Raw genomic sequence first — 111,762 nt, 5'->3', positions numbered from 1 at the left:
TAATGCTTACCCATCAGACACGTGCAAATCTATATATTCCTGAATTTCCAAGTCTGGTTGGTTATTATTATCAGCTTCTAATGCTAATTCATCAGACACAATCAAATCAATATATTCCTGAATTTCCAAGTTTGCTGGGTGGTCATCAACCGCCACTGTGCTGTAATGGTGTCTGTGATCCTGCTAATTGTGACACATCCATTCTAGATTTAAGCCTACGCAGCATTCTTTTGGCTACATTAATATTCTTTATCAGTACTGCCGTGATACGTGCAGACCGAGTGTCTTTGTGTCTTACTTGTTTCATTATTTGTTAATTGCGGTTTTCACTCACAGTGTGACGATTCAGCAAACTCGATGTTATACCCTTTTTGTTTTACCACATTTGTCAAAACATGTATTTTTCTATGAGCTGTGTGTAAATCTTCTACCAGTTGCCAACAAATGTGACATATTTTACTAAACAACAGGGCCCTAGAATCATCAGAGGTCTGAATGCCTGTACAGGGTATTTGTTCACCTGACCTGTCTATCTCTTTATGCACACTCGGAGTGGGGTTAACTGTGCTATTTGTCTGCTTACCTCTTTTTACAGTAGCGGGCTGTCTTACTGCGTGCTTTTCTCTGAAACATGCACTCTACCTTCAAGATGGTTTAGTGACTTGTTAGAAAGTGTGGATGAGAAAGTAATGCAAATAGTTGAGAAGGTTATAAAAAACAAGGCTTATCAAGTGTTTTACAAACATAAATAAAATACTGTTTGTGTCTGCTCTGCTTTTCTGTGCAATAAGACATTATATTAATTCATATATTTTTTCAGAGAAAGAAACCCCCGGGGCCCCTGGAATTACGTTTACGTATGTTTGAGGAATCTATGTTTGAAGATGTCATCCTCACTCTAATAGCTCACAATTTTGGTGATTTGTATGATACTGGTAATTCTGATGTGAAATCGCTAGTTGCTGATGTTGAAAAAACAGTGGCGTCCCTCCCCAATGTGCTCAAGAGAATGCTGTATAAAGAGACACATCCTGGTGAATCTGCTTTTACATCTGTCCAAAAAGTTCTGCACAGTTCTTTTGGAAATACTATCCCTATCATGACCAAACCCAATTTCTACACTGTGCTAGACAGAATAGTGTCACTGCCCTGGCCAAAAAACAAGTAGAGGGAGTAGCTAGTGCAGTACAGTTCAGTTGTTTCTTCCTGGCTGCTGTAGGTGTTGGGGAAGCGGGATCATTGGTCACCCGAGTCAGTATCTAATCTCACTGTCTACATCTGACTTGATGCCTTGTTGTCATTTTTAGAGCTGTCACAATAAAATATTGACATTGAAATATATTTTACTGAGTCTCATATTTTGAATGTCTATACCTTTTCTTTCTCTTTTATTTTTCCAAAACTGTACCACCCCAAAAATAATCATAAAATATATAACCTAAAATCATCACACGCACATCACTAAACACAGTTTAAAATACTTTTTTATTAAAACTTTATGTTGTTGTTCTCTTTTTATTTTAATGTATTTTATTTTGCTAACAACTTATCATAACAAACCTAATCATAAAACATAACCTAACACAAATAATAATAAGTTTAAACTCTTAAACATTACACACACACACACATACACCATCAGGGTGAGATGGCAGTAAACACTTGTCAAGATGACCTGTGCCCTTTCCAAAATGCCTGTCATCCTAACAAGATGGAGGTCATCCAAACAAGATGGCTGTCATCCTAACAAGATTACGGTCATCCAAACAAGATGGCTGACAGGAGAGGGTCAAAGGGTAAAACCTGTATCCTTACAAGTTGGCTGACTGGAGAGGATCAAAGGGTACAGGGTAAGGAGGGGCTTCCTGGCCCGTGGGGCTTCTGGGTAAGGAGGGGCTTCCTGGCCCGTGGGGCTTCTGGGTAAGGCGGGGCTTCCCAGCCCATGGGGCTTCTGGGTAGGGGTGGGGCCACCTGACACTTTGACATAAAGTGCCATCATTACTACTCATAAGCGCAATATGTACAATATCTTTCCCGTTCCTGAGAAAACTATGTTTGAAAACTGTAATTTTTTGCCTGGACTACAATCAAGATGGCTACCAAACCATGTGACATTATGCCGCCATTTTGCGATCTAGTGACCATGCCATAGACCCCTACATCCATTCAAAGTCTGGTGACTTTTTAGACTGCGGTTCAAAAGTTATAGGCATTTGAACATATTCTGGTGGAAGAGAAGAAAAAATAAGTATAATAATAATAATAATGACCAGTGACCACCACATTGCTTATGGGATCAATTCTGTCAAGTAACAATCAGTCCAATACATTCTAACATAGTTCCATACTGCACCATATGCATTTATTTGCAACTTGACCATCTCTGAAATTTGATTGGCTCATGGCGGCCATTTTGTTTTCTCAATCAACTTGCCTTGAACAAATCTGATAGAGGAGCTAGCCAAGGTCACGTGTACAAAATTTCATATCAATCAGACCAACCATTTCGGAGATGAAGATCTTTGAAGATTCTTGGCCAATCCAATATGGCTGCCAAACAATATGACTTATTGACTTGTTTTGAACAAATCTGAATTTAGGCCATAACATAACATCACACACCAAGTTTCACATCTGTCCCGTCTGCGGTTTCGGAGAAGAAGATTTTTGTATATTTTCCAAAATGTGTCACTTAAGCCACTATGGCCACCAGACCATGTGACATATGGCCTCCATATTGAATATGGCATAGTACTACATAGCCATCTATCACTGTATGAAGTTTCATGAGTTTTCATCAAGCGTTGGTTTTTATAGGCTTTTGAAAAGATACTGCGGAAAAATAATAATCCTAACAATAACAATAGGGTTCCAGCAACTTCGTTGCTTGGCCCCCAACTTTTGAGGCTTCCAGGTGCTTGGAGTCGAGAAATGTATGGCTTCAGACTCATAAAAATATGAATCAGATGAAGACACATGTTGACAACAATTGTTGCTTAAAGGTTTTGGTAAGTAGAGTATTCAAGGTCAAGTTCCCCCTCTTGTGGTCTAATATTTTAAGGAACAAGCCATTTCAATCTCAATAAACCAACTACACTTATTTGATTGAAATGTATCAATTTAATTACATTAGTAGTACCATCAATACTTCTAATATCATAATATAGTAGTAAACAGTTTATTCTCTAAGTTTCATTTTGTGTACTTTAAAACACAATCTAACCATTTAAGTAGCTTTAGATTGCTGCTGCTCTCCATTTTTCCATTTACCTTCTCAAGCTTATTTAGTTGCATACCTGGTGTTTCATATAGTTATCACGTTGATTTCTGATGTATGCGTTATATATATTTACAGCTGGAAAAGCAAAGTATATCACTAAGGAGCAAATAGCTCCAATTAGTTTTTACTATTGCGCCTGACCGAGTATGTCCGTATGTCCGTATGTTGTCTTATGTTCAACTCTATAGAGCCAGCGATTAAATTATCCATTACAGAAATTATCCATTAGGACAAGGCACATCAGGAGGTCTGTGCAATAGGAACAGTCTGGACACCATTTTAAGTTCCGAACGGAATTAACGTCTTTACTATCTACATATTTATTTATTTATTTATACATTGTTGGTTTTTTTTTTTACATTTTGGCACAAATTATCCTCCATACTATCCATGACAAAATTAAAAATAAATACATGGAGAAAATAATAAATACATGAATTAATGTGGAAATAAATAGATGGATAAATAAACAGATTTTGAATTAAATACAATAATAAATAAATCTCCATGTATTTATTAGAACATGTATTTATTTATTTCAACATTTATTTATTATTTTCACTGCGAATTTGTTTTAAAGTTTAATTACAGTGAAAATAATCAATACATTAATACATAAATACATGTTCAAATGGACATTTTTTTATGTCAACACTACTACATTTATTCATTTATTTATGTAATGTGAAGCGATTCAAGTAATGAATAAACAATGTATTTGCTAAAATAAATTTTGCTTAAACTTTAAGGGGAACTGCACCACAATTTTATCTTAATTCTGTTATTTGTATAAATTGTTTTAAATATAGCAATGTCACAAATGTCTGAAGTGAAGATATATTTATTAATATGATTTTCTTAAGGAATAGGTGGCCATTTTCTCTCCACCAGACCCTCGGTAACAGTCTGTACTAGTATGTGTAAGACCTGTAGGCAATACAAAGTAAAAGCATAATAATAATGATGATATTATTTATAACTAGAATGCTAAAGTTCCATGAGAAACATTGTGGAAGTACAGTAAGCAGTATGTTTCAGTGTACATGTAATATATTAAGTACTATAGTACATCACAAGGTACTACAGTAAACTATAGTATACAACAGGGTAGTTCAATATTTGTCTAAGTACCGTAGGAGGCACTATAGTACATTACAAGATACTATAGTATATCACGTAACAAGAGTATACTATAGTATAACAGTGTACTATCGTATGTCACACATTATTCAGTATACCATAGTATAAAAGTTTAGTGTGGTATACAACAGTGTCCTACAGTATTTGTTGTACTACTGTAGTAAGTACTATAGTATAATTGTATTGTTTTATTGTCTATCTTAATTGTAGTTTTAATATTTAATTAACTATATTTTCTTGTAAAGAGCTTTGTGATACACTATGAAATTTCTATGGAATCCGAATGTGTTCAATTTCGTTGGATTTCATGAAATCCGAATGCATGAAATTGCATGATTTAATCAGGTGAATACAGATTAAATCGTGATGCAATTGCATGCTATATAAAGGGTGTTTAGGAGCGAGACTACATGGTGAAGTTTTGAGTTTTGAAAGAGAAAAGCAAGATCAAGAGTGTAAATATGTATAGGAATATTTAGTTATGGCAGCTTCTGCCATGCTGTACATTGGCAAAAAGAAGATGGCTTCACTCACATCTATGCAAGTGTACACTCAGCATTTGTTGCAGAAATTAATGAAAGCAATACTAGTTTCAGTACTGTACTTCGCAAAAACATATTTGCATATTTGTTCAAAACTTGTACTTTAATATTTTTGCGATATCTAACACTGATAGTCCTACATTGTTTCATGTGTGCATGTATTTAAACAAAACAAAAACAAACAAAAAACATCATTGTTCTCTTTTCTTTGCTAAAACTATTTTTGTTACATTGAATCAGGGGTATGCATACATCTGGAAGGCACACTATATGTAATGGTAAGTTACAACAACATAAATGACACAGTATATTTATATATATATATATATATATATATATATATATATAATCATCACAGTATAGTTCTTAAAAGATCATATATCAAGCAGATTTAAACAAATTAAAAATGTCTATTATAATGACTGGCTATTATACAGTACACACTAGAAGCACCGACATTTCAAACTACCTACAAGAGCCAAAACTATAGTATAATAATGATCAAATAAAAAACTTTATTTGCGTTTATGCAGCTAAAATGCTGTAGGCATATTTAATACATATATTTAGGAAAAGTCAGGAATTGGTATCCATAGTGTATTCAGGAACACATAGTAATTCAAATTAAATCAGTCAAACTGACCAGCCGTGCACTTCTAGAGTTAAATTATAAAGGCATATCATGCAAAAGATCACATCACGTGTACAGTATCAGCACACAATCTACAGGGTCACAAGCCGCTAATGGGAAACTAAACTTTGGATTCAAACTCGATTTGTAAGAAAATATTGAAGACAAGGAAAGGTTTTCTGTTTCATTTGCATGCAATGCTTTTCTTACAAGAGCAGTGTAGTTTACAGTATAATTTGTGAGCACCCATTTGCTGTAGCAATTATAATTTAGTTTGCTTATTATAATGATTTGGTGTTTTTTAAATATATATTCCTATATATATATATTTTACCATTAATGTTACAGCGTTGTTTTTATTTTAATAAGTGCCCGATTAATCAGCAATTGCCCATTGATTAACCGATCAAATATTTGAATGGACTGACAGCCTTAATATATATGTGTGTGTGTTATTGTAATGAAATGTATGGTTTGTATTATTATTAGCAACTGTACGCTATCCAAAACAGAGGTATGGAATATTTTGCTTTTGACAGCTTAAAAAGAAAAATATGTGAACAAAGACCAATCAAGGCTAACTTACCAGTATACAAAATAACATTTATAAATATAAATGTAAAACTTTTTGAAGAGCCGGTATTAATGTTTTGTATAAACTGTATAATGTTTTATATTAATGATTGAAAAACATGTCAACAGAGCCAATTGTATTAATTGTCAAGCAAGCAAATTTTAGCAAGGCTGTTCTGACACTCCCAGCATCTCCTTCAAGATTTCTGTGGCTAATCTGTGGCTGGAGAGGTCACCTCATCATTATTGATCAACAGTTGCTTTGAGAACTATGAGACCAGACCTCTGCCAGTAGATCAAAGGAAGCCATCTTGATATGTTTATTCATTTATTTACAGTAGTTTACAATTAAGATTAAACATAAATTAGTACATTTTGTGCACCCCCAATTCCTAATATGAGGGGCAAAGCTAACGAACTGAGCTTCCGTCCCTCAGTCCCAACAGCTTTCATATGATATTATTTTAATATAGTGATACAACATTTTGTGACATTCCTGTTTTGGATGCCCTATTTTTCAAGTTTGATTGTAATACATGAGTGTTATTAAAGTTTTAACTTAGAGTTACAGACTACATTTGCTGGGCACATCTAAAGACTAGCAAAAATTTATATTTGGATTTCGTTTTGTGAAAATTACTTCACGCTGGGGAATGATTTATTGCAGGATTTACATATGGTAAGAACAGTATAATTATTAATACTATGTATGTGTAACAACGGAGATAAAGTGCTCAGTTTAATTTATTTAAAAATGTGTTATGCTAATTTAGGTAAGGTAGCTGGGGTTTATTAGGGTGTGTGCAGGGGTTTTAGAGTTGGTGACCACGTGTGCGGAGCAACACCTGGAACTGTGTGAACTTCTTCTGGGCAAGAGGCGCTTAGTTTTTTCTTAGTTTTTTTAGTTTTTTTCTTCAATAAATCTAGCAGCAAGTAAGCAAACGATTTGTGGGCTACTTGTTTTCCCCCGCTGAAAATACTACATTGGCATCAGAAATGAGGATGGACACTTACGGCTCCTGGCCAGCAGACAGGGGAGGAGGGGGCGCAGGCCAGAGACTCCAGCTCTTCAGGCAGCCAAGCGTGAGCGGCAGAAAAACCGGCAGTGTGTACAGTGTCGGTCTGCTGTGTATCGCTGTTTCAATAATTAAATTATTATTATTATTTATCTCTTGGCAGACACCCTTATCCTTACAAAACAAAATAATAAATAATAATTCATAATAACCAATAAAATGCCCCCCCAATGCTACAGTATGTAAGTTACTATAAGTACATGTAAGTTATTGTTAACAGTAGTAAGCTACTAGTAGTAGTTTTTGAAAATAATCGAAACGTTAAACGATTTGAAAAAGGTGTTTAAGGAAAATAAGCTAAGGCTATTAGATAAGGATAATATAGGGAATTAATTGGCTGGTATGTATACTATGTTTCTACCAAAGTTGTAACAGGAGTTGGAATTTTGGGGGTAGAAGAAAAGCTGTAAAAATCCTCAGATTAAACTTAATGGATAATTATTTACTGAATATTGGCATATATCATTTGTTTGTACATTTTCTTATCTTGAAAATTATCAAAAAGAAATATAACAAACATTAGAATTAGAGTTACCCTGTGTTAGACTTGTGTCCTTAATTAGAGATAATTAGAGTTGCCTTGTGATAGACTGGTGTTGCTGCAGGGTTGGGCTTCGGAACACTTTAATTTTGTTAAAAAGTAAACAAAATTGGAAACATATATATACACACACATTTAATTGCATGTAATTAACTTAATTAAAAAAAAGTAAATTAAAAACTAAAACAGTAAAATACGTGTATACAAAAAAACAAATCAGTCTGTTACTATTTTTATATTATACATACTTATTTAAAATAACACATCATCCAATAGGCTTCTGGTTTGGAGCCAAACAATAGCACTAAATGCTACTCCTCATTGCTAATTGCAATAGATTGATTGCATTTTTTTTTTACTTTGGATAGTTATGTCTGCTACTACAGGGAGAAGCTGTTCGATCTCCTCCACAGTCTTCAATCCCATCTGCCGTAGAAGGTCCTCCACTGGGGCAAGCAATTGCTCCCCTTTCTCTGTGAACAGTAGGAAACCTTCTTCGGTGTCACAGAACCTCAGGATGGTTTTCTGTTTCTTTTCTGTTTTTTATGTTGACTCCTGAATGAGAATTAATTAGATGCTTTTCTGGTTTTACCCAATTTATCCTGATTTCTAAAGGAATTAACGGAATGTAAAAAAGATTTGGAGAGGTTGAGCTTGAGGTGGTGTGAGTGCATCCAGGCAGAGATAGCAGACAAGCAGGAAGAGATGCAAGAGGGGATGAGAATGTCGGAGGAGGGAAAAGACAGGAAGATCTGGGCATCATCTGTGTAAAAATGGTAAGAGAAACCATGGGATGCAATGAGGGGGCCCAGGGAGTGAGTGTAGAGAGAGGACAAGAGGGGACCCAGAATGGAGCCTTGGGTTACACCTGTGAGGAGAGGTTGGGGCGTGGATGAGGAACCTCGCCATGTCACTTGGTAGGTCCCGTCGCTGAGGTAGGAGTAGAACCAGGTGAGAGCAGTTCAGAGATTCCAAGGTCAGCGAGGCAGGAGAGGAGGATGGAGTGATCGACAGTGTCAAATTCTGCAGAGAGATTGAGGAGGATGAGGACTGAGGAGAAGAAGGCCACCCAAGCACAGCTGAGGGAGTCAGTGACTGTAATTACATAAAATCCATTACCAGTAAAAACATGGAATATGCATACCTTACAAAGGTTACAGATTTTATTTTTATCATTCTTGCCTCACAGAATTACAGACCAGTTGCAGCAGTGAAGTTGAAACTCAAGAACCTTCTTGTTTGTTTAGATTTGCACTCTTCTCACAGAACTGGTAACTGAAGTGCCCATAGGAAACCCACACAGAGGTAGATCATGTGAACTCCACACAGACAAGCCCCCAAGCCAGGACTCAAACCCCAGACCCCTGTACCGGTGAGGCAGCAGTGCTAACCACCATGCCACCACACTGCCAGGTCAATCAAGGTGTGGATGGAGGACCACCAGATCAAGACCCTGTTATGGCCAGCCCAATCTCCAGACCTGAACCCCATTGAAAACCTCTGGAATGTGATGGATGGAAGATGGATGGTCACAAGCCATCAATCAAAGCCGAGTTGCTTGAATTTGTGCGCCAGGAGTGGCATAAAGTCACCCAACAGCGATGTGAAAGACTGGTGGAGAGCATGCCAAGACGCATGAATGCTTTGATTGAAAATCACCAAATATTAATTTCTGAACACTTTGTAAGTTAAAACATTAGTATTATGTTGTTTAAAAATTAATATGAACTTATTTTCTTTGCATTATTTGAGGTCTGACAACACTGCATCTTTTTTGTAATTTTGTCCAGTTGTAAATTTCTGCAAATAAATGCTCTAAATGACAATATTTTTATTTGGAATTTGGGAAAAATGTTTTCAGCAGTTTATAGAATAAAACAAAAATGTTCATTTTACCAAAACATATACCTATAAATAGTAAAACCAGAGAAACTGATAATTGTGCACTGGTCTCTTAATTTTTTCCAGAGCTGTATACACCTTTATATGTGCTGCCATATCAAACATTTAACACTAAAGCATGTTGTGAATAAATGTTATGCTTTGGAATTTTAATATTGACATGAATAGACAATCCATGCAAGTAAACTCAAACACACAATAACAAGTGGTATTGTCACTGTTGTATCCCACACATCCCGCAATTCACAAGCTCCCCTGCAGAGGTCAGCATCACCGGAATTCTAAACCCTCACATTCCCCAGCAATCAGCCACTTAACATTCCTCGGCACCATGTGCACTTGTTCTATCATCCTCGAACTCCCATTGGACCAGCACCCTCCTTCACCGTCCTCTGCTCCTCTCTGCTACACATATAAACCCCTCTGTGACTTTAATTCACTGCTAAGTCTTGTATCCTTTTGTTATTGATTGTTTACAACCTCCACGTGTTCCTCCACCAATTCCCGTATTCTCCCTACCAGCCTGTTTGCCTGATCATTGACCCCCTGCTTGTCTTATCGACCAGGACTTGTGGATTTCCCTGGACATTACGGTTTGCCGGCATTGACCACAGCCTGTTTCTGACCACCTCTCACTCCGCACCTGGGTTCCCCGCCATGGCAGTCCTTCGTTACAGGTATACAGTCCGGTCCATAAATATTTGGACAGACCCAATTGTCAATTTGGCTCTGTACACCATCACAATGGATTGGAAAGGAAACAATCAAGATGTGCTTTAAGTGTAGACTTTCATCTTTAATTGGAGGGTAGTTACATCCAAATCGGGTGAATGGTGTAGGAATTAAACCAATTTTTATGTGGTCCCCCCAATTTTAGGGGCTCAAAAGTATTTGGACAAACTAACATAATCATTAATTAAATTGTGAGTTTCAATACTTGGTTGTGATGCGGGACAGTGGCCTGTCCGAATGCCAAATATATTTGCACCATTGTTGCAGTAAGATTGTGTAACCCATGTATGAATTTAAGCTTTGTGTATTGCTCCGCAGAGGACAGGTGCAGTAGTTCTGTGTAGCTGATTTTTAGAAAAACATTTTCATCCAAGGCTATAGAGAAAACAGAAGACAAAGGAGAAGTCTGTGATCAAGTTTGGGGTACATCATTGACGTCATCCAGTTGCCCAGCAACCAAAGGGAGTCATCTTGTATATGATAGCATGTTCTTTAGAAAAACCTTAGATGTGTCTTGCTGACTGACCATCTCCAGAGCACTTAGTTGTAGCTGAATAAACTATTTTGGTATTATTTCAGTTAAATCGGGTCCTGAGTATTCCTTGTCCGCCTGTTTATTGAGGGAGTAAAATTTCTCCCTATCAGTTGCAAATCCTTTGCAGTCAATGACTGCCTGAAGTCTGGAACCCATAGACATCACCAGATGCTGGGTTTCTTCCCTGGTGATGCTATGCCAGGCCTGCACTACAGCTGTCTTTAGATCCTGCTTGTTCTTGGGGTGTTTTGCCTTAGATATCAAAACAAACCAATCAGAGAGCAAAAACATTAGGTGTGGCCAAATCCACTAATAAGAACGTACTGGTGAGCGCAGGAACACCAAAAGGCCAGGAACACCACGGAAAACAACTGTGGTGGATGACAGAATTTTTTCCCTGGTGAGGAAAACCCCTTCACAACAGTTGGCTAGATCAAGAATACCCTCCAGGAGGTAGGCGTATCTGTGTCAATGTCAACAATCAAGAGAACACTTCACCAGAGTACATCTTGTGGTAAACCCTCTGTATTTAAACAGGAAATGGGAAGACCATATTAGAGTTTGGCAAAAAACATCTAAAGAACCCTGTACAGTTCTGGAACAACATCTTATGTACAGATGAGACAAAGATCAACTTGTACCAGAATGATGGGAAGAGAAGAGTATGGAGAAGGGAAGGAACTGCTCATGATCTGAAGCATACCACCTCATCTGTGAAACATGGTGAAGGTAGTGTTATGGTAAGGGCATGTATGGCTGTCAAGAGAACTGGTTGACTTTTGACAAAAGCAGCAGGATGAATTCTGAAATGTTTAGGGCTATGTTATCTGCTCAGATTCAGCCAAATGATTCAAAACTCATTTAACAGCACTTCACAGTGCAGATCAACAATAATGCGAAAGCAGGTAGAGGAAAGCAACCCCAAGAAGACTACCGTCACCAGCCACGAAACCAGACGGCTTCATGCCCTAGGGCTCGTTCAGGAGTTGAACACAGGACCTCTCGCACACTAAGTGAGAATCATACTCCTAGACCAACGGGCCAACTGAACAAGTGGCTTCACAAAGTTCTCCTCCTCAACAACACACTACATGTCGTCCTCCTCCTCCTCCTCCTCCTCCTCAACAACCACAACAAACTTGCATAATACACATTTGTTTTATAGAAAAACACACAGATGACAGTCTGATTTCCCTTCAGCTGCACAGGCAACAGCATCTGAGGTCAAAAGCCCTCTTGTGCAGAGGAGCCCAAAAGCTGGCTTTTGACAGAGAGCACACTGTTCAGTGACCACTTAATAAGTAGGACTAATCATTTCTTATTTTTTACAGAATAGGACACAGAAATAACTTATGATTACTTATTTGTTATCTACATTTTACTTTTCATAGTATTTCCAAACGTTTTTTATCGATGTATGAACAAACACAACCATTGAGACACACACTATTAGAGATTTTTCGTTTTATTTTCTTTATGAATGTAATGCAAAACAATATAGAGTAACAGTGACAAAAAGTGCCAGGGGTTTATGACAATACAGAAAGCACATTATAGAAAAGACCTGAAAAACACACAAGCACTACATCAGAGATACCACGCATTAAGTCCCTTCCCTGCGCTGTAGGCTCCATAGCGCTGCATCACTGCTGCCTCTCGCTAATCTCAAGATGGAGCTGGGGGTAGGTGTTCCATGGCCAGGCTGTCGTTCCCTCTGCCAAGTGTGTACAGGCCAAGATACCTCCATTACTTCAATCACTACATCTTCCGCTGACTTCTATAGGGGGCTGCGTGAACTACTGAAGTAATGCTGTAGAGATAAGTGTCCTTAAACTGGGAAATGGAAATAAAGATTAAGTAAGCATCACTCATTGAAGAAATGCATCACAGTGTCTCTGTCAGCCTGTACAGCAGCGCATGTTTGCTGTAGCCAACATTTATTCAGTGCCAAATTTCCTTGCACAAAGCCATAGCAGATTCTCAAGCCCTCCCATGTTGTTGATTATCTTGTATCCATGTATTAAGAATAATGGTAATGCTTTATTTTAAGTGTCCATTATAAACAATCTATTAACATGTTATGTTATTATTATATGATTAATTTTACAAATTATAAATATATTAGACATTTTTAAACTTTTTTGCTATAATATGTTTTAAGGTATTTAATAACATATTTAATAAAGGGTATAATAACATGACATTTGCACATCGATATCAATCTATTATCATTAACTGCCATGCCAGTTAATTGCTGCTATTATCCATCCATTTTTGAAACCAGTTATCCTGGCGAAGGTCGCCGAGCACTGATCCCGGCAGGCAAAGGGCACAAGGCAGGAATACACCCAGGACGGGACCCCAGTCCATCGCTGGGCAACACACACACACACACACACACACGCAGACACACCCACATACAGGGCAATTTAGAGAAGCCAATTAACCTAACCCACATGTCTTTGGACGGTGGGAGGAAACCCACGTGGACACGGGGAGAACATGCAAACTACATAGTATAGCAAAAATGTTTAAATAAAAATGTCTAATATATTTATAATTTGTAATAATCATATAACAATAACATAATCAATAATTTGTTAATAGATTGTTTATAATGGACACTTGTTACCATAATAACTAATGTATGTTATCTATCTGTATGTAATGCTGTTGTCCTATAAGTCCTTACATTTGTAAACAGGGATTTTTGAAATAACCATTACTTATTTTGTGAAAAAACAGGGAAACAGAAATAAGGAATGAGTAACTATTACTTATTTCTTCATACTACTAGAATCAGAATTCACAGAAAAAGTAATAAACAAGAAAGATAAAAATAAATAACCATTACTTATTTAAAAAAAAAAAAAACAGGAACCAGAAATAAATAAGTAAACTTTACTTATTTTGCAGAAAAAAATAAAACAGTTTATTATTAATATATTGAGGAAACAATGAAAAAAATAACCATTACTTATTTTTTGAAAAATAAGGAATCTATTTCATAGAGGTTCTGAAATCAGCATACTTCTCATGGCAGGAAAGGAAACTGGAAGCCTTTTGACACATTTCTTGACTTTGATTGAAGATTTTCCAGTATTTTAATCAGACCTCCTGCCAGAATATATTCTGCAGTGGGTTTCAGAATGGGCTGCCAAAACTGCGTAATCTCCTCCACCAACCTTTCCTGGTTTTCCTTTGTTTGGTAAAACTGCATTTATGGAAGATACCCTTACAAAAATAAAATATTTAAAAATATATATTATTCTGAAATATGAAATGTATTTTAATGTATTAATATGTTTTATAAATGTGCATACCATTTTATAATATATGGTGAAAATATTCTTTTAAATATCAATTGCACTGTCACTTGATACAGAAATATGGTCAAATACACTATATTATACAATACAAATATTGCTTAATATAACTTAAGTATATTCAGAATTATATGTAAACTTGTTTTTAATATATCTATAATTATATGCAAATATACTGTAACATCTACACATGTATTTTATACTAAATATATAAAAATGCATACATATATGTCCCCTTATAATATACATTTAGTATACTGCTAAATACACAACAATCTCATATTGCATGTATTGTATACTGTGAATATATTAGACTGCAAAAATGTTGCATTCTAAATATACTGGTAGAATATATTTGGATAAACTTCCAAACACATGTATACATGAAGTGTAACTTAAAACATTGGGATACTTCAATACTTTAATAGATTTCACTTGGTACTCACTTGGTGTTTGACCCCCTTTTGCCTTCAGAACTGCCTTAATTCTACGTGGCATTGATTCAACAAGGTGCTGAAAGCATTCTTTAGAAATGTTGGCCCATATTGATAGGATAGCATCTTGCAATTGATGGAGATTTGTGGGATGCACATCCAGGGCACGAAGCTCCCGTTCCACCACATCCCAAAGATGCTCTATTGGGTTGAGATCTGGTGACTGTGGGGGCCAGTTTAGTACAGTGAACTCATTGTCATGTTCAAGAAACCAATTTGAAATGATTCGACCTTTGTGACATGGTGCATTATCCTGCTGGAAGTAGCCATCAGAGGATGGGTACATGGTGGTCATAAAGGGATGGACATGGTCAGAAACAATGCTCAGGTAGGCCGTGGCATTTAAACGATGCCCAATTGGCACTAAGGGGCATAAAGTGTGCCAAGAAAACATCCCCCACACCATTACACCACCACCACCAGCCTGCACAGTGGTAACAAGGCATGATGGATCCATGTTCTCATTCTGTTTAGGGCATGTATTACAGATTCATTCAAAAAGGTCTCACTTTAGATTTGAGGAAACACTATTTACTTGTATCAGCGGTCATTCATTTGTCATTAATAGTTCTTCCAATTTCCGACCTTTTAGTTCCAGAGTCCAATGTTTTGGTACCAGCTAAAAAACAAAAAAAACAAATGTACATTAATTGGACAAATATGAAATATATAGTTACATGTAAAATATGGCCCAATATACAACGCTACAATTATTACAATTTACTTGCACTGTAATTACACGGTAACAAGAGTGAATTGACCAAGTAGTTTGTGTATAGTTAATTCAATTATTAAATACTAGTATGGATGATGTATGATTACAGAACGAGCTTACATACACTAAACAAGTAGTATGGCTTATTTACATGTAGTGTGTGTTTTTAACTTTACATATTCATGTAAAATGCTGCCAACCTTTGTGATGTTACCGATGACCTTAAACTCACCCCTTCTTAAAGTGTAACCACATGTGGTGATCAGGTGAGGGTCTGCCTCAAGCAGTTATGTGCTTGCCCAGGAGAACATGCAATATTGCCTATTAGCTTGGCTCGTTGGTCTAGGGGTATGATTCTTGCTGAGGGTGTGAGAGGCCCTGGGTTCAACTCCAGGACGAGCCCGCTTGGCCCCGCTTTGCATTCTCTGAAGCATTCGTTTGTTCTCTCTCGATGCTTGGCTTCTGGGCTCCTCTGCACCAGGGAGGTCTTTCAACCTCACATACTGTTGGCTGTGTAGCTGATGGGAAATCAGACTGTCATCTGTGTGTTTTGTTTTCTTTAAAGAAAATGTGTATTTTACAAGTTCGTTGTTGTTGTTGAGGAGGAGGAGGACATGTAGTGTGTTGTTGAGGAGGAGGAGGACGAAATGTGGTTTGCCGGCTTGTTATGGAGACCTTTGCTGAACGTGTACTCCTGAGCTGCACCAAAGGAGAGGCATTCTTTTCAGTTGTTTGCGGGCCTGCTGAACCATGCTCTCAGTGCTGTCTCACTGGGGATACGGTTACCGTTCTGGAAAGACACTTCAGCGCTACAGTCCATGCTATCAGTCAGTGAGCGTAGGTCTCCCGGTCTGCCCCAAAGCAGTTACGCGCTTGCCCAGCAGAAACTGCGACACCCTCCGTTAACTTGGCTCGTTGGTCTAGGGGTATGATTCTCGCTTAGGGTGCGAGAGGTCCCGGGTTCAACTCCCGGACGAGCCCGCTTGGCCCCGCTTTGCATTCTCTGAAGCATTCGTTTGTTCTCTCTCGATGCTTGGCTTCTGGGCTCCTCTGCACCAGGGAGGTCTTTCAACCTCAGATACTGTTGGCTGTGTAGCTGATGGGAAATCAGACTGTCATCTGTGTGTTTTGTTTTCTTTAAAGAAAATGTGTATTTTACAAGTTCGTTGTTGTTGTTGAGGAGGAGGAGGACATGTAGTGTGTTGTTGAGGAGGAGGAGGACGAAATGTGGTTTGCCGGCTTGTTATGGAGACCTTTGCTGAACGTGTACTCCTGAGCTGCACCAAAGGAGAGGCATTCTTTTCAGTTGTTTGCGGGCCTGCTGAACCATGCTCTCAGTGCTGTCTCACTGGGGATACGGTTACCGTTCTGGAAAGACACTTCAGCGCTACAGTCCATGCTATCAGTCAGTGAGCGTAGGTCTCCCGGTCTGCCCCAAAGCAGTTACGCGCTTGCCCAGCAGAAACTGCAACACCCTCCGTTAACTTGGCTCGTTGGTCTAGGGGTATGATTCTCGCTTAGGGTGCGAGAGGTCCCGGGTTCAACTCCCGGACGAGCCCGCTTGGCCCCGCTTTGCATTCTCTGAAGCATTCGTTTGTTCTCTCTCGATGCTTGGCTTCTGGGCTCCTCTGCACCAGGGAGGTCTTTCAACCTCAGATACTGTTGGCTGTGTAGCTGATGGGAAATCAGACTGTTATCTGTGTGTTTTGTTTTCTTTAAAGAAAATGTGTATTTTACAAGTTCGTTGTTGTTGAGGAGGAGGACATGTAGTGTGTTGTTGAGGAGGAGGAGGACGAAATGTGGTTTGCCGGCTTGTTATGGAGACCTTTGCTGAACGTGTACTCCTGAGCTGCACCAAAGGAGAGGCATTCTTTTCAGTTGTTTGCGGGCCTGCTGAACCATGCTCTCAGTGCTGTCTCACTGGGGATACGGTTACCGTTCTGGAAAGACACTTCAGCGCTACAGTCCATGCTATCAGTCAGTGAGCGTAGGTCTCCCGGTCTGCCCCAAAGCAGTTACGCGCTTGCCCAGCAGAAACTGCGACACCCTCCGTTAACTTGGCTCGTTGGTCTAGGGGTATGATTCTCGTTTAGGGTGCGAGAGGTCCCGGGTTCAGCTCCCGGACGAGCCCGCTTGGCCCCGCTTTGCATTCTCTGAAGCATTCGTTTGTTCTCTCTCGATGCTTGGCTTCTGGGCTCCTCTGCACCAGGGAGGTCTTTCAACCTCAGATACTGTTGGCTGTGTAGCTGATGGGAAATCAGACTGTCATCTGTGTGTTTTGTTTTCTTTAAAGAAAATGTGTATTTTACAAGTTCGTTGTTGTTGTTGAGGAGGAGGAGGACATGTAGTGTGTTGTTGAGGAGGAGGAGGACGAAATGTGGTTTGCCGGCTTGTTATGGAGACCTTTGCTGAACGTGTACTCCTGAGCTGCACCAAAGGAGAGGCATTCTTTTCAGTTGTTTGCGGGCCTGCTGAACCATGCTCTCAGTGCTGTCTCACTGGGGATGGCGTTACCATTCTGGAAAGACACGTCAGCGCTACAGTCCATGCTATCAGTCAGTGAGCGTAGGTCTCCCGGTCTGCCCCAAAGCAGTTACGCGCTTGCCCAGCAGAAACTGCAACACCCTCCGTTAACTAGGCTCGTTGGTCTAGGGGTATGATTCTTGCTGAGGGTGTGAGAGGCCCTGGGTTCAACTCCAGGACGAGCCCACTTGGCCCCACTTTGCAGTCACCGAAGTGTTTGTTCGTTTGCTCTTGAAGGCTGGCTTCTGGGCTCCTCTGCACAAGGGAGGGCTATCGACCTCAGATACTGTTGCCCGTATAGCTGATGGGAAATCAGGCTGTCATCTGTGTGTTTTGTTTTCTTTAAAGAGAATGTGTTTTTTACAAGTTCGTTGTTGTTGTTGTTGTTGTTGTTGTTGAGGAGGAGGTGGAGGACATGTAGTGTGTTGTTGAGGAGGAGGAGGACGAAATGTGGTTTGCCGGCTTGTTATGGAGACCTTTGCTGAACGTGTACTCCTGAGCTGCACCAAAGGAGAGGCATTCTTTTCAGTTGTTTGCGGGCCTGCTGAACCATGCTCTCAGTGCTGTCTCACTGGGGATGGCGTTACCATTCTGGAAAGACACGTCAGCGCTACAGTCCATGCTATCAGTCAGTGAGCGTAGGTCTCCCGGTCTGCCCCAAAGCAGTTACGCGCTTGCCCAGCAGAAACTGCGACACCCTCCGTTAACTAGGCTCGTTGGTCTAGGGTTATGATTCTTGCTGAGGGTGTGAGAGGCCCTGGGTTCAACTCCAGGACGAGCCCACTTGGCCCCTCTTTGCAGTCACCGAAGTGTTTGTTCGTTTGCTCTTGAAGGCTGGCTTCTGGGCTCCTCTGCACAAGGGAGGGCTATCGACCTCAGATACTGTTGCCTGTAAAGCTGATGGGAAATCAGACTGTCATCTGTGTGTTTTGTTTTCTTTAAAGAAAATGTGTTTTTTACAAGTTCGTTGTTGTTGTTGTTGTTGTTGTTGTTGTTGAGGAGGAGGAGGAGGACATGTAGTGTGTTGTTGAGGAGGAGGAGGACGAAATGTGGTTTGCCGGCTTGTTATGTAGACCTTTGCTGAACGTGTACTCCTGAGCTGCACCAAAGGAGAGGCATTCTTTTCAGTTGTTTGCGGGCCTGCTGAACAATGCTCTCAGTGCTGTCTCACTGGGGATGGCGTTACCATTCTGGAAAGACACGTCAGCGCTACAGTCCATGCTATCAGTCAGTGAGCGTAGGTCTCCCGGTCTGCCCCAAAGCAGTTATGCGCTTGCCCAGCAGAAACTGCGACACTGTCAGATAACTTGGCTCGTTGGTCTAGGGGTATGATTCTCGCTTTGGGTGCGAGAGGTCCCGGGATCAACTCCCAGACGAGCCTGCTTGGCCCTGCTTTGCATTCTCTGAAGCATTCGTTTGTTCTCTCTTGATGCTTGGCTTCTGGGCTCCTCTGCACCAGGGAGGTCTTTCAACCTCAGATACTGTTGGCTGTGTAGCTGATGGGAAATCAGACTGTCATCTGTGTGTTTTGTTTTCTTTAAAGAAAATGTGTATTTTACAAGTTCGTTGTTGTTGTTGAGGAGGAGGAGGACATGTAGTGTGTTGTTGAGGAGGAGGAGGACGAAATGTGGTTTGCCGGCTTGTTATGGAGACCTTTGCTGAACGTGTACTCCTGAGCTGCACCAAAGGAGAGGCATTCTTTTCAGTTGTTTGCGGGCCTGCTGAACCATGCTCTCAGTGCTGTCTCACTGGGGATACGGTTACCGTTCTGGAAAGACACGTCAGCGCTACAGTCCATGCTATCAGTCAGTGAGCGTAGGTCTCCCGGTCTGCCCCAAAGCAGTTACGCGCTTGCCCAGCAGAAACTGCGACACCCTCCGTTAACTTGGCTCGTTGGTCTAGGGGTATGATTCTTGCTGAGGGTGTGAGAGGCCCTGGGTTCAACTCCAGGACGAGCCCACTTGGCCCTACTTTGCAGTCACCGAAGTGTTTGTTCGTTTGCTCTTGAAGGCTGGCTTCTGGGCTCCTCTGCACAAGGGAGGGCTATCGACCTCAGATACTGTTGCCCGTATAGCTGATGGGAAATCGGGCTGTCATCTGTGTGTTTTGTTTTCTTTAAAGAAAATGTGTTTTTTACAAGTTCGTTGTTGTTGTTGTTGTTGTTGTTGTTGTTGTTGTTGTTGTTGTTGTTGTTGTTGAGGAGGAGGAGGAGGACATGTAGTGTGTTGTTGAGGAGGAGGAGGACGAAATGTGGTTTGCCGGCTTGTTATGGAGACCTTTGCTGAACGTGTACTCCTGAGCTGCACCAAAGGAGAGGCATTCTTTTCAGTTGTTTGCGGGCCTGCTGAACAATGCTCTCAGTGCTGTCTCACTGGGGATGGCGTTACCATTCTGGAAAGACACGTCAGCGCTACAGTCCATGCTATCAGTCAGTGAGCGTAGGTCTCCCGGTCTGCCCCAAAGCAGTTATGCGCTTGCCCAGCAGAAACTGCGACACTGTCAGATAACTTGGCTCGTTGGTCTAGGGGTATGATTCTCGCTTTGGGTGCGAGAGGTCCCGGGATCAACTCCCAGACGAGCCTGCTTGGCCCTGCTTTGCATTCTCTGAAGCATTCGTTTGTTCTCTCTTGATGCTTGGCTTCTGGGCTCCTCTGCACCAGGGAGGTCTTTCAACCTCAGATACTGTTGGCTGTGTAGCTGATGGGAAATCAGACTGTCATCTGTGTGTTTTGTTTTCTTTAAAGAAAATGTGTATTTTACAAGTTCGTTGTTGTTGTTGAGGAGGAGGAGGACATGTAGTGTGTTGTTGAGGAGGAGGAGGACGAAATGTGGTTTGCCGGCTTGTTATGGAGACCTTTGCTGAACGTGTACTCCTGAGCTGCACCAAAGGAGAGGCATTCTTTTCAGTTGTTTGCGGGCCTGCTGAACAATGCTCTCAGTGCTGTCTCACTGGGGATGGCGTTACCATTCTGGAAAGACACGTCAGCGCTACAGTCCATGCTATCAGTCAGTGAGCGTAGGTCTCCCGGTCTGCCCCAAAGCAGTTATGCGCTTGCCCAGCAGAAACTGCGACACTGTCAGATAACTTGGCTCGTTGGTCTAGGGGTATGATTCTCGCTTTGGGTGCGAGAGGTCCCGGGATCAACTCCCAGACGAGCCTGCTTGGCCCTGCTTTGCATTCTCTGAAGCATTCGTTTGTTCTCTCTTGATGCTTGGCTTCTGGGCTCCTCTGCACCAGGGAGGTCTTTCAACCTCAGATACTGTTGGCTGTGTAGCTGATGGGAAATCAGATTGTCATCTGTGTGTTTTGTTTTCTTTAAAGAAAATGTGTATTTTACAAGTTCGTTGTTGTTGTTGAGGAGGAGGAGGACATGTAGTGTGTTGTTGAGGAGGAGGAGGACGAAATGTGGTTTGCCGGCTTGTTATGGAGACCTTTGCTGAACGTGTACTCCTGAGCTGCACCAAAGGAGAGGCATTCTTTTCAGTTGTTTGCGGGCCTGCTGAACCATGCTCTCAGTGCTGTCTCACTGGGGATACGGTTACCGTTCTGGAAAGACACGTCAGCGCTACAGTCCATGCTATCAGTCAGTGAGCGTAGGTCTCCCGGTCTGCCCCAAAGCAGTTACGCGCTTGCCCAGCAGAAACTGCGACACCCTCCGTTAACTTGGCTCGTTGGTCTAGGGGTATGATTCTTGCTGAGGGTGTGAGAGGCCCTGGGTTCAACTCCAGGACGAGCCCACTTGGCCCTACTTTGCAGTCACCGAAGTGTTTGTTCGTTTGCTCTTGAAGGCTGGCTTCTGGGCTCCTCTGCACAAGGGAGGGCTATCGACCTCAGATACTGTTGCCCGTATAGCTGATGGGAAATCGGGCTGTCATCTGTGTGTTTTGTTTTCTTTAAAGAAAATGTGTTTTTTACAAGTTCGTTGTTGTTGTTGTTGTTGTTGTTGTTGTTGTTGTTGTTGTTGTTGTTGTTGTTGTTGTTGTTGTTGTTGTTGAGGAGGAGGAGGAGGACATGTAGTGTGTTGTTGAGGAGGAGGAGGACGAAATGTGGTTTGCCGGCTTGTTATGGAGACCTTTGCTGAACGTGTACTCCTGAGCTGCACCAAAGGAGAGGCATTCTTTTCAGTTGTTTGCGGGCCTGCTGAACAATGCTCTCAGTGCTGTCTCACTGGGGATGGCGTTACCATTCTGGAAAGACACGTCAGCGCTACAGTCCATGCTATCAGTCAGTGAGCGTAGGTCTCCCGGTCTGCCCCAAAGCAGTTATGCGCTTGCCCAGCAGAAACTGCGACACTGTCAGATAACTTGGCTCGTTGGTCTAGGGGTATGGTTCTCGCTTTGGGTGCGAGAGGTCCCGGGATCAACTCCCAGACGAGCCTGCTTGGCCCTGCTTTGCATTCTCTGAAGCATTCGTTTGTTCTCTCTTGATGCTTGGCTTCTGGGCTCCTCTGCACCAGGGAGGTCTTTCAACCTCAGATACTGTTGGCTGTGTAGCTGATGGGAAATCAGATTGTCATCTGTGTGTTTTGTTTTCTTTAAAGAAAATGTGTATTTTACAAGTTCGTTGTTGTTGTTGAGGAGGAGGAGGACATGTAGTGTGTTGTTGAGGAGGAGGAGGACGAAATGTGGTTTGCCGGCTTGTTATGGAGACCTTTGCTGAACGTGTACTCCTGAGCTGCACCAAAGGAGAGGCATTCTTTTCAGTTGTTTGCGGGCCTGCTGAACCATGCTCTCAGTGCTGTCTCACTGGGGATACGGTTACCGTTCTGGAAAGACACGTCAGCGCTACAGTCCATGCTATCAGTCAGTGAGCGTAGGTCTCCCGGTCTGCCCCAAAGCAGTTACGCGCTTGCCCAGCAGAAACTGCGACACCCTCCGTTAACTTGGCTCGTTGGTCTAGGGGTATGATTCTTGCTGAGGGTGTGAGAGGCCCTGGGTTCAACTCCAGGACGAGCCCACTTGGCCCTACTTTGCAGTCACCGAAGTGTTTGTTCGTTTGCTCTTGAAGGCTGGCTTCTGGGCTCCTCTGCACAAGGGAGGGCTATCGACCTCAGATACTGTTGCCCGTATAGCTGATGGGAAATCGGGCTGTCATCTGTGTGTTTTGTTTTCTTTAAAGAAAATGTGTTTTTTACAAGTTCGTTGTTGTTGTTGTTGTTGTTGTTGTTGAGGAGGAGGAGGAGGACATGTAGTGTGTTGTTGAGGAGGAGGAGGACGAAATGTGGTTTGCCGGCTTGTTATGGAGACCTTTGCTGAACGTGTACTCCTGAGCTGCACCAAAGGAGAGGCATTCTTTTCAGTTGTTTGCGGGCCTGCTGAACAATGCTCTCAGTGCTGTCTCACTGGGGATGGCGTTACCATTCTGGAAAGACACGTCAGCGCTACAGTCCATGCTATCAGTCAGTGAGCGTAGGTCTCCCGGTCTGCCCCAAAGCAGTTATGCGCTTGCCCAGCAGAAACTGCGACACTGTCAGATAACTTGGCTCGTTGGTCTAGGGGTATGATTCTCGCTTTGGGTGCGAGAGGTCCCGGGATCAACTCCCAGACGAGCCTGCTTGGCCCTGCTTTGCATTCTCTGAAGCATTCGTTTGTTCTCTCTTGATGCTTGGCTTCTGGGCTCCTCTGCACCAGGGAGGTCTTTCAACCTCAGATACTGTTGGCTGTGTAGCTGATGGGAAATCAGACTGTCATCTGTGTGTTTTGTTTTCTTTAAAGAAAATGTGTATTTTACAAGTTCGTTGTTGTTGTTGAGGAGGAGGAGGACATGTAGTGTGTTGTTGAGGAGGAGGAGGACGAAATGTGGTTTGCCGGCTTGTTATGGAGACCTTTGCTGAACGTGTACTCCTGAGCTGCACCAAAGGAGAGGCATTCTTTTCAGTTGTTTGCGGGCCTGCTGAACCATGCTCTCAGTGCTGTCTCACTGGGGATACGGTTACCGTTCTGGAAAGACACGTCAGCGCTACAGTCCATGCTATCAGTCAGTGAGCGTAGGTCTCCCGGTCTGCCCCAAAGCAGTTACGCGCTTGCCCAGCAGAAACTGCGACACCCTCCGTTAACTTGGCTCGTTGGTCTAGGGGTATGATTCTTGCTGAGGGTGTGAGAGGCCCTGGGTTCAACTCCAGGACGAGCCCACTTGGCCCTACTTTGCAGTCACCGAAGTGTTTGTTCGTTTGCTCTTGAAGGCTGGCTTCTGGGCTCCTCTGCACAAGGGAGGGCTATCGACCTCAGATACTGTTGCCCGTATAGCTGATGGGAAATCGGGCTGTCATCTGTGTGTTTTGTTTTCTTTAAAGAAAATGTGTTTTTTACAAGTTCGTTGTTGTTGTTGTTGTTGTTGTTGAGGAGGAGGAGGAGGACATGTAGTGTGTTGTTGAGGAGGAGGAGGACGAAATGTGGTTTGCCGGCTTGTTATGGAGACCTTTGCTGAACGTGTACTCCTGAGCTGCACCAAAGGAGAGGCATTCTTTTCAGTTGTTTGCGGGCCTGCTGAACAATGCTCTCAGTGCTGTCTCACTGGGGATGGCGTTACCATTCTGGAAAGACACGTCAGCGCTACAGTCCATGCTATCAGTCAGTGAGCGTAGGTCTCCCGGTCTGCCCCAAAGCAGTTATGCGCTTGCCCAGCAGAAACTGCGACACTGTCAGATAACTTGGCTCGTTGGTCTAGGGGTATGATTCTCGCTTTGGGTGCGAGAGGTCCCGGGATCAACTCCCAGACGAGCCTGCTTGGCCCTGCTTTGCATTCTCTGAAGCATTCGTTTGTTCTCTCTTGATGCTTGGCTTCTGGGCTCCTCTGCACCAGGGAGGTCTTTCAACCTCAGATACTGTTGGCTGTGTAGCTGATGGGAAATCAGACTGTCATCTGTGTGTTTTGTTTTCTTTAAAGAAAATGTGTATTTTACAAGTTCGTTGTTGTTGTTGAGGAGGAGGAGGACATGTAGTGTGTTGTTGAGGAGGAGGAGGACGAAATGTGGTTTGCCGGCTTGTTATGGAGACCTTTGCTGAACGTGTACTCCTGAGCTGCACCAAAGGAGAGGCATTCTTTTCAGTTGTTTGCGGGCCTGCTGAACCATGCTCTCAGTGCTGTCTCACTGGGGATACGGTTACCGTTCTGGAAAGACACGTCAGCGCTACAGTCCATGCTATCAGTCAGTGAGCGTAGGTCTCCCGGTCTGCCCCAAAGCAGTTACGCGCTTGCCCAGCAGAAACTGCGACACCCTCCGTTAACTTGGCTCGTTGGTCTAGGGGTATGATTCTTGCTGAGGGTGTGAGAGGCCCTGGGTTCAACTCCAGGACGAGCCCACTTGGCCCTACTTTGCAGTCACCGAAGTGTTTGTTCGTTTGCTCTTGAAGGCTGGCTTCTGGGCTCCTCTGCACAAGGGAGGGCTATCGACCTCAGATACTGTTGCCCGTATAGCTGATGGGAAATCGGGCTGTCATCTGTGTGTTTTGTTTTCTTTAAAGAAAATGTGTTTTTTACAAGTTCGTTGTTGTTGTTGTTGTTGTTGTTGAGGAGGAGGTGGAGGACATGTAGTGTGTTGTTGAGGAGGAGGAGGACGAAATGTGGTTTGCCGGCTTGTTATGGAGACCTTTGCTGAACGTGTACTCCTGAGCTGCACCAAAGGAGAGGCATTCTTTTCAGTTGTTTGCGGGCCTGCTGAACCATGCTCTCAGTGCTGTCTCACTGGGGATGGCGTTACCATTCTGGAAAGACACGTCAGCGCTACAGTCCATGCTATCAGTCAGTGAGCGTAGGTCTCCCGGTCTGCCCCAAAGCAGTTACGCGCTTGCCCAGCAGAAACTGCGACACCCTCCGTTAACTTGGCTCGTTGGTCTAGGGGTATGATTCTTGCTGAGGGTGTGAGAGGCCCTGGGTTCAACTCCAGGACGAGCCCACTTGGCCCCACTTTGCAGTCACCGAAGTGTTTGTTCGTTTGCTCTTGAAGGCTGGCTTCTGGGCTCCTCTGCACAAGGGAGGGCTATCGACCTCAGATACTGTTGCCTGTAAAGCTGATGGGAAATCAGACTGTCATCTGTGTGTTTTGTTTTCTTTAAAGAAAATGTGTTTTTTACAAGTTCGTTGTTGTTGTTGTTGTTGTTGAGGAGGAGGTGGAGGACATGTAGTGTGTTGTTGAGGAGGAGGAGGACGAAATGTGGTTTGCCGGCTTGTTATGGAGACCTTTGCTGAACGTGTACTCCTGAGCTGCACCAAAGGAGAGGCATTCTTTTCAGTTGTTTGCGGGCCTGCTGAACCATGCTCTCAGTGCTGTCTCACTGGGGATGGCGTTACCATTCTGGAAAGACACGTCAGCGCTACAGTCCATGCTATCAGTCAGTGAGCGTAGGTCTCCCGGTCTGCCCCAAAGCAGTTACGCGCTTGCCCAGCAGAAACTGCGACACCCTCCGTTAACTTGGCTCGTTGGTCTAGGGGTATGATTCTTGCTGAGGGTGTGAGAGGCCCTGGGTTCAACTCCAGGACGAGCCCACTTGGCCTCACTTTGCAGTCACCGAAGTGATTGTTCGTTTGCTCTTGAAGGCTGGCTTCTGGGCTCCTCTGCACAAGGGAGGGCTATCGACCTCAGATACTGTTGCCTGTAAAGCTGATGGGAAATCAGACTGTCATCTGTGTGTTTTGTTTTCTTTAAAGAAAATGTGTTTTTTACAAGTTCGTTGTTGTTGTTGTTGTTGTTGTTGAGGAGGAGGTGGAGGACATGTAGTGTGTTGTTGAGGAGGAGGAGGACGAAATGTGGTTTGCCGGCTTGTTATGGAGACCTTTGCTGAACGTGTACTCCTGAGCTGCACCAAAGGAGAGGCATTCTTTTCAGTTGTTTGCGGGCCTGCTGAACCATGCTCTCAGTGCTGTCTCACTGGGGATGGCGTTACCATTCTGGAAAGACACGTCAGCGCTACAGTCCATGCTATCAGTCAGTGAGCGTAGGTCTCCCGGTCTGCCCCAAAGCAGTTACGCGCTTGCCCAGCAGAAACTGCGACACCCTCCGTTAACTTGGCTCGTTGGTCTAGGGGTATGATTCTTGCTGAGGGTGTGAGAGGCCCTGGGTTCAACTCCAGGACGAGCCCACTTGGCCCCACTTTGCAGTCACCGAAGTGTTTGTTCGTTTGCTCTTGAAGGCTGGCTTCTGGGCTCCTCTGCACAAGGTAGGGCTATCGACCTCAGATACTGTTGCCTGTAAAGCTGATGGGAAATCAGACTGTCATCTGTGTGTTTTGTTTTCTTTAAAGAAAATGTGTATTTTACAAGTTCGTTGTTGTTGTTGAGGAGGAGGAGGACATGTAGTGTGTTGTTGAGGAGGAGGAGGACGAAATGTGGTTTGCCGGCTTGTTATGGAGACCTTTGCTGAACGTGTACTCCTGAGCTGCACCAAAGGAGAGGCATTCTTTTCAGTTGTTTGCGGGCCTGCTGAACCATGCTCTCAGTGCTGTCTCACTGGGGATACGGTTACCGTTCTGGAAAGACACTTCAGCGCTACAGTCCATGCTATCAGTCAGTGAGCGTAGGTCTCCCGGTCTGCCCCAAAGCAGTTACGCGCTTGCTCAGCAGAAACTGCGACACCCTCCGTTAACTTGGCTCGTTGGTCTAGGGGTATGATTCTTGCTGAGAGTGTGAGAGGCCCTGGGTTCAACTCCAGGACGAGCCCACTTGGCCCCACTTTGCAGTCACCGAAGTGTTTGTTCGTTTGCTTTTGAAGGCTGGCTTCTGGGCTTCTCTGCACAAGGGAGGGCTATCGACCTCAGATACTGTTGCCCGTATAGCTGATGGGAAATCAGACTGTCATCTGTGTGTTTTGTTTTCTTTAAAGAAAATGTGTTTTTTACAAGTTCGTTGTTGTTGTTGTTGTTGTTGTTGAGGAGGAGGTGGAGGACATGTAGTGTGTTGTTGAGGAGGAGGAGGACGAAATGTGGTTTGCCGGCTTGTTATGGAGACCTTTGCTGAACGTGTACTCCTGAGCTGCACCAAAGGAGAGGCATTCTTTTCAGTTGTTTGCGGGCCTGCTGAACAATGCTCTCAGTGCTGTCTCACTGGGGATGGCGTTACCATTCTGGAAAGACACGTCAGCGCTACAGTCCATGCTATCAGTCAGTGAGCGTAGGTCTCCCGGTCTGCCCCAAAGCAGTTATGCGCTTGCCCAGCAGAAACTGCGACACTGTCAGATAACTTGGCTCGTTGGTCTAGGGGTATGATTCTCGCTTTGGGTGCGAGAGGTCCCGGGATCAACTCCCAGACGAGCCTGCTTGGCCCTGCTTTGCATTCTCTGAAGCATTCGTTTGTTCTCTCTTGATGCTTGGCTTCTGGGCTCCTCTGCACCAGGGAGGTCTTTCAACCTCAGATACTGTTGGCTGTGTAGCTGATGGGAAATCAGACTGTCATCTGTGTGTTTTGTTTTCTTTAAAGAAAATGTGTATTTTACAAGTTCGTTGTTGTTGTTGAGGAGGAGGAGGACATGTAGTGTGTTGTTGAGGAGGAGGAGGACGAAATGTGGTTTGCCGGCTTGTTATGGAGACCTTTGCTGAACGTGTACTCCTGAGCTGCACCAAAGGAGAGGCATTCTTTTCAGTTGTTTGCGGGCCTGCTGAACCATGCTCTCAGTGCTGTCTCACTGGGGATACGGTTACCGTTCTGGAAAGACACGTCAGCGCTACAGTCCATGCTATCAGTCAGTGAGCGTAGGTCTCCCGGTCTGCCCCAAAGCAGTTACGCGCTTGCCCAGCAGAAACTGCGACACCCTCCGTTAACTTGGCTCGTTGGTCTAGGGGTATGATTCTTGCTGAGGGTGTGAGAGGCCCTGGGTTCAACTCCAGGACGAGCCCACTTGGCCCTACTTTGCAGTCACCGAAGTGTTTGTTCGTTTGCTCTTGAAGGCTGGCTTCTGGGCTCCTCTGCACAAGGGAGGGCTATCGACCTCAGATACTGTTGCCCGTATAGCTGATGGGAAATCGGGCTGTCATCTGTGTGTTTTGTTTTCTTTAAAGAAAATGTGTTTTTTACAAGTTCGTTGTTGTTGTTGTTGTTGTTGTTGAGGAGGAGGTGGAGGACATGTAGTGTGTTGTTGAGGAGGAGGAGGACGAAATGTGGTTTGCCGGCTTGTTATGGAGACCTTTGCTGAACGTGTACTCCTGAGCTGCACCAAAGGAGAGGCATTCTTTTCAGTTGTTTGCGGGCCTGCTGAACCATGCTCTCAGTGCTGTCTCACTGGGGATGGCGTTACCATTCTGGAAAGACACGTCAGCGCTACAGTCCATGCTATCAGTCAGTGAGCGTAGGTCTCCCGGTCTGCCCCAAAGCAGTTACGCGCTTGCCCAGCAGAAACTGCGACACCCTCCGTTAACTTGGCTCGTTGGTCTAGGGGTATGATTCTTGCTGAGGGTGTGAGAGGCCCTGGGTTCAACTCCAGGACGAGCCCACTTGGCCCCACTTTGCAGTCACCGAAGTGTTTGTTCGTTTGCTCTTGAAGGCTGGCTTCTGGGCTCCTCTGCACAAGGGAGGGCTATCGACCTCAGATACTGTTGCCTGTAAAGCTGATGGGAAATCAGACTGTCATCTGTGTGTTTTGTTTTCTTTAAAGAAAATGTGTTTTTTACAAGTTCGTTGTTGTTGTTGTTGTTGTTGAGGAGGAGGTGGAGGACATGTAGTGTGTTGTTGAGGAGGAGGAGGACGAAATGTGGTTTGCCGGCTTGTTATGGAGACCTTTGCTGAACGTGTACTCCTGAGCTGCACCAAAGGAGAGGCATTCTTTTCAGTTGTTTGCGGGCCTGCTGAACCATGCTCTCAGTGCTGTCTCACTGGGGATGGCGTTACCATTCTGGAAAGACACGTCAGCGCTACAGTCCATGCTATCAGTCAGTGAGCGTAGGTCTCCCGGTCTGCCCCAAAGCAGTTACGCGCTTGCCCAGCAGAAACTGCGACACCCTCCGTTAACTTGGCTCGTTGGTCTAGGGGTATGATTCTTGCTGAGGGTGTGAGAGGCCCTGGGTTCAACTCCAGGACGAGCCCACTTGGCCTCACTTTGCAGTCACCGAAGTGATTGTTCGTTTGCTCTTGAAGGCTGGCTTCTGGGCTCCTCTGCACAAGGGAGGGCTATCGACCTCAGATACTGTTGCCTGTAAAGCTGATGGGAAATCAGACTGTCATCTGTGTGTTTTGTTTTCTTTAAAGAAAATGTGTTTTTTACAAGTTCGTTGTTGTTGTTGTTGTTGTTGTTGAGGAGGAGGTGGAGGACATGTAGTGTGTTGTTGAGGAGGAGGAGGACGAAATGTGGTTTGCCGGCTTGTTATGGAGACCTTTGCTGAACGTGTACTCCTGAGCTGCACCAAAGGAGAGGCATTCTTTTCAGTTGTTTGCGGGCCTGCTGAACCATGCTCTCAGTGCTGTCTCACTGGGGATGGCGTTACCATTCTGGAAAGACACGTCAGCGCTACAGTCCATGCTATCAGTCAGTGAGCGTAGGTCTCCCGGTCTGCCCCAAAGCAGTTACGCGCTTGCCCAGCAGAAACTGCGACACCCTCCGTTAACTTGGCTCGTTGGTCTAGGGGTATGATTCTTGCTGAGGGTGTGAGAGGCCCTGGGTTCAACTCCAGGACGAGCCCACTTGGCCCCACTTTGCAGTCACCGAAGTGTTTGTTCGTTTGCTCTTGAAGGCTGGCTTCTGGGCTCCTCTGCACAAGGTAGGGCTATCGACCTCAGATACTGTTGCCTGTAAAGCTGATGGGAAATCAGACTGTCATCTGTGTGTTTTGTTTTCTTTAAAGAAAATGTGTATTTTACAAGTTCGTTGTTGTTGTTGAGGAGGAGGAGGACATGTAGTGTGTTGTTGAGGAGGAGGAGGACGAAATGTGGTTTGCCGGCTTGTTATGGAGACCTTTGCTGAACGTGTACTCCTGAGCTGCACCAAAGGAGAGGCATTCTTTTCAGTTGTTTGCGGGCCTGCTGAACCATGCTCTCAGTGCTGTCTCACTGGGGATACGGTTACCGTTCTGGAAAGACACTTCAGCGCTACAGTCCATGCTATCAGTCAGTGAGCGTAGGTCTCCCGGTCTGCCCCAAAGCAGTTACGCGCTTGCTCAGCAGAAACTGCGACACCCTCCGTTAACTTGGCTCGTTGGTCTAGGGGTATGATTCTTGCTGAGAGTGTGAGAGGCCCTGGGTTCAACTCCAGGACGAGCCCACTTGGCCCCACTTTGCAGTCACCGAAGTGTTTGTTCGTTTGCTTTTGAAGGCTGGCTTCTGGGCTTCTCTGCACAAGGGAGGGCTATCGACCTCAGATACTGTTGCCCGTATAGCTGATGGGAAATCAGACTGTCATCTGTGTGTTTTGTTTTCTTTAAAGAAAATGTGTTTTTTACAAGTTCGTTGTTGTTGTTGTTGTTGTTGTTGAGGAGGAGGTGGAGGACATGTAGTGTGTTGTTGAGGAGGAGGAGGACGAAATGTGGTTTGCCGGCTTGTTATGGAGACCTTTGCTGAACGTGTACTCCTGAGCTGCACCAAAGGAGAGGCATTCTTTTCAGTTGTTTGCGGGCCTGCTGAACAATGCTCTCAGTGCTGTCTCACTGGGGATGGCGTTACCATTCTGGAAAGACACGTCAGCGCTACAGTCCATGCTATCAGTCAGTGAGCGTAGGTCTCCCGGTCTGCCCCAAAGCAGTTATGCGCTTGCCCAGCAGAAACTGCGACACTGTCAGATAACTTGGCTCGTTGGTCTAGGGGTATGATTCTCGCTTTGGGTGCGAGAGGTCCCGGGATCAACTCCCAGACGAGCCTGCTTGGCCCTGCTTTGCATTCTCTGAAGCATTCGTTTGTTCTCTCTTGATGCTTGGCTTCTGGGCTCCTCTGCACCAGGGAGGTCTTTCAACCTCAGATACTGTTGGCTGTGTAGCTGATGGGAAATCAGACTGTCATCTGTGTGTTTTGTTTTCTTTAAAGAAAATGTGTATTTTACAAGTTCGTTGTTGTTGTTGAGGAGGAGGAGGACATGTAGTGTGTTGTTGAGGAGGAGGAGGACGAAATGTGGTTTGCCGTCTTGTTATGGAGACCTTTGCTGAACGTGTACTCCTGAGCTGCACCAAAGGAGAGGCATTCTTTTCAGTTGTTTGCGGGCCTGCTGAACCATGCTCTCAGTGCTGTCTCACTGGGGATACGGTTACCGTTCTGGAAAGACACGTCAGCGCTACAGTCCATGCTATCAGTCAGTGAGCGTAGGTCTCCCGGTCTGCCCCAAAGCAGTTACGCGCTTGCCCAGCAGAAACTGTGACACCCTCCGTTAACTTGGCTCGTTGGTCTAGGGGTATGATTCTTGCTGAGGGTGTGAGAGGCCCTGGGTTCAACTCCAGGACGAGCCCACTTGGCCCTACTTTGCAGTCACCGAAGTGTTTGTTCGTTTGCTCTTGAAGGCTGGCTTCTGGGCTCCTCTGCACAAGGGAGGGCTATCGACCTCAGATACTGTTGCCCGTATAGCTGATGGGAAATCGGGCTGTCATCTGTGTGTTTTGTTTTCTTTAAAGAAAATGTGTTTTTTACAAGTTCGTTGTTGTTGTTGTTGTTGTTGTTGAGGAGGAGGTGGAGGACATGTAGTGTGTTGTTGAGGAGGAGGAGGACGAAATGTGGTTTGCCGGCTTGTTATGGAGACCTTTGCTGAACGTGTACTCCTGAGCTGCACCAAAGGAGAGGCATTCTTTTCAGTTGTTTGCGGGCCTGCTGAACCATGCTCTCAGTGCTGTCTCACTGGGGATGGCGTTACCATTCTGGAAAGACACGTCAGCGCTACAGTCCATGCTATCAGTCAGTGAGCGTAGGTCTCCCGGTCTGCCCCAAAGCAGTTACGCGCTTGCCCAGCAGAAACTGCGACACCCTCCGTTAACTTGGCTCGTTGGTCTAGGGGTATGATTCTTGCTGAGGGTGTGAGAGGCCCTGGGTTCAACTCCAGGACGAGCCCACTTGGCCCCACTTTGCAGTCACCGAAGTGTTTGTTCGTTTGCTCTTGAAGGCTGGCTTCTGGGCTCCTCTGCACAAGGGAGGGCTATCGACCTCAGATACTGTTGCCTGTAAAGCTGATGGGAAATCAGACTGTCATCTGTGTGTTTTGTTTTCTTTAAAGAAAATGTGTTTTTTACAAGTTCGTTGTTGTTGTTGTTGTTGTTGAGGAGGAGGTGGAGGACATGTAGTGTGTTGTTGAGGAGGAGGAGGACGAAATGTGGTTTGCCGGCTTGTTATGGAGACCTTTGCTGAACGTGTACTCCTGAGCTGCACCAAAGGAGAGGCATTCTTTTCAGTTGTTTGCGGGCCTGCTGAACCATGCTCTCAGTGCTGTCTCACTGGGGATACGGTTACCGTTCTGGAAAGACACTTCAGCGCTACAGTCCATGCTATCAGTCAGTGAGCGTAGGTCTCCCGGTCTGCCCCAAAGCAGTTACGCGCTTGCCCAGCAGAAACTGCGACACCCTCCGTTAACTTGGCTCGTTGGTCTAGGGGTATGATTCTTGCTGAGGGTGTGAGAGGCCCTGGGTTCAACTCCAGGGTGAGCCCACTTGGCCCCACTTTGCAGTCACCGAAGTGTTTGTTCGTTTGCTCTTGAAGGCTGGCTTCTGGGCTCCTCTGCACAAGGGAGGGCTATCGACCTCAGATACTGTTGCCTGTATAGCTGATGGGAAATCAGACTGTCATCCGTGTGTTTTGTTTTCTTTAAAGAAAATGTGTTTTTTACAAGTTCGTTGTTGTTGTTGTTGTTGTTGTTGAGGAGGAGGTGGAGGACATGTAGTGTGTTGTTGAGGAGGAGGAGGACGAAATGTGGTTTGCCGGCTTGTTATGGAGACCTTTGCTGAACGTGTACTCCTGAGCTGCACCAAAGGAGAGGCATTCTTTTCAGTTGTTTGCGGGCCTGCTGAACCATGCTCTCAGTGCTGTCTCACTGGGGATGGCGTTACCATTCTGGAAAGACACGTCAGCGCTACAGTCCATGCTATCAGTCAGTGAGCGTAGGTCTCCCGGTCTGCCCCAAAGCAGTTACGCGCTTGCCCAGCAGAAACTGCGACACCCTCCGTTAACTTGGCTCGTTGGTCTAGGGGTATGATTCTTGCTGAGGGTGTGAGAGGCCCTGGGTTCAACTCCAGGACGAGCCCACTTGGCCCCACTTTGCAGTCACCGAAGTGTTTGTTCGTTTGCTCTTGAAGGCTGGCTTCTGGGCTCCTCTGCACAAGGGAGGGCTATCGACCTCAGATACTGTTGCCTGTATAGCTGATGGGAAATCAGACTGTCATCTGTGTGTTTTGTTTTCTTTAAAGAAAATGTGTTTTTTACAAGTTCGTTGTTGTTGTTGTTGTTGTTGAGGAGGAGGAGGACGAAATGTGGTTTGCCGGCTTGTTATGGAGACCTTTGCTGAACGTGTACTCCTGAGCTGCACCAAAGGAGAGGCATTCTTTTCAGTTGTTTGCGGGCCTGCTGAACAATGCTCTCAGTGCTGTCTCACTGGGGATGGCGTTACCATTCTGGAAAGACACGTCAGCGCTACAGTCCATGCTATCAGTCAGTGAGCGTAGGTCTCCCGGTCTGCCCCAAAGCAGTTATGCGCTTGCCCAGCAGAAACTGCGACACTGTCAGATAACTTGGCTCGTTGGTCTAGGGGTATGATTCTCGCTTTGGGTGCGAGAGGTCCCGGGATCAACTCCCAGACGAGCCTGCTTGGCCCTGCTTTGCATTCTCTGAAGCATTCGTTTGTTCTCTCTTGATGCTTGGCTTCTGGGCTCCTCTGCACCAGGGAGGTCTTTCAACCTCAGATACTGTTGGCTGTGTAGCTGATGGGAAATCAGACTGTCATCTGTGTGTTTTGTTTTCTTTAAAGAAAATGTGTATTTTACAAGTTCGTTGTTGTTGTTGAGGAGGAGGAGGACATGTAGTGTGTTGTTGAGGAGGAGGAGGACGAAATGTGGTTTGCCGGCTTGTTATGGAGACCTTTGCTGAACGTGTACTCCTGAGCTGCACCAAAGGAGAGGCATTCTTTTCAGTTGTTTGCGGGCCTGCTGAACCATGCTCTCAGTGCTGTCTCACTGGGGATACGGTTACCGTTCTGGAAAGACACGTCAGCGCTACAGTCCATGCTATCAGTCAGTGAGCGTAGGTCTCCCGGTCTGCCCCAAAGCAGTTACGCGCTTGCCCAGCAGAAACTGCGACACCCTCCGTTAACTTGGCTCGTTGGTCTAGGGGTATGATTCTTGCTGAGGGTGTGAGAGGCCCTGGGTTCAACTCCAGGACGAGCCCACTTGGCCCTACTTTGCAGTCACCGAAGTGTTTGTTCGTTTGCTCTTGAAGGCTGGCTTCTGGGCTCCTCTGCACAAGGGAGGGCTATCGACCTCAGATACTGTTGCCCGTATAGCTGATGGGAAATCGGGCTGTCATCTGTGTGTTTTGTTTTCTTTAAAGAAAATGTGTTTTTTACAAGTTCGTTGTTGTTGTTGTTGTTGTTGTTGAGGAGGAGGAGGAGGACATGTAGTGTGTTGTTGAGGAGGAGGAGGACGAAATGTGGTTTGCCGGCTTGTTATGGAGACCTTTGCTGAACGTGTACTCCTGAGCTGCACCAAAGGAGAGGCATTCTTTTCAGTTGTTTGCGGGCCTGCTGAACAATGCTCTCAGTGCTGTCTCACTGGGGATGGCGTTACCATTCTGGAAAGACACGTCAGCGCTACAGTCCATGCTATCAGTCAGTGAGCGTAGGTCTCCCGGTCTGCCCCAAAGCAGTTATGCGCTTGCCCAGCAGAAACTGCGACACTGTCAGATAACTTGGCTCGTTGGTCTAGGGGTATGATTCTCGCTTTGGGTGCGAGAGGTCCCGGGATCAACTCCCAGACGAGCCTGCTTGGCCCTGCTTTACATTCTCTGAAGCATTCGTTTGTTCTCTCTTGATGCTTGGCTTCTGGGCTCCTCTGCACCAGGGAGGTCTTTCAACCTCAGATACTGTTGGCTGTGTAGCTGATGGGAAATCAGACTGTCATCTGTGTGTTTTGTTTTCTTTAAAGAAAATGTGTATTTTACAAGTTCGTTGTTGTTGTTGAGGAGGAGGAGGACATGTAGTGTGTTGTTGAGGAGGAGGAGGACGAAATGTGGTTTGCCGGCTTGTTATGGAGACCTTTGCTGAACGTGTACTCCTGAGCTGCACCAAAGGAGAGGCATTCTTTTCAGTTGTTTGCGGGCCTGCTGAACCATGCTCTCAGTGCTGTCTCACTGGGGATACGGTTACCGTTCTGGAAAGACACGTCAGCGCTACAGTCCATGCTATCAGTCAGTGAGCGTAGGTCTCCCGGTCTGCCCCAAAGCAGTTACGCGCTTGCCCAGCAGAAACTGCGACACCCTCCGTTAACTTGGCTCGTTGGTCTAGGGGTATGATTCTTGCTGAGGGTGTGAGAGGCCCTGGGTTCAACTCCAGGACGAGCCCACTTGGCCCTACTTTGCAGTCACCGAAGTGTTTGTTCGTTTGCTCTTGAAGGCTGGCTTCTGGGCTCCTCTGCACAAGGGAGGGCTATCGACCTCAGATACTGTTGCCCGTATAGCTGATGGGAAATCGGGCTGTCATCTGTGTGTTTTGTTTTCTTTAAAGAAAATGTGTTTTTTACAAGTTCGTTGTTGTTGTTGTTGTTGTTGTTGAGGAGGAGGAGGAGGACATGTAGTGTGTTGTTGAGGAGGAGGAGGACGAAATGTGGTTTGCCGGCTTGTTATGGAGACCTTTGCTGAACGTGTACTCCTGAGCTGCACCAAAGGAGAGGCATTCTTTTCAGTTGTTTGCGGGCCTGCTGAACAATGCTCTCAGTGCTGTCTCACTGGGGATGGCGTTACCATTCTGGAAAGACACGTCAGCGCTACAGTCCATGCTATCAGTCAGTGAGCGTAGGTCTCCCGGTCTGCCCCAAAGCAGTTATGCGCTTGCCCAGCAGAAACTGCGACACTGTCAGATAACTTGGCTCGTTGGTCTAGGGGTATGATTCTCGCTTTGGGTGCGAGAGGTCCCGGGATCAACTCCCAGACGAGCCTGCTTGGCCCTGCTTTGCATTCTCTGAAGCATTCGTTTGTTCTCTCTTGATGCTTGGCTTCTGGGCTCCTCTGCACCAGGGAGGTCTTTCAACCTCAGATACTGTTGGCTGTGTAGCTGATGGGAAATCAGACTGTCATCTGTGTGTTTTGTTTTCTTTAAAGAAAATGTGTATTTTACAAGTTCGTTGTTGTTGTTGAGGAGGAGGAGGACATGTAGTGTGTTGTTGAGGAGGAGGAGGACGAAATGTGGTTTGCCGGCTTGTTATGGAGACCTTTGCTGAACGTGTACTCCTGAGCTGCACCAAAGGAGAGGCATTCTTTTCAGTTGTTTGCGGGCCTGCTGAACCATGCTCTCAGTGCTGTCTCACTGGGGATACGGTTACCGTTCTGGAAAGACACGTCAGCGCTACAGTCCATGCTATCAGTCAGTGAGCGTAGGTCTCCCGGTCTGCCCCAAAGCAGTTACGCGCTTGCCCAGCAGAAACTGCGACACCCTCCGTTAACTTGGCTCGTTGGTCTAGGGGTATGATTCTTGCTGAGGGTGTGAGAGGCCCTGGGTTCAACTCCAGGACGAGCCCACTTGGCCCTACTTTGCAGTCACCGAAGTGTTTGTTCGTTTGCTCTTGAAGGCTGGCTTCTGGGCTCCTCTGCACAAGGGAGGGCTATCGACCTCAGATACTGTTGCCCGTATAGCTGATGGGAAATCGGGCTGTCATCTGTGTGTTTTGTTTTCTTTAAAGAAAATGTGTTTTTTACAAGTTCGTTGTTGTTGTTGTTGTTGTTGTTGAGGAGGAGGAGGAGGACATGTAGTGTGTTGTTGAGGAGGAGGAGGACGAAATGTGGTTTGCCGGCTTGTTATGGAGACCTTTGCTGAACGTGTACTCCTGAGCTGCACCAAAGGAGAGGCATTCTTTTCAGTTGTTTGCGGGCCTGCTGAACAATGCTCTCAGTGCTGTCTCACTGGGGATGGCGTTACCATTCTGGAAAGACACGTCAGCGCTACAGTCCATGCTATCAGTCAGTGAGCGTAGGTCTCCCGGTCTGCCCCAAAGCAGTTATGCGCTTGCCCAGCAGAAACTGCGACACTGTCAGATAACTTGGCTCGTTGGTCTAGGGGTATGATTCTCGCTTTGGGTGCGAGAGGTCCCGGGATCAACTCCCAGACGAGCCTGCTTGGCCCTGCTTTGCATTCTCTGAAGCATTCGTTTGTTCTCTCTTGATGCTTGGCTTCTGGGCTCCTCTGCACCAGGGAGGTCTTTCAACCTCAGATACTGTTGGCTGTGTAGCTGATGGGAAATCAGACTGTCATCTGTGTGTTTTGTTTTCTTTAAAGAAAATGTGTATTTTACAAGTTCGTTGTTGTTGTTGAGGAGGAGGAGGACATGTAGTGTGTTGTTGAGGAGGAGGAGGACGAAATGTGGTTTGCCGGCTTGTTATGGAGACCTTTGCTGAACGTGTACTCCTGAGCTGCACCAAAGGAGAGGCATTCTTTTCAGTTGTTTGCGGGCCTGCTGAACCATGCTCTCAGTGCTGTCTCACTGGGGATACGGTTACCGTTCTGGAAAGACACGTCAGCGCTACAGTCCATGCTATCAGTCAGTGAGCGTAGGTCTCCCGGTCTGCCCCAAAGCAGTTACGCGCTTGCCCAGCAGAAACTGCGACACCCTCCGTTAACTTGGCTCGTTGGTCTAGGGGTATGATTCTTGCTGAGGGTGTGAGAGGCCCTGGGTTCAACTCCAGGACGAGCCCACTTGGCCCTACTTTGCAGTCACCGAAGTGTTTGTTCGTTTGCTCTTGAAGGCTGGCTTCTGGGCTCCTCTGCACAAGGGAGGGCTATCGACCTCAGATACTGTTGCCCGTATAGCTGATGGGAAATCGGGCTGTCATCTGTGTGTTTTGTTTTCTTTAAAGAAAATGTGTTTTTTACAAGTTCGTTGTTGTTGTTGTTGTTGTTGTTGAGGAGGAGGAGGAGGACATGTAGTGTGTTGTTGAGGAGGAGGAGGACGAAATGTGGTTTGCCGGCTTGTTATGGAGACCTTTGCTGAACGTGTACTCCTGAGCTGCACCAAAGGAGAGGCATTCTTTTCAGTTGTTTGCGGGCCTGCTGAACAATGCTCTCAGTGCTGTCTCACTGGGGATGGCGTTACCATTCTGGAAAGACACGTCAGCGCTACAGTCCATGCTATCAGTCAGTGAGCGTAGGTCTCCCGGTCTGCCCCAAAGCAGTTATGCGCTTGCCCAGCAGAAACTGCGACACTGTCAGATAACTTGGCTCGTTGGTCTAGGGGTATGATTCTCGCTTTGGGTGCGAGAGGTCCCGGGATCAACTCCCAGACGAGCCTGCTTGGCCCTGCTTTGCATTCTCTGAAGCATTCGTTTGTTCTCTCTTGATGCTTGGCTTCTGGGCTCCTCTGCACCAGGGAGGTCTTTCAACCTCAGATACTGTTGGCTGTGTAGCTGATGGGAAATCAGACTGTCATCTGTGTGTTTTGTTTTCTTTAAAGAAAATGTGTATTTTACAAGTTCGTTGTTGTTGTTGAGGAGGAGGAGGACATGTAGTGTGTTGTTGAGGAGGAGGAGGACGAAATGTGGTTTGCCGGCTTGTTATGGAGACCTTTGCTGAACGTGTACTCCTGAGCTGCACCAAAGGAGAGGCATTCTTTTCAGTTGTTTGCGGGCCTGCTGAACCATGCTCTCAGTGCTGTCTCACTGGGGATACGGTTACCGTTCTGGAAAGACACGTCAGCGCTACAGTCCATGCTATCAGTCAGTGAGCGTAGGTCTCCCGGTCTGCCCCAAAGCAGTTACGCGCTTGCCCAGCAGAAACTGCGACACCCTCCGTTAACTTGGCTCGTTGGTCTAGGGGTATGATTCTTGCTGAGGGTGTGAGAGGCCCTGGGTTCAACTCCAGGACGAGCCCACTTGGCCCTACTTTGCAGTCACCGAAGTGTTTGTTCGTTTGCTCTTGAAGGCTGGCTTCTGGGCTCCTCTGCACAAGGGAGGGCTATCGACCTCAGATACTGTTGCCCGTATAGCTAATGGGAAATCGGGCTGTCATCTGTGTGTTTTGTTTTCTTTAAAGAAAATGTGTTTTTTACAAGTTCGTTGTTGTTGTTGTTGTTGTTGTTGAGGAGGAGGTGGAGGACATGTAGTGTGTTGTTGAGGAGGAGGAGGACGAAATGTGGTTTGCCGGCTTGTTATGGAGACCTTTGCTGAACGTGTACTCCTGAGCTGCACCAAAGGAGAGGCATTCTTTTCAGTTGTTTGCGGGCCTGCTGAACCATGCTCTCAGTGCTGTCTCACTGGGGATGGCGTTACCATTCTGGAAAGACACGTCAGCGCTACAGTCCATGCTATCAGTCAGTGAGCGTAGGTCTCCCGGTCTGCCCCAAAGCAGTTACGCGCTTGCCCAGCAGAAACTGCGACACCCTCCGTTAACTTGGCTCGTTGGTCTAGGGGTATGATTCTTGCTGAGGGTGTGAGAGGCCCTGGGTTCAACTCCAGGACGAGCCCACTTGGCCCCACTTTGCAGTCACCGAAGTGTTTGTTCGTTTGCTCTTGAAGGCTGGCTTCTGGGCTCCTCTGCACAAGGGAGGGCTATCGACCTCAGATACTGTTGCCTGTAAAGCTGATGGGAAATCAGACTGTCATCTGTGTGTTTTGTTTTCTTTAAAGAAAATGTGTTTTTTACAAGTTCGTTGTTGTTGTTGTTGTTGTTGAGGAGGAGGTGGAGGACATGTAGTGTGTTGTTGAGGAGGAGGAGGACGAAATGTGGTTTGCCGGCTTGTTATGGAGACCTTTGCTGAACGTGTACTCCTGAGCTGCACCAAAGGAGAGGCATTCTTTTCAGTTGTTTGCGGGCCTGCTGAACCATGCTCTCAGTGCTGTCTCACTGGGGATGGCGTTACCATTCTGGAAAGACACGTCAGCGCTACAGTCCATGCTATCAGTCAGTGAGCGTAGGTCTCCCGGTCTGCCCCAAAGCAGTTACGCGCTTGCCCAGCAGAAACTGCGACACCCTCCGTTAACTTGGCTCGTTGGTCTAGGGGTATGATTCTTGCTGAGGGTGTGAGAGGCCCTGGGTTCAACTCCAGGACGAGCCCACTTGGCCTCACTTTGCAGTCACCGAAGTGATTGTTCGTTTGCTCTTGAAGGCTGGCTTCTGGGCTCCTCTGCACAAGGGAGGGCTATCGACCTCAGATACTGTTGCCTGTAAAGCTGATGGGAAATCAGACTGTCATCTGTGTGTTTTGTTTTCTTTAAAGAAAATGTGTTTTTTACAAGTTCGTTGTTGTTGTTGTTGTTGTTGTTGAGGAGGAGGTGGAGGACATGTAGTGTGTTGTTGAGGAGGAGGAGGACGAAATGTGGTTTGCCGGCTTGTTATGGAGACCTTTGCTGAACGTGTACTCCTGAGCTGCACCAAAGGAGAGGCATTCTTTTCAGTTGTTTGCGGGCCTGCTGAACCATGCTCTCAGTGCTGTCTCACTGGGGATGGCGTTACCATTCTGGAAAGACACGTCAGCGCTACAGTCCATGCTATCAGTCAGTGAGCGTAGGTCTCCCGGTCTGCCCCAAAGCAGTTACGCGCTTGCCCAGCAGAAACTGCGACACCCTCCGTTAACTTGGCTCGTTGGTCTAGGGGTATGATTCTTGCTGAGGGCGTGAGAGGCCCTGGGTTCAACTCCAGGACGAGCCCACTTGGCCCCACTTTGCAGTCACCGAAGTGTTTGTTCGTTTGCTCTTGAAGGCTGGCTTCTGGGCTCCTCTGCACAAGGTAGGGCTATCGACCTCAGATACTGTTGCCTGTAAAGCTGATGGGAAATCAGACTGTCATCTGTGTGTTTTGTTTTCTTTAAATAAAATGTGTATTTTACAAGTTCGTTGTTGTTGTTGAGGAGGAGGAGGACATGTAGTGTGTTGTTGAGGAGGAGGAGGACGAAATGTGGTTTGCCGGCTTGTTATGGAGACCTTTGCTGAACGTGTACTCCTGAGCTGCACCAAAGGAGAGGCATTCTTTTCAGTTGTTTGCGGGCCTGCTGAACCATGCTCTCAGTGCTGTCTCACTGGGGATACGGTTACCGTTCTGGAAAGACACTTCAGCGCTACAGTCCATGCTATCAGTCAGTGAGCGTAGGTCTCCCGGTCTGCCCCAAAGCAGTTACGCGCTTGCTCAGCAGAAACTGCGACACCCTCCGTTAACTTGGCTCGTTGGTCTAGGGGTATGATTCTTGCTGAGAGTGTGAGAGGCCCTGGGTTCAACTCCAGGACGAGCCCACTTGGCCCCACTTTGCAGTCACCGAAGTGTTTGTTCGTTTGCTTTTGAAGGCTGGCTTCTGGGCTTCTCTGCACAAGGGAGGGCTATCGACCTCAGATACTGTTGCCCGTATAGCTGATGGGAAATCAGACTGTCATCTGTGTGTTTTGTTTTCTTTAAAGAAAATGTGTTTTTTACAAGTTCGTTGTTGTTGTTGTTGTTGTTGTTGAGGAGGAGGTGGAGGACATGTAGTGTGTTGTTGAGGAGGAGGAGGACGAAATGTGGTTTGCCGGCTTGTTATGGAGACCTTTGCTGAACGTGTACTCCTGAGCTGCACCAAAGGAGAGGCATTCTTTTCAGTTGTTTGCGGGCCTGCTGAACAATGCTCTCAGTGCTGTCTCACTGGGGATGGCGTTACCATTCTGGAAAGACACGTCAGCGCTACAGTCCATGCTATCAGTCAGTGAGCGTAGGTCTCCCGGTCTGCCCCAAAGCAGTTATGCGCTTGCCCAGCAGAAACTGCGACACTGTCAGATAACTTGGCTCGTTGGTCTAGGGGTATGATTCTCGCTTTGGGTGCGAGAGGTCCCGGGATCAACTCCCAGACGAGCCTGCTTGGCCCTGCTTTGCATTCTCTGAAGCATTCGTTTGTTCTCTCTTGATGCTTGGCTTCTGGGCTCCTCTGCACCAGGGAGGTCTTTCAACCTCAGATACTGTTGGCTGTGTAGCTGATGGGAAATCAGACTGTCATCTGTGTGTTTTGTTTTCTTTAAAGAAAATGTGTATTTTACAAGTTCGTTGTTGTTGTTGAGGAGGAGGAGGACATGTAGTGTGTTGTTGAGGAGGAGGAGGACGAAATGTGGTTTGCCGGCTTGTTATGGAGACCTTTGCTGAACGTGTACTCCTGAGCTGCACCAAAGGAGAGGCATTCTTTTCAGTTGTTTGCGGGCCTGCTGAACCATGCTCTCAGTGCTGTCTCACTGGGGATACGGTTACCGTTCTGGAAAGACACGTCAGCGCTACAGTCCATGCTATCAGTCAGTGAGCGTAGGTCTCCCGGTCTGCCCCAAAGCAGTTACGCGCTTGCCCAGCAGAAACTGCGACACCCTCCGTTAACTTGGCTCGTTGGTCTAGGGGTATGATTCTTGCTGAGGGTGTGAGAGGCCCTGGGTTCAACTCCAGGACGAGCCCACTTGGCCCTACTTTGCAGTCACCGAAGTGTTTGTTCGTTTGCTCTTGAAGGCTGGCTTCTGGGCTCCTCTGCACAAGGGAGGGCTATCGACCTCAGATACTGTTGCCCGTATAGCTGATGGGAAATCGGGCTGTCATCTGTGTGTTTTGTTTTCTTTAAAGAAAATGTGTTTTTTACAAGTTCGTTGTTGTTGTTGTTGTTGTTGTTGAGGAGGAGGTGGAGGACATGTAGTGTGTTGTTGAGGAGGAGGAGGACGAAATGTGGTTTGCCGGCTTGTTATGGAGACCTTTGCTGAACGTGTACTCCTGAGCTGCACCAAAGGAGAGGCATTCTTTTCAGTTGTTTGCGGGCCTGCTGAACCATGCTCTCAGTGCTGTCTCACTGGGGATGGCGTTACCATTCTGGAAAGACACGTCAGCGCTACAGTCCATGCTATCAGTCAGTGAGCGTAGGTCTCCCGGTCTGCCCCAAAGCAGTTACGCGCTTGCCCAGCAGAAACTGCGACACCCTCCGTTAACTTGGCTCGTTGGTCTAGGGGTATGATTCTTGCTGAGGGTGTGAGAGGCCCTGGGTTCAACTCCAGGACGAGCCCACTTGGCCCCACTTTGCAGTCACCGAAGTGTTTGTTCGTTTGCTCTTGAAGGCTGGCTTCTGGGCTCCTCTGCACAAGGGAGGGCTATCGACCTCAGATACTGTTGCCTGTAAAGCTGATGGGAAATCAGACTGTCATCTGTGTGTTTTGTTTTCTTTAAATAAAATGTGTATTTTACAAGTTCGTTGTTGTTGTTGAGGAGGAGGAGGACATGTAGTGTGTTGTTGAGGAGGAGGAGGACGAAATGTGGTTTGCCGGCTTGTTATGGAGACCTTTGCTGAACGTGTACTCCTGAGCTGCACCAAAGGAGAGGCATTCTTTTCAGTTGTTTGCGGGCCTGCTGAACCATGCTCTCAGTGCTGTCTCACTGGGGATACGGTTACCGTTCTGGAAAGACACTTCAGCGCTACAGTCCATGCTATCAGTCAGTGAGCGTAGGTCTCCCGGTCTGCCCCAAAGCAGTTACGCGCTTGCTCAGCAGAAACTGCGACACCCTCCGTTAACTTGGCTCGTTGGTCTAGGGGTATGATTCTTGCTGAGAGTGTGAGAGGCCCTGGGTTCAACTCCAGGACGAGCCCACTTGGCCCCACTTTGCAGTCACCGAAGTGTTTGTTCGTTTGCTTTTGAAGGCTGGCTTCTGGGCTTCTCTGCACAAGGGAGGGCTATCGACCTCAGATACTGTTGCCCGTATAGCTGATGGGAAATCAGACTGTCATCTGTGTGTTTTGTTTTCTTTAAAGAAAATGTGTTTTTTACAAGTTCGTTGTTGTTGTTGTTGTTGTTGTTGAGGAGGAGGTGGAGGACATGTAGTGTGTTGTTGAGGAGGAGGAGGACGAAATGTGGTTTGCCGGCTTGTTATGGAGACCTTTGCTGAACGTGTACTCCTGAGCTGCACCAAAGGAGAGGCATTCTTTTCAGTTGTTTGCGGGCCTGCTGAACAATGCTCTCAGTGCTGTCTCACTGGGGATGGCGTTACCATTCTGGAAAGACACGTCAGCGCTACAGTCCATGCTATCAGTCAGTGAGCGTAGGTCTCCCGGTCTGCCCCAAAGCAGTTATGCGCTTGCCCAGCAGAAACTGCGACACTGTCAGATAACTTGGCTCGTTGGTCTAGGGGTATGATTCTCGCTTTGGGTGCGAGAGGTCCCGGGATCAACTCCCAGACGAGCCTGCTTGGCCCTGCTTTGCATTCTCTGAAGCATTCGTTTGTTCTCTCTTGATGCTTGGCTTCTGGGCTCCTCTGCACCAGGGAGGTCTTTCAACCTCAGATACTGTTGGCTGTGTAGCTGATGGGAAATCAGACTGTCATCTGTGTGTTTTGTTTTCTTTAAAGAAAATGTGTATTTTACAAGTTCGTTGTTGTTGTTGAGGAGGAGGAGGACATGTAGTGTGTTGTTGAGGAGGAGGAGGACGAAATGTGGTTTGCCGGCTTGTTATGGAGACCTTTGCTGAACGTGTACTCCTGAGCTGCACCAAAGGAGAGGCATTCTTTTCAGTTGTTTGCGGGCCTGCTGAACCATGCTCTCAGTGCTGTCTCACTGGGGATACGGTTACCGTTCTGGAAAGACACGTCAGCGCTACAGTCCATGCTATCAGTCAGTGAGCGTAGGTCTCCCGGTCTGCCCCAAAGCAGTTACGCGCTTGCCCAGCAGAAACTGCGACACCCTCCGTTAACTTGGCTCGTTGGTCTAGGGGTATGATTCTTGCTGAGGGTGTGAGAGGCCCTGGGTTCAACTCCAGGACGAGCCCACTTGGCCCTACTTTGCAGTCACCGAAGTGTTTGTTCGTTTGCTCTTGAAGGCTGGCTTCTGGGCTCCTCTGCACAAGGGAGGGCTATCGACCTCAGATACTGTTGCCCGTATAGCTGATGGGAAATCGGGCTGTCATCTGTGTGTTTTGTTTTCTTTAAAGAAAATGTGTTTTTTACAAGTTCGTTGTTGTTGTTGTTGTTGTTGTTGAGGAGGAGGTGGAGGACATGTAGTGTGTTGTTGAGGAGGAGGAGGACGAAATGTGGTTTGCCGGCTTGTTATGGAGACCTTTGCTGAACGTGTACTCCTGAGCTGCACCAAAGGAGAGGCATTCTTTTCAGTTGTTTGCGGGCCTGCTGAACCATGCTCTCAGTGCTGTCTCACTGGGGATGGCGTTACCATTCTGGAAAGACACGTCAGCGCTACAGTCCATGCTATAAGTCAGTGAGCGTAGGTCTCCCGGTCTGCCCCAAAGCAGTTACGCGCTTGCCCAGCAGAAACTGCGACACCCTCCGTTAACTTGGCTCGTTGGTCTAGGGGTATGATTCTTGCTGAGGGTGTGAGAGGCCCTGGGTTCAACTCCAGGACGAGCCCACTTGGCCCCACTTTGCAGTCACCGAAGTGTTTGTTCGTTTGCTCTTGAAGGCTGGCTTCTGGGCTCCTCTGCACAAGGGAGGGCTATCGACCTCAGATACTGTTGCCTGTAAAGCTGATGGGAAATCAGACTGTCATCTGTGTGTTTTGTTTTCTTTAAAGAAAATGTGTTTTTTACAAGTTCGTTGTTGTTGTTGTTGTTGTTGAGGAGGAGGTGGAGGACATGTAGTGTGTTGTTGAGGAGGAGGAGGACGAAATGTGGTTTGCCGGCTTGTTATGGAGACCTTTGCTGAACGTGTACTCCTGAGCTGCACCAATGGAGAGGCATTCTTTTCAGTTGTTTGCGGGCCTGCTGAACCATGCTCTCAGTGCTGTCTCACTGGGGATACGGTTACCGTTCTGGAAAGACACTTCAGCGCTACAGTCCATGCTATCAGTCAGTGAGCGTAGGTCTCCCGGTCTGCCCCAAAGCAGTTACGCGCTTGCCCAGCAGAAACTGCGACACCCTCTGTTAACTTGGCTCGTTGGTCTAGGGGTATGATTCTTGCTGAGGGTGTGAGAGGCCCTGGGTTCAACTCCAGGATGAGCCCACTTGGCCCCACTTTGCAGTCACCGAAGTGTTTGTTCGTTTGCTCTTGAAGGCTGGCTTCTGGGCTCCTCTGCACAAGGGAGGGCTATCGACCTCAGATACTGTTGCCTGTATAGCTGATGGGAAATCAGACTGTCATCCGTGTGTTTTGTTTTCTTTAAAGAAAATGTGTTTTTTACAAGTTCGTTGTTGTTGTTGTTGTTGTTGTTGAGGAGGAGGTGGAGGACATGTAGTGTGTTGTTGAGGAGGAGGAGGACGAAATGTGGTTTGCCGGCTTGTTATGGAGACCTTTGCTGAACGTGTACTCCTGAGCTGCACCAAAGGAGAGGCATTCTTTTCAGTTGTTTGCGGGCCTGCTGAACCATGCTCTCAGTGCTGTCTCACTGGGGATGGCGTTACCATTCTGGAAAGACACGTCAGCGCTACAGTCCATGCTATCAGTCAGTGAGCGTAGGTCTCCCGGTCTGCCCCAAAGCAGTTACGCGCTTGCCCAGCAGAAACTGCGACACCCTCCGTTAACTTGGCTCGTTGGTCTAGGGGTATGATTCTTGCTGAGGGTGTGAGAGGCCCTGGGTTCAACTCCAGGACGAGCCCACTTGGCCCCACTTTGCAGTCACCGAAGTGTTTGTTCGTTTGCTCTTGAAGGCTGGCTTCTGGGCTCCTCTGCACAAGGGAGGGCTATCGACCTCAGATACTGTTGCCTGTAAAGCTGATGGGAAATCAGACTGTCATCTGTGTGTTTTGTTTTCTTTAAAGAAAATGTGTTTTTTACAAGTTCGTTGTTGTTGTTGTTGTTGTTGAGGAGGAGGTGGAGGACATGTAGTGTGTTGTTGAGGAGGAGGAGGACGAAATGTGGTTTGCCGGCTTGTTATGGAGACCTTTGCTGAACGTGTACTCCTGAGCTGCACCAAAGGAGAGGCATTCTTTTCAGTTGTTTGCGGGCCTGCTGAACCATGCTCTCAGTGCTGTCTCACTGGGGATGGCGTTACCATTCTGGAAAGACACGTCAGTGCTACAGTCCATGCTATCAGTCAGTGAGCGTAGGTCTCCCGGTCTGCCCCAAAGCAGTTACGCGCTTGCCCAGCAGAAACTGCGACACCCTCCGTTAACTTGGCTCGTTGGTCTAGGGGTATGATTCTTGCTGAGGGTGTGAGAGGCCCTGGGTTCAACTCCAGGACGAGCCCACTTGGCCTCACTTTGCAGTCACCGAAGTGATTGTTCGTTTGCTCTTGAAGGCTGGCTTCTGGGCTCCTCTGCACAAGGGAGGGCTATCGACCTCAGATACTGTTGCCTGTAAAGCTGATGGGAAATCAGACTGTCATCTGTGTGTTTTGTTTTCTTTAAAGAAAATGTGTATTTTACAAGTTCGTTGTTGTTGTTGAGGAGGAGGAGGACATGTAGTGTGTTGTTGAGGAGGAGGAGGACGAAATGTGGTTTGCCGGCTTGTTATGGAGACCTTTGCTGAACGTGTACTCCTGAGCTGCACCAAAGGAGAGGCATTCTTTTCAGTTGTTTGCGGGCCTGCTGAACCATGCTCTCAGTGCTGTCTCACTGGGGATACGGTTACCGTTCTGGAAAGACACTTCAGCGCTACAGTCCATGCTATCAGTCAGTGAGCGTAGGTCTCCCGGTCTGCCCCAAAGCAGTTACGCGCTTGCTCAGCAGAAACTGCGACACCCTCCGTTAACTTGGCTCGTTGGTCTAGGGTTATGATTCTTGCTGAGAGTGTGAGAGGCCCTGGGTTCAACTCCAGGACGAGCCCACTTGGCCCCACTTTGCAGTCACCGAAGTGTTTGTTCGTTTGCTTTTGAAGGCTGGCTTCTGGGCTTCTCTGCACAAGGGAGGGCTATCGACCTCAGATACTGTTGCCCGTATAGCTGATGGGAAATCAGACTGTCATCTGTGTGTTTTGTTTTCTTTAAAGAAAATGTGTTTTTTACAAGTTCGTTGTTGTTGTTGTTGTTGTTGTTGAGGAGGAGGTGGAGGACATGTAGTGTGTTGTTGAGGAGGAGGAGGACGAAATGTGGTTTGCCGGCTTGTTATGGAGACCTTTGCTGAACGTGTACTCCTGAGCTGCACCAAAGGAGAGGCATTCTTTTCAGTTGTTTGCGGGCCTGCTGAACAATGCTCTCAGTGCTGTCTCACTGGGGATGGCGTTACCATTCTGGAAAGACACGTCAGCGCTACAGTCCATGCTATCAGTCAGTGAGCGTAGGTCTCCCGGTCTGCCCCAAAGCAGTTATGCGCTTGCCCAGCAGAAACTGCGACACTGTCAGATAACTTGGCTCGTTGGTCTAGGGGTATGATTCTCGCTTTGGGTGCGAGAGGTCCCGGGATCAACTCCCAGACGAGCCTGCTTGGCCCTGCTTTGCATTCTCTGAAGCATTCGTTTGTTCTCTCTTGATGCTTGGCTTCTGGGCTCCTCTGCACCAGGGAGGTCTTTCAACCTCAGATACTGTTGGCTGTGTAGCTGATGGGAAATCAGACTGTCATCTGTGTGTTTTGTTTTCTTTAAAGAAAATGTGTATTTTACAAGTTCGTTGTTGTTGTTGAGGAGGAGGAGGACATGTAGTGTGTTGTTGAGGAGGAGGAGGACGAAATGTGGTTTGCCGGCTTGTTATGGAGACCTTTGCTGAACGTGTACTCCTGAGCTGCACCAAAGGAGAGGCATTCTTTTCAGTTGTTTGCGGGCCTGCTGAACCATGCTCTCAGTGCTGTCTCACTGGGGATACAGTTACCGTTCTGGAAAGACACGTCAGCGCTACAGTCCATGCTATCAGTCAGTGAGCGTAGGTCTCCCGGTCTGCCCCAAAGCAGTTACGCGCTTGCCCAGCAGAAACTGCGACACCCTCCGTTAACTTGGCTCGTTGGTCTAGGGGTATGATTCTTGCTGAGGGTGTGAGAGGCCCTGGGTTCAACTCCAGGACGAGCCCACTTGGCCCTACTTTGCAGTCACCGAAGTGTTTGTTCGTTTGCTCTTGAAGGCTGGCTTCTGGGCTCCTCTGCACAAGGGAGGGCTATCGACCTCAGATACTGTTGCCCGTATAGCTGATGGGAAATCGGGCTGTCATCTGTGTGTTTTGTTTTCTTTACTGAAAATGTGTTTTTTACAAGTTCGTTGTTGTTGTTGTTGTTGTTGTTGAGGAGGAGGTGGAGGACATGTAGTGTGTTGTTGAGGAGGAGGAGGACGAAATGTGGTTTGCCGGCTTGTTATGGAGACCTTTGCTGAACGTGTACTCCTGAGCTGCACCAAAGGAGAGGCATTCTTTTCAGTTGTTTGCGGGCCTGCTGAACCATGCTCTCAGTGCTGTCTCACTGGGGATGGCGTTACCATTCTGGAAAGACACGTCAGCGCTACAGTCCATGCTATCAGTCAGTGAGCGTAGGTCTCCCGGTCTGCCCCAAAGCAGTTACGCGCTTGCCCAGCAGAAACTGCGACACCCTCCGTTAACTTGGCTCGTTGGTCTAGGGGTATGATTCTTGCTGAGGGTGTGAGAGGCCCTGGGTTCAACTCCAGGACGAGCCCACTTGGCCCCACTTTGCAGTCACCGAAGTGTTTGTTCGTTTGCTCTTGAAGGCTGGCTTCTGGGCTCCTCTGCACAAGGGAGGGCTATCGACCTCAGATACTGTTGCCTGTAAAGCTGATGGGAAATCAGACTGTCATCTGTGTGTTTTGTTTTCTTTAAAGAAAATGTGTTTTTTACAAGTTCGTTGTTGTTGTTGTTGTTGTTGAGGAGGAGGTGGAGGACATGTAGTGTGTTGTTGAGGAGGAGGAGGACGAAATGTGGTTTGCCGGCTTGTTATGGAGACCTTTGCTGAACGTGTACTCCTGAGCTGCACCAATGGAGAGGCATTCTTTTCAGTTGTTTGCGGGCCTGCTGAACCATGCTCTCAGTGCTGTCTCACTGGGGATACGGTTACCGTTCTGGAAAGACACTTCAGCGCTACAGTCCATGCTATCAGTCAGTGAGCGTAGGTCTCCCGGTCTGCCCCAAAGCAGTTACGCGCTTGCCCAGCAGAAACTGCGACACCCTCCGTTAACTTGGCTCGTTGGTCTAGGGGTATGATTCTTGCTGAGGGTGTGAGAGGCCCTGGGTTCAACTCCAGGATGAGCCCACTTGGCCCCACTTTGCAGTCACCGAAGTGTTTGTTCGTTTGCTCTTGAAGGCTGGCTTCTGGGCTCCTCTGCACAAGGGAGGGCTATCGACCTCAGATACTGTTGCCTGTATAGCTGATGGGAAATCAGACTGTCATCCGTGTGTTTTGTTTTCTTTAAAGAAAATGTGTTTTTTACAAGTTCGTTGTTGTTGTTGTTGTTGTTGTTGAGGAGGAGGTGGAGGACATGTAGTGTGTTGTTGAGGAGGAGGAGGACGAAATGTGGTTTGCCGGCTTGTTATGGAGACCTTTGCTGAACGTGTACTCCTGAGCTGCACCAAAGGAGAGGCATTCTTTTCAGTTGTTTGCGGGCCTGCTGAACCATGCTCTCAGTGCTGTCTCACTGGGGATGGCGTTACCATTCTGGAAAGACACGTCAGCGCTACAGTCCATGCTATCAGTCAGTGAGCGTAGGTCTCCCGGTCTGCCCCAAAGCAGTTACGCGCTTGCCCAGCAGAAACTGCGACACCCTCCGTTAACTTGGCTCGTTGGTCTAGGGGTATGATTCTTGCTGAGGGTGTGAGAGGCCCTGGGTTCAACTCCAGGACGAGCCCACTTGGCCCCACTTTGCAGTCACCGAAGTGTTTGTTCGTTTGCTCTTGAAGGCTGGCTTCTGGGCTCCTCTGCACAAGGGAGGGCTATCGACCTCAGATACTGTTGCCTGTATAGCTGATGGGAAATCAGACTGTCATCTGTGTGTTTTGTTTTCTTTAAAGAAAATGTGTTTTTTACAAGTTCGTTGTTGTTGTTGTTGTTGTTGAGGAGGAGGAGGAGGACATGTAGTGTGTTGTTGAGGAGGAGGAGGACGAAATGTGGTTTGCCGGCTTGTTATGGAGACCTTTGCTGAACGTGTACTCCTGAGCTGCACCAAAGGAGAGGCATTCTTTTCAGTTGTTTGCGGGCCTGCTGAACCATGCTCTCAGTGCTGTCTCACTGGGGATACGGTTACCGTTCTGGAAAGACACTTCAGCGCTACAGTCCATGCTATCAGTCAGTGTGCGTAGGTCTCCCGGTCTGCCCCAAAGCAGATACGCGCTTGCCCAGCAGAAACTGCGACACCCTCCGTTAACTTGGCTCGTTGATCTTGGGGTATGATTCTTGCTGAGGGTGTGAGAGGCCCTGGGTTCAACTCCAGGACGAGCCCACTTGGCCCCACTTTGTAGTCACCGAAGTGTTTGTTCGTTTGCTCTTGAAGGCTGGCTTCTGGGCTCCTCTGCACAAGGGAGGGCTATCGACCTCAGATACTGTTGGCTGTATAGCTGATGGGAAATCAGACTGTCATCTGTGTGTTTTGTTTTCTTTAAAGAAAATGTGTTTTTTACAAGTTCGTTGTTGTTGTTGTTGTTGTTGTTGTTGAGGAGGAGGAGGAGGAGGACATGTAGTGTGTTGTTGAGGAGGAGGAGGACGAAATGTGGTTTGCCGGCTTGTTATGGAGACCTTTGCTGAACGTGTACTCCTGAGCTGCACCAAAGGAGAGGCATTCTTTTCAGTTGTTTGCGGGCCTGCTGAACCATGCTCTCAGTGCTGTCTCACTGGGGATACGGTTACCGTTCTGGAAAGACACTTCAGCGCTACAGTCCATGCTATCAGTCAGTGAGCGTAGGTCTCCCGGTCTGCCCCAAAGCAGTTACGCGCTTGCCCAGCAGAAACTGCGACACCCTCCGTTAACTTGGCTCGTTGGTCTAGGGGTATGATTCTTGCTGAGGGTGTGAGAGGCCCTGGGTTCAACTCCAGGACGAGCCCACTTGGCCCTACTTTGCAGTCACCGAAGTGTTTGTTCGTTTGCTCTTGAAGGCTGGCTTCTGGGCTCCTCTGCACAAGGGAGGGCTATTGACCTCAGATACTGTTGCCCGTATAGCTGATGGGAAATCAGACTGTCATCTGTGTGTTTTGTTTTCTTTAAAGAAAATGTGTTTTTTACAAGTTCGTTGTTGTTGTTGTTGTTGTTGTTGAGGAGGAGGTGGAGGACATGTAGTGTGTTGTTGAGGAGGAGGAGGACGAAATGTGGTTTGCCGGCTTGTTATGGAGACCTTTGCTGAACGTGTACTCCTGAGCTGCACCAAAGGAGAGGCATTCTTTTCAGTTGTTTGCGGGCCTGCTGAACCATGCTCTCAGTGCTGTCTCACTGGGGATGGCGTTACCATTCTGGAAAGACACGTCAGCGCTACAGTCCATGCTATCAGTCAGTGAGCGTAGGTCTCCCGGTCTGCCCCAAAGCAGTTACGCGCTTGCCCAGCAGAAACTGTGACACTGTCAGATAACTTGGCTCGTTGGTCTAGGGGTATGATTCTCGCTTTGGGTGCGAGAGGTCCCGGGTTCAACTCCCGGACGAGCCCGCTTGGCCCTGCTTTGCATTCTCTGAAGCATTCGTTTGTTCTCTCTCAATGCTTGGCTTCTGGGCTCCTCTGCACCAGGGAGGTCTTTCAACCTCAGATACTGTTGGCTGTGTAGCTGATGGGAAATTAGACTGTCATCTGTGTGTTTTGTTTTCTTTAAAGAAAATGTGTATTTTACAAGTTCGTTGTTGTTGTTGAGGAGGAGGAGGACATGTAGTGTGTTGTTGAGGAGGAGGAGGACGAAATGTGGTTTGCCGGCTTGTTATGGAGACCTTTGCTGAACGTGTACTCCTGAGCTGCACCAAAGGAGAGGCATTCTTTTCAGTTGTTTGCGGGCCTGCTGAACAATGCTCTCAGTGCTGTCTCACTGGGGATGGCGTTACCATTCTGGAAAGACACGTCAGCGCTACAGTCCATGCTATCAGTCAGTGAGCGTAGGTCTCCCGGTCTGCCCCAAAGCAGTTACGCGCTTGCCCAGCAGAAACTGTGACACTGTCAGATAACTTGGCTCGTTGGTCTAGGGGTATGATTCTCGCTTTGGGTGCGAGAGGTCCCGGGTTCAATTCCCGGACGAGCCCGCTTGGCCCTGCTTTGCATTCTCTGAAGCATTCGTTTGCTCTCTCTCGATGCTTGGCTTCTGGGCTCCTCTGCACCAGGGAGGTCTTACAACCTCAGATACTGTTGGCTGTGTAGCTGATGGGAAATCAGACTGTCATCTGTGTGTTTTGTTTTCTTTAAAGAAAATGTGTATTTTACAAGTTCGTTGTTGTTGTTGAGGAGGAGGAGGACATGTAGTGTGTTGTTGAGGAGGAGGAGGACGAAATGTGGTTTGCCGGCTTGTTATGGAGACCTTTGCTGAACGTGTACTCCTGAGCTGCACCAAAGGAGAGGCATTCTTTTCAGTTGTTTGCGGGCCTGCTGAACCATGCTCTCAGTGCTGTCTCACTGGGGATACGGTTACCGTTCTGGAAAGACACTTCAGCGCTACAGTCCATGCTATCAGTCAGTGAGCGTAGGTCTCCCGGTCTGCCCCAAAGCAGTTACGCGCTTGCCCAGCAGAAACTGCGACACCCTCCGTTAACTTGGCTCGTTGGTCTAGGGGTATGATTCTTGCTGAGGGTGTGAGAGGCCCTGGGTTCAACTCCAGGATGAGCCCACTTGGCCCCACTTTGCAGTCACCGAAGTGTTTGTTCGTTTGCTCTTGAAGGCTGGCTTCTGGGCTCCTCTGCACAAGGGAGGGCTATCGACCTCAGATACTGTTGCCTGTATAGCTGATGGGAAATCAGACTGTCATCCGTGTGTTTTGTTTTCTTTAAAGAAAATGTGTTTTTTACAAGTTCGTTGTTGTTGTTGTTGTTGTTGTTGAGGAGGAGGTGGAGGACATGTAGTGTGTTGTTGAGGAGGAGGAGGACGAAATGTGGTTTGCCGGCTTGTTATGGAGACCTTTGCTGAACGTGTACTCCTGAGCTGCACCAAAGGAGAGGCATTCTTTTCAGTTGTTTGCGGGCCTGCTGAACCATGCTCTCAGTGCTGTCTCACTGGGGATACGGTTACCGTTCTGGAAAGACACTTCAGCGCTACAGTCCATGCTATCAGTCAGTGAGCGTAGGTCTCCCGGTCTGCCCCAAAGCAGTTACGCGCTTGCCCAGCAGAAACTGCGACACCCTCCGTTAACTTGGCTCGTTGGTCTAGGGGTATGATTCTTGCTGAGGGTGTGAGAGGCCCTGGGTTCAACTCCAGGATGAGCCCACTTGGCCCCACTTTGCAGTCACCGAAGTGTTTGTTCGTTTGCTCTTGAAGGCTGGCTTCTGGGCTCCTCTGCACAAGGGAGGGCTATCGACCTCAGATACTGTTGCCTGTATAGCTGATGGGAAATCAGACTGTCATCCGTGTGTTTTGTTTTCTTTAAAGAAAATGTGTTTTTTACAAGTTCGTTGTTGTTGTTGTTGTTGTTGTTGAGGAGGAGGTGGAGGACATGTAGTGTGTTGTTGAGGAGGAGGAGGACGAAATGTGGTTTGCCGGCTTGTTATGGAGACCTTTGCTGAACGTGTACTCCTGAGCTGCACCAAAGGAGAGGCATTCTTTTCAGTTGTTTGCGGGCCTGCTGAACCATGCTCTCAGTGCTGTCTCACTGGGGATGGCGTTACCATTCTGGAAAGACACGTCAGCGCTACAGTCCATGCTATCAGTCAGTGAGCGTAGGTCTCCCGGTCTGCCCCAAAGCAGTTACGCGCTTGCCCAGCAGAAACTGCGACACCCTCCGTTAACTTGGCTCGTTGGTCTAGGGGTATGATTCTTGCTGAGGGTGTGAGAGGCCCTGGGTTCAACTCCAGGACGAGCCCACTTGGCCCCACTTTGCAGTCACCGAAGTGTTTGTTCGTTTGCTCTTGAAGGCTGGCTTCTGGGCTCCTCTGCACAAGGGAGGGCTATCGACCTCAGATACTGTTGCCTGTATAGCTGATGGGAAATCAGACTGTCATCTGTGTGTTTTGTTTTCTTTAAAGAAAATGTGTTTTTTACAAGTTCGTTGTTGTTGTTGTTGTTGTTGAGGAGGAGGAGGAGGACATGTAGTGTGTTGTTGAGGAGGCGGAGGACGAAATGTGGTTTGCCGGCTTGTTATGGAGACCTTTGCTGAACGTGTACTCCTGAGCTGCACCAAAGGAGAGGCATTCTTTTCAGTTGTTTGCGGGCCTGCTGAACCATGCTCTCAGTGCTGTCTCACTGGGGATGGCGTTACCATTCTGGAAAGACACGTCAGCGCTACAGTCCATGCTATCAGTCAGTGAGCGTAGGTCTCCCGGTCTGCCCCAAAGCAGTTACGCGCTTGCCCAGCAGAAACTGCGACACCCTCCGTTAACTTGGCTCGTTGGTCTAGGGGTATGATTCTCGCTTTGGGTGCGAGAGGTCCCGGGTTCAACTCCCGGACGAGCCCACTCGGCCCTGCTTTGCATTCTCTGAAGCATTCGTTTGCTCTCTCTCGATGCTTGGCTTCTGGGCTCCTCTGCACCAGGGAGGTCTTTCAACCTCAGATACTGTTGCCTGTATAGCTGATGGGAAATCAGACTGTCATCTGTGTGTTTTGTTTTCTTTAAAGAAAATGTGTATTTTACAAGTTCGTTGTTGTTGTTGAGGAGGAGGAGGACATGTAGTGTGTTGTTGAGGAGGCGGAGGACGAAATGTGGTTTGCCGGCTTGTTATGGAGACCTTTGCTGAACGTGTACTCCTGAGCTGCACCAAAGGAGAGGCATTCTTTTCAGTTGTTTGCGGGCCTGCTGAACCATGCTCTCAGTGCTGTCTCACTGGGGATGGCGTTACCATTCTGGAAAGACACGTCAGCGCTACAGTCCATGCTATCAGTCAGTGAGCGTAGGTCTCCCGGTCTGCCCCAAAGCAGTTACGCGCTTGCCCAGCAGAAACTGCGACACCCTCCGTTAACTTGGCTCGTTGGTCTAGGGGTATGATTCTTGCTGAGGGTGTGAGAGGCCCTGGGTTCAACTCCAGGATGAGCCCACTTGGCCCCACTTTGCAGTCACCGAAGTGTTTGTTCGTTTGCTCTTGAAGGCTGGCTTCTGGGCTCCTCTGCACAAGGGAGGGCTATCGACCTCAGATACTGTTGCCTGTATAGCTGATGGGAAATCAGACTGTCATCTGTGTGTTTTGTTTTCTTTAAAGAAAATGTGTATTTTACAAGTTCGTTGTTGTTGTTGAGGAGGAGGAGGACATGTAGTGTGTTGTTGAGGAGGAGGAGGACGAAATGTGGTTTGCCGGCTTGTTATGGAGACCTTTGCTGAACGTGTACTCCTGAGCTGCACCAAAGGAGAGGCATTCTTTTCAGTTGTTTGCGGGCCTGCTGAACCATGCTCTCAGTGCTGTCTCACTGGGGATACGGTTACCGTTCTGGAAAGACACTTCAGCGCTACAGTCCATGCTATCAGTCAGTGAGCGTAGGTCTCCCGGTCTGCCCCAAAGCAGTTACGCGCTTGCCCAGCAGAAACTGCGACACCCTCCGTTAACTTGGCTCGTTGGTCTAGGGGTATGATTCTTGCTGAGGGTGTGAGAGGCCCTGGGTTCAACTCCAGGACGAGCCCACTTGGCCCCACTTTGCAGTCACCGAAGTGTTTGTTCGTTTGCTCTTGAAGGCTGGCTTCTGGGCTCCTCTGCACAAGGGAGGGCTATCGACCTCAGATACTGTTGCCTGTATAGCTGATGGGAAATCAGACTGTCATCTGTGTGTTTTGTTTTCTTTAAAGAAAATGTGTTTTTTACAAGTTCGTTGTTGTTGTTGTTGTTGTTGTTGTTGAGGAGGAGGAGGAGGACATGTAGTGTGTTGTTGAGGAGGAGGAGGACGAAATGTGGTTTGCCGGCTTGTTATGGAGACCTTTGCTGAACGTGTACTCCTGAGCTGCACCAAAGGAGAGGCATTCTTTTCAGTTGTTTGCGGGCCTGCTGAACAATGCTCTCAGTGCTGTCTCACTGGGGATGGCGTTACCATTCTGGAAAGACACGTCAGCGCTACAGTCCATGCTATCAGTCAGTGAGCGTAGGTCTCCCGGTCTGCCCCAAAGCAGTTACGCGCTTGCCCAGCAGAAACTGTGACACTGTCAGATAACTTGGCTCGTTGGTCTAGGGGTATGATTCTCGCTTTGGGTGCGAGAGGTCCCGGGTTCAACTCCCGGACGAGCCCGCTTGGCCCTGCTTTGCATTCTCTGAAGCATTCGTTTGCTCTCTCTCGATGCTTGGCTTCTGGGCTCCTCTGCACCAGGGAGGTCTTTCAACCTCAGATACTGTTGGCTGTGTAGCTGATGGGAAATCAGACTGTCATCTGTGTGTTTTGTTTTCTTTAAAGAAAATGTGTATTTTACAAGTTCGTTGTTGTTGTTGAGGAGGAGGAGGACATGTAGTGTGTTGTTGAGGAGGAGGAGGACGAAATGTGGTTTGCCGGCTTGTTATGGAGACCTTTGCTGAACGTGTACTCCTGAGCTGCACCAAAGGAGAGGCATTCTTTTCAGTTGTTTGCGGGCCTGCTGAACCATGCTCTCAGTGCTGTCTCACTGGGGATGGCGTTACCATTCTGGAAAGACACGTCAGCGCTACAGTCCATGCTATCAGTCAGTGAGCGTAGGTCTCCCGGTCTGCCCCAAAGCAGTTACGCGCTTGCCCAGCAGAAACTGCGACACCCTCCGTTAACTTGGCTCGTTGGTCTAGGGGTATGATTCTTGCTGAGGGTGTGAGAGGCCCTGGGTTCAACTCCAGGATGAGCCCACTTGGCCCCACTTTGCAGTCACCGAAGTGTTTGTTCGTTTGCTCTTGAAGGCTGGCTTCTGGGCTTCTCTGCACAAGGGAGGGCTATCGACCTCAGATACTGTTGCCTGTATAGCTGATGGGAAATCAGACTGTCATCTGTGTGTTTTGTTTTCTTTAAAGAAAATGTGTTTTTTACAAGTTCGTTGTTGTTGTTGTTGTTGTTGAGGAGGAGGAGGAGGACATGTAGTGTGTTGTTGAGGAGGAGGAGGACGAAATGTGGTTTGCCGGCTTGTTATGGAGACCTTTGCTGAACGTGTACTCCTGAGCTGCACCAAAGGAGAGGCATTCTTTTCAGTTGTTTGCGGGCCTGCTGAACAATGCTCTCAGTGCTGTCTCACTGGGGATGGCGTTACCATTCTGGAAAGACACGTCAGCGCTACAGTCCATGCTATCAGTCAGTGAGCGTAGGTCTCCCGGTCTGCCCCAAAGCAGTTACGCGCTTGCCCAGCAGAAACTGTGACACTGTCAGATAACTTGGCTCGTTGGTCTAGGGGTATGATTCTTGCTTTGGGTGCGAGAGGTCCCGGGTTCAACTCCCGGACGAGCCCGCTTGGCCCTGCTTTGCATTCTCTGAAGCATTCGTTTGCTCTCTCTCGATGCTTGGCTTCTGGGCTCCTCTGCACCAGGGAGGTCTTTCAACCTCAGATACTGTTGGCTGTGTAGCTGATGGGAAATCAGACTGTCATCTGTGTGTTTTGTTTTCTTTAAAGAAAATGTGTATTTTACAAGTTCGTTGTTGTTGTTGAGGAGGACATGTAGTGTGTTGTTGAGGAGGAGGAGGACGAAATGTGGTTTGCCGGCTTGTTATGGAGACCTTTGCTGAACGTGTACTCCTGAGCTGCACCAAAGGAGAGGCATTCTTTTCAGTTGTTTGCGGGCCTGCTGAACCATGCTCTCAGTGCTGTCTCACTGGGGATACGGTTACCGTTCTGGAAAGACACTTCAGCGCTACAGTCCATGCTATCAGTCAGTGAGCGTAGGTCTCCCGGTCTGCCCCAAAGCAGTTACGCGCTTGCCCAGCAGAAACTGCGACACCCTCCGTTAACTTGGCTCGTTGGTCTAGGGGTATGATTCTTGCTGAGGGTGTGAGAGGCCCTGGGTTCAACTCCAGGATGAGCCCACTTGGCCCCACTTTGCAGTCACCGAAGTGTTTGTTCGTTTGCCCTTGAAGGCTGGCTTCTGGGCTCCTCTGCACAAGGGAGGGCTATCGACCTCAGATACTGTTGCCCGTATAGCTGATGGGAAATCAGACTGTCATCTGTGTGTTTTGTTTTCTTTAAAGAAAATGTGTTTTTTACAAGTTCGTTGTTGTTGTTGTTGTTGTTGTTGTTGAGGAGGAGGAGGAGGACATGTAGTGTGTTGTTGAGGAGGAGGAGGACGAAATGTGGTTTGCCGGCTTGTTATGGAGACCTTTGCTGAACGTGTACTCCTGAGCTGCACCAAAGGAGAGGCATTCTTTTCAGTTGTTTGCGGGCCTGCTGAACCATGCTCTCAGTGCTGTCTCACTGGGGATGGCGTTACCATTCTGGAAAGACACGTCAGCGCTACAGTCCATGCTATCAGTCAGTGAGCGTAGGTCTCCCGGTCTGCCCCAAAGCAGTTACGCGCTTGCCCAGCAGAAACTGTCACACTGTCAGATAACTTGGCTCGTTGGTCTAGGGGTATGATTCTTGCTTTGGGTGCGAGAGGTCCCGGGTTCAACTCCCGGACGAGCCCGCTTGGCCCTGCTTTGCATTCTCTGAAGCATTCGTTTGCTCTCTCTCGATGCTTGGCTTCTGGGCTCCTCTGCACCAGGGAGGTCTTTCAACCTCAGATACTGTTGGCTGTGTAGCTGATGGGAAATCAGACTGTCATCTGTGTGTTTTGTTTTCTTTAAAGAAAATGTGTATTTTACAAGTTCGTTGTTGTTGTTGAGGAGGACATGTAGTGTGTTGTTGAGGAGGAGGAGGACGAAATGTGGTTTGCCGGCTTGTTATGGAGACCTTTGCTGAACGTGTACTCCTGAGCTGCACCAAAGGAGAGGCATTCTTTTCAGTTGTTTGCGGGCCTGCTGAACCATGCTCTCAGTGCTGTCTCACTGGGGATACGGTTACCGTTCTGGAAAGACACTTCAGCGCTACAGTCCATGCTATCAGTCAGTGAGCGTAGGTCTCCCGGTCTGCCCCAAAGCAGTTACGCGCTTGCCCAGCAGAAACTGCGACACCCTCCGTTAACTTGGCTCGTTGGTCTAGGGGTATGATTCTTGCTGAGGGTGTGAGAGGCCCTGGGTTCAACACCAGGATGAGCCCACTTGGCCCCACTTTGCAGTCACCGAAGTGTTTGTTCATTTGCTCTTGAAGGCTGGCTTCTGGGCTCCTCTGCACAAGGGAGGGCTATCGACCTCAGATACTGTTGCCTGTATAGCTGATGGGAAATCAGACTGTCATCTGTGTGTTTTGTTTTCTTTAAAGAAAATGTGTTTTTTACAAGTTCGTTGTTGTTGTTGTTGTTGTTGAGGAGGAGGAGGAGGACATGTAGTGTGTTGTTGAGGAGGAGGAGGACGAAATGTGGTTTGCCGGCTTGTTATGGAGACCTTTGTTGAACCTGTACACCTGAGCTGCACCAAAGGAGAGGCATTCTTTTCAGTTGTTTGCGGGCCTGCTGAACCATGCTCTCAGTGCTGTCTCACTGGGGATACGGTTACCATTCTGGAAAGACACGTCAGCGCTACAGTCCATGCTATCAGTCAGTGAGCGTAGGTCTCCCGGTCTGCCCCAAAGCAGTTACGCGCTTGCCCAGCAGAAACTGTGACACTGTCAGATAACTTGGCTCGTTGGTCTAGGGGTATGATTCTCGCTTTGGGTGCGAGAGGTCCCGGGTTCAACTCCCGGACGAGCCCGCTTGGCCCTGCTTTGCATTCTCTGAAGCATTCGTTTGCTCTCTCTCGATGCTTGGCTTCTGGGCTCCTCTGCACCAGGGAGGTCTTTCAACCTCAGATACTGTTGGCTGTGTAGCTGATGGGAAATCAGACTGTCATCTGTGTGTTTTGTTTTCTTTAAAGAAAATGTGTATTTTACAAGTTCGTTGTTGTTGTTGAGGAGGAGGAGGACATGTAGTGTGTTGTTGAGGAGGAGGAGGACGAAATGTGGTTTGCCGGCTTGTTATGGAGACCTTTGCTGAACGTGTACTCCTGAGCTGCACCAAAGGAGAGGCATTCTTTTCAGTTGTTTGCGGGCCTGCTGAACCATGCTCTCAGTGCTGTCTCACTGGGGATGGCGTTACCATTCTGGAAAGACACGTCAGCGCTACAGTCCATGCTATCAGTCAGTGAGCGTAGGTCTCCCGGTCTGCCCCAAAGCAGTTACGCGCTTGCCCAGCAGAAACTGCGACACCCTCCGTTAACTTGGCTCGTTGGTCTAGGGGTATGATTCTTGCTGAGGGTGTGAGAGGCCCTGGGTTCAACTCCAGGATGAGCCCACTTGGCCCCACTTTGCAGTCACCGAAGTGTTTGTTCGTTTGCTCTTGAAGGCTGGCTTCTGGGCTTCTCTGCACAAGGGAGGGCTATCGACCTCAGATACTGTTGCCTGTATAGCTGATGGGAAATCAGACTGTCATCTGTGTGTTTTGTTTTCTTTAAAGAAAATGTGTTTTTTACAAGTTCGTTGTTGTTGTTGTTGTTGTTGAGGAGGAGGAGGAGGACATGTAGTGTGTTGTTGAGGAGGAGGAGGACGAAATGTGGTTTGCCGGCTTGTTATGGAGACCTTTGCTGAACGTGTACTCCTGAGCTGCACCAAAGGAGAGGCATTCTTTTCAGTTGTTTGCGGGCCTGCTGAACAATGCTCTCAGTGCTGTCTCACTGGGGATGGCGTTACCATTCTGGAAAGACACGTCAGCGCTACAGTCCATGCTATCAGTCAGTGAGCGTAGGTCTCCCGGTCTGCCCCAAAGCAGTTACGCGCTTGCCCAGCAGAAACTGTGACACTGTCAGATAACTTGGCTCGTTGGTCTAGGGGTATGATTCTTGCTTTGGGTGCGAGAGGTCCCGGGTTCAACTCCCGGACGAGCCCGCTTGGCCCTGCTTTGCATTCTCTGAAGCATTCGTTTGCTCTCTCTCGATGCTTGGCTTCTGGGCTCCTCTGCACCAGGGAGGTCTTTCAACCTCAGATACTGTTGGCTGTGTAGCTGATGGGAAATCAGACTGTCATCTGTGTGTTTTGTTTTCTTTAAAGAAAATGTGTATTTTACAAGTTCGTTGTTGTTGTTGAGGAGGACATGTAGTGTGTTGTTGAGGAGGAGGAGGACGAAATGTGGTTTGCCGGCTTGTTATGGAGACCTTTGCTGAACGTGTACTCCTGAGCTGCACCAAAGGAGAGGCATTCTTTTCAGTTGTTTGCGGGCCTGCTGAACCATGCTCTCAGTGCTGTCTCACTGGGGATACGGTTACCGTTCTGGAAAGACACTTCAGCGCTACAGTCCATGCTATCAGTCAGTGAGCGTAGGTCTCCCGGTCTGCCCCAAAGCAGTTACGCGCTTGCCCAGCAGAAACTGCGACACCCTCCGTTAACTTGGCTCGTTGGTCTAGGGGTATGATTCTTGCTGAGGGTGTGAGAGGCCCTGGGTTCAACTCCAGGATGAGCCCACTTGGCCCCACTTTGCAGTCACCGAAGTGTTTGTTCGTTTGCCCTTGAAGGCTGGCTTCTGGGCTCCTCTGCACAAGGGAGGGCTATCGACCTCAGATACTGTTGCCCGTATAGCTGATGGGAAATCAGACTGTCATCTGTGTGTTTTGTTTTCTTTAAAGAAAATGTGTTTTTTACAAGTTCGTTGTTGTTGTTGTTGTTGTTGTTGTTGAGGAGGAGGAGGAGGACATGTAGTGTGTTGTTGAGGAGGAGGAGGACGAAATGTGGTTTGCCGGCTTGTTATGGAGACCTTTGCTGAACGTGTACTCCTGAGCTGCACCAAAGGAGAGGCATTCTTTTCAGTTGTTTGCGGGCCTGCTGAACCATGCTCTCAGTGCTGTCTCACTGGGGATGGCGTTACCATTCTGGAAAGACACGTCAGCGCTACAGTCCATGCTATCAGTCAGTGAGCGTAGGTCTCCCGGTCTGCCCCAAAGCAGTTACGCGCTTGCCCAGCAGAAACTGTCACACTGTCAGATAACTTGGCTCGTTGGTCTAGGGGTATGATTCTTGCTTTGGGTGCGAGAGGTCCCGGGTTCAACTCCCGGACGAGCCCGCTTGGCCCTGCTTTGCATTCTCTGAAGCATTCGTTTGCTCTCTCTCGATGCTTGGCTTCTGGGCTCCTCTGCACCAGGGAGGTCTTTCAACCTCAGATACTGTTGGCTGTGTAGCTGATGGGAAATCAGACTGTCATCTGTGTGTTTTGTTTTCTTTAAAGAAAATGTGTATTTTACAAGTTCGTTGTTGTTGTTGAGGAGGACATGTAGTGTGTTGTTGAGGAGGAGGAGGACGAAATGTGGTTTGCCGGCTTGTTATGGAGACCTTTGCTGAACGTGTACTCCTGAGCTGCACCAAAGGAGAGGCATTCTTTTCAGTTGTTTGCGGGCCTGCTGAACCATGCTCTCAGTGCTGTCTCACTGGGGATACGGTTACCGTTCTGGAAAGACACTTCAGCGCTACAGTCCATGCTATCAGTCAGTGAGCGTAGGTCTCCCGGTCTGCCCCAAAGCAGTTACGCGCTTGCCCAGCAGAAACTGCGACACCCTCCGTTAACTTGGCTCGTTGGTCTAGGGGTATGATTCTTGCTGAGGGTGTGAGAGGCCCTGGGTTCAACTCCAGGATGAGCCCACTTGGCCCCACTTTGCAGTCACCGAAGTGTTTGTTCATTTGCTCTTGAAGGCTGGCTTCTGGGCTCCTCTGCACAAGGGAGGGCTATCGACCTCAGATACTGTTGCCTGTATAGCTGATGGGAAATCAGACTGTCATCTGTGTGTTTTGTTTTCTTTAAAGAAAATGTGTTTTTTACAAGTTCGTTGTTGTTGTTGTTGTTGTTGAGGAGGAGGAGGAGGACATGTAGTGTGTTGTTGAGGAGGAGGAGGACGAAATGTGGTTTGCCGGCTTGTTATGGAGACCTTTGTTGAACCTGTACACCTGAGCTGCACCAAAGGAGAGGCATTCTTTTCAGTTGTTTGCGGGCCTGCTGAACCATGCTCTCAGTGCTGTCTCACTGGGGATACGGTTACCATTCTGGAAAGACACGTCAGCGCTACAGTCCATGCTATCAGTCAGTGAGCGTAGGTCTCCCGGTCTGCCCCAAGCAGTTACACGCTTGCCCAGCAGAAACTGCAACACTGTCTGTTAACTTGGCTCGTTGGTCTAGGGGTATGATTCTCGCTTTGGGTGCGAGAGGTCCCGGGTTCAACTCCCGGACGAGCCCGCTTGGCCCTGCTTTGCATTCTCTGAAGCATTCGTTTGCTCTCTCTCGATGCTTGGCTTCTGGGCTCCTCTGCACCAGGGAGGTCTTTCAACCTCAGATACTGTTGGCTGTGTAGCTGATGGGAAATCAGACTGTCATCTGTGTGTTTTGTTTTCTTTAAAGAAAATGTGTATTTTACAAGTTCGTTGTTGTTGTTGAGGAGGAGGAGGACATGTAGTGTGTTGTTGAGGAGGAGGAGGACGAAATGTGGTTTGCCGGCTTGTTATGGAGACCTTTGCTGAACGTGTACTCCTGAGCTGCACCAAAGGAGAGGCATTCTTTTCAGTTGTTTGCGGGCCTGCTGAACCATGCTCTCAGTGCTGTCTCACTGGGGATACGGTTACCGTTCTGGAAAGACACTTCAGCGCTACAGTCCATGCTATCAGTCAGTGAGCGTAGGTCTCCCGGTCTGCCCCAAAGCAGTTACGCGCTTGCCCAGCAGAAACTGCGACACCCTCCGTTAACTTGGCTCGTTGGTCTAGGGGTATGATTCTTGCTGAGGGTGTGAGAGGCCCTGGGTTCAACTCCAGGACGAGCCCACTTGGCCCCACTTTGCAGTCACCGAAGTGTTTGTTCGTTTGCTCTTGAAGGCTGGCTTCTGGGCTCCTCTGCACAAGGGAGGGCTATCGACCTCAGATACTGTTGCCCGTATAGCTGATGGGAAATCAGACTGTCATCCGTGTGTTTTGTTTTCTTTAAAGAAAATGTGTTTTTTACAAGTTCGTTGTTGTTGTTGTTGTTGTTGTTGTTGAGGAGGAGGTGGAGGACATGTAGTGTGTTGTTGAGGAGGAGGAGGACGAAATGTGGTTTGCCGGCTTGTTATGGAGACCTTTGCTGAACGTGTACTCCTGAGCTGCACCAAAGGAGAGGCATTCTTTTCAGTTGTTTGCGGGCCTGCTGAACCATGCTCTCAGTGCTGTCTCACTGGGGATACGGTTACCGTTCTGGAAAGACACTTCAGCGCTACAGTCCATGCTATCAGTCAGTGAGCGTAGGTCTCCCGGTCTGCCCCAAAGCAGTTACGCGCTTGCCCAGCAGAAACTGCGACACCCTCCGTTAACTTGGCTCGTTGGTCTAGGGGTATGATTCTTGCTGAGGGTGTGAGAGGCCCTGGGTTCAACTCCAGGATGAGCCCACTTGGCCCCACTTTGCAGTCACCGAAGTGTTTGTTCGTTTGCTCTTGAAGGCTGGCTTCTGGGCTCCTCTGCACAAGGGAGGGCTATCGACCTCAGATACTGTTGCCTGTATAGCTGATGGGAAATCAGACTGTCATCTGTGTGTTTTGTTTTCTTTAAAGAAAATGTGTTTTTTACAAGTTCGTTGTTGTTGTTGTTGTTGTTGAGGAGGAGGAGGAGGACATGTAGTGTGTTGTTGAGGAGGAGGAGGACGAAATGTGGTTTGCCGGCTTGTTATGGAGACCTTTGCTGAACGTGTACTCCTGAGCTGCACCAAAGGAGAGGCATTCTTTTCAGTTGTTTGCGGGCCTGCTGAACAATGCTCTCAGTGCTGTCTCACTGGGGATGGCGTTACCATTCTGGAAAGACACGTCAGCGCTACAGTCCATGCTATCAGTCAGTGAGCGTAGGTCTCCCGGTCTGCCCCAAAGCAGTTACGCGCTTGCCCAGCAGAAACTGTGACACTGTCAGATAACTTGGCTCGTTGGTCTAGGGGTATGATTCTCGCTTTGGGTGCGAGAGGTCCCGGGTTCAACTCCCGGACGAGCCCGCTTGGCCCTGCTTTGCATTCTCTGAAGCATTCGTTTGCTCTCTCTCGATGCTTGGCTTCTGGGCTCCTCTGCACCAGGGAGGTCTTTCAACCTCAGATACTGTTGGCTGTGTAGCTGATGGGAAATCAGACTGTCATCTGTGTGTTTTGTTTTCTTTAAAGAAAATGTGTATTTTACAAGTTCGTTGTTGTTGTTGAGGAGGAGGAGGACATGTAGTGTGTTGTTGAGGAGGAGGAGGACGAAATGTGGTTTGCCGGCTTGTTATGGAGACCTTTGCTGAACGTGTACTCCTGAGCTGCACCAAAGGAGAGGCATTCTTTTCAGTTGTTTGCGGGCCTGCTGAACCATGCTCTCAGTGCTGTCTCACTGGGGATACGGTTACCGTTCTGGAAAGACACTTCAGCGCTACAGTCCATGCTATCAGTCAGTGAGCGTAGGTCTCCCGGTCTGCCCCAAAGCAGTTACGCGCTTGCCCAGCAGAAACTGCGACACCCTCCGTTAACTTGGCTCGTTGGTCTAGGGGTATGATTCTTGCTGAGGGTGTGAGAGGCCCTGGGTTCAACTCCAGGATGAGCCCACTTGGCCCCACTTTGCAGTCACCGAAGTGTTTGTTCGTTTGCTCTTGAAGGCTGGCTTCTGGGCTCCTCTGCACAAGGGAGGGCTATCGACCTCAGATACTGTTGCCTGTATAGCTGATGGGAAATCAGACTGTCATCTGTGTGTTTTGTTTTCTTTAAAGAAAATGTGTTTTTTACAAGTTCGTTGTTGTTGTTGTTGTTGTTGAGGAGGAGGAGGAGGACATGTAGTGTGTTGTTGAGGAGGAGGAGGACGAAATGTGGTTTGCCGGCTTGTTATGGAGACCTTTGCTGAACGTGTACTCCTGAGCTGCACCAAAGGAGAGGCATTCTTTTCAGTTGTTTGCGGGCCTGCTGAACAATGCTCTCAGTGCTGTCTCACTGGGGATGGCGTTACCATTCTGGAAAGACACGTCAGCGCTACAGTCCATGCTATCAGTCAGTGAGCGTAGGTCTCCCGGTCTGCCCCAAAGCAGTTACGCGCTTGCCCAGCAGAAACTGTGACACTGTCAGATAACTTGGCTCGTTGGTCTAGGGGTATGATTCTCGCTTTGGGTGCGAGAGGTCCCGGGTTCAACTCCCGGACGAGCCCGCTTGGCCCTGCTTTGCATTCTCTGAAGCATTCGTTTGCTCTCTCTCGATGCTTGGCTTCTGGGCTCCTCTGCACCAGGGAGGTCTTTCAACCTCAGATACTGTTGGCTGTGTAGCTGATGGGAAATCAGACTGTCATCTGTGTGTTTTGTTTTCTTTAAAGAAAATGTGTATTTTACAAGTTCGTTGTTGTTGTTGAGGAGGAGGAGGACATGTAGTGTGTTGTTGAGGAGGAGGAGGACGAAATGTGGTTTGCCGGCTTGTTATGGAGACCTTTGCTGAACGTGTACTCCTGAGCTGCACCAAAGGAGAGGCATTCTTTTCAGTTGTTTGCGGGCCTGCTGAACCATGCTCTCAGTGCTGTCTCACTGGGGATGGCGTTACCATTCTGGAAAGACACTTCAGCGCAACAGTCCATGCTATCAGTCAGTGAGCGTAGGTCTCCCGGTCTGCCCCAAAGCAGTTACGCGCTTGCCCAGCAGAAACTGCGACACCCTCCGTTAACTTGGCTCGTTGGTCTAGGGGTATGATTCTTGCTGAGGGTGTGAGAGGCCCTGGGTTCAACTCCAGGATGAGCCCACTTGGCCCCACTTTGCAGTCACCGAAGTGTTTGTTCGTTTGCTCTTGAAGGCTGGCTTCTGGGCTCCTCTGCACAAGGGAGGGCTATCGACCTCAGATACTGTTGCCTGTATAGCTGATGGGAAATCAGACTGTCATCTGTGTGTTTTGTTTTCTTTAAAGAAAATGTGTTTTTTACAAGTTCGTTGTTGTTGTTGTTGTTGTTGAGGAGGAGGAGGAGGACATGTAGTGTGTTGTTGAGGAGGAGGAGGACGAAATGTGGTTTGCCGGCTTGTTATGGAGACCTTTGCTGAACGTGTACTCCTGAGCTGCACCAAAGGAGAGGCATTCTTTTCAGTTGTTTGCGGGCCTGCTGAACAATGCTCTCAGTGCTGTCTCACTGGGGATGGCGTTACCATTCTGGAAAGACACTTCAGCGCAACAGTCCATGCTATCAGTCAGTGAGCGTAGGTCTCCCGGTCTGCCCCAAAGCAGTTACGCGCTTGCCCAGCAGAAACTGCGACACCCTCCGTTAACTTGGCTCGTTGGTCTAGGGGTATGATTCTTGCTGAGGGTGTGAGAGGCCCTGGGTTCAACTCCAGGATGAGCCCACTTGGCCCCACTTTGCAGTCACCGAAGTGTTTGTTTGTTTGCTCTTGAAGGCTGGCTTCTGGGCTCCTCTGCACAAGGGAGGGCTATCGACCTCAGATACTGTTGCCTGTATAGCTGATGGGAAATCAGACTGTCATCTGTGTGTTTTGTTTTCTTTAAAGAAAATGTGTTTTTTACAAGTTCGTTGTTGTTGTTGTTGTTGTTGAGGAGGAGGAGGAGGACATGTAGTGTGTTGTTGAGGAGGAGGAGGACGAAATGTGGTTTGCCGGCTTGTTATGGAGACCTTTGCTGAACGTGTACTCCTGAGCTGCACCAAAGGAGAGGCATTCTTTTCAGTTGTTTGCGGGCCTGCTGAACAATGCTCTCAGTGCTGTCTCACTGGGGATGGCGTTACCATTCTGGAAAGACACGTCAGCGCTACAGTCCATGCTATCAGTCAGTGAGCGTAGGTCTCCCGGTCTGCCCCAAAGCAGTTACGCGCTTGCCCAGCAGAAACTGCGACACCCTCCGTTAACTTGGCTCGTTGGTCTAGGGGTATGATTCTTGCTGAGGGTGTGAGAGGCCCTGGGTTCAACTCCAGGATGAGCCCACTTGGCCCCACTTTGCAGTCACCGAAGTGTTTGTTCGTTTGCTCTTGAAGGCTGGCTTCTGGGCTCCTCTGCACAAGGGAGGGCTATCGACCTCAGATACTGTTGCCTGTATAGCTGATGGGAAATCAGACTGTCATCTGTGTGTTTTGTTTTCTTTAAAGAAAATGTGTTTTTTACAAGTTCGTTGTTGTTGTTGTTGTTGAGGAGGAGGAGGAGGACATGTAGTGTGTTGTTGAGGAGGAGGAGGACGAAATGTGGTTTGCCGGCTTGTTATGGAGACCTTTGCTGAACGTGTACTCCTGAGCTGCACCAAAGGAGAGGCATTCTTTTCAGTTGTTTGCGGGCCTGCTGAACAATGCTCTCAGTGCTGTCTCACTGGGGATGGCGTTACCATTCTGGAAAGACACGTCAGCGCTACAGTCCATGCTATCAGTCAGTGAGCGTAGGTCTCCCGGTCTGCCCCAAAGCAGTTACGCGCTTGCCCAGCAGAAACTGCGACACTGTCAGATAACTTGGCTCGTTGGTCTAGGGGTATGATTCTCGCTTTGGGTGCGAGAGGTCCCGGGTTCAACTCCCGTACGAGCCCGCTTGGCCCTGCTTTGCATTCTCTGAAGCATTCGTTTGCTCTCTCTCGATGCTTGGCTTCTGGGCTCCTCTGCACCAGGGAGGTCTTTCAACCTCAGATACTGTTGGCTGTGTAGCTGATGGGAAATCAGACTGTCATCTGTGTGTTTTGTTTTCTTTAAAGAAAATGTGTATTTTACAAGTTCGTTGTTGTTGTTGAGGAGGACATGTAGTGTGTTGTTGAGGAGGAGGAGGACGAAATGTGGTTTGCCGGCTTGTTATGGAGACCTTTGCTGAACGTGTACTCCTGAGCTGCACCAAAGGAGAGGCATTCTTTTCAGTTGTTTGCGGGCCTGCTGAACCATGCTCTCAGTGCTGTCTCACTGGGGATGGCGTTACCATTCTGGAAAGACACGTCAGCGCTACAGTCCATGCTATCAGTCAGTGAGCGTAGGTCTCCCGGTCTGCCCCAAAGCAGTTACGCGCTTGCCCAGCAGAAACTGCGACACCCTCCGTTAACTTGGCTCGTTGGTCTAGGGGTATGATTCTTGCTGAGGGTGTGAGAGGCCCTGGGTTCAACTCCAGGACGAGCCCACTTGGCCCCACTTTGCAGTCACCGAAGTGTTTGTTCGTTTGCTCTTGAAGGCTGGCTTCTGGGCTCCTCTGCACAAGGGAGGGCTATCGACCTCAGATACTGTTGCCTGTATAGCTGATGGGAAATCAGACTGTCATCTGTGTGTTTTGTTTTCTTTAAAGAAAATGTGTTTTTTACAAGTTCGTTGTTGTTGTTGTTGTTGTTGTTGAGGAGGAGGAGGAGGACATGTAGTGTGTTGTTGAGGAGGAGGAGGACGAAATGTGGTTTGCCGGCTTGTTATGGAGACCTTTGCTGAACGTGTACTCCTGAGCTGCACCAAAGGAGAGGCATTCTTTTCAGTTGTTTGCGGGCCTGCTGAACCATGCTCTCAGTGCTGTCTCACTGGGGATGGCGTTACCATTCTGGAAAGACACGTCAGCGCTACAGTCCATGCTATCAGTCAGTGAGCGTAGGTCTCCCGGTCTGCCCCAAGCAGTTACACGCTTGCCCAGCAGAAACTGCGACACTGTCCGTTAACTTGGCTTGTTGGTCTAGGGGTTTGATTCTTGCTGAGGGTGTGAGAGGCCCTGGGTTCAACTCCAGGATGAGCCCACTTGGCCCCGCTTTGCAGTCACCGAAGTGTTTGCTCTTGAAGGCTGGCTTCTGGGCTCCTCTGCACAAGGGAGGGCTATCGACCTCAGATACTGTTAACTGTATAGCTGCTGGGAAATCAGACTGTCATCTGTGTGTTTTGTTTTCTTTAAAGAAAATGTGTTTTTTACAAGTTCGTTGTTGTTGTTGTTGTTGTTGTTGTTGTTGAGGAGGAGGAGGACATGTAGTGTGTTGTTAAAAAAGGAGGAGGACGAAATGTGGTTTGCCGGCTTGTTATGGAGACCTTTGTTGAACCTGTACACCTGAGCTGCACCAAAGGAGAGGCATTCTTTTCAGTTGTTTGCGGGCCTGCTGAACCATGCTCTCAGTGCTGTCTCACTGGGGATACGGTTACCATTCTGGAAAGACACTTCAGCGCTACAGTCCATGCTATCAGTCAGTGAGCGTAGGTCTCCCGGTCTGCCCCAAGCAGTTACACGCTTGCCCAGAAGAAACTGCGACACTGTCTGTTAACTTGGCTCGTTGGTCTAGGGGTATGATTCTCGCTTCGGGTGCGAGAGGCCCTGGGTTCAACTCCAGGACGAGCCCACTTGGCCCCGCTTTGCAGTCACCGAAGTGTTTGCTCTTGAAGGCTGGCTTCTGGGCTCCTCTGCACAAGGGAGGGCTATCGACCTCAGATACTGTTGACTGTATAGCTGCTGGGAAATCAGACTGTCATCTGTGTGTTTTGTTTTCTTTTAAGAAAATGTGTTTTTTACAAGTTCGTTGTTGTTGTTGTTGTTGTTGTTGTTGAGGAGGAGGAGGACATGTAGTGTGTTGTTAAAAAAGGAGGAGGACGAAATGTGGTTTGCCGGCTTGTTATGGAGACCTTTGTTGAACCTGTACACCTGAGCTGCACCAAAGGAGAGGCATTCTTTTCAGTTGTTTGCGGGCCTGCTGAACCATGCTCTCAGTGCTGTCTCACTGGGGATACGGTTACCATTCTGGAAAGACACTTCAGCGCTACAGTCCATGCTATCAGTCAGTGAGCGTAGGTCTCCCGGTCTGCCCCAAGCAGTTACACGCTTGCCCAGCAGAAACTGCGACACTGTCTGTTAACTTGGCTCGTTGGTCTAGGGGTATGATTCTCGCTTCGGGTGCGAGAGGTCCCGGGTTCAACTCCCGGACGAGCCCGCTTGGCCCCGCTTTGCAGTCACTGAACTGTTCGTTCGTTCTCTCTCAACGGTTGGCTTCTGGGCTCCTTTGCACCACGGAGGTCTTTAGACCTCAGATACTGTTGGCTGTGTAGGTCATGGGAAATCAGACTGTCATCTGTGTGTTTTGTTTTCTTTAAACAAAATGTGTATTTTACAAGTTCGTTGTTGTTGTTGAGGAGGAGGAGGAGCACGAAATGTGGTTTGCCGGCTTGTTATGGAGACCTTTGTTGAACCTGTACACCTGAGCTGCACCAAAGGAGAGGCATTCTTTTCAGTTGTTTGCGGGCCTGCTGAACCATGCTCTAAGTGCTGTCTCACTGGGGATGGGGTTACCGTTCTGGAAAGACTCGTCAGCGATACAGTCCATGCTATCAGTCAGTGAGCGTAGGTCTCCCGGTCTGCCCCAAGCAGTTACACGCTTGCCCAGCAGAAACTGCGACACTGTCCGTTAACTTGGCTTGTTGGTCTAGGGGTTTGATTCTTGCTGAGGGTGTGAGAGGCCCTGGGTTCAACTCCAGGACAAGCCCACTTGGCCCTGCTTTGCAGTCACCGAAGTGTTTGTTCGTTTGCTCTTGAAGGCTGGCTTCTGGGCTCCTCTGCACAAGGGAGGGCTATCGACCTCAGATACTGTTGCCTGTATAGCTGCTGGGAAATCAGACTGTCATCTGTGTGTTTTGTTTTCTTTAAAGAAAATGTGTATTTTACAAGTTCATTGTTGATGATGAGGAGGAGGACATGTAGTGTGTTGTTGAGGAGGAGGAGGACGAAATGTGGTTTGTCGGCTTGTTATGGAGACCTTTGCTGAACGTGTACTCCTGAGCTGCACCAAAGGAGAGGCATTCTTTTCAGTTGTTTGCGGGCCTGCTGAACCATGCTCTCAGTGCTGTCTCACTGGGGATACGGTTACCGTTCTGGAAAGACACTTCAGCGCTACAGTCCATGCTATCAGTCAGTGAGCGTAGGTCTCCCGGTCTGCCCCAAGCAGTTACACGCTTGCCCAGCAGAAACTGCGACACTGTCTGTTAACTTGGCTTGTTGGTCTAGGGGTATGATTCTTGCGAAGGGTGCGAGAGGTCCCGGGTTCAACTCCCGGACGAGCCCGCTTTGCAGTCACTGAACTGTTTGTTCGTTCTCTCTCGACGGTTGGCTTCTGGGTTCCTTTGCACCAGGGAGGTCTTTCAACCTCAGATACTGTTGGCTGTGTAGGTGATGGGAAATCAGACTTTCATCTGTGTGTTTTGTTTTCTTTAAAGAAAATGTGTATTTTACAAGTTCGTTGTTGTTGTTGAGGAGGAGGAGGAGCACGAAATGTGGTTTGCCGGCTTGTTATGGAGACCTTTGTTGAACCTGTACACCTGAGCTGCACCAAAGGAGAGGCATTCTTTTCAGTTGTTTGCGGGCCTGCTGAACCATGCTCTCAGTGCTGTCTCACTGGGGATGGCGTTACCATTCTGGAAAGACACTTCAGCGCTACAGTCCATGCTATCAGTCAGTGAGCGTAGGTCTCCCGGTCTGCCCCAAGCAGTTACGTGCTTGCCCAGCAGAAACTGCGACACTGTCTGTTAACTTGGCTCGTTGGTCTAGGGGTATGATTCTTGCTGAGGGTGTGAGAGGCCCTGGGTTCAACTCCAGGATGAGCCCACTTGGCCCCACTTTGCAGTCACCGAAGTGTTTGTTCGTTTGCCCTTGAAGGCTGGCTTCTGGGCTCCTCTGCACAAGGGAGGGCTATCGACCTCAGATACTGTTGCCCGTATAGCTGATGGGAAATCAGACTGTCATCTGTGTGTTTTGTTTTCTTTAAAGAAAATGTGTTTTTTACAAGTTCGTTGTTGTTGTTGTTGTTGTTGTTGTTGAGGAGGAGGAGGAGGACATGTAGTGTGTTGTTGAGGAGGAGGAGGACGAAATGTGGTTTGCCGGCTTGTTATGGAGACCTTTGCTGAACGTGTACTCCTGAGCTGCACCAAAGGAGAGGCATTCTTTTCAGTTGTTTGCGGGCCTGCTGAACCATGCTCTCAGTGCTGTCTCACTGGGGATGGCGTTACCATTCTGGAAAGACACGTCAGCGCTACAGTCCATGCTATCAGTCAGTGAGCGTAGGTCTCCCGGTCTGCCCCAAAGCAGTTACGCGCTTGCCCAGCAGAAACTGTCACACTGTCAGATAACTTGGCTCGTTGGTCTAGGGGTATGATTCTTGCTTTGGGTGCGAGAGGTCCCGGGTTCAACTCCCGGACGAGCCCGCTTGGCCCTGCTTTGCATTCTCTGAAGCATTCGTTTGCTCTCTCTCGATGCTTGGCTTCTGGGCTCCTCTGCACCAGGGAGGTCTTTCAACCTCAGATACTGTTGGCTGTGTAGCTGATGGGAAATCAGACTGTCATCTGTGTGTTTTGTTTTCTTTAAAGAAAATGTGTATTTTACAAGTTCGTTGTTGTTGTTGAGGAGGACATGTAGTGTGTTGTTGAGGAGGAGGAGGACGAAATGTGGTTTGCCGGCTTGTTATGGAGACCTTTGCTGAACGTGTACTCCTGAGCTGCACCAAAGGAGAGGCATTCTTTTCAGTTGTTTGCGGGCCTGCTGAACCATGCTCTCAGTGCTGTCTCACTGGGGATACGGTTACCGTTCTGGAAAGACACTTCAGCGCTACAGTCCATGCTATCAGTCAGTGAGCGTAGGTCTCCCGGTCTGCCCCAAAGCAGTTACGCGCTTGCCCAGCAGAAACTGCGACACCCTCCGTTAACTTGGCTCGTTGGTCTAGGGGTATGATTCTTGCTGAGGGTGTGAGAGGCCCTGGGTTCAACTCCAGGATGAGCCCACTTGGCCCCACTTTGCAGTCACCGAAGTGTTTGTTCATTTGCTCTTGAAGGCTGGCTTCTGGGCTCCTCTGCACAAGGGAGGGCTATCGACCTCAGATACTGTTGCCTGTATAGCTGATGGGAAATCAGACTGTCATCTGTGTGTTTTGTTTTCTTTAAAGAAAATGTGTTTTTTACAAGTTCGTTGTTGTTGTTGTTGTTGTTGAGGAGGAGGAGGAGGACATGTAGTGTGTTGTTGAGGAGGAGGAGGACGAAATGTGGTTTGCCGGCTTGTTATGGAGACCTTTGTTGAACCTGTACACCTGAGCTGCACCAAAGGAGAGGCATTCTTTTCAGTTGTTTGCGGGCCTGCTGAACCATGCTCTCAGTGCTGTCTCACTGGGGATACGGTTACCATTCTGGAAAGACACGTCAGCGCTACAGTCCATGCTATCAGTCAGTGAGCGTAGGTCTCCCGGTCTGCCCCAAGCAGTTACACGCTTGCCCAGCAGAAACTGCAACACTGTCTGTTAACTTGGCTCGTTGGTCTAGGGGTATGATTCTCGCTTTGGGTGCGAGAGGTCCCGGGTTCAACTCCCGGACGAGCCCGCTTGGCCCTGCTTTGCATTCTCTGAAGCATTCGTTTGCTCTCTCTCGATGCTTGGCTTCTGGGCTCCTCTGCACCAGGGAGGTCTTTCAACCTCAGATACTGTTGGCTGTGTAGCTGATGGGAAATCAGACTGTCATCTGTGTGTTTTGTTTTCTTTAAAGAAAATGTGTATTTTACAAGTTCGTTGTTGTTGTTGAGGAGGAGGAGGACATGTAGTGTGTTGTTGAGGAGGAGGAGGACGAAATGTGGTTTGCCGGCTTGTTATGGAGACCTTTGCTGAACGTGTACTCCTGAGCTGCACCAAAGGAGAGGCATTCTTTTCAGTTGTTTGCGGGCCTGCTGAACCATGCTCTCAGTGCTGTCTCACTGGGGATACGGTTACCGTTCTGGAAAGACACTTCAGCGCTACAGTCCATGCTATCAGTCAGTGAGCGTAGGTCTCCCGGTCTGCCCCAAAGCAGTTACGCGCTTGCCCAGCAGAAACTGCGACACCCTCCGTTAACTTGGCTCGTTGGTCTAGGGGTATGATTCTTGCTGAGGGTGTGAGAGGCCCTGGGTTCAACTCCAGGACGAGCCCACTTGGCCCCACTTTGCAGTCACCGAAGTGTTTGTTCGTTTGCTCTTGAAGGCTGGCTTCTGGGCTCCTCTGCACAAGGGAGGGCTATCGACCTCAGATACTGTTGCCCGTATAGCTGATGGGAAATCAGACTGTCATCTGTGTGTTTTGTTTTCTTTAAAGAAAATGTGTTTTTTACAAGTTCGTTGTTGTTGTTGTTGTTGTTGTTGTTGAGGAGGAGGTGGAGGACATGTAGTGTGTTGTTGAGGAGGAGGAGGACGAAATGTGGTTTGCCGGCTTGTTATGGAGACCTTTGCTGAACGTGTACTCCTGAGCTGCACCAAAGGAGAGGCATTCTTTTCAGTTGTTTGCGGGCCTGCTGAACCATGCTCTCAGTGCTGTCTCACTGGGGATACGGTTACCGTTCTGGAAAGACACTTCAGCGCTACAGTCCATGCTATCAGTCAGTGAGCGTAGGTCTCCCGGTCTGCCCCAAAGCAGTTACGCGCTTGCCCAGCAGAAACTGCGACACCCTCCGTTAACTTGGCTCGTTGGTCTAGGGGTATGATTCTTGCTGAGGGTGTGAGAGGCCCTGGGTTCAACTCCAGGATGAGCCCACTTGGCCCCACTTTGCAGTCACCGAAGTGTTTGTTCGTTTGCTCTTGAAGGCTGGCTTCTGGGCTCCTCTGCACAAGGGAGGGCTATCGACCTCAGATACTGTTGCCTGTATAGCTGATGGGAAATCAGACTGTCATCTGTGTGTTTTGTTTTCTTTAAAGAAAATGTGTTTTTTACAAGTTCGTTGTTGTTGTTGTTGTTGTTGAGGAGGAGGAGGAGGACATGTAGTGTGTTGTTGAGGAGGAGGAGGACGAAATGTGGTTTGCCGGCTTGTTATGGAGACCTTTGCTGAACGTGTACTCCTGAGCTGCACCAAAGGAGAGGCATTCTTTTCAGTTGTTTGCGGGCCTGCTGAACAATGCTCTCAGTGCTGTCTCACTGGGGATGGCGTTACCATTCTGGAAAGACACGTCAGCGCTACAGTCCATGCTATCAGTCAGTGAGCGTAGGTCTCCCGGTCTGCCCCAAAGCAGTTACGCGCTTGCCCAGCAGAAACTGTGACACTGTCAGATAACTTGGCTCGTTGGTCTAGGGGTATGATTCTCGCTTTGGGTGCGAGAGGTCCCGGGTTCAACTCCCGGACGAGCCCGCTTGGCCCTGCTTTGCATTCTCTGAAGCATTCGTTTGCTCTCTCTCGATGCTTGGCTTCTGGGCTCCTCTGCACCAGGGAGGTCTTTCAACCTCAGATACTGTTGGCTGTGTAGCTGATGGGAAATCAGACTGTCATCTGTGTGTTTTGTTTTCTTTAAAGAAAATGTGTATTTTACAAGTTCGTTGTTGTTGTTGAGGAGGAGGAGGACATGTAGTGTGTTGTTGAGGAGGAGGAGGACGAAATGTGGTTTGCCGGCTTGTTATGGAGACCTTTGCTGAACGTGTACTCCTGAGCTGCACCAAAGGAGAGGCATTCTTTTCAGTTGTTTGCGGGCCTGCTGAACCATGCTCTCAGTGCTGTCTCACTGGGGATACGGTTACCGTTCTGGAAAGACACTTCAGCGCTACAGTCCATGCTATCAGTCAGTGAGCGTAGGTCTCCCGGTCTGCCCCAAAGCAGTTACGCGCTTGCCCAGCAGAAACTGCGACACCCTCCGTTAACTTGGCTCGTTGGTCTAGGGGTATGATTCTTGCTGAGGGTGTGAGAGGCCCTGGGTTCAACTCCAGGATGAGCCCACTTGGCCCCACTTTGCAGTCACCGAAGTGTTTGTTCGTTTGCTCTTGAAGGCTGGCTTCTGGGCTCCTCTGCACAAGGGAGGGCTATCGACCTCAGATACTGTTGCCTGTATAGCTGATGGGAAATCAGACTGTCATCTGTGTGTTTTGTTTTCTTTAAAGAAAATGTGTTTTTTACAAGTTCGTTGTTGTTGTTGTTGTTGTTGAGGAGGAGGAGGAGGACATGTAGTGTGTTGTTGAGGAGGAGGAGGACGAAATGTGGTTTGCCGGCTTGTTATGGAGACCTTTGCTGAACGTGTACTCCTGAGCTGCACCAAAGGAGAGGCATTCTTTTCAGTTGTTTGCGGGCCTGCTGAACAATGCTCTCAGTGCTGTCTCACTGGGGATGGCGTTACCATTCTGGAAAGACACGTCAGCGCTACAGTCCATGCTATCAGTCAGTGAGCGTAGGTCTCCCGGTCTGCCCCAAAGCAGTTACGCGCTTGCCCAGCAGAAACTGTGACACTGTCAGATAACTTGGCTCGTTGGTCTAGGGGTATGATTCTCGCTTTGGGTGCGAGAGGTCCCGGGTTCAACTCCCGGACGAGCCCGCTTGGCCCTGCTTTGCATTCTCTGAAGCATTCGTTTGCTCTCTCTCGATGCTTGGCTTCTGGGCTCCTCTGCACCAGGGAGGTCTTTCAACCTCAGATACTGTTGGCTGTGTAGCTGATGGGAAATCAGACTGTCATCTGTGTGTTTTGTTTTCTTTAAAGAAAATGTGTATTTTACAAGTTCGTTGTTGTTGTTGAGGAGGAGGAGGACATGTAGTGTGTTGTTGAGGAGGAGGAGGACGAAATGTGGTTTGCCGGCTTGTTATGGAGACCTTTGCTGAACGTGTACTCCTGAGCTGCACCAAAGGAGAGGCATTCTTTTCAGTTGTTTGCGGGCCTGCTGAACCATGCTCTCAGTGCTGTCTCACTGGGGATGGCGTTACCATTCTGGAAAGACACTTCAGCGCAACAGTCCATGCTATCAGTCAGTGAGCGTAGGTCTCCCGGTCTGCCCCAAAGCAGTTACGCGCTTGCCCAGCAGAAACTGCGACACCCTCCGTTAACTTGGCTCGTTGGTCTAGGGGTATGATTCTTGCTGAGGGTGTGAGAGGCCCTGGGTTCAACTCCAGGATGAGCCCACTTGGCCCCACTTTGCAGTCACCGAAGTGTTTGTTCGTTTGCTCTTGAAGGCTGGCTTCTGGGCTCCTCTGCACAAGGGAGGGCTATCGACCTCAGATACTGTTGCCTGTATAGCTGATGGGAAATCAGACTGTCATCTGTGTGTTTTGTTTTCTTTAAAGAAAATGTGTTTTTTACAAGTTCGTTGTTGTTGTTGTTGTTGTTGAGGAGGAGGAGGAGGACATGTAGTGTGTTGTTGAGGAGGAGGAGGACGAAATGTGGTTTGCCGGCTTGTTATGGAGACCTTTGCTGAACGTGTACTCCTGAGCTGCACCAAAGGAGAGGCATTCTTTTCAGTTGTTTGCGGGCCTGCTGAACAATGCTCTCAGTGCTGTCTCACTGGGGATGGCGTTACCATTCTGGAAAGACACTTCAGCGCAACAGTCCATGCTATCAGTCAGTGAGCGTAGGTCTCCCGGTCTGCCCCAAAGCAGTTACGCGCTTGCCCAGCAGAAACTGCGACACCCTCCGTTAACTTGGCTCGTTGGTCTAGGGGTATGATTCTTGCTGAGGGTGTGAGAGGCCCTGGGTTCAACTCCAGGATGAGCCCACTTGGCCCCACTTTGCAGTCACCGAAGTGTTTGTTTGTTTGCTCTTGAAGGCTGGCTTCTGGGCTCCTCTGCACAAGGGAGGGCTATCGACCTCAGATACTGTTGCCTGTATAGCTGATGGGAAATCAGACTGTCATCTGTGTGTTTTGTTTTCTTTAAAGAAAATGTGTTTTTTACAAGTTCGTTGTTGTTGTTGTTGTTGTTGAGGAGGAGGAGGAGGACATGTAGTGTGTTGTTGAGGAGGAGGAGGACGAAATGTGGTTTGCCGGCTTGTTATGGAGACCTTTGCTGAACGTGTACTCCTGAGCTGCACCAAAGGAGAGGCATTCTTTTCAGTTGTTTGCGGGCCTGCTGAACAATGCTCTCAGTGCTGTCTCACTGGGGATGGCGTTACCATTCTGGAAAGACACGTCAGCGCTACAGTCCATGCTATCAGTCAGTGAGCGTAGGTCTCCCGGTCTGCCCCAAAGCAGTTACGCGCTTGCCCAGCAGAAACTGCGACACCCTCCGTTAACTTGGCTCGTTGGTCTAGGGGTATGATTCTTGCTGAGGGTGTGAGAGGCCCTGGGTTCAACTCCAGGATGAGCCCACTTGGCCCCACTTTGCAGTCACCGAAGTGTTTGTTCGTTTGCTCTTGAAGGCTGGCTTCTGGGCTCCTCTGCACAAGGGAGGGCTATCGACCTCAGATACTGTTGCCTGTATAGCTGATGGGAAATCAGACTGTCATCTGTGTGTTTTGTTTTCTTTAAAGAAAATGTGTTTTTTACAAGTTCGTTGTTGTTGTTGTTGTTGAGGAGGAGGAGGAGGACATGTAGTGTGTTGTTGAGGAGGAGGAGGACGAAATGTGGTTTGCCGGCTTGTTATGGAGACCATTGCTGAACGTGTACTCCTGAGCTGCACCAAAGGAGAGGCATTCTTTTCAGTTGTTTGCGGGCCTGCTGAACAATGCTCTCAGTGCTGTCTCACTGGGGATGGCGTTACCATTCTGGAAAGACACGTCAGCGCTACAGTCCATGCTATCAGTCAGTGAGCGTAGGTCTCCCGGTCTGCCCCAAAGCAGTTACGCGCTTGCCCAGCAGAAACTGCGACACTGTCAGATAACTTGGCTCGTTGGTCTAGGGGTATGATTCTCGCTTTGGGTGCGAGAGGTCCCGGGTTCAACTCCCGTACGAGCCCGCTTGGCCCTGCTTTGCATTCTCTGAAGCATTCGTTTGCTCTCTCTCGATGCTTGGCTTCTGGGCTCCTCTGCACCAGGGAGGTCTTTCAACCTCAGATACTGTTGGCTGTGTAGCTGATGGGAAATCAGACTGTCATCTGTGTGTTTTGTTTTCTTTAAAGAAAATGTGTATTTTACAAGTTCGTTGTTGTTGTTGAGGAGGACATGTAGTGTGTTGTTGAGGAGGAGGAGGACGAAATGTGGTTTGCCGGCTTGTTATGGAGACCTTTGCTGAACGTGTACTCCTGAGCTGCACCAAAGGAGAGGCATTCTTTTCAGTTGTTTGCGGGCCTGCTGAACCATGCTCTCAGTGCTGTCTCACTGGGGATGGCGTTACCATTCTGGAAAGACACGTCAGCGCTACAGTCCATGCTATCAGTCAGTGAGCGTAGGTCTCCCGGTCTGCCCCAAAGCAGTTACGCGCTTGCCCAGCAGAAACTGCGACACCCTCCGTTAACTTGGCTCGTTGGTCTAGGGGTATGATTCTTGCTGAGGGTGTGAGAGGCCCTGGGTTCAACTCCAGGACGAGCCCACTTGGCCCCACTTTGCAGTCACCGAAGTGTTTGTTCGTTTGCTCTTGAAGGCTGGCTTCTGGGCTCCTCTGCACAAGGGAGGGCTATCGACCTCAGATACTGTTGCCTGTATAGCTGATGGGAAATCAGACTGTCATCTGTGTGTTTTGTTTTCTTTAAAGAAAATGTGTTTTTTACAAGTTCGTTGTTGTTGTTGTTGTTGTTGTTGAGGAGGAGGAGGAGGACATGTAGTGTGTTGTTGAGGAGGAGGAGGACGAAATGTGGTTTGCCGGCTTGTTATGGAGACCTTTGCTGAACGTGTACTCCTGAGCTGCACCAAAGGAGAGGCATTCTTTTCAGTTGTTTGCGGGCCTGCTGAACCATGCTCTCAGTGCTGTCTCACTGGGGATGGCGTTACCATTCTGGAAAGACACGTCAGCGCTACAGTCCATGCTATCAGTCAGTGAGCGTAGGTCTCCCGGTCTGCCCCAAGCAGTTACACGCTTGCCCAGCAGAAACTGCGACACTGTCCGTTAACTTGGCTTGTTGGTCTAGGGGTTTGATTCTTGCTGAGGGTGTGAGAGGCCCTGGGTTCAACTCCAGGATGAGCCCACTTGGCCCCGCTTTGCAGTCACCGAAGTGTTTGCTCTTGAAGGCTGGCTTCTGGGCTCCTCTGCACAAGGGAGGGCTATCGACCTCAGATACTGTTAACTGTATAGCTGCTGGGAAATCAGACTGTCATCTGTGTGTTTTGTTTTCTTTAAAGAAAATGTGTTTTTTACAAGTTCGTTGTTGTTGTTGTTGTTGTTGTTGTTGTTGAGGAGGAGGAGGACATGTAGTGTGTTGTTAAAAAAGGAGGAGGACGAAATGTGGTTTGCCGGCTTGTTATGGAGACCTTTGTTGAACCTGTACACCTGAGCTGCACCAAAGGAGAGGCATTCTTTTCAGTTGTTTGCGGGCCTGCTGAACCATGCTCTCAGTGCTGTCTCACTGGGGATACGGTTACCATTCTGGAAAGACACTTCAGCGCTACAGTCCATGCTATCAGTCAGTGAGCGTAGGTCTCCCGGTCTGCCCCAAGCAGTTACACGCTTGCCCAGAAGAAACTGCGACACTGTCTGTTAACTTGGCTCGTTGGTCTAGGGGTATGATTCTCGCTTCGGGTGCGAGAGGCCCTGGGTTCAACTCCAGGACGAGCCCACTTGGCCCCGCTTTGCAGTCACCGAAGTGTTTGCTCTTGAAGGCTGGCTTCTGGGCTCCTCTGCACAAGGGAGGGCTATCGACCTCAGATACTGTTGACTGTATAGCTGCTGGGAAATCAGACTGTCATCTGTGTGTTTTGTTTTCTTTTAAGAAAATGTGTTTTTTACAAGTTCGTTGTTGTTGTTGTTGTTGTTGTTGTTGAGGAGGAGGAGGACATGTAGTGTGTTGTTAAAAAAGGAGGAGGACGAAATGTGGTTTGCCGGCTTGTTATGGAGACCTTTGTTGAACCTGTACACCTGAGCTGCACCAAAGGAGAGGCATTCTTTTCAGTTGTTTGCGGGCCTGCTGAACCATGCTCTCAGTGCTGTCTCACTGGGGATACGGTTACCATTCTGGAAAGACACTTCAGCGCTACAGTCCATGCTATCAGTCAGTGAGCGTAGGTCTCCCGGTCTGCCCCAAGCAGTTACACGCTTGCCCAGCAGAAACTGCGACACTGTCTGTTAACTTGGCTCGTTGGTCTAGGGGTATGATTCTCGCTTCGGGTGCGAGAGGTCCCGGGTTCAACTCCCGGACGAGCCCGCTTGGCCCCGCTTTGCAGTCACTGAACTGTTCGTTCGTTCTCTCTCAACGGTTGGCTTCTGGGCTCCTTTGCACCACGGAGGTCTTTAGACCTCAGATACTGTTGGCTGTGTAGGTCATGGGAAATCAGACTGTCATCTGTGTGTTTTGTTTTCTTTAAACAAAATGTGTATTTTACAAGTTCGTTGTTGTTGTTGAGGAGGAGGAGGAGCACGAAATGTGGTTTGCCGGCTTGTTATGGAGACCTTTGTTGAACCTGTACACCTGAGCTGCACCAAAGGAGAGGCATTCTTTTCAGTTGTTTGCGGGCCTGCTGAACCATGCTCTAAGTGCTGTCTCACTGGGGATGGGGTTACCGTTCTGGAAAGACTCGTCAGCGATACAGTCCATGCTATCAGTCAGTGAGCGTAGGTCTCCCGGTCTGCCCCAAGCAGTTACACGCTTGCCCAGCAGAAACTGCGACACTGTCCGTTAACTTGGCTTGTTGGTCTAGGGGTTTGATTCTTGCTGAGGGTGTGAGAGGCCCTGGGTTCAACTCCAGGACAAGCCCACTTGGCCCTGCTTTGCAGTCACCGAAGTGTTTGTTCGTTTGCTCTTGAAGGCTGGCTTCTGGGCTCCTCTGCACAAGGGAGGGCTATCGACCTCAGATACTGTTGCCTGTATAGCTGCTGGGAAATCAGACTGTCATCTGTGTGTTTTGTTTTCTTTAAAGAAAATGTGTATTTTACAAGTTCATTGTTGATGATGAGGAGGAGGACATGTAGTGTGTTGTTGAGGAGGAGGAGGACGAAATGTGGTTTGTCGGCTTGTTATGGAGACCTTTGCTGAACGTGTACTCCTGAGCTGCACCAAAGGAGAGGCATTCTTTTCAGTTGTTTGCGGGCCTGCTGAACCATGCTCTCAGTGCTGTCTCACTGGGGATACGGTTACCGTTCTGGAAAGACACTTCAGCGCTACAGTCCATGCTATCAGTCAGTGAGCGTAGGTCTCCCGGTCTGCCCCAAGCAGTTACACGCTTGCCCAGCAGAAACTGCGACACTGTCTGTTAACTTGGCTTGTTGGTCTAGGGGTATGATTCTTGCGAAGGGTGCGAGAGGTCCCGGGTTCAACTCCCGGACGAGCCCGCTTTGCAGTCACTGAACTGTTTGTTCGTTCTCTCTCGACGGTTGGCTTCTGGGTTCCTTTGCACCAGGGAGGTCTTTCAACCTCAGATACTGTTGGCTGTGTAGGTGATGGGAAATCAGACTTTCATCTGTGTGTTTTGTTTTCTTTAAAGAAAATGTGTATTTTACAAGTTCGTTGTTGTTGTTGAGGAGGAGGAGGAGCACGAAATGTGGTTTGCCGGCTTGTTATGGAGACCTTTGTTGAACCTGTACACCTGAGCTGCACCAAAGGAGAGGCATTCTTTTCAGTTGTTTGCGGGCCTGCTGAACCATGCTCTCAGTGCTGTCTCACTGGGGATGGCGTTACCATTCTGGAAAGACACTTCAGCGCTACAGTCCATGCTATCAGTCAGTGAGCGTAGGTCTCCCGGTCTGCCCCAAGCAGTTACGTGCTTGCCCAGCAGAAACTGCGACACTGTCTGTTAACTTGGCTCGTTGGTCTAGGGGTATGATTCTTGCTGAGGGTGTGAGAGGCCTTGGGTTCAACTCCAGGATGAGCCCACTTGGCACTACTTTTCAGTCACTGAAGTGTTCCCTCGTTTGCTCTTGAAGGCTGGCTTCTGTGCTCCTCTGCACAAGGGAGGGCTATCGACCTCAGATACTGTTGCCTGTATAGCTGATGGGAAATCAGACTGTCATCTGTGTGTTTTGTTTTCTTTAAAGAAAATGTGTATTTTACAAGTTCGTTGTTGTTGTTGAGGAGGAGTAGGAGCACGAAATGTGGTTTGCCGGCTTGTTATGGAGACCTGTGTTGAACCTGTACACCTGAGCTGCACCAAAGGAGAGACATTCTTTTCAGTTGTTTGCGGGCCTGCTGAACCATGCTCTCAGTGCTCAAATCCCAGCGGTGCCTTAGGCGGGCGTTGTGTGCCCCTTGCGAAGCTTGCGCTTCCGCTTCGTCGACCATCAATTTTAGCAAGATAGGCTTATCGTAAAGCCATCAGAGGACGTAATGAACCGGAAAGCCAACTGGACAGACGCCGGTTTGTAAAGAAGAACCAGAACCCAAAGGACACGCGCTACGGCCAACGTCCAATTCCCATTGCCGCCCCTGGACAGTCGCAACAGGGAGCTTGTTGCTCCCGTCAACCTTACGTTTTCACCTCTGTGTGCTTCCTTTGTTGCAGCCTGCATCCAGATTTTTGTTTTGTTTTGTTTTGTTTTGTTTTGTTTTGTTTTGTTTTGTTTTGTTTTGTTTTGTTTTGTTTTGTTTTGTTTTGTTTTGTTTTGTTTTGTTTTGTTTTGTTTTGTTCCTTACGCCTGAGTGTAGGCACTGGGGAATGGTAGAGTCCTGGCACCGTGGCTTAGTTGGTCAAAGCACCTGTCTTGTAAACAGGAAACCCTGGGTTCGACTCCTAGCATTGCCTTAGTTTACCGCCAGAAGTAGAAACAATAACAAGGGGTGGGGGGAAAAGTGGGCCATCCCTGGGTGGATTCAAACCACCATCCTTTCGGTTAACAGCCAAACGCGCTGACCGATTGCACCACAGAGACAGACGGAGGTGTTGTGGTTGCTGCAGTCGTGCAGTTCCTTCACAGTTGCCAGAAATCATTTCCAGCACATGATTTTCTTTGTCATAGAATGCAACATACGTGACCATTGGGGGAGCGATAGCAAGCAAGAGAGTTGGATATCGAGAGTCATAGATAGATAGATAAATAGATGGATGGACGGCAAGGCAAGCATCTGATTGACAGTGGTCCGTGATCTGCTGTTATGCTACTATGCTACTGACCATTGGGGGAGCGATAGCAAGCAAGAGACTTAGATATCGAGAGTCATAGATAGATAGATAGATGGATGGATGGATGGCAAGGCAAGCATCTGATTGACAGTGGTCCGTGATCTGCTGCTATGCTACTATGCTACTGACCATTGGGGGAGCGATAGCAAGCAAGAGAGTTAGATATCGAGAGTCATAGCTAGATAGATAGATAGATGGATGGATGGCAAGGCAAGCATTTGATTGACAGTGGCCCGTGATCTGCTGTTATGCTACTATGCTACTGACCAATGGGGGAGTGATAGCAAGCAAGAGAGTTAGATATCAAGAGTCATAGATAGATAGATAGATAGATGGATGGATGGACGGCAAGGCAAGCATCTGATTGACAGTGTTCCGTGATCTGCTGTTATGCTACTATGCTACTGACCATTGGGGGAGCAATAGCAAGCAAGAGAGTTAGATATCGAGAGTCATAGCTAGATAGATAGATGGATGGATGGACGGCAAGGCAAGCATCTGATTGACAGTGGTCCGTGATCTGCTGTTATGCTACTATGCTACTGACCATTGGGGGAGCGATAGCAAGCAAGAGAGTTAGATATCGAGAGTCATAGCTAGATAGATAGATAGATGGATGGATGGACGGCAAGGTAAGCATCTGATTGACCGTGGTCCATGATCTGCTGTTATGCTACTATGCTACTGACCATTGGGGGAGCGAAAGCATGCAAGAGAGTTAGATATCGAGAGTCATAGCTAGATAGATAGATGGATGGATGGACGGCAAGGCAAGCACCTGATTGACAGTGGTCCGTGATCTGCTGTTATGCTACTATCGGCAGCAGCAGCTGCAGTCTTGGTGCCGTCAACCTTACGTTTACACCTCTGTGTGCTTCCTTTGTTGCAGCCTGCATCCAGATTTTGTTTTGTTTTGTTTTGTTTTGTTTCTTACGCCTGAGTGTAGAGTCATAGCTAGCTAACTAGCAAGCGAGAGTTAGATATCGAGAGTCATAGATAGATAGATAGATAGATAGATAGATAGATAGATAGATAGATAGATAGATAGATAGATAGATAGATAGATTGATTGATAGATTGATAGATTGATGGATGGATGGATGGATGGCAAGGCAAGCATCTGATTGACAGTGGTCCGTGATCTGCTGTTCTGCTACTATTGGCAGCATCTTGGCTTAGTTGGTTAAAGTGCCTGTTTAGCAAACAGGAGATCCTGGGTTTGAATCCCAACAGTGCCTTAGGTGGGCTTTATGTGCACGTTGTGAAGCTTGTGCTTTCTATTTGTTGTGTATTGTGGTGACCACTATCCCCTGCTGGTGCTGTTGTGCATACATGGTTCCAGGTGAGGATGTGGTGGACTACAGATGACCTAATTTATGGAACGGATATAAAAGGAGAAAGGGAAGAGGAACAGGAGAAATGAGACGGCATGGTGGGGGAATACTTCAACCGCGGATTCATTGCACAAAAGACTGTTAAATTAATCTTTCGCCCACTTTGGAAGTGTTGACCATAATGGATATGTTATAATCAACACTTCCATGATTTCCACGGCACCTCAGCGTCGGGTGTGATATGAACTGGTAAAGGACTGGGGGAACTTCATTGTGGACTTTGTATCGCCACCATTTGTAATAGTGTCTGATTTGTTATGACTTTTGTTGTCCTTCCTTTTTCATGATCTTTTTGCTCATCTTAAATGTGCTGTAATTTACTCCAAATACATTTCATTGTGCTAGGATACACACATTTGTATCAGTTGTTTGAGTTGTTTACTGTCACATTATTCGTTGTGTGCAGGTTGGGAGGGGCTGTTAAATATCCCACCCGAACTGTTACATCAACCCTTAGTTTTAGCAAGATAGGCTAATAGTAAATCCATTGGAGGACGTTATGAAGCGGAAAGCCAACAGGACAGATGACAGTTTTTAAAGAAGAACCAAAACCCAAAGGACATCCCTGTGTGGACTACGCGCACCTAACGGCCGATGTCGAATTCCCATTGCCACCCGCGGGACAAGCTCACCAGGAAGCTTGTTGCTCCAATCAACCTTACGTGTACACCTCTGTGTGCTTCCTTTGTTGCAGCCTGGATCCACACTTTGTTTTGTTTTGTTTTGTTTTGCTCCTTACCCCTGAGTGTAGGCACTGGGGAACAGGGGAGTACTGGCGCTGTGGCTTAGTTGGTCAAAGCACCTATCTTGTAAACAGGAAACTCTGGGTTTGAATCCCAGCAGTGCCTTGGTTTATGTTGATCTAGGCAATGTAAAGGAAGCTTCTAAAACCTCCTTAGACTTTAGCAAGATGGCCGTCCGCAGCAAGCAGCATAAGGTTACTGTGGCTGAAGGAAAGCCGCAGTCTGGCAAGCTGACCGCCCGAAGTAGAAATAATAACAGGGGGTGGGGGGAAAAGGGGGCCCTCCCTGGGTGGATTCTAAAGGTCAACAGCTAATCGATTACACCACAGAGACAGACAAAGGTGTTCCTGCTGACACGTTTGAAGAAGGGCAAAAGGAACACTGGATATGTCAGAAGTGGGACTTGAACTCCAGAGGAGACTGCAACATGAACGCAGCCTCTTAGACTGCTCGGACATCCTGACCACTCGGCAGGGTACTAGGAATGCGAGTAGTGGTCCAGGATTGCCTTCCGCAGCCTGAGCTGACCGAAGGACACTCACAAGGTGGAATAAAGTAGGCAAATTTATGCTCTGACAAATTTAGAACCGTAAAAGGACGTGGCGGAAGATGTGGGGGCAGCAGGGGCACCAGGGGCAGCTCCTCATTAGTATAGTGGTGAGTATGTCTACCTGTCTTGCGGGAGACCGGGGATTGATTCCGGGGAGTGGTGGGGGAAGCCTACACAAAGGACTTGAGAACAAGAAAGAGAAAGGTGTGCAAACTGATGTCACACTGTGCAACGTTAATTAGCAACAGGAAGTACTTGATGGCAATGATAACGTGGAGCACTCTCCACTGCAGATCCCAAGCTCTCTTTTCAGCAGTGGCTGATACACACTGTGCCATACTGGCACCCCCTTCCCCTCCTCCCCCCCAGCCTGTCCCTCCAGGGCATGTCAGTTAGCAGCAAGAGCTGCGTTTGGTGCCGGGCCTTCACACAGGCCCCATCCAGGGACAACTCCTGTGGACCCCTCCTCAACAGGGTCCCTGAGAGGCCTCCATCATACCTCAGGGAAGGGGGAAACCAGCAAATTGGGGAACTTGAACAGGGGCTCTGGGGTCTGGAGCTGGAGGAAACACTCCCTCAGCAGCAGTTTCCCTTCAGAAGGCAGGGTGGCACCGGCCTCGGCCGAGCAGAATACCTGTCCAGCGCAGGGAGCGCACACCCATTTTCCCTTCCAGGCTGTCCACAATCCTCCAGCCAGCAGATCATGCAGCTGGAACACCCCGGTCCAGATGATGGGCATCTGGAGCAGCCAGTGCAGGATGAGGGAGCTGTACACATGTCAGGCTGTGAGCAGCTGCCAGGCCCTCAACACACTGCGGTAGAACCCAGGAAGGTTGCCTGCTGCCAGCCTGCTAATGTCCATCAGGGACATTGCACTGTCCACCTGCAGCGTCCCCACATGACGGAGCAAGGTCCACGTAAGCGGCCTCCAGGACAGGAGGCTCGGCCCGTAGACCAGCTTCTGCAGGAACTGCAGATGGAAAGCAGCCATCCTGCACTCCACGTCCACCAGCCCTTGCCCCCCCTCCTCACGGGGCAGGTATAGTACCCCCTTTCACAGCCAGTGCAGACCAGTCCAGAAGAAGACCGCTGAGGGAGCAGCCAGCGCCATCGCCCGAGCCTCCCCCGCAGCCCCTCCGGCATCCCCTCCCAGTTCCTCTGCTCCATGGCCTTATCCCCCAGGTGCACCCCCAAGTACTTGAGACCACCTCTGCACCACTGTAATCCTCCAGGGAGTTGCAGGCCTCCCTGCCCCCCCAACTCCCCCAGCAGCAACCCCGTGCTCTTGGACCAGTTCACTTTGGTTTAAGTCCCAGAGCGAGGTGCTGATTCTGTCCACATCCCCCTCGCACCCCACCAGCACCACCACATCATCAGCGTAGGCAGAGAAGCGGAAGGTTGTCGGGCAGCGAGGGACATAAAGCCCCCCCACCACTCTGTGCAGCTCCTGCTGCAAGGGCTCAATGGCCATGGAGTGGAGCATCCCAACATGGGGCAGCCCTGCCAGATTCCCCTGTACACCCTGAAGGGGGCGCTCAAGCCAACATTGATTTTCTATATGTTTTGAGTGTCACCATAGAGCACCCTGGTCATGGCTATGAAAACAGGGCTGAACCCAAAAGCCTCCATCATCCGCCACAGGTACTGGTGCTCAACCCGGTCAAAAGCCTTTTCCTGGTCCAGCGCAATGAGACCAGTCTTTAACCCCAACAGCCTGGAGACCTCCATGATGTGCCTAATGAACAGGATGTTGTCCTGTATGGACCTACCAGGCACACCGTAGGACTGGTCAGGGTGGATCAGATGGATCAGGCCATCACTCTGGAGAGGAGCTTCAGTTCTAGCACAGGTCATCCTTCTTGGGCAACAGTGCCACGAGGGCACGCCTGCAGCTCACTTGCAGCGCCCCTTGCTGGATGCTCTCCTGCATCACTGCCAGCAGGTCAGTCCCCAGCAGACCCCAGAAGGTGCTATAAAACTCAACTGGCAGGCCATCAATGCCCTGGGCCTTCCTTGTACTCAACCCATGAAGAGCAGCAGTAAGCTCCTGCAGGGTGAGCTCCCCCTCCAGCCCAGCCTGCTTCTCCTCCGGCACCTGCGGCAGGTCTCCAAGGAGATGCTGCATGTTGGTCTGAGGCTCATCCACCTCACTGGAGTACAGTGTAAATCTGATCAAGCCTGGATAGGGAGAGAGTGTCCTCCCGCACCTCCGACCAGCTATACTGCCTTTCTGCCCCATACAAACTCCTCCACACATCCTGCAGGTCATGCCTCTCCTGCAGCCCCCTCATCTCCCTGGAAGACTGGGAGTGCGGCTCAGTGTGGTTCCTGTCAAGTTTGTCATGCAGGGTGCAATTAAAATCAATAATTGTCATTGTCAAGCTGTTTTAAACCCCCCGCTCTCTCCCTGCCATTTGTTGGTGCATATACATTTATAAAAACAAACAATCGTCTCTCAACTACTGCCTTGACAACAAGCAGGCGTCCTTCCACCACCTCAGTCATTAAAACAGAAACTAATCTAAAATGCCCTGAAAATAAAACTGTAACTCCTGCACTCTGTCTTGACCCATGACTAAAACAAATCTCGCCTTTCCAATTCCTGACCCACTCCCCCTCTAGCGTGCTCTGTGTGCATCTGCATCTAAAAAGATCACGGACAGGCATTTCTGCTTGACATACTAAAACACAGCCGCTCTCTTTAACGCATCCATTCATACTTTAATTGTGTCCATTATAGAAGTAGAGTGAGTAACACACACAAAGAAAACAGACAGCAGAAAAAAATAAGTCAAGCACCCCCGTCCATCATTTTAAGTAGGTTTAGCAGACGCTTTTAATCCTATATCCTTCTTGATCTGTAAAGCGATCTTCTCCCTGTCCCTTCCTCATCGGGATACACCTGCTTCTCCACATCCCCCGCTATGGACTAGTTATCCATTGAAGTCTCCCCATGCAGGTTTGAATCCTGCTGACTGTGACGCCAAAGAATAGTGCCAGCCCCCCTATGGCTTGTTGGCCCCCATTCGTAAAATCTGTTTCTCTCACACATTTTCTTGCAATCTCTCTCTCTCGCTCTATGACTTTATAATATATAAATCTACATATAGAGATTGGAATCTATTGGAATTATTGTGTTGCTCTTGCTCTTCCTCCTTTCTCTGGTCATTGGGGTGACATGTCTTTCTTGTTCCCAAGTCCTTTGTGTAGGCTTCCCCCCCTAGGTGTGGGAAGCAAAACCAGAGAAGGAGCCTGCTATCGGGAAATCAAACCCCAGTCTCCCGCATGACAGGCAGGGATACTCAACGCTATTCTAATGAGGAGCTGCCCTTGCAGCCCCCATATCTTCCGCCACGTCTTTTTCCAGTTCTAAAAGTTGAGGGCAGCATCGCTGCCTCCCCTGCCTGCTTTATTCCACATTGTGAGTGTCCTTCAGTCAGCTCAAGCTCCGGAAGGCAGTCCTTGACTGCTATTTATTTTGCTAGCACCCTCCCGGGTGGTCAGGATGGCCAAGTGGTCGAAGGTGCTGTGGTTAGGTTGTAGTTTCCCCTAGAGGCATGGGTTTGATTCCTGCTTTTTGGAACCTGTATAGGGAAAAAAAAGACAGCATGCCCCTGAATGACTTTGTGGTCGACGCCCTGACAGATAGAGAAATTAAAATTGTAACAATTCAGTTTTATAACGAAGCAGTGGCAGAGCACGACGTAGAAGTATGGCTGAGGAGACACTGTGAGATCCTGTCAGAAAGCAGGAGAGTTAATGATGAGGATGGGGTCTGGACCGGTGCTCGGCGGTGGCAGGTGCGCCTGCAGGTGGAAGTGGGCGCCATCGGCGGAGTACGCCACCTGCCAAGCACCGTGGTTTTAGGAGCAAATAGGGGGTTTGTCTTTTATCATGGCATGCCCAAATTATGTAGGAACTGCGGGGCCCTGGGTCATTTAGCCGCAGCCTGTACTGTTGTCAAGTGCAAGGTCTGCGGCGGAGAACATCAGACCAGGGCCTGCAAGCAGGAGAGGGCCTGCAACCTGTGCGGTGGGGGAGGGCACCTCTTTAGGAATTGTCCCTCCTCCTATGCAAATAGGGCGTGGGCCCTCGGGGGTGGTGGAGAGAGAGAAAATCAAGCGGAGGCTCCTCCAAAGGTGATACCCCAAGATGGGGGTAGAGAGGAAACAATCCTCAGGAGCCTCATAGGCTCCCTCTCTGACTCTGGGTCAGAAGTGGAGGCAGAGGGAGAGTGGACAGTGGTAGCGGGGAAGAGAAGGAGGGCAGAGAAGAGGAGCATGGGTAGGGGGGGTATGATGAAAAAAAGGGTCCATTCTGCAGATTCTCCCCCCCCTGCCGGCTCCTCCCCCGCTCCAGAGTCCCCTCCCTCTAATTTCTATACGCCCCACTCTGACTCCGGAGAGGAGAGTAGTGGGCCTTCTCCACTGCCCCGAGTGGGCAGCCTGGTAGATGAGAGGCCCCCTAGAAATAACATTCCTCCTGCCCCACAACTGAGACTCTCCCAGGGGAGGGGTCAGGTATGCCCTCCCGGCAGTAGTGGGAGAGCCGCAGGTCCTCAGGAGACGAGAGTCGGCGCCAGTGGCCTTTCCCAGAAAGACATCAGGGACGTGATGGTAAGGTCACTGGTGCTGGGGGAGGAGGCCTGCGGCGGCAGACAGCCGGGAAGGGAGAGACCACCCCCTCCCCCACCATTAGTTAAAAGAACAACTAGCGGGGTCTACACAGTTTTCTCCCCAGTTGTACATAAAGCCTCTGCCCTACCATCTGTTCGTCGGGCCTCGGCCTCAAAGGAACCAGGGAGAACCTCCAGCACCACGGGCCCTGAGCCCAGTGGAGTTTTGCCAGCCTTACCGGGTGGCGGGAGCCGAGCCCCCCCCATAGTCTTCCTAGAGGATCAAGCGGTGAGGCAAATGATTGAAATGATGGGTGCTAGCGCTAAGCTAGGTGAGGGAGAAGAGAGGAGTGGGGAAGAGAAAGGTTTCTTTACATGATTGTTACGGAGCGGGTAATTGCCCTCACAGCCATTATGGCATTAACTATCATTTCAATAAATGTGAGGAGCATTGCTGAGGTGAAAAAGAGGACCGATGTTTTAAACTCTCTGGCTGGAATGAAGGCAGACATTATTTGTTTACAGGAGTGCGGCATCCCGTTCCAAAAAGAATATAAAGATCTCCGGGACACTTGGACCCTAGGAGAATCCTTCTGGTCGGGGTCCAATGTGTCCCGAGCGGACGGGATTGCCGTACTCCTGAAAAACCCCTTCTTAGCAGTAAAAACATTTAAGGTAATAGAGGCGGGCAGACTGGCCAGCCTCGATTTTAAATACAAGGGGGCTGTATTGAGGCTGGTCAATGTCTATGCCCCCACCAGCCAGAGAGAGAGAGTCCTCTTTCTCCCTCAGCTACGCCCGCTCCTGATCGGCACCTTGCCAGTTATCATTTCAGGTGATTTCAACTGTGCTCTGAGGGATGTAGACCGGAGTAAGCCCCGCAACGATAGATCCAGCAGGGACCTCGCTGCGTTCGTGGAGGACTTTGAACTCTGCGACGCAGGTCGGGACCTGGTCCCCTTGTTCACCTGGGTGAGTTCTTCTGGCTCCTCCTTCTCCAGGATAGATCTCGTCCTCCTCAGCAAGCCACTGGAGAGGACCGCCATGTCTTCGGAGGCGGTCTTCTTTTCAGACCACAGGCTCCTGACGACAGAGGTGCTCATTCCGAGCACACGGGAGTCGGGGCCTGGGGTCTGGAAGCTCAACACCTCTCTGCTCGATGACCCTCGTGTGATTAAGACCTTTAGCAGATGCCTCGAGGAGTGGAGGACCCTGAAGGACCTTTTTGATTCTCCCATAGAGTGGTGGGAGATGATGAAGAAAAGAACCAAGGGCCCCTCATCCGCAATCCTGTTTTCTCGAGAGGCCATGTTTAAAGTTAAAGTGTTGTAATCTTTTTCCCCCTGCCGAACCAGATACTGTATATTGTTGTATTGTGGCACTATACAATTGGGGTTTGGAATGCTGATTTAAATCAACCCTGGCTAATATAGCTTTCATTTCAGAGTCCAAGTTATTTTCGACAGTTTGTTGGAGGGTTTCTGGACCGGCAACATTTTTTTTCAGTTTTTCAAGCTGATCCTGAGGGACCAAAAACATTTTCCGAGCATGTTCCATTACTAAACCGAGCTCGAAGCCAGAAGACTGGCAAGGAAAGGCACAGCTATGCTCAAGAGTGGTTCAATAAAACCCCTGGTTTGATTAATCTTCTTTCTTTTTCTTTTAATAGAATACTTCTTATTAGCGATGATCTTGATAACAGCTTTTTGTTTTTTGAGTTTAGAATGTTGAGAAGGGGTTAGGGGGATGTTTCCACGCAAGATGTTTAAAGCTATTTCGCACAGGGACTCTATCAAATCCGAAGGGGCCGCGGCCAGCACAGCTTTCCTCTGCCACGGGTTCCCCTCAAATAACATCTGCAAAAGTGGTAGATTTCTTTTAATCCGAACAGACATGCTTATTTATTTCCTTTTCTTTAGCACATACACGGCCGGCCAATCTGGAGGGCACAAACCTGTTCCGAGACGAAAGTCTTCCGGGGTTTGTGCTTTAAAATCGGCGAGCAAGTACCCGTAGGGTTTTTTGGTAGCGTCCTCAAAAGCCTCCAAAAAGAACTTTGTCTGTTTGGGGTACATTTGACGAGCCAAGACGGTAACCTGTAGTTTATCTCTGGGATTTAAAAAAATAATTATATAATTAGTGTTTAAATTAATAGTGCGACTTTTTTTACCTTGCAAAAATAAATTTTGAACTAAATAAATAATGCTTAAATTCCGATGATGAGTGTACTTTGTGAAGGCATTTTCCACCTCGCTATTGTCACTGGCCAGTTCCATCAGGTCATCAAGGACCACTAGATTAGTTAGACTTTTTGACAACTCATCATCACACAGCGAGTCGGGGACTCCCTGTACAAATTTCAGATTTTTTATTTTCGCCGCCAAAGCATCGTAGAGCGGCTGCCAGCAAGAGTAGCACCACACTATGTTGTCGAGATTTTGGGACACGGTCGCTTCCACATTTTCTATGAAATTCTTTATAAGATAGCTCTGACCCGAGTTGGAGGGACCGGCTATAATACATGAAAAAGGATGTTGAAGTCTGTTATCAAAACCACCGCTAATATTAATAAGGTAGAGTGTTATAGTCGGGCATCAACACTCTTTTATTGTACACCACCCTGAACCGTTTGTTTAGTGATCTATTTTCCAACATGTAACCCTTTTAATTCAGATAGATTCAGTTTCTGGAAGTAATAATCTCACGAGAAGGCGCGTCTTTTTCAGTTACAAAACTGTGGACCAGGGTCATCATAATGATTTTGTTGTTACAATGGTTCAGAGTGATCCCCTTAACTTTCATACATGTCTTACCAGCAGCTGTTCTGTATGCGTAAGTCTTTGGAACCCTGAAACAAACTCCACTATGTGGTCCTGAGGATCTAGCTCGCTCGTTAACTCCCCAAAGTAGTCCCCGAGGGGCGGGACCCAATCCCCCGGCCTGGTGACAAAGATCACAGAGTCAGTATCGTGATAGAGCGTGCGCTCCTGTAGTTGGTCCATTAAGTTGTACAGTTCAAGCTGGGCGTAAGCCGTGGAAAAAATTGCAATAAACACATTAACGTTACCCTGGCGGGTGGGGAAATCTTTCGGGGTCCGCCATTGCACCTGGGCCACTCGGTCATTTATGAATTAGAAAGTGGGATACATCGTGTTCTTTGGAAAACATGAATTCTATAAACTGTTCGGGGTTTTTAATCAAGGTTGTATTTAGACGATTGTTTCCACACATGTTCTACACAGAGGTAACATCAATTTTCCCGAGCACCTGTAAGGCAACACGGGCAAGAATAGACCTCGGGGCGGGTATACGGTGAATTTGATCAAGCCAAAGTAATGACTGATGTCGAGAAAGTCGCGATAAATAATGTTTGGATGTCCCAAGGGATACATTTTATTTTTGTTGACAAATGGGTACAAGCTAGTGAAGTCATAGTAATCTACTCTCTCCCCTGACTTTACCTCATAATGTAAACAGATGGCGTTGGTCCAACCCCCAAATAATGCCTCCCGGGGTTGGAGACGTTCTGGAAAGTCAAAGGTTTCCATGAAGACCCGCACCCCCTCATCCTGCTGCTTCAGGGTGGTCCACTAGTGTTCCCAAATCACCACCACGTTCAAACCATAGGTGTTTTTTTAATGTTTCAATTCGTTGCTGAAAATTATAGTGCACATCACCACAGAGTTTTTGAGTTACAGGATTAAAGGTGTTTGGATCAAAACATTGCGGACACCCGTGGAAAATACAACCGGCAAACTCGTAAGCGGTACGCACCCCAGCCACCTGGGGTAGTGGTAGGGACCCATTTTGACTTCCCCGCGGTTTAAAGCGTGACTGATCATGATGTCATCCCGGGTAGTCAGGTATTCCAACCACTGTGACAGAACCAACCTTTCTTCTGAGACGCGAAACCCAGAGCTTTAGGCAAAGTACTCAATTTCATGGGTAGGAAATTCAGCGAATCTATGTACCTTTGGTTGAAAGTTTCATCGGTGAAACACATTATCTTGCTCCCCTGAGCAATAATTTTAGGGGTCACCACGTTCTCCACCAGATACTTCATCAAAAGGTAAGAATCATAACCCTTAGCATTGTGTGCAATAAACGTGTAATTGAGGTATTTCAGACTACGGTATTTTATAAAGAAAGCACTGACACAATCCTCACCGCTGGCCGACATGGATCCCTTTTTCCTGGCAACATTCAAAATCAAAAAAGACATACAGTTTATGCAGTGGCTCCTTTTTAACAGACTGAATAAAACATTGGTGTTCGGCCTCTAGGGTCAGGTCGGCCTTACACAGCCGACACCGCTGTTTCGAACATTTGTGGGTCTTGCCCTTATGAAACCGGTATTGGAAACGACATTTGGGGCAATATTTTGTTTGATCACAGGCGCTCAGTTCAACACCCTCGCTGTTAACCCTCGGCACCTTATGCTCAGAAAAACAGAACGCTGAGAGACAGATCCATAAACAATCTTTACAGCTGATGGTGGGGGACAACCCCTTATGACACTGGGGGCTGAAACAAACATTGCAGTAACCGGCGCATCGGTGTTTAAGCTTATCGTTGAATGCCGCATAACAGAAGGGGCAAACGTACGAACAACCCAAAAAAGCCGTCAAACTCTTTATTCCAATGTAATGACTATCATTAAGGAAGAGAAACAGCGTCTGTTCGTGGGGGTCAGAATGCATCTGAAATTTCACAAACACGTCATTTATCACACACACCACAATTTTTAAAGACAATTTCTCCTCAAACTTGAAGATGTCTGAAAAGGCAACAGATTTTGTTGTCCCCATCGGAGCTCACCACTAACTGTCTGATCTTAATCCGGATTATGTCATTCTTCAAACATTTTGACAACTGTCTTCTACAAGCCCCTCCCTCACGGTCACGCACCACATTTAGAACCAGGGTCAAACTTTCATCGGCTAAGATGGATGCGTTACTCTGTAACAAGGCATTACAGACAGGTTGCTAAACAAATCATCACCCCTCAGTTCTAACAGGACAACATCTCGAGGTCTAACCCTATCAGCCACCCGCTCAATCATGCTTTGCAAGGCATCGTGTATGTTGACGAATATTTCAGCATAATTATCACAATTGAAAAGATCTGCAAAATTAAAACGCTGCATAATTTCAAAATTGTTATAGGCCGGTCTATCTATAATCACTGGATCAACGAACCTCTTAGGATTGTCCACAGTTTGCCCAAAACCCTCACTACCCTTGTTCTCACCGAGTCTGCCCCCTACCACTTTATCAGTATCACAACCCTCCACATCACCCCAACAACCCGCAAAGCCACCATTTTGACGAGTCTCATTTAAGGTCTGTAAAAGACCTTCAAAGATATCAAACCGGTTAATGTCAAGATCCTGCTCTATAGCACCGGCTGCTTCAGCAGAACCCCGGTGTTCTAATGGGCACAATTAATTTGTAACAGGGACAGAATTTGGACAGGGTATCACATTCAAAGCATCAACCATTTCTAGTAAATCAGGATGTATTGGGGGCCGGGGCTCTATAGGAGACATTGGCAGGGGTAGGATATTTATATCATTAACAATTTGCAACAGGTCGGGATTCAGCAGCAATTCGACCAAATCAGGAGGGAACAGGGTGTTTAACTCTATCGGGGGTAAGGGTCTGTTATTTAAATCATTTACCATTTGCAATAGTTCCGGGTTTATTGGATGGCTGGCTGAGTTCTCGACATGAACGGGTCCATTCTCTCTGGATGGTCTTTTTGGGGACTGAACTCGGTCATAATCATTCGGATTGTGAACTCTTTTACCATGTCCAGACATTTTTGTTTATTCATTCATTTATTTATTTTACACAACACCACATCCCACACATTCGAGTCGTTTTACCGCTAATAAAATATTAATTTCGATCTATGGCGTTATTAACTGTATTAATAATAATGTTTTGACCCTCTATAGCCAGGCTTTGTGCATGTATAATCATTTGTTGATAATCTAGGATATCCAATAACAACTCACGTGCCACTTGTGGGATTATATCCGGGCATTCGTCTATCGATGCAGGTCTATAGGTGGTTCAGTAGATCTCCACCCATCGGCGGATACTGTCCGGGATTTGAAGGGGTCGAACGTAGACTCGGGAGTGGTGACCCAAAAGAACTTGAGGGTAATCTGGCATAGGCGGGGTACTGCTCCCGTATCTTGGATACAGGATCGAGGGCGGGTTGAGTGACGATGAAACTCTTCATTTAAATCAAATGATTTAAACGCTATGCTAGGGTCATTTTAGACCTTTGAAAATTAGCCTTAGGAACAAACAAAACACATTGATGCTATTATTTACAAACAATAGACATATAAACACTCGCTATAAAACGTATGAACTATGTAAAAACTGCATAAAATACAAACCGTAAATAAAGTCATAATAAACGATTCTTTAAAACGGTAATATTAATATTATCATAACACAGGTTTATAGACGACTAACAACATTTAGCTTTTAAATGAACCTTCCAAGTTTAAATGTCGTCTGACCCCGGAGATTCCTGGTTCGGGAGCATTTTCACCATCTAAAAAAATAATAATAACAAACATAAAAAAGAAAAGAATACAAAATGAACACATGTAGTCATTTACAATCAACCCAAACACTTTAAAATACAATCACAAACATCTATATACATCTTAAACTATCAAAATAACGGTAGATATTACAAACAACTCACTAAAACATCTGTGACGGTAAGCTTAATTTCACAACCAACTGAGTGTTCAAACAAACATTTCTAAACAAGGCCATGCTACATGCCCCAGCATGTCATCTACACCCACCCACGAAACAGACTAACACACCCTCCCACCCAAAAAAAATAAATACAAAAAATACCCCTCAAGCCTCAGCGGTACAAACAAACAAACCCGTTTAAAGACTTAAAGTTTGAAGGACATTACTGACTGTCTAGGATCACGTTTCTTACAGCTGTTAAAAAATAATATGTTTTAAAAAGTACCGTGGATCCCTCGAACAATGTAATTCACATAGAATACAACTATGAAAGACACCGCTGTATAAATGGGTACAAATAAGTACCGATAATGTGATGAAAGAAAATTTAGTTCTTACGTAGTCTGTAGATCTCTCGTATAGGTACGGTAGCTTCTCTCAGTATCTCGATAACATTGATCCTTTCGGCAACCTCTGTGTAATTAATTCAAAACATTAACAAACATTATATAACAGCTAACTTAAAGCACAAACACAGCAACGCACACACACACACACACAACATAGTTCCTATATAAACAAGTAAAGCTTACCTTCGTTAATCACAGAGGCGTTCCAAATTATGGCCTCCGCGTTGGGTATTAAAGATTGTTGACTGTCTGTAAAATAAAGTTACAGTTCTTAAAACAGGGGTTATAGCCTTATTTACAAAACATGTGTATAACACATCCCGTAACAATGAATGGAATCTGAAGACTTACCGAAAAATTCGTTCAAGCCGAAGTCTGTGATGCCGTTTCCGGTCATTGTAGTTCTTCAGTAGCAGAGGTCTTCACTTCACTTCACTCGGGAGGTGCGGATGATGCATCAAGACGGAGACCTCACCACATATTTATGCCTATGAATCTGCGGTGGGGGTCAATTTTCTGGGGCACCCCCCAGACTTTCAGTCACCTTGTTAAACACCCCCCACAACCAATCAGCTCTCTCAGCGGCATAATTCAAATGACTGCCAAGGTGGCGCCTCCCCTGACTCGATGTCCAAAAAAAAAAAAAATAACCGAATCAGCTAGACCTATAGAAACTCTATAGACTCTATATAAATCTAAGACTATTTCAACAGTTTATTCGAGCTAGCGATTAACCCAAGCTCAAAGAAAAGGACTATAATACTATATACACCAGACTTCTTGCTAACCATTGTATTTCTGATCACTGTTTTAGGGAACCTGTTTTGTCTTTTAAGTCTAAAGACAGACCCTAGGATGTTTAGCATTTTAAAATCAGTATTTCAACATCAGCTTTATCTAAGCCTCGGGATGTTTAAAATGACTTCCTGGTCCAGCCCAGGTTATTGATGGGACACAGGCGTGTTTGGTATCAAAATGTGTAGCAACTAATCAGAAAGCGTTTAGATCAGACAAAAGAGTTATTTGGACTTTTGATACATGTTTAATAAATTATATCGGTTAGAAGGATTAGACTATTTTGATTTCAACAAGCGGTCAGACCCTGTCTCTAGGGGACTATTAGCATAAAACCCCCAACCCACTCACACACACGTACACTCCCCTCGTTGTGAGCCACGTCACATTGAGGGACATCACACAGACCTCAATCCCCACAAGCATTCATTTTAATCTCAGACTTCACGTTACGCATTTCATGAGAGAGAGAGAGGGAGAGCGAGAGCGAGCTAAAATACATTTTAAAAAACTTTCCCCCTAAGCACTTTACTTAGAGGGCTAGAGTAATTTAAGGAGTTCTAAAGATTAAGAATGTAAGAAAATAATGTGGTATATCGTAACATTTGTAAGCCAGGATAAGGGACTGTTAAGAAATTGAACAATATCTTAAGTTTAAATCTTATTAACTTTTAAGACAGTTAGAAGACGTTTAACAAAAAAAAATGAATTCACTACAAGATAAAGAGAGAGAGAGAGAGATAGATAGATAGATAGATAGATAGATAGATAGATAACTATTACTGAAACAATGGAGCTATTCTAACTTAATGGGGGGGGGGTCACAACCCCCCAGGACCTGAAACATTCACACTCTGAACATTCACACTCTCCGGCAAGAACAAAGGCCTGCAGAACTAAGCAGTGTGGGTGGAGGGAGGGGGGCTAGGGGCGAGAGAAGGACAGTAGGATAAGGGAGGTCATTGGGGTCATCGTGGGGGGTTAGGGCGCTATGGGTGTACACTTCCGTCTGTATATGACGTAGGTATAATAAATAAGTGACGTAACATGCCATAAAATATCTGGAAACGCCTATGGCGCCCCCAATTCTACTTACATAATAAACACTTTCTAGTTTACTTCTCCCGGCTTTGTATTCCTATTTTGCAAAACCGTTTAAAGTCTATCTGAATCAAAAGTCCCATCTTCTGGAAACCTTAACTTTCTGTCACCTATTGTCCAGTCAAACCACTTGTGCACATCGCGCACCGCTTCACTCCATAGTTATCATACATGTACCTGACGTGTACCTTTAAGTGGCGGGTCGCCCGTCTTACTAGAGCTGTTCCCACACAGTAACACATTTTCCCATTTTCTATGTATCGTTTTGTACACAACAACCAAGGCGTGCAAGCCTGCAAAATAACAATAAAGCGACAAGGGAGAGAAAAAAAAATATATAATAATAAATGCTATATAGGAATAATAACAAGCATGTTTTTCAATATGTTTGCATTTATAGAACTTGTATATAACTTAATTACTTTTCTTCATTTACCATAAACACTATAAACTTCTATAAACTATAAACACGTTATTTTATATTATCACCGGCGTATCAGATATTGAACAATTAATTAGCGCTTTTTTTTTTTTTTTTAATAGTAGGTCAAACCTATGTTGCAGTTTACAGACACACTTTAGTCTGCGGGAACCCAAACAGGAAAAAACAGTCCTGTTTCTTCATAAACAAGAAGACACAGTCAAGTCTATGGTAACCCTAAGAAACCTTTGTTTCTTTACAAGCAAGAAAACATTTCCTGCCTCAAGTACTTGATGTAAGGCAAGCAACATTGTTTAATTAAAATATAGATCGCGTTACCTGATCGTCAGGGGGCCAGGCGAGCAGACAAGTGAAAACAAAGCACCGCAGTAGGGATTTTAAAAGGCTCCCTTACCTTATTATTCTGCCGGTGCGGCTTTGCTGGTCACTGGTCTGGCAACTCCGGTCCTCTCCGTCAGGGTTAGCGATCCCGATCCTCGTCGCCAGATAATGTGGAAGAACAATCATCTTCAAATCAGGTTGGAACGTTAGTTGCAATGCCTTTAATACACGCAGCGTGGAGAGGAACAGTGAATCAAGAAGATCCCAAAGTTGCTCTGCCTTCATTTTAACAGTCAGAGCTTTTATACACAAAAATCAAAGAGCTGGTTATAATCAGAAAGTCATTACTATGTTATCTTAAAAGTTAGCTAATCAGAACATATATCATTATAGGACAGAGTTCATAGATCAACACATGGATTAGGGAGCAGGCACTTAAATCATACTGTTCGACATTGTCTGCAAGATTCTCATCATAAATAACAAAACAGAAATCAAGCTACCTTCTGGCCTGACCTTCTAGCTTTTTTCTTTTTTTACCCAACCACAGACCATGGCTCTATGAATATCTAGCCAATCCAATTAAATACTTTTAATGATGTGCAGAAACCCAGAGAAGGGAGTAGCAGTGAAGAGGAAGACGAGTATGAAGAGCAATGCGTCACCTTATAACACCCCTTCTCATGTGTTAGTGTTTATACAGATCCCCATCAGCTGCCATGTTATTGCATATGTGATTGATTAATTTGAAGAAGATGCTCCCGCACACTGTCTCTACTAGGAAGTGTTATAATTCAATAGACTGCAATGTTTTGATCAAAGATCTTATAACACTTGCAAGTAGAAACTGTGTGGGAGCATGTTTTTTCTATCCAGATCCTTTTCCCTCATACACACCTGTCTAGTCTATACAGGTGTGCAATTAGCTTTTGTTATGGTGATTGATTAATTACCCGAATAAATGCCACGTTTTAACATGTTCACCACACATTTACGCACCCTCATGTATTTCTGGTGATGTTTGCCTTTGGCTGGTAAAAATACCAAGTGGCTGGTAAGTTTTTTCCTTCTACCAGACACCGTGGCTAGTGGCCAAAAAAAGGTTTATTTTATCCCCTAATCAGTCCTGTGTTCCAATGGCACGTTGTGTTTGCTAATCAAGTTTATCATTTTAAAAGGCTAACTGATCATTAGAAAACCCTTTTGCAATTGTTAGCACGGCTGAAAACTGTTGTGCTGATTAAATAAGCAATTAAACTGGCCTTCTTTAGACTAGTTGAGTATCTGGAGCATAAGCAATTGTGGGTTCAATTACAGGCTCAAAATGGCCAGAAACAGAGAACTTTCTTCTGAAACTCGTCAGTCTATTCTTGTTCTGAGAAATGAAGGCTATTCCATCAGAGAAATTGCCAAGATACTGAAGTACAACTTCGTACAATGCTGTGTACTACTCCCTTCACAGAACAGTGCAAACTGGCTCTAACCAGAATAGAAAGAGGAGTGGGAGGCCCTGGTGCACAACTGAGCAATAGGACAAATACATTAGAGTGTCTAGTTTGCTAAATGGACGCCTCACAGTTCCCCAACTGGCAGCTTCATTAAATAGTACCCGCAAAACACCAGTCTCACCGTCAACAGTGAAGAGGTGACTCTGGGGTGCTGGTCTTAGACTGGAGAATAAAAATAAAAATTTAAGAACACAGACACTGGACAGAGGCAGATTGGAAAAAAGTGTTATTGGCAGATGAATCTAAGTTTGAGGTGTTCGGATCACAAAGAAGAACACTCGTGAGATGCAGAGCAAATGAAAAGATGCTGGAGGAGTGCTTGATGCCATCTGTCAAGCATGGTGGAGGCAATGTGATGCTCTGGGGGTGCTTTGGTGGTGGTAAAGTGGGAGATTTTCACAGGGTAAAGTAGGGATGCACCGATAAGAAAATTATTGGCCGATACCGATAGCCGATGTTCATATAACATAATCGGCCGATGCCGATACCGATGTTATGACGTTTCTGTAACTTTCTACCCTGTCATAAATTAAATAAAAATGTTGTTTCTGATAAGGCTTCTAATTTCAGCTCATTTTAATTATACAAGTTATTCTTCCATATATTTGAATAAGAAAAGACTTATACCCCATTCAGACATAGGATAAAAGGCCACCAATTTGACATATGGTGTATTTTTTAGAAATGAAAGGTACGCAAAGGGAGACCCGTCTTCAAAGCCGATACATTTCTTTCCTGCATCAGAGGTAGTCTATTTTACCTCGGATTTGTATGAATGGGGTACAAGCATTGGTGGTACAAGTAATCGCCATTTTGAAGTAGTCTGCCGATACCGATTATTACATTTTTGGCCTGTAACCTGTCAATACCGATTGCTGGCCGATTAATTGGTGCATCCCTAGGGTAAAGGTATCTTGAAGAAGGAAGGCCATCACTCTATTTTGCAACGCAATGCCATACCCTGTTCCAGTTTCCTCCTGCAACAGGACAATGACCCAAAAGTACAGCTCCAAACTATGCAAGAACGATTTAGGGAAGAAGCAGTCAGCTGGTATTCTGTCTATAATGGAGTGGCCAGCACAGTCACTGGATCGCAACCCTACTGAGCGGTTGTGGGAGCAGCTTGACCGTATGGTACGTCAATCCAACTTGTGGGAGGTGCTTCAGGAAGCATGGGGTGCAATCTCTTCAGATTACCTCAACAAATTGACAAGTAGAATGACAAAGGTCTGCAAGGCTGTAATTGCTGCAAATGGAGGATTATTTGATGAAAGCAAAGTCTGAAGGACACAATTATTGTCAATGACTATATTTCCTATTCATTTTGCTATATTTCCTATTCAAACTCATTTCATGTATGTTTTCATGGAAAACAATGACATTTCTAAGTGACCCCAAACTTTTGAATGGTCGTGTACATTCACAGTGGTACCATGGTAATGACATAGGCCCCTTCCCCATTGGGCAGAATCCTCGATTTGAAAGATAAGTGGGGTTTGAAGATCAAGCACGCAAGAAGTATACAGAGAAAACCCCTTACATGGTCAAATAAAATAATGTTCTCATTTGTATCAATTATTAAGCAGGTCAAGAAAAAAAATACATAATAGTTATACATCAATTTCAAGGACGAAAACTGTAGATTACAACAAATCTATGACCTTGTAAAGCACATATAGGGACATCAATACATGCATCATGAAAGCCTGATTCTAGAGATGATTAAATTGAGAAACAAGCACTAGAACATCATTGCTGAACGATTTTAAATGCAATAGAATCTAAGGAATGCTGAATGCCACCAAGAAGGCAGGTCCTTGCATCCAAATATTCCACCTAAATACTGGGTGAATATCCATAGAAGCATAATGTTAATGTAGAATATTGTATTTCCCCTAGGCTACAAAGAAATACAAAGTCCCACACTGCTTCGAGAGAAAAAACAAGAGAAACAGAGAACATATTTTACAGTCTGTTACCACTCAAACCCGGGGGCTTAGCTGTTGTAGTGCTATGCATTAACAGTGTATTTTCTCTGTCTATGGTAGAATATTGAGTACATCTCATATGTATTTGTCAGTATATAAGATGGTCAAAATATTGAGGCTCCTGAAAATCGAATTTAAATCCTTTTAAGTAGAAATATTACTTAAACCATTAATTTATGGCTCTAGATAACACGGCAAATGCCGACTTTTCGGCATCACATGTAGTTGTCCGGCAGATGAAAATATCAATGGCCAATATGTCCGGAGGGAGGGAGGGATGGATGGATGGATGGATGGATAGATGGGTTTTAAAGTGAACTTAATTCCATAAAATACAGGATACAAATACACAGTATACTCCTGTCCACCAAACCACAAAACCTGCAAGCTCCCCAACCCACAAAAGACAGATAGAAAGATACAAAAACTAACAGACACAAACGGACAAGAAACTGACAGACAGAAAACAATAGATTGGTACCGACAAACAAGGATAGTTACAAATAGATAGAAACAAAAAGGTTCTAAAGGAAACACACAAGAAATTATGAAAAACATTGAAACCCAATAACAGTAAATAACATACTCCCCCCTATGCTATAGACAATTCAACAAAAGAAACAAAACTAACAAGCAGTTCATTCCATGTCAAATTTGGCACTCATTTGGTTGTTGCATAAAAATGAAAAACAACATGCCAGGAATCCAGGAAATAAATAAATAAATAAATAACAGTATACTCCCGAATCACCATTCACAAAACCTAGCAAAAAAAAAACCCTCCCATCCCCCACTCCCCCCACATTCCTCCAACTTACAAAGTCATCTGCAGGACACCGTTCACAACCTCACACAACACTCCCCCCACCCCCCACACCAACAGGAACATGTCCAGTCGGTGGACCAGATTATAATAGGTGAACTCCAGTCTCACCCTGGATGTCACCTGCACTCTAAACAGCAGCCCTGCATCCCCAGTGAGAACCCCTCTCTCCCTATTCTTCCTACTTTTGAGGATGGCCAGCTTGGCCTGGCCCAAAAGGAAGTTCGCCAGTTGTACTGTGCGAGTCCTGTTCTTGCAATGCTGTACCCTGAAAATAAACACTGTCAGAGAACAGGACACCCAGCCCAGCAAACTACCCCTTCAGGACGACAAACAGAGGCCGCAGCCAAGAGCAATGTAAAAAGCAGTTGAACACTGTTTCCCTATGCTGGCAGTATACACACAGGTCAGACACGCCTGGCAAAATGACACATAAAAAAGCGTTAGTAACAACAATGCTGTGCAGAACTCTCCACTGCAGGTCCCCCACTCTCTTCTGCATCGGTGGTCTATAGAGACCACACCAAGCAGGAGTGATAGAAGGCACTACACCTAACTGTGCACGCCAGTGAGTGTCAGGCAGGTCCCGAAGGTCAGGGTAGTGCCGAATTTTGATGCATAAAAAATAAAGTGCTTTTTTGTCTAATCCCTGAAATTGGATGTCATAGTTTTCCTTAAACTGCAGCAGCTTCCATGGTGTATCCAGACACTGCACCACTGCTGGTGTGATCAGAAAAGACACCACTGGGGGCTCAGGCTGCAGGTCCACTGCCCCGAGAAAAAATCCCTCAGCAGCAACAAAGCCTCTCTGGAAAAAGCTGAGTGCGGCTGTTCTAAAAACACACCAATAACTCGTTGAGACCACACCCCTAACACAGCAGCTAGGACATCAGGGGTCTTCCACCTGCGCTGGTCCATATCAATAAAGTGAGCGACTTTAAAACACCCCTTAGCCACCAACAGAGAAGTAAAACTCTCGGACTTTAAAAGTGAACACTTCAGGGACCGATTACAAACCAGGGGCTGTTCCAAAAGACCCCTCAACCCCAAAGACCCAAAATCAGAGCGTACCTGAAACATCTGTAATGCAGTAACAAGTCGCTGGTAAAACACAGGTAAAACCGAGAGATTAAGCTTTTCAGTCTCCAATAAAAACAGTTGCCTATCGCAGTGCAAACCCCCTACTCTGTGCAAAAACGCAAATGCCAGATCCCTCCAAGGGTGAGGCTCAGAGCAAAAAAGTAGCCTCTGGAGAGACTGGAGTCTGAAAGCCACCACCTTACTACAGACATCCATCAACCCTTGCCCCCCTTCCTGCACAGGCAAAAACAGCACACTCTGCTTGATCCAGTGCATGCCATCCCAAAAAAACTGCAGCAAAATCTTCTGAATGGCCTTCAGAAGTAAACCTGGGGGATCCACACACCGAAGTCTGTGCCGAAGATGTGACCAAATTATTAATTACCAGCACTCTACCCTTAAGGACAATTTAGTCACCAGCCAGCGCCAGCTCTGCAGCCTGCCCTGTACACGTCCCAGCACCCCATCCCAATTTTCTGTAGCCCCTCCGCCCTCCCCCAGCCACACCCCTAAAAAACTGAAAGCCCGCCTGTTTCACTGCAGCCCTGCCGGTAAAGCTGGGGGGCTTCCACCTCCCCAGTCCCCCATCAGAAAGGCATTGCACTTAAGCCAGTTAATTTTGGCAGAGGTCACTCTCTCAAAACACTCCTGGCAGTCACCTAGCACCCTGACATCAGCATCATTAGTGATAAGCACCGAGATGTCATCAGCATAGGCCACCACTCTCACAGGATTCATGGGCACATCAGGAATAGAGAGGCCAGTCAGTAAGAGCGGAGTCTGTGAATGAGGGGCTCTACAGACATTGAGTACAGCATTCCAGACAGGGGACAGCCTTGACGGATTTCCCTCTGGATCGGAAAGTGAGAGCTAAGCACACCACACACTGAAAACATTACGATAGAGGACTTCAATTTTCCCCACAAACCTGGGACCAAGGCCAAAAGCCCTAAAAACACTAAAAAGGTAGGAATGATCTACTCTATCAAAGGCCTTCTCCTGATCTAAGGATATAAGACCAGCATTAAAACCGAAGAGACTGGAAGCGGCCAATATATCCCATACTAAAAAAATGCTATAAAAAATGGACCTATCGGGCACACAGTACATCTGATCCGGCTGCACCACAGAAACCAGCATTGTACGCAAGCGATTGGCCAAGGCTTTGGACAGAATCTTAGTCTGAGCATAGGAGACTGATTGGGCGCCAGTTTTTGATGTCAGAGAGCTCCCCTTTCTTGGGGAGTAAAGTCAGCACCGCACGCCGACAGCTCAGAGGCAGTTCACAGTCCTGCACACACTCAGAAAAGACGGCACACAGATCTCCTCCTATCTGTGGCCATACAGTGCGATAAAACTCCACTGGTAGGCCGTCAATGCCTGGTGATTTCCCAGTGTGCAGTCCACTGAGGGCCTCGGAAAGTTCCAGCAGTGTCAGCTCCCCCTCAAGCTTCTGCCTCTCCACCTCAGGAACTACAGGCAGGTCCATGAGAAAACGGCGAGCCTCCACCGACTTGTCCACAGCCTCAGCTGTGAACAGCTCTTTCTAGAACTGGACCGCCAGCCCACGAATCTCCCCAGGCTCCTGCAGCAGCTGGCCAGTTGCAGTCTGTAAACAGTGCATCATCTTACGCTGTGCCGTCTTCTTCTCCAAGGCAAAGAAATACTGCGTAGGTGCATCCATCTGCGACAAACTCAGAAACCGGGAGTGAACCAGCGCCCCCTGTACCTGCGTGCCCAACAGATCCGCTAACCCTTGCTTCTTCAAAGTCAGGTCTTCAAACAGCCTAGTGCTGAAATCAGACTCCAAGGCTCTGTGGAGCTCGGAAATATCAGCCTCCAGTTCTCTCATCGCTGTGCTTATCCTCCGTGTAATATTTTCAGTGTACTGCTGACAGAGCAGTTTTATCTGAATTTTGCCCATGTCCCACCACTCCCTCAGGGAAGGAAAGGTATGTTTTTGCCTCTGCCACCTTTCCCAAAAAAAGGCAAAGCATTTCAAAAGCTTAGTATCATGTAACAACTGAATGTTTAGATGCCAATGAGAGGACTGAGCCCGTGCAGAAGGAAAAACCACTTCTACTGCCACTAAACTATGATCAGAAAACCCAGTAGGAGAGATTTTCGGTTAAATTAAGCTATTTAGTTGGTGTCTAAAAATATACAATCTATCCAGCCTGACCAAGGAGACCCTTCCTACAATGCATTTAGCCCACATATACTGCCTGTCAGTTGTATGCGTCATTCGCCAAACGTCCACCACATCATAAGCTGTCAACACTGATTTCAGCTCTCTAACCGACCCGGGGTTGGGCTCCACAGTATTATCAAGCCTACAGTTTTCAGTGCAGTTAAAATCACCACCCAATAAAAGAGTCAGCGGGCTCACACTGATCTAAAACACCAGGAAGACGTTTAAAAAGAGCAATCCTCTCGTTGCCGTCATTAGGTGCATAAATGTTAATTAAATTAAAAGTCGTATTACCAATCACCGCTTTAACCATTAAGACGCGCCCCGGCACAATTTCAG

The 111,762-nt window shown here is 47.6% G+C and overlaps 40 non-coding genes across 40 annotated transcripts; all 40 read left to right on the top strand.

Moving 5' to 3' along the window:
• The first annotated feature begins 16,396 nt into the window (after positions 1-16,396).
• On the top strand, positions 16,397-16,468 carry trnap-agg (transfer RNA proline (anticodon AGG)). The gene has a single exon. It is a non-coding gene; the product is annotated as a tRNA-Pro (tRNA).
• Positions 16,469-16,974: 506 nt separating this feature from the next.
• On the top strand, positions 16,975-17,046 carry trnap-agg (transfer RNA proline (anticodon AGG)). Its single transcript has one exon. It is a non-coding gene; the product is annotated as a tRNA-Pro (tRNA).
• Positions 17,047-19,319: 2,273 nt separating this feature from the next.
• trnap-ugg (transfer RNA proline (anticodon UGG)) lies at positions 19,320-19,391 on the top strand. The gene has a single exon. It is a non-coding gene; the product is annotated as a tRNA-Pro (tRNA).
• Positions 19,392-20,520: 1,129 nt separating this feature from the next.
• On the top strand, positions 20,521-20,592 carry trnap-ugg (transfer RNA proline (anticodon UGG)). The gene has a single exon. It is a non-coding gene; the product is annotated as a tRNA-Pro (tRNA).
• Positions 20,593-21,098: 506 nt separating this feature from the next.
• On the top strand, positions 21,099-21,170 carry trnap-ugg (transfer RNA proline (anticodon UGG)). Its single transcript has one exon. It is a non-coding gene; the product is annotated as a tRNA-Pro (tRNA).
• Positions 21,171-23,491: 2,321 nt separating this feature from the next.
• On the top strand, positions 23,492-23,563 carry trnap-ugg (transfer RNA proline (anticodon UGG)). The gene has a single exon. It is a non-coding gene; the product is annotated as a tRNA-Pro (tRNA).
• A 1,099-nt stretch (positions 23,564-24,662) lies between these two features.
• On the top strand, positions 24,663-24,734 carry trnap-ugg (transfer RNA proline (anticodon UGG)). Its single transcript has one exon. It is a non-coding gene; the product is annotated as a tRNA-Pro (tRNA).
• A 3,453-nt stretch (positions 24,735-28,187) lies between these two features.
• trnap-ugg (transfer RNA proline (anticodon UGG)) lies at positions 28,188-28,259 on the top strand. Its single transcript has one exon. It is a non-coding gene; the product is annotated as a tRNA-Pro (tRNA).
• Positions 28,260-31,712: 3,453 nt separating this feature from the next.
• trnap-ugg (transfer RNA proline (anticodon UGG)) lies at positions 31,713-31,784 on the top strand. Its single transcript has one exon. It is a non-coding gene; the product is annotated as a tRNA-Pro (tRNA).
• Positions 31,785-34,623: 2,839 nt separating this feature from the next.
• trnap-ugg (transfer RNA proline (anticodon UGG)) lies at positions 34,624-34,695 on the top strand. The gene has a single exon. It is a non-coding gene; the product is annotated as a tRNA-Pro (tRNA).
• Positions 34,696-35,794: 1,099 nt separating this feature from the next.
• Positions 35,795-35,866, top strand: trnap-ugg (transfer RNA proline (anticodon UGG)). The gene has a single exon. It is a non-coding gene; the product is annotated as a tRNA-Pro (tRNA).
• Positions 35,867-36,965: 1,099 nt separating this feature from the next.
• Positions 36,966-37,037, top strand: trnap-ugg (transfer RNA proline (anticodon UGG)). Its single transcript has one exon. It is a non-coding gene; the product is annotated as a tRNA-Pro (tRNA).
• A 1,099-nt stretch (positions 37,038-38,136) lies between these two features.
• On the top strand, positions 38,137-38,208 carry trnap-ugg (transfer RNA proline (anticodon UGG)). The gene has a single exon. It is a non-coding gene; the product is annotated as a tRNA-Pro (tRNA).
• Positions 38,209-39,307: 1,099 nt separating this feature from the next.
• Positions 39,308-39,379, top strand: trnap-ugg (transfer RNA proline (anticodon UGG)). The gene has a single exon. It is a non-coding gene; the product is annotated as a tRNA-Pro (tRNA).
• A 3,453-nt stretch (positions 39,380-42,832) lies between these two features.
• On the top strand, positions 42,833-42,904 carry trnap-ugg (transfer RNA proline (anticodon UGG)). Its single transcript has one exon. It is a non-coding gene; the product is annotated as a tRNA-Pro (tRNA).
• Positions 42,905-45,174: 2,270 nt separating this feature from the next.
• trnap-ugg (transfer RNA proline (anticodon UGG)) lies at positions 45,175-45,246 on the top strand. The gene has a single exon. It is a non-coding gene; the product is annotated as a tRNA-Pro (tRNA).
• A 4,043-nt stretch (positions 45,247-49,289) lies between these two features.
• Positions 49,290-49,361, top strand: trnap-ugg (transfer RNA proline (anticodon UGG)). The gene has a single exon. It is a non-coding gene; the product is annotated as a tRNA-Pro (tRNA).
• Positions 49,362-53,425: 4,064 nt separating this feature from the next.
• On the top strand, positions 53,426-53,497 carry trnap-ugg (transfer RNA proline (anticodon UGG)). Its single transcript has one exon. It is a non-coding gene; the product is annotated as a tRNA-Pro (tRNA).
• Positions 53,498-54,003: 506 nt separating this feature from the next.
• On the top strand, positions 54,004-54,075 carry trnap-ugg (transfer RNA proline (anticodon UGG)). Its single transcript has one exon. It is a non-coding gene; the product is annotated as a tRNA-Pro (tRNA).
• Positions 54,076-56,357: 2,282 nt separating this feature from the next.
• On the top strand, positions 56,358-56,429 carry trnap-ugg (transfer RNA proline (anticodon UGG)). Its single transcript has one exon. It is a non-coding gene; the product is annotated as a tRNA-Pro (tRNA).
• A 1,680-nt stretch (positions 56,430-58,109) lies between these two features.
• On the top strand, positions 58,110-58,181 carry trnap-ugg (transfer RNA proline (anticodon UGG)). The gene has a single exon. It is a non-coding gene; the product is annotated as a tRNA-Pro (tRNA).
• Positions 58,182-59,277: 1,096 nt separating this feature from the next.
• trnap-ugg (transfer RNA proline (anticodon UGG)) lies at positions 59,278-59,349 on the top strand. Its single transcript has one exon. It is a non-coding gene; the product is annotated as a tRNA-Pro (tRNA).
• Positions 59,350-60,445: 1,096 nt separating this feature from the next.
• trnap-ugg (transfer RNA proline (anticodon UGG)) lies at positions 60,446-60,517 on the top strand. The gene has a single exon. It is a non-coding gene; the product is annotated as a tRNA-Pro (tRNA).
• Positions 60,518-61,607: 1,090 nt separating this feature from the next.
• On the top strand, positions 61,608-61,679 carry trnap-ugg (transfer RNA proline (anticodon UGG)). The gene has a single exon. It is a non-coding gene; the product is annotated as a tRNA-Pro (tRNA).
• A 1,096-nt stretch (positions 61,680-62,775) lies between these two features.
• trnap-ugg (transfer RNA proline (anticodon UGG)) lies at positions 62,776-62,847 on the top strand. Its single transcript has one exon. It is a non-coding gene; the product is annotated as a tRNA-Pro (tRNA).
• Positions 62,848-63,943: 1,096 nt separating this feature from the next.
• On the top strand, positions 63,944-64,015 carry trnap-ugg (transfer RNA proline (anticodon UGG)). The gene has a single exon. It is a non-coding gene; the product is annotated as a tRNA-Pro (tRNA).
• A 1,089-nt stretch (positions 64,016-65,104) lies between these two features.
• Positions 65,105-65,176, top strand: trnap-ugg (transfer RNA proline (anticodon UGG)). Its single transcript has one exon. It is a non-coding gene; the product is annotated as a tRNA-Pro (tRNA).
• A 1,692-nt stretch (positions 65,177-66,868) lies between these two features.
• trnap-ugg (transfer RNA proline (anticodon UGG)) lies at positions 66,869-66,940 on the top strand. The gene has a single exon. It is a non-coding gene; the product is annotated as a tRNA-Pro (tRNA).
• A 1,096-nt stretch (positions 66,941-68,036) lies between these two features.
• trnap-ugg (transfer RNA proline (anticodon UGG)) lies at positions 68,037-68,108 on the top strand. Its single transcript has one exon. It is a non-coding gene; the product is annotated as a tRNA-Pro (tRNA).
• Positions 68,109-70,381: 2,273 nt separating this feature from the next.
• On the top strand, positions 70,382-70,453 carry trnap-ugg (transfer RNA proline (anticodon UGG)). The gene has a single exon. It is a non-coding gene; the product is annotated as a tRNA-Pro (tRNA).
• Positions 70,454-72,133: 1,680 nt separating this feature from the next.
• Positions 72,134-72,205, top strand: trnap-cgg (transfer RNA proline (anticodon CGG)). Its single transcript has one exon. It is a non-coding gene; the product is annotated as a tRNA-Pro (tRNA).
• A 513-nt stretch (positions 72,206-72,718) lies between these two features.
• Positions 72,719-72,790, top strand: trnap-cgg (transfer RNA proline (anticodon CGG)). Its single transcript has one exon. It is a non-coding gene; the product is annotated as a tRNA-Pro (tRNA).
• A 2,188-nt stretch (positions 72,791-74,978) lies between these two features.
• Positions 74,979-75,050, top strand: trnap-ugg (transfer RNA proline (anticodon UGG)). The gene has a single exon. It is a non-coding gene; the product is annotated as a tRNA-Pro (tRNA).
• Positions 75,051-76,139: 1,089 nt separating this feature from the next.
• On the top strand, positions 76,140-76,211 carry trnap-ugg (transfer RNA proline (anticodon UGG)). Its single transcript has one exon. It is a non-coding gene; the product is annotated as a tRNA-Pro (tRNA).
• Positions 76,212-77,903: 1,692 nt separating this feature from the next.
• trnap-ugg (transfer RNA proline (anticodon UGG)) lies at positions 77,904-77,975 on the top strand. The gene has a single exon. It is a non-coding gene; the product is annotated as a tRNA-Pro (tRNA).
• Positions 77,976-79,071: 1,096 nt separating this feature from the next.
• trnap-ugg (transfer RNA proline (anticodon UGG)) lies at positions 79,072-79,143 on the top strand. The gene has a single exon. It is a non-coding gene; the product is annotated as a tRNA-Pro (tRNA).
• A 2,273-nt stretch (positions 79,144-81,416) lies between these two features.
• trnap-ugg (transfer RNA proline (anticodon UGG)) lies at positions 81,417-81,488 on the top strand. The gene has a single exon. It is a non-coding gene; the product is annotated as a tRNA-Pro (tRNA).
• Positions 81,489-83,168: 1,680 nt separating this feature from the next.
• On the top strand, positions 83,169-83,240 carry trnap-cgg (transfer RNA proline (anticodon CGG)). The gene has a single exon. It is a non-coding gene; the product is annotated as a tRNA-Pro (tRNA).
• A 513-nt stretch (positions 83,241-83,753) lies between these two features.
• Positions 83,754-83,825, top strand: trnap-cgg (transfer RNA proline (anticodon CGG)). The gene has a single exon. It is a non-coding gene; the product is annotated as a tRNA-Pro (tRNA).
• Positions 83,826-88,901: 5,076 nt separating this feature from the next.
• Positions 88,902-88,975, top strand: trnat-ugu (transfer RNA threonine (anticodon UGU)). The gene has a single exon. It is a non-coding gene; the product is annotated as a tRNA-Thr (tRNA).
• The last annotated feature ends 22,787 nt before the right edge of the window (positions 88,976-111,762 follow it).

The sequence above is a fragment of the Amia ocellicauda genome, chromosome 2 (genome assembly GCF_036373705.1).
Source record: "Amia ocellicauda isolate fAmiCal2 chromosome 2, fAmiCal2.hap1, whole genome shotgun sequence".
NCBI lineage: Eukaryota > Metazoa > Chordata > Actinopteri > Amiiformes > Amiidae > Amia > Amia ocellicauda.
Note: the sequence above shows the minus strand (reverse complement) of the source record. Positions and strands in the feature narration are given on the sequence as shown.